Source organism: Convolutriloba macropyga, chromosome 8 (assembly GCF_964194025.1).
Source record: "Convolutriloba macropyga chromosome 8, txConMacr16.3, whole genome shotgun sequence".
NCBI classification, from domain to species: domain Eukaryota; kingdom Metazoa; phylum Xenacoelomorpha; order Acoela; family Convolutidae; genus Convolutriloba; species Convolutriloba macropyga.
Window position 1 is genome coordinate 22,881,044 of NC_134475.1, and position 144,179 is coordinate 23,025,222.

Here is a 144,179-nt window from a genome sequence, read left to right on the forward strand (position 1 = left end):
CATTAGAATCAATAGCTGTACGAAGATCTTTTACATAAATATTGAACAAGAGAGGTCCCAATATGGCTCCCTGGGGCACACCTCTGAAAACTTTTATCCAGTTGGAGAGAATTGAAACTGTTTTTACACGTTGAAGTCTGTTAGAAAGAAAAGACTTCAACGTGGAACCGTTCTCTCCCAGCTCAGTCACTCTAGAGATCCTTCTCTCCCGGCTTAGTCACTAGTTCAAGTATGCATCTGTTCCTGTAGCATCAATTGAGTTAGTGATGACGTCAGTCAACATGGACTGTACTAGTGACGTCAATGGACCCTTCATTTTATACGTACTGGTCAGTTGCAAGCAGTGAGTGTACTCTCTCCCAGCTGCCAATCCTTCCATCAAGTGTGGCGTACCACCGATAGGGTTGAATTAACAATTGCGAACTACCTCAATTGGCTCTGTCCAGATATCCAGAATCTAGCTGTAACTGGGGAGACATTAAAAAAAGAGAAAAATTTCCTTGAAATCTCATATCGTAAACAGTAGAAATGGGTACTAATTCAAGAATCCATATAATTCATTATTTCAACATATGGGTGGACCAAAAGTTTTTCGACATATAAGCGGCACCAAAATATCGGTGAAAACACTCTAACGGAAAGTTTTGTTAAGGAATAATACCAATAGGAATTTGTAAAGGAATAAAAGAAACAAAAATGCTTTGACTTTGACTTCCAGTTTAGCTTTGACTTCAGGAATGCCATCAATTTTAAACAGAGCCCCCACCAATCAGATTGGTTATTCAAAGATTTTACAGCAAAATTGGCATCACGTGACCTGCATCCGACATTTTGAAATGTGCATTAGTCTGATTCCTCAGACAGAAAGCGAAAGGAAGTTCCCGGAGAAACAGCACAAATTTTGCCTACCACATCATATCGCTAAAGTCTGTCCAAAACCCAGACGTGCTCAATTTAACTTTCAAAAATCAAATGCCTTAAAATCAGTAGTTGCAGTAGATCAAGCCCGGGTCGAGGTGGCACCGCTAAAAATCGCTAAAAGATGTAAGATTTGCGGTGAATTTGAGTAAAAAGTGTAAGATTAGCGCTCAATGCGATCAATGCGGTGAAAAAAAAACTTTTAAGCGGTGAAAAAATTTTTTAACCGCTTATGCGGTGAAAAAAAATTTTTCACCGCTAAAAATCGCAATTCTTACAAAAATTCACCGCTAATCTTACAAATTTTCATCATTGGAAAAGTTGCATTAGAAACATGCAAGAGTAGTGCTGAATGATCAGCAACGTCGTAATATTATAAAAGATAAAATACTATAAGTTATGTCGAACACGCTGTCCATAGAGGATCACCTAATGGATAGACAATCAGCTTACGGACAAAAGATAAGCATATTAAACAAAGATGTTTTGATTTTAGCCGTCTCTGAGGATAATTGTTTTCGTACTTTTTAACTTAGAAGTATTATAAAATATTGATCTCAATCTATGTGTCTGGATTGTCATTGTCAAAAAACCAGCTTGGGTGCTGGTTCAGGTAATGTAAAAAAAATGATGTTGCTTTGAAAACCCCGAGTCGTGGTAGCGCTTAAAAAATTTTTTTTACCGCATTCTGACTGTAGCGCTGAAAAATTTTTTTTCACCGCATTCTGCTCGTAGCGATGAAATATTTTTTTTCACCGCTTAAGCGGTGAAAAAAAATTTCACCGCTACTAGCATAATGCGGTGAAAAAAAATTTTTCAGCGCTACCACGAAGCGGTGAAAAAATTTTTTTCACCGCTAAAATCGCTAATCTTACAAAAATTCACCGCTAAATTAACCGCTAATCTTACAAAAATTCACCGCTATGAACGCATTGAACGCTAAAAGATGCGGGCGCTTTGCTGTGAAAAAAGTTTTTTTCCACCGAGAAAATACAACGGAAAACTCTGTGAACTTTGTTCAATCTTAGGCCTTCAAACCTAAATTCTATTATGCTGACTCTAGCGCATTCGGATGACAGTATGTTGGCAGTAATTGAGGAAGGCAACAAGAAAATTGAACTTCTCAGTATCCCTTTGGTGAAAGGCAATACTTCGATAAGTGATCGACTCGGGAAGTGCATGTCCCGGGTCGAGAAAATTTCCAAAGATTATGCAAGAAATGCGCTGAAATGCGCTCAATTTTTAAAAAAAATTCAGCGCAAAAACCTTGCATAATAATGCGCTGATGTGGGTTGAAAAGTGCTGAAACTTTGTAAGAAATGCGCTGAAATCCGCTGAAATTTCAAAAAATTCAGCTCTTTTCTTTCGCTCCGAGGCTAGAACCCCGATCATTGTGTCTCATCTATCAATTAATCCACTGCGCTATTGAGAACTGAAATGCTTCCCATTCAATTTGAATTTATAATAAAAATACGTTTGATATGAAAAGCGCTGAAATTATGTAAAATTATGGATGGACTAGTTTGAAGGTCCGTATTTGGGGTTGACTCGCTTTTGTTAACCAACAAGACTTATTATGAGACATAACTACCTACTTTGCAATTTTTTCGTTTAGTATACTACCCCGGGTCGAGATGTCAGCGCCGTTTCAGCGGATCTTTTTGTAAGAAAAGCGCTGAATGCGCTGAAATTATGTAAGACATGCGCTGAATGCGCTGAAATTATGTAAGACATGCGCTGAAATGCGCTGAAATTTCGAGATGGCGTTTAGTTATGTCTCATAATAAGTCTTGTTGGTTAACAAAAGCGAGTCAACCCCAAATACGGACCTTCAAACTAGTCCATCCATAATCTTACATAATTTCAGCGCTTTTCATATCAAACGTTTTATTATTATAAATTCAAATTAAATGGGAAGCACTTTTGGACAGACTTTAGCGATATGATGTGGTAGGCAAAATTTGTGCTGTTTTCCCGGGAACTTCCTTTCGCTTTCTGTCTGAGGAACCAGAGTAATGCACAATTCAAAAAGTTGGATGCAGGTCCCGTGATGCCAGTTTTGCTGCAAAATCATTGCATAACCAATCTGATGGGTGGGGTCTCTGTTTAAAATTGATGGCATTCTGGAAGTCAAAGCTAAACTGGAAGTCAAAGTCAAAGCATTTTTGTTTCTTTTATTCCTTTACAAATTCCTATTATTATTCCTTTACAAAACTTTCCGTTAGAGTGTTTTCACCAAAATTTTGGTGCCACCTATATGTCGAAAAATTTTTGGTGGCCACCCATATGTTGAAATATTGAATTATATGGATTCTTGAATTAGTACCCATTTCTCCTGTTTACGATATGAGATTGCAAGGAATTTTTTCTCCTCTTTTACTGTCTCGCCAGTTAGAGCTAGATCATAGATATCTGGACAGAGCCAATTGAGGTAGTGCGCAAATGTTAATTCAACCCTATCGGTGGCACTTCACACTTGATGCAATGATTGGAACTTGCGAGAGAGTACACTCACTGCTTGCAACTGACCAGTACGTATAAAATGAAGAGTCCAGTGACGTTACTAGTCCAGTTCATGTTAACTGACGTCATCACTAACTCAACTGATGCTACAGGCACTGATGCATGCTTGAACTAGTGACTAAGCTGTGAGAGAAGGGTTACACGTTCAAGTCTGTTCTTTCTAACAGACTTCAACGTGTAAAAATAGATTCAATTTACTCCAACTGGATAAAATTCGTCAGAGGTGCGCCCCAAGGAGCCATATTGGGACCTCTCTTGTATAATATTTATGTAAACGATCTTAGCACAGCTTTTGATTCTAATTTAACAATGATACAGTATGCCTAGTCTTTGCTTCTAACAAGATTGAAAAGATAGCAAAAAAATCCCTGGAATCAAACATACATAATTTAGCAAAATACTTCAGAGAACATAAATTATATTTGAATTCTTCAAAACAAAGTTAGTTTGTTTCAGCAAACAAAGTGATCAAAGAAACAAAATCCAGGACAGAATATTAGTAGATAACAAAGTAATCAAAAAGTCTAAAGAATGTAAATATTTAGGACTAACAATTGATAGCAGTCTCAATTTCATGAATCATGTTAAACAAACGTTAAAGAAGATGGCTCAGGGGATTTAAACTATAGACTCAAATGGAACTCAACTCCCTTCGGCAAGCTTAGAAAGTTCACTTCATTCAATTGTTTTTTCACATCTCAATTATTCGGCTTTATTTTTTCAGCACATTAGAAAACCTAAGATGACTTCTCTAGAAAAGCAGCTGAACTGGGGTCTTAAGAAATGGTTCTTCCACTCAAATTGCAAATCTTCCCAGCGCTCAAGAATAAAAAAGCATGTGGTCGGGATTGAACAAGAAAATTGATCATTTTTCTATTTTTTATCTCAGAAAATATATCAGGCGAGAAAAAAAATCATTCAACGCGACACTGACTTCACCAAGTGCAAAATACTCCATTAACGAAAGTACTCAAAAAAAATTTTCTATGACCACAGATCAACTGCTTTCTAGACAAGTCTTTTTTCCATGCTACGTTAAAAAAATGGAATTCGCTACCAAATCAACTCAGAGATTTCAAAATTAGCAAATGTGTGTTCAAAAAATTGTTAATAAAGCACTACAAAGATCAAATTCTGACAGCGTGAACAATTCTGAATGTCTTTCGAGGCGTGAGTTTCGACTAGTTTAATCTTTAAAACCTCACTCGGGAACTTTGCAACAAATTTTTTCCAACGTAATTTTGTTTTGAGTTTTACACTTTAGCATTGATAGCGTCCCGCTTCAACAATTCCAGTGCTAAACAATAAAGTGTCCTCTTCTTCTTCTTCTTCTTCTTCTTCTTCTTCTTCTTCTTCTTCTTAAGGAGGGAGAGCTGGAACGCCTGATTACAATGACAACAAACACCAGGAGAGAAGTGTTGCATTTTTGTACTTAAAACAGACAAATGGATCCAATAGTTACGCTCGAAAGGCACACATCGACAAAAATTGAGCAACAAAAAAAACCGATTGCGCCATGTCTTGCGGGATATTGACGCTGTATTTCGCTGAGTGATGTCGCTTCTGAGTTTTACCAGCGGACTTTGCGAGACGAGGCAAGTAATTCCTAAGTGATGATTTGCTTGCGTAAAAATATCTGGGCTTTGCTAGACAGAGCGAGATCACTTCAAAATAATACAAGCAAACCGTTTTTTGATGGAAGGAGAGATAGGTTTCAAATAAACAGCTGAGTTTGATCAACGAATTGCAAATTTTCAATTTAGTCGAGATTAAATAGTCTGCTCAACAGGTAAACAGACTTTTGTTCAATATCGCTGGAGAAACAAAAGGAATGAAGAATAAACAAAATGAGATAAGTTTGACATCTAGAAAACTTCACTGCAATGACTTCATGTATGACTTACACCTTTGTTTTTTAATTAATGTGAAAATTTAATGCTTTTTTAACAGGTTAATAGTTAATTTTAGTGCTTTAAAAACATATTTTGAAATGGTTAATAATTATTCCTCGGTTAAAAATTATCAACCATATATTTACAGGTCATATATTTACAGGCTTGTGATACATATAGTTTTAAAAACGTGTTTTCAGATCCGTTTTAGTAGTCATCAGTTTGAATCCCTTCTTCACCATCCAAAATAGATAGCGAGTTATTGGGCATTGAATGTCGAAAATTTCTCTCCCGTGGAACCATGGGGGAGACTTAACCAATTATTGGTGCGATATTTCTTTGTAAACAATTTAATTACATATAATGATAGCGTATTTAAAATGAGGCATCTCATAAGATTAAAAAGATTTAAACATCTAGTTGTAGTTCAGTTTCTATTGAAAAATTTGGGTATCATGTTTTTTGAAGACTTTCTTATTTAAATTCATATTTTGGTTGTTTTCATTCTGCCACATCATGCAAAAACTATTTTTCAACAAAAAGATTTTGAGTTTTGTAGCGCTCGATGTCATACTTTTTGCGAGTTCTAAAGAATAAGTATGTTCAGCTGTTTTCCAAAGATTAGAGAGTTGTATTTTTTCAGGTTTTGTGCAAAGGGCATATAATTGCATCGACTGATATTCAGTGTAGGTCATTTAAAAAAGATGAAAAGAAAAAAAGTTGTAGGCAAATTTAAAATAGAGTAACAGTTAAAGCAGGCACTAATGGTAGCTAATCAAATTCAATTAAGACGAGGCAAATTGAAAAAAAACGTACTAACCACAAAAAATAAACAAATAACGTCTACGACGTCAGTGTTCTTAAAAACTACTTTATCATTGGATTTATTGTAATCAAAAAACGAGAAATAAAGAGTTTTCGTTGTTTAATTATTTATTAAAACGAAAAAATTACACAAAAAGTGCCTTCCCAAATACTGCTTGGACAAGTTTTCTAAATAAAATAGCATTGATTTTAATACTTATAGGCCAAGAAACTTGTCAATTGCTTTCAATGCCTCGAAAGCCTCCAATAAATAATTTTTGACGGCATCAAAAGTTTTATGATCTCTTAACTACAATTAATACTATTTTTGGGAACATAAAAGCTTTGGAAAGAAAAACTGGAGTCCCATTTGTTGTCAACAAGGGACATAAAAATCTATTTTCAATTTCGTTTGTTTTCCAAACAATTTTGCATTATGGTTTTTGAATAGCTCCGATACTTTCCGATACCTGAGATCTGAGTACTTTCATTTGTTTCATTTTGCTACGTTATGCAGAAGTAGATTTTCAGCAAGAGTTATTTGGATTTTTCCAGTGTATGATATCATGCTAATTTGCAAATAAAAAAACTGTCTAAAAGATTGGCTAACAAAAGAAACTATGCGACAATGCGGGGTGTAGTTCAAAAATTTTGATAGGACAGAAATAATTGTGTTGTAAAATCGTTTTTGGTCAGCAATACAAAATGAAACTAAGCTTAAAAAAACTCATTTCCAAGCCAAGCGACGCTTATTGTTTCCGAAATAGAAGACGCGCTGAACTTCTGTGTCTGAACAAGTTGCATTATAGCTTAACGTAAAAAACATTCTAAGTATTTCTCTTAACTTTGATAAAGAAGAGATTTGGTTCCTTTAGTAATGGTAGTAGAAGTAGCAGAATCGGATTTGAAGATCGTTGTTCTGGGTTCAGCAAGCATTCAGTTGTCTAATTTTGCAAGTTTCTGATTGCTGATGAGGTTTCAAAATTTGCATATAATCCAAATGTTAATCTTTTCCTCAGTGTAGTGATTACAAAAACTGATGCCGAAATTTTCTAGACACTGTATTTTTGCATAAAAATTCTTAAGTTTTGAAGGCACTTCGAGCACTAGGTTGTACAGAATTTTTGTTCGATGGAAAAAATTTTCGTCATTGTTACTGAGTAAATTAAACAGCAATGCGCTTTTTAAATAAGAGAGGGACAAGAAATGAACAATCTATCCACCGATAAATTTTTATTACGTCGTTTTTTTGAACAGGCAAGCTTTATATCCGTTCTATTTTGAATAGAAAGGTAGGAAAAAGTTCAAATAAAATAAATTTTTTTGAACCAAATAATATCTTAAATAAATTCCGCTGGTTTTATCTTTAATATTTTTAGGATTCAATAAATTCTCGGTGACTGATTTTAGACTATGACACGTTAAAAAATGCTGATGAAATTGCCGTTTTTTGATGCAGTTATTCTCTCTTGATGTTACGCTACTTACAGTTGCCTAATTGACCTTCTTATCAAATTCAAAACATTCCGTTGGAGTGTTTTACCTATATTTTGGTGCCACCTACATGTTGAAATATTGTTGGTCCACATATATATCGAAATATTGAATTATACGAATTCTTGAATTACCACACGTTTGTCTTGTTTATGGGTTTAATGTTCTGATTATACGATATGAGATTTCAACAAAAGCTGAGCACCAAAGCTGATCGACCACAATAAGGCAATCAAAACAGATGAGAACAAAATGAAACGCTGAAAAGGCTGTGGAAAATACAACTAGCAGAAATGTGGGAACGTACCTTTTGTGTCAAAACAGAAGAGATAAACAAGAATGTCTTCCACAGCACCCCAGGTTTAGGTGCGCGACCCTAGACCACTCTGATCAGACCATTTCTCAGACTTTGCCCTCTTATCAGATTATCATGCAACCTAAAGCCCTCTGATCAAACCGTAGTGCGACTCAAGAAATATTGCGACTATAGTGCGACACAAAAGACCTCTGATCAGACTATCGTGCGACCCAAATATTTCGTGCGACTCTGGTGCGACCCAAAATTTTGTGCAACTTTTTTTTGCTCCCTCTGATCAGACCATTCCTAAATACATGTTATAATCCATTGTTATTTGTTTAAATTATTCTATTCAAATCTATGTACTACTCAATTTGAAGTTTAATGATTTAGAATAACCTGTTAAGTTTAGGACAAAACTAATTGATAAAAATAAAAAAAGTCATTTTGAAGTGCCTGCAACTTTTCTTTTGAGTCATCAAAAACAGTGATAAGAAACTGCAGTCAAATAAATATTGTCAGTTAATGCTCTGTGGTCAGATTTTGGGGCAACTTATATCCAGAATTTGGTGTCTGATCAGACCGTAGTGCGACCATTGTCCAGACTTTTGTGCGACCAATGATCAGACTATAGTGCGACTCAAGCGTTTTCCAGACCATGTATTTTGGGTCGTACCACGCCACCAGTGTGCGACCCAAATGGTCAGATCAGAGCAGTCTAGGTTCGCGCACCTAAACCTGGTTTGTGCCCATGTCAATTCAACCCTATTGGAGTGACGTCACACTTGATACAAGGATTGGAATCTGGGAGAGACTACGCTCACTACATGCAACAGTCTACACCATATTAACTGACGTCATCGCAAACTCAACTGGTGCCACAGACACTGATGCATACTTCAACTAGTGACTAAGGGGGGGCATCAAGAGCTGAGGATATAAGAAGGATATAAAATTAACACCAAGAAGGAAAGGTTGCACTTCTACAACTAAACCTGACAACTGGAGCCAATAGCTACGTCCAAAAGCCACACATCGACAAAGTATCGCATCAAAAAAACTCCAAGACACATCCTCAGCTGAAGTTGAATTTTTGAATTTGATGTTATATAATTATTTAAAAAAACTGGTGTTCTAAACGGCAAATCTTGTCCCCAAACCCATTTCCTATCCTATATAGCAAGTAAGTTCGAGTTGTAATGTCAACCAATAACGAACCCTTTACAAATTTAATTTCTCTGAAAAAAACATCGATTTTGACAATTATCGCGTCAAAATCTAGAAGTATTCTAAATGCAGTGTTTTCTGCTGTTCTTAACATAAAAGCGCAGCAAATTTTTTTTTTGAAAATTGACCAATTTTGAAAACAAAATTTTGACTAACAATTTATAGAAAAAACTCATGCGGATTTAACAATTGCTTATAGTTGCCGATTTGAAACAAATCAGTTTGGTCAATTTTACCAAATTTTGCAACAAAAAAAATCGAAGATAACTCACAGTTAATCCAAAATTGTGCTCATTTTTGGATTAACTGCCTAATTTTTGGTTTACCTGCAACTTTTTGTATTTAATTTGCATTAAATTGGCATAATTTGAAGACACAAAAAGCTGACGGTTGAAAGTCTGAAGTAACCGTCGGATTTGAGCGAGTTTCAGTCAACGATGTCCTGAAAAAATATTAATGGTGTTCGTTCTCGCTGCAAGTTCACAGCATCACGCCATAAAAACTGCACCTCAAGTAAAACAAAAATGTTACAAATAAAACGTTTACGCATTTTCGGGTTAAAGTTTCAGCCAAAACGCTGTGAAAGTCCGAAAAACAGCGCCTTTTCGCTTTCAAGTCATCGCAGTGACATCAATAAGCTTGAACACCTTCGCAGCTTATTGCTGTGCTTTTTAAGCATCAGGAGCGCTCAGAAGCTATAGTTTATTGCATTAGAGAGGGAAATCCTGACCTTTACGATCCGCTCAAGCGTTTTTCTCTAGTTACCATCAATAAAGTCAAGGAAATTGTGTCCAAAAGTAAATAGAAAGAGCCTAGGTTATGTAAAGAGTACAGAGCATTACATCGAAAACCTTTGCTGGAGCTGAAAGCACTCACTGCCTTGTCAGCGCATAAGAAAACCTCTGGTCCTTGATTTAACGCTCTTGACCAGAAAACGCTCTAGGGGTTGTCGGAAAAGTCTTCGTAACCTGCTTTTGAGGAAGCGGAACTTACTGAAACCTTTGGAGTACTGAATGTCTCCTAGCTTTGCGTTATTGTTGGAGTCCAACTTTTCATTGGCGGTGTGACTTAGTTTGCTCACGAGTAACGGGATAATTTGTGGTTAGTTCTTCTCAGCAGTGCTTCAATGAATGTATCAGGGGCATCATTGAGTGTATCATGTGTACCATTGAATGTATCATGCGCATCTGTAGGGGACTCATTCGAGAGTCTTCTAGAATCCTTAAGTAAATCATACTCAAGTAAATCGTACGGAGGCAACATCTGGTGCGTAATGTCCCGCATGTACATTCTCAGGGTGGCAAAAGTTTCCTCATCTCCTTCTCGTGTAGGTTTTAATTATGTTCTTTCAATATGTCATCGATCGCGAAGTCCACTCGAGTAGAAAATTGTAAATGCTATTATGTTGTTGATTTTTTAGTCATGTTACCTTCTAGGGTGTGACATAGGTTTTTTCTTGATTTAAGGCTGTTTTGTTCAATGACTGTTACTTTTACTGATTAGTTTACTTGATTTTTTTGGTGTATCTTGTTAACTTCTGGTAATATGTTTTTTAACTGGGTTTGGTTGTTTGGTGCTAGGGTGTGAACTAAATTCTTTCTGGATTTACGGCTAGTAAGTTTCTTGACTTTTTCGACAATTCTACTTTACATCTTCGTTGGCGTAAATGAGTTTACAAATGATAGATTCATTTCCTTAATGAATTTTGCTATTATTTTTGCGGTCGTTTTTTTGGTTCTTCCTATGGTATGACTTATGTTTATTGTGGAGTTACGGCTAGTTTGTCAGATTGACTTTGTGGTTGTATTCTGCTAGAATTGTCCCTCCGGCTAGCTTCTTTCTTCTTTGTCACCAGCCTGTTTTATCCCGACTTCCCGTCTCGTCGTGCGTTGTTCGCCCGATAATTTCGTCTTGTTTGCATTGTTTTCCCGTTTTGTCGTGTGGTAATCGCCCAGCGCCAAGTCCCACTCGTATACTGTTCCGTCGTGCTCTGTGAGCCCGTAATTGGTGCAGCAAGGCATTAAGTGGATGTTCAATTTGGCTAGTGCGCCACACCAATGTGGCTTCTGGGAGAGGTTTGTCCGTAGTTTGGAGAGTGCACTTCATCTCATCCTCGGTACAGGTCGCCTCAGAGATGAGGTTTTATTATGATTTTCTGTGTGGTTGAATTAGCACTAAACGCATGTCCGTTTGCGCTTGTAAGCGCCGATCTGTCCGCATTATGTGTAGTAACAGCCAAACCAAGCAACCAGAATACCGTCAATCGTTTGCGTTTACGACTTTGATTATCGTAAGCGGTAAACTCGTGTGCAGTCCTACCCCAAGGTTTTATTAGGTTTTCTCTAAACCATGTAAGCCTTATATCCGTTCTATTTTGCATAGAATGGTCCGAAAAAGTTCAAATAGCAAAATTTTTGTCGAACCTACTGATCGAACCCTTTGAAAAACTTCTCGGTGATCGATCTTAGACTAATAGCTGTCAAAAATGCTACTGGATTTACCGTTTTTGATGCAGTTGTTCCCTCTTGATGTTATGCAACTTGCAGTTGCCTACTCGACATCCTCATCGATTTCAAGACGTTTCGATAGTGTTTCCACCTGTAGTCAGTTCTTAACTGGTTGATTTTCGCTTAAGGGTATTTCTCCTCATCTGTGTTAGCGGGTCGTTCCTTCGTGAATATATGCAAGGTGTGACAGTTCGACGTCATATTTACCTTCATTCAAAGCAATAAGGTACAGTTCGCCATGCATTTCAATATATAGAGAGAGGGATCACTTTTGAAGTACCAAATGGCTGTTGCTGTTCCTTTTTAATTTAAAATCCATGTTGTAGCAACTTTTTCAGCTTTTCAATTTCTTTCATTTGCGATTTGTTGTAGCCATGCCGGAGAGCCATACGTAATTATCGGTACAGCGTAACCTAAATAAGCGTTTAGTTTTGATTTTTGCCGAGAATTTTGTAAAATATTAATTTTGAGTTGGCAATTAGTCCTTTTCGTTTCCTGAATGTGCAATTTTCGTTCCAACTTAGATGTGCTAAAACTTGGAGCTCAAGGTCGCGTTGATTTTTCACTTGATCTAGCAGATGGTGATCAATAGACTCCGTTATACTTCCTTTGGCGTTTAAGAGGTGACTTTTGCTATAAATAAATCTCATTTGACTTTCTTTACACCAATTTGACAATTGATGTCGTGGTTAATTTGTATTCGAATTTTGTATCTCAAAGGACACTGGGTACACTGTCAAGGGTGCTAGCAGCAACAACTTTTGTAACTGGGACCACCACGGCTGTCCCAGAAAATCATAATAGTCGTTAAGTGTTTAAACAATTCATACTTAAGCTGTTCAAGCTAAAATTTATTATTTTAGTAACGTTTGGAAATTGTGTTTTAAATGTATTTTTTTCTTAAAAATTGGGATCTTTTCCACTTGTACCCCCCCCCCCAGTACCTTATGCACCCCCAATTACAGTGCAGGTGTCATTACATATAGCATGTGCTTCTGAGGGTTGCAAATAATATGCACCCACTAAGCTGGGGGGGGGGGCACAAACGGAAAAGATTTAAAGTTGTATTAGGTGCTCTTTTGTTAATTAAAGGCTTCGACTAATGGGGAGGAGCGCATACAGTCTGGGAAGAGTCCCGAAGAACGCTTATAGCCTTAAATGGCAAGAAAGCCGGGGGTCTATAATGGGAAAGACGCGAACGGATAACCATATTCACAACGTTTGGACGGATAATTAATTAAAAGTTTTTAATCAATGGATGTTTTCAGACAGAGATGGGTGTCCCTGTTCCTGACATCCAGGTAATCATTTACACCAATTATTGAGCTAATGTTTGAAATCGTGCCATGTAGACATGGAATAATTATTTTTTTTAGCCTGAAGAGCGCGAAAGATACAAAACTTTTTTTGCTCGATTGGAGCCCAAGAATGGATACCTACCTGGAGCCGAACTCCGAGCAGTAAGCTTCTTCAGACTGGGTCCTCAAAATCAGATTAATGAAATTAATCCAAAAACTATTTTAGACGTTGAAGAAGTCGAATCTGAAAGATTATGACCTTGGCAGATTGTGGGAACTCAGTGACATCGATAAAGATGGCTCTTTGGATGTCGAAGAATTTATTGTTGTGAGTATCAGTTAAAGATTGATGACATAAATCCTTCTGTTCTCAATTGTTTCAATTCTCTTTCATTAATGTGTAGATAATGCACCTTATCAAGTACGTGAAGGAAGGTGGTGAAGTTCCCAGTCAACTCCCAGCCAACATCATACCACAGAAGTTTTCCAAGGCCCTATCCCGAAGTGCATCATCTGCTTCTTTCAATACAGATCGTAGGACTTCTTTGTCCGAGTCATGGGTTGTAGATAGCCGATCTTTTGAAACATCGAAAGCAAACTTCTTTAAAAACAATCCAAATAACGAGACCAGAGTGGCAGGGAATATTCTTGCGAAATACTTTGTGTCGCTGTGTCCCAATACCAATGCTTTGAAGGTATTAATTGCTCTCTAAAAAGCTGTAGCATTTATTTTTTGTTATTGAATTACTAATTTCTTGAAACGCAATGTTAGTATCAATTTAAGATGTCTATTAAGACTTTGACTTCACAATCCATCAATAGCTATTCTCCCCAATGTCCTAATGAGCCACAAGAATGAAGAGAAACCATGTATTGATCAGTCGAGATTTGTCATTCCCATGTTTATTCAATTCAGCGATCTACTTCTGTTGTCTACACTTTCAACACTTCCTGAGTTAAACCTAGCCTACATAAAGTTACCTAAGGTTTTGATAACAATGAATAATAATCAGACTTATCTGAGTTCTGGATTGTTCTGATTCCGAAAAACCCGAACAGAAAAGTTGTGATCAGAATTTTTCCTAACGTGTCGAGTCCTAACGCGAAAACGTACGCCCGTACTCGGATGATATACTGTCCAAGCCACAGGATTACGTACAGGATGTGCGGCAGTAGATTTAGCCACCTGTCCAGATAAATCCGGAAAGCAAAACAAGGCAGTTATGTTGAATTTAAATTGATCTACCGAAGTGGAGAAAGGTTTTTAGACTGGATTTTTTGGTTAATAATTGCTCTCAAACGCAGTTTGTAGCAATTATATTAGTCCTGTCGGCCTTTTTTACGCGATTTTTTGCTTGGCCGAATTTTCGTCCGACGCTTTTGACTTTTCGTCCTCAAAAACGGGATAAACAGGTAGCGACCAGCGGGCATTAAGTGCTCTTAGAGTTTTTCAGCTTTGTTTCAGCTCAAACTGATTTGGAGACTTATACTTATTAATTGCTCTCAAACAAAGTTTGTAGCAATTATATTACTCCTGTCGGTCTTTTTTATGCAATTTTTCGCATGACCGATTTTTCGTCTGATGCTTTTGACTTTTCTTCCTCAAAAACGGGATAAACAGGTAGCGCCCAGCGGGAATTGAGCGCTCTTAGATCCTTTCAACTCAAACAGTTTGGGAGACTTATACTTATGGTGTGAAGGGAGGTTCTTATAGGTTGAAGGCACCCCCGCACTATTGCCCCCACCTCCCCCACCGCACTGTCCCCACCCCACTGTTGCCCACCCCCGCTCTCCCTCCCCATCAGCCCCCGGTGCACCCCCCCCCCCCCCCCCCCCGTGGCTACTGACTAACTGAAAACACGCAATTTTTTACTAATTCTCACAATTTTTTTCAAGGTTTTTGAAAATGTTCATTTTTTGAGTTCTTTCAGCCCTAGGTGTCAAGAAACCTCCAGGGTTTTATAAAAAAATTACTTTATTGTTTCTATTGGTAGTGGAATGGTTTCAACATTTTAACATCACAAATTTAGCATTTTTTTTTGACAAAATGCAAATTTTTTTGATATTTATCATTCCTCTTTCACGTCTTTTCAGTCGTAGGGGCCAGAAAACGTCCTGATGGGTTTGATAATAAGTTACTGGAAAAATTTAATTCGCCATGGAATAGCTTTCAATTTTTTAATATGACAAATTTTAGCAATATTTTTGATAAAACTAGCATTTCAATTTTTTGTAAATTTTTTTTTCGGTTTTTGTTTTTCCCGCTTCAAGAGCCGAGGAACCTCCTCTAGGGTTTGACAATAGGTTGTTGTTTTTATATGTAATGGAATATTTTTAAGATTTTAATATCAGCATTTTTAAAAATAGTTGCAATTTTTTCGAGTTTTTTTAATCTTTTTGAATTTTATCATTTTTCTGACACCAGAGTCCTAGAGACCTTCTCCAAGGTTTGTTGATAAGCTGTCGCATAGTTTCCCGAGGTAAGGAAATGATTATCAATAATTTACTGACTCCAGTTTTAGCAATTCTTTTATGAAATTTAATTTTCAAATTTTCGGAAAATTATATGATTTTTTAGCAAGATTTTGCCAAAATTTGCGATTGTTTCCAAAATTTTTGATTTTTTTGTCCTGAATTTAACGATCATTACTGGACAACGAAAGTTTTTATGTCTTGCAGAAACAATACTTGACATAACTCCAGAGGCAAAAAATAGCTTTAAACATTTCACTGCGAAATCTGGATATTTTTCACTGCGAAATTTTTAAATTATCATGCGGTTTTTTATGCGGTTTATTTACTAAAAAGGCTAGAAAACTAAAAGTTGCCGAGTCAAATCAAGCTAAAGCTGGACTCGCTAAATTGTGGCTAGCTACTGACGAAGCCAGCCGGTCGTTTGAGAGCAATTCGCCCGACGTTAGTCGGTTATGTTTTCTGGGACGTACTCTTAAAATTATCGAGATTTTTGGCTGAATAAAGTTCGAATTAAACAGTCCAAATTTAGGAAATCGAGATTTTATATTTATTTCTAGTCAAACTGTATAATTTTTGATTCTGTTGCATAAAAAGAGTCACTTAGTTGTAGGTGTGTTTAAAATTTCAAAATGTTTCAAATTTGTTGACAAATTAAGTAAATACGTGTTAACAGCATTAATGATTTATTATATATTTCTATCTCTATTGATATTTCGAAACATTATGTTTGTGTATTGTTAATTTACGTTTGTATATATTGTTTACGATTGTATATTTTATTAATGTTTTTTTAAATTTTAAATCAATCATTTAATATTGAATTAGTCGTGAACTGATAAAACAGACTACTACTGTTCTCATCCTGTTTTTTTAAAGAATAAATCAGATATGGATCTGAATCTCGATTTTTCGCACGTAATGTTGCTTCGATACTGTTGTCCAAATTGGTCTGCGGGAAACTTTTTGGCATGTGTCTTCTCTCGGGATTCCGAGCAAAAGTGATCTCAGCACACTTGAAAATGTGCAAAAAAGGCGTTCGGTGGACTTTGAGCGGGGAGTGATTGAGTTAAAAACAGTCTCCACAAACTGCAAATCCTTCCGCTGTCACTCTACCAGGAACTACATGTCATCCTCCTTTTTGCACAAATTTTCACGGGAAAAGTTGACATGCACTGGCAAAAATTTGTAGGTGTTAACCAGAAGTGCAGTGATAAGAAATTTCACATCAACGAATTTTCGCCTGAAGAAATGCAAATCTGATTTTTGGTTTTGGGAATGTTATTTGGTCAGCAACTGCAGCAACTTCTTCAGACGTGATATAATACTAGATCAACAACATAAGCAGAAATTACTCGGGCTATAAAGAACTTCGAGTTGAAATATAGACAAAACGACCTGTGCTCTTTGAGACTACTATGTGGATGCACAAATTGTAGACTTCAAGAAACTTAACGTTGAAAACGAACTCTGTTAACTTTCTGAACAACTCATTTTGTGGGAAATGAATTCGGCCGGATTTTAGTCGTAAAGCCTTTGTTATTACTATTAATAGCCGCGCTCATCTTCTCAACCAGCTATTATAGCGCTCCTAATTTTTTTACTTCGTTGAACTTTTTTTCCGCTTTACCTCATTTTGCCGCTTTTTTGGCATTTTGCGTGAAATCTTTTTGATTTCTCTAGGCTAGTTTCACTCTTCTCTCATTCTGCTCAAAGTGCTTTTAAACAGCAGCTGCTCAGCAAAGCAATTCAAAATGAAGAGTCAGTATAAAGAAATCAAAGTGAGAAATAGAAGCGGGATAAACCCATAAAGCCCATTTTTAGATGCCCGGTACTTGAACTTTGTTCTAAGTTTTAGTTATTATCTATAATGCTTATTGGTATTGATATTAGACCCTGTAGCCTCTCACTGAGAGACAGGGGTATGTTCAACTACGAAATGACATCAAAATAAATCGCACTTAAAAAAATAATTTTGTACGGAAATCAATATTTTTCTTCATTTTTTTTTCAATCCCAATTGAATTATGGGAATCAACGGCGGCTTTTTTCCGGCAACCTGCCGGGTATGTGTAATATTATTATTTTTATTTTATTCAAAATTTCAATTCTCCATTATTTCTTCTGTTTTGTTCTTTTTTGTTTTCTACTGAGTCTCATGCCTTGCAGAGCCTCATTGATTTTTTTTATTAGGGCTGATTTAACTCATAATTTTTGAGTTAACACCTGGTATTTGTTACTTTAAAACTATTTGCTTTCGTAAAATTTTGGATGTTTGCTTTCGTGAGTTTTGGCGGTTTTTGGTCATGTCGTTTCATCACAGTATGGGTAATAAAAAGTATTGCCGTAAATGAGCCTCAATTATTGTTTGAGTTCATAATTAGTAGGTTTATTACTGTGATATTAACTGTTTTCAATGAAATGTAAGTGAATTTTCAGATCTTCAGTTCTAACCGTTTTTGTTGATATTTTTGTTTTCTTTCCCTTTAATCTCACTAATCAATGTGTTCATTTTTTAACAATGAAGCCTACTTGAATCTAAATTGTGTTTTTAATTCATGCTTAATTGACGCTTTCGACATCTTGCTGTGTTGAGGTTATTTGATTTCGTCAAATTTTGGAAAGATTTCTCAATATATCTCTTTTCCTACTGTCTTATTGCTTAGGTTTTCTGTTGAAAAGTTTAATTGACTGTCTATGGAGGCATGAATCAAACTTCTGAATTAGTAAAGTTGATAGCTAATGGTTTTAAGGCATTTTTTCGAAAAATTTTGCTCCTCAAGTTTTTTTCTCGAGTTTTAGTTTAAACTTGATGACAAATTCTAGTTGCTTCCTACTAAACGGTATGTGCATATCTTTAGTTTTTAATTTATATTTTTGGTTTTTGAGACTGGTTTCGATTTATATGAAAAGTGAGCTGTTGTTAATTTGCCAGAACTGTTGTTTCCTGTTAACCTGTCTCTTAGTCGAAATCATAGCAAGTCTGATCAACCACCCGAAGACGCTGCTTTTAATTTAGATGGTTTCGATTTGGTGGCCTAATTTATTTACAATGAGCTATATGTTTTTGAACAGCTTTGTTGATTTTTGGCCTAAATTTGCTGTTATTCACGTGCATTGGTGTTAGTTTTGTCACGTTCTCGCTTCGTGGAAATTTGATTTGATGTCTGCTGTTTTCTAACATCAATTTCTAGGAAGTGGTTGACGATTTCAACATCTTATTTTAATTTTTCAGGTCATAGTTTATGAAAAAGAGTTCGATTTTGGTTAAACGTTCTTTTTTCTTCTGTCCTATTTCTTACTTTTCCTGTTTTCCAAAGACTCGTATTTTAGACTTTTCTATTAAATTGTAGTTTGTTTTATTTACAAATCTTGGCAACCAAATATTTGGAAAGTTTTGAGTTCTTCAGTTTTATTCAAATTGGGTGTCAAAGTTTGAATAAAAAATGATTGCGGCGGAAAATGTGTGATTGAAACGGGACTAGTACAAGCTGAATTTGTTCCCTAAGTGTAATATACTACCGAAATTGACCATTTTGTGCTTCATAAAACGTTACATATTTGAAAAAGCACTAGGTGTATTGAGCATTCAAAATGGGTACAGATGTTTGTGCAAAACTGTTTATCAGATCACGAAGCGTAAAGAATAGAGGAAGGAAGCATAGCCTGTCAACTAATCATTGACTTTTTTTATTTTAGAAAGAAAAGCCGGCAAAAAATCGACATTATAATCATCTCAAAACCTGACGGAAGCCGACATTTCAGAAAAGCCCTTTTCATTGCAACAAAACATGCGAAACAAAAGAAATTAATTTTTAGTTGATTTTAATAGTGCAAGGGCATAATCGTCCTGAGGACATTCCCCCTTCCAACATAAGTTCTTCACATCTTTTGGCGCCCAGTTGTTATCGGAGACAAAAAGAACATCTCAAAAGATTCAGGTACATTACAGCAAATAACTACTCACTTCTGAAATCGAATTTTGAGGGAGTATCTGCCAGACCAACAAATTCGTTCCAAATGGAACAACAAAAGATCAAGTAATCTGAAGGTTGATGATGGATCCTTGAGGACTTCACCCCCGAGGCCTTTGGCCTGTTGCCAGAGTAATCCAAATTTTTCCAGGAGATGATGGGATCGTTCGATCAGTCCAACTGAAAACTCCGAGCGGTTAACGCATTAGGCCCGTCGTTAAGCTGAGCAAGTTATTTGGAAAGGTTTTGTTCTGAAAGGCGGAACGATTCTATTCAGATGCATGGTATTAGAAATACTTCATAATTACTTTTGTTAGATCTTTGGAGAACAGCAAAGCCATGAACCAGACAAATAGGAATTAAGAGAGTACAGTATTGTATTCATTGAGAAATTTTTAAATGTTTGTTTATCGCATTGCTGTTGATTTCACAATCAAGTTAGTATCACATTTATATGAAGATTTTGCTCTTTAATCGCATTGTGATTTAGGCGGTATGGGACTTATCAGACACGGGAAATCAGGGTTCTCTCAACATCGAAGAGTTTGCCCTGGCCGAGTTCTTGATAGAGAACTACATAAAGAAGGGAGTTCCACTTCCGGACAAATTACATCCTAACATGATTCCACCATCTTGCAATGCAGCAGCTCAGAACCAAATGAAACCACCCGTAAGCTCTAGAATTACATGTAAATTTATTGGCTAATCAGAAATGATTGACAGCAATGAATATTATTTTGGCTTTTGCTATGGCTTCCTATCTGTATAGCTTACATGAACTCCGAAAACAGCTGCAATTGTTGCTGTGTGTTGCAAAATTTTTCGTCGAATCCGTGCCCTTTAACATTTGATAGCTGGATAAGTCCAGTGCATGCCGCTTAGAGTATTTTGCTCCTTACCTTAGAAAATAAGATAAAGTGGGAATATTGGTATTTTACTATAAAAGGAATTCGAACTTCAAAATATTTTAGTGAGCATTCTTCACACGGAAATTATAAATGAAACAAAAAACAGCGGAGTAGGACAATCTGCTTAGGTTAATATTTTAAAGCATCCTTGAAAATTGACATAAACAATAATCTATAAGATTGCCGAAGCCTCAAAAGATAGTGGTACCACATTGTCAGAACATTTGTGAAATTTAAGTACATATCAGTACCACTCATCCGCAAACTAGGCCTAATTGTCTAGCAAATAGAGAAAAGCGGCCTAAATTTTGACGCCGATCAATAATTATTATGCAAAGGCATACCACACAGACAAAAAATTTTATACACCTATTTTCCGCACACACAAAAGAAAACAATTTGACGTAATTAAGAAACTTAAATGTCGAAATTGTTATCAAATGAAAAGGGGTCAATAAGTATTCAGAAAAACAAGGAGTCTCGTTAATGTGCGTTCGCACATGATGTTCCGACCCGAGCTCATCTACATTTTTGACTTAATTGTCAACCAAATGAAGAGAACAAAAACAGATGTTTGAGTTTAAAAAATCGTTACAAAACCTAACCACTAATTGAATTGCATAACTCATGCCTAATTACAGCGCTCACGAGATCTGAAATAAAAAGACTACGAGAAAAAAAGAAACATCAAAATAAGCAAAAACAAAAATTTCACGGCAAAAACTCTAATACTTTAATATCTAGTAACAACGTCAAAATGCAATCAGATAAAACGTTAACTACATCAATTTACTTTTTCCTAACTATACAGCAGATGGAAATTTTCCTTAAAGAGACTAGGTAACAAGTCGACAAAGAGAAGAAAAAATGAGGCGAAATTCAAAAACCAATCAACATTTTTGAAACCAAATAATTTCAAAGTCTTCAAAATCATAAGCTTATAACGAATTAATTCTTCATAAATTTACTAAATGTCATTATGGGACCAATGGGACCTGTCTTTGGTTAGACTAAGCCATAGGAACGAACTAATAATGCAGAAAAACTCAAAAAATTACAAACAAATTTCGAAAACATTGTTGAAGCCATAAAAATCATTAGCTATTATTCGAATATTATGCATTTTTTTCAGTTTCCATTTGTACTAATTCAGCTAAATTTATGCTGAACGAATCAATAAGTTCATTTGGGCCCTATTTGAAATTCCTATGGATATGTTGAAAATGTATAATATCATAAACTTTAAGACTATTCGCTATGAACTGACTGCTTCGGGTAACATCATTCATTCACTGCAAGCTGATGAGACTGGTCAGCATTTTACGGCTACCTAATGAATGAAACAAACAGGCGAAAATAGCAAATTTTAAAAAAAAATGAGCGAGAAGCGCCGAAGCCGTTAGAAAATGAACTTTTTAGTAAAATTTTTTCTATTCTCAGTTATTTTCCTAACAGCAATGAAATCTATTTTTTAACAATATCACTTAAAAAATAAACAAATATGGACAAATACATTGAAACCACGAAATTTTTGAGAAAACCCGTAGAATCAACGCCATTAAATTCAATAGCTTTCAGCAGAACGCAATAAATACGCTAATATGCCTCGATGGGACAAAAAGGATTTTGGTCATTAATAAATCATCAATAAGACATTACAAGGCAAATGGTGTTGAAACCATTTAAACCATAAGCTTCTCTGAAAATTTTATCTATGATACATTGGAAGTCGTATACAGCCAATGAGAACTATCAATATTAGGATAATGTGATAAGTTTAATGTCAAAAGGAACCAATATTACGGAAAAAAAATCAAAAGTTAGATCAAAAATCAAAAAAAGATCAAAAATCAAAAGTTAGAAAAAAAATTAAAAAAAATCAAAAAAATCAAAAGTAAGAAGATCAAACCGCTAACTAGATAAATTTTAGTTGACGTAGAAAGGAAGCGGTCCTGCCATTACTTAGACTGACTTATAGTTCACGAAAATAAGTTTAAGATTGATTAATGTTCAAAAATTTTCCGAACAAATTTTTTTAATGTTTCAACAGCCATTAAATTCAATGGCTTTCAAGGGAAGTCAATTAATACGCCCAGTTATGCCTCGATGGAAGGAAAGTTATGTTTACCGCGCATAGACAATAAGACAACAAATACAGGCGAAAACCAAAAATTCATAAAAGTGCGTGTCGAAGCCATTTAAACAATAAGTTTTTCTCTTAACACTTTATCTATGATCTATTGAACGTGTTTTTTAAGCCAATGGAAGCTATCAATATTAGGATGACGTGATAAGATTTAAAAAGGAAACAAATTTACGAAAAAAAATATCCAAAAAGTTTAAAATTTTGAAACGTTGTGGCATCGGAGTCATATAAACTATAGTTGGAAGATAAAACAGCTAACCAGATTAATTTTGATTGCAGTAGGAAGGAAGAGGTCCTGTCATTACTGAGACTGACTTACAAAAATAAGTTTTTGATTGGTTAATGTTAAAAAATTTCAAAAATATAATTTAAATGTTAAAAGCCAATAGCTGTCCCCTCAAAGCCTTAGACAGGTTCACTAAATGCTCATTACGAAACTTATTTCACTTTTAGTCAACCGTTGTATGCCACAGGACTCCAAAAATTTATTAAAACCTCTAAAAGAAAATCAAAATTTCATTTAAAATTACGAAAACTGAGAGTCAAATCCAAAAAAAAACATGAGCGACTCCTTGAAACCGAATTTTTTGTTCATTGGGCTCCATTTGCCTGCTAATGATGTTTGTTATTAAAGGAACCTCTATTTTAAAAGTGACTAGTCTCTAGGTGACTTAAATGAAAAACAAAAGATATGAAAAGTTTTAAAGAAAAGAGCTCGCAAATAGAATTCGAGTTTTTTGATAGTAAACTCCCCTATGAGACCAGCCTTTTTATCGCCTTTCGTCTATTAGGAACACAAAATTGATCTTCGTGTGTGGCGTGAAACGCAATTTTGAATTACTATTTTAATGGAAAAAATCTCAATTTGAAGAAAAATTACACTAAAAGTGAAAATCATGCCAAATATCCTGTGTTCACAAAAAAATTCAATCATCGATAACTCCCCCAAAAAAAACGAAATTCAAAAAAATCTTTTTTATTTCGAATTCTACGCTGGCGAATTTTTCAATGACACCACTCACTTCTCTCTACGATGAATATATCGGTCGGCCAAAATAGTCTGAACAAAAAAAAACATTTGAGTATAAAGTTCCTCCCCCCACAAGTGGGGTCGGAACAACTAAACCGAAATGATGATTGATTTAATTCCTGGAGCAAACTCGAAAATGCTGAGCACATATTTACAATTCTAGCACAGTAAAAATTTATATCTCAGAGAAACGGTAAGTTTTAACAATGTTGAGTTTGTCAATAGTTAATTATCCTGCCAACTAGTTGTTAATTTACTGTTTTGGAGAAAAAGTGTTTGCGACCTCAAACTCAGATTTTAAAATGTCTTATGCCAAAAAAAAACAAATCAGATTTTGCGGTTTTTGTGCAGTTTGCCATTTTTGATCTGCGAACTATCGAAAATATTAAATAAATATTCAAATAGCTTCAGTGACGAATATCTTGCAAGCTTTCAAACGTAATAAAAAATCTTGCATGATATCCGGCGACAGTCATCATAATTAAATATTTTATGGTTTTTTAATGAATATGTTTGAACTTCATCAAAACCAACGAAAGATTCAACTTTAGATCTAATGTTTAAGGATATTAAGAGTATTATGGGATTTTGTCCACAAAAAGGCATGTTTATTGAAAATGTTTTGGATGTTCCTTTTGAGCACAAATTCAACAAGGAGGCTCGGTAATGTGCGTTCGCACATTAAGTTCTGACACCGGTCATCTACATTTTTCACTTAATTGTCTACCAAATGAGGAAGAGATAAAAACAATTAACATATCAACATACCGTTCAACAAACTACTAAATAAATAAAGCAATCTACCTGATAGGGCCTATAAGAACTGTGAATACCATAATATGACTACCAGAAAAGATGGCGAAAAAAATCAATTAGTTAACAAATATTAATTACGACCAAAACTTGTCCATTTTTTGAAAACCATTAAAAATCATACCAAAATGGCATCTTATAAAACTTATACTAAGAAGATTAACCTGTACTTTATTAGAACAAAATATGGGACTTTTCCTAAATGCGACTTGGTAACCAGTCGACCAGAAATGAGCAAAAGGGCAAAGTTTCAAACATTGCTTTTTTGAAAAGAATTATTTTCGAAATGATTCGAAACATGATGCATCAAATGAAAACAAAGAGATTCTCTTATGCTTCCATAGACAGCGGTTGAGACTTTTCATCATCCAGGGTATGTCATACGACTACAAAAAGAACTACAAATACAGGCAAAAAGGCAAAATTTTGCACAAAAAAATTTGCAAAAAATTTGCACGAAAACGATGTCTCAGCCAATCAAACATTAAGCTGTTCATTAAAAACATTAAAAATCTTTGATTGCGTTCTCTTCAAGTGACAACATTGGGAAATCAAATGATGCCCATTATTGATACTGTGAAAAGAAAACAAAAACCTAAAAAGGAGCGAATATGAAATAAACTCCCGAATATTTTATGAAAACTGGTTGTACCCAGAACAAAGACCATTTGAGGAAAATAAAGAACAAACTGTATTTCAATAGATAAATGGCGTGACTTGTCTCTAGAGATGATAAGCTACAATTTAACAGAAATAAGATTGGCAAATCTTAAAAACTCTTCTCCTCTTTTAAAAAGAACATTTTCAAAAATTCATAGCCAACAAAAACTTTCGACTAAAAGAGTAGACAGTTTTTATTACAAATACTTGGAAAACTAATTGAGCCAGTTATTAATGAGACTAAGTCATAAGGGTATAAGATAACATTAAATACAAGCTGAACTAAAAAAAATTTCACAAACATTTACGAAACCACATTGTTGACGCCATTAAATTTATAAAAATTTTAATAGTGAGAATATAAAACCTTCATTTGCGTTTCCTCTGATCATCATAAGGTTTTTGTAAAATCACTATTACAAAATGACAGCAAAAAACCACAAAAAAGAAAAGTATCCAAATGTCACGAAATTCCTCTGAAACAAATAGTCTAAGCCCTGAAGATATCAGTTAAAACCTTTTGACAACAAAAAGTTTGTTTGGTTCCAGAAAACATTAAAGAGATCTCTCAATAATAAGGCCAAGTTACGGAAATGATGCAATTTGTAAAATACGAAAAAAAAATCAAACCGGAACAAAAAGGGATAAGTTGAAGAATGCTTTATCTTTTTTGGAAAAATATTTTTAAGTCGGTCAAACGCTTTGCTTTATACCAATATCAGTTATGAATTTCAATTACGTATCTCTAGTTGAGGCTAAGTTACAAAATTTTTACAACATTGTAAAATACGAAGAAAAGAAACGCGAACAGAAAGTTAAAACAGCCATTAATTATTTACCGACATCAGTTATTTAAGTTCAATTGGTTGTCTATAGTTGGCCACTGAGACCTTTAATTACACAATATTTGGCATATGACAACAAAAATTAACAACAAATAAAGGGCAAAAATAAAAAACTCCAATTTGTGCAAGAGAACGGTGTCGCAGCCCTTCAAACCATATGTCAAAAAAACGAAATTTATGTTCAGTTTCAAATGTTGTAAAGCTTTTTTCAGTTAGATTGCTAAATAATGTGACATTTTACAAAAGAAACAAAAACAACAGCAAAAATGGGCAATTATGCACAAAAAACTAGTACCAAAATCAAGAAAACCTACTTTTAAAACAAGCCTCAGAAAATTAGCTTTTATTCTATGAGGAAGAACTCTGGCCTGTATTTACTGAGAATAAGCAAAAAGTTGACTAAAATAATATAAAAAATTGACAAGTTCAAAAAATCAATTTTCATAAAACAAATACATTAAATAACATAGACATTAGGTAACAACCGAATGCATGATAGAGGTTCACTTTTAGCTCACGAGGAATCGATTTAGATCTTTGAACTGGTTAGACTAAAAATCAGACTGCAAAAAGATTAACAATTGAAGGCAAAACACAAGAATTGGGTTGAAGTTTACTAAAACTCCTCCTCAAAGCCATAAAAACCCTTTGATTCTCTGAATACAAACTATATCTACATTTGTCCTCGTGTTTACGTGAATGGGAGCTGTCATTAATGGAGCCGTTAATGAAAAATTTTGTCAGTAATTATCATTAAAAAACAAAAGCAAAATATTTTGAGAAAGCAGCACCAAAAAAAATTAAGTTTCTGATTCTAAGAATCCAAGATAATATCAAATCTATCCCTGATTTTGCCGTGCGGTCAACAAATCTTCCTAATGTTCCATGTGTTTGCGAATTAGACCAATTGTTGAGTGTAATTCTTCAAATATAAAAAAAATTTTTTGTATAATTATCGAGCTAAATCTGCAAAAGTCGGCAAAAATTTTAATTCCAGAAGACTTTCATAGGGCGCCAATTTCCAACTACCACTCTTTTGGAGATTAGGGAGTCTGTGTTGAGGTTTCAAGGTCACTATGTCTGGCAAGCTTAAACAAAACGGAGCAAAAAAGCATATTTTGCGCCGTTTTTGATGAAAAAAGTTCGAATTTTGAAAATTTTAGCCAAAAAAACTTTATTAGACAATTAAGCAATGCTCAACTAACTGTAACGGTAACAATAACACTCTAACGTTAAAAATTTTAACTTATTTTAATTTTTATAGGCGAAATTGTGCCAACTTTTTGCAAAAATTACTGAAAATGTGAATGAAAACAGTCGAATGTTCACGAAAATTTAAACATCGATAACTCCCTGTAAAAAACGAAAATCAATAAAAAATTTAATTCCATATTGTGGGATGTACGTGCTTTTTAATGATACCACTCATAATTCCCTACGATGAATATATCGATCGGCCAAAATTGTCTGAACAAAAAAAAAATAAAACAGTTGAGTATATAGTTCCTCCCTCCCCACTAAAGTGGGGGTCGGAACGAAAATGAATAAAAACATGTTTGAAACTACTCTCTGCGGAGAGGTGCTGGCTCAACGGATTCTCCGTGAGTTTAATTTGAGCCACTTTTATGTGTTAATATTTCTTGAGATTTTTTGTATTTTTAGCGGAATAGGATTTTTAATCGTTGATAAATTTTAGACGTTGAAATATCTCGCCTTAGAAATTATCTTTGATTGATGAACGTTCTTTTTTTAATTGCTGTCGAACGAACTTTGAAGCAATTATTGTAAATGTGTTGTTCTTTTTATGCAAAATTTTTGCTTGAACGTTTTGACTTTTACGCCCGTGACTTTATCGTTTTCCGTGATCTAAATTTCACTATCTTTCGCAAGTGTAAGCAACTGCACTCAAGTGGCGGCAAAATGAAGTGCAATCAAGAGCGCCAAAATTGTGTAATTTATACTTTAAATTTTATTAGTGGTTTTAGTTGTATATAATAACCTCTAATGACGTCATTTGACGCACACATGAGTGAATTTATTCACTCCCCTGATTGAAGCAGGCTGCTATAGATTCGAGCTCCACTAGTTCGAGAGCAGTTCTTCCGACGTTAGTAGGTTATGTTTTAACCGATTTGAGCGTCAAAAACAATCGATTTGAGACTCAGAAGCCTATATGGATAAACAAAGAATGGGCGGCTGAAACGTTTTTCCGCCCTAAAATAATTTGTATGGTATTGAGCGATATTTTGCCCTAAAACACTTGAAACTGATATTTTAATGAGCTACACTGATCTATGTTACCCGTTAGATGGATCGATTTGAAGGTTTTCTAATATATTTTCATGAAAAGTATCAGAAGCAACAGAATTCTTAATTGTTTTCTTTTCTCTTCGGGAGTATCCGCATTAAAATTGGAAACAATTTATTGTAAGCCTCTTGACGGGTAAAACTGACCAATGACATATTTGTTTGAAAAAGTTCTATGGTATTATTACAAGCTCAAGCTATTTTGAATGTTTTTCACGAAATGCTTCACAACTCATTGTCTCCAGAATTTTTTGTCAAATCAGTTTCTACGCATCTGAAATTTAAGTTTTTTTTCAACAGTATCATTGTGTGGTACTAATAATAGTCCACTATTCATTATTTCTTCACTGTATTAGTTGCAAGCTGTGGATTTATTAAATGTAGGGTTCAGTTTATCATTCTACCGCCTATCGTTATGGCGTAAACGCAAGATTTGTGCATGTAAGTTGTCTGTCTCTCAACATCATCTGTCGAATCTGTCCCTTGAGCTGCCAGTTTATCAAGTTCTGGTTTTATTGATTTCTCATATCTGTTGTCATTTTTTACATGTTGCCAGTTTTAGCATTAGCAGGTTGGGCAGCATTAATTATGCAGCTGAAAACGTTTGTTTCAATCCCGACCCGTGGCCTAAAAACTATTTATTAAATGTCCGCTTAAGTTATTGAAAGCATTGAAGAGGTATTGAAAATCTGAGGTAGTGAAGGTGTTGAACATTGTAGGAGACCATTACAAAAACAATTTACAATTTAGCACCTTATTAGTTTCATTATTGTAGGCTTTGCCCCCTCGAGGTGTGCCAAGCAGTAATCAGAATGGCACTCCAACCCTTCCTCCCCGATCGGGACAGTCAGTTGAACCCTCTGGGCCGTCTCCAGAGCTGGTGCAGTACCTCAACAACCCAGTCTTAGCTCCCCTCGCACAAGATTTAATCAACCTTGAAAAGTAAGAAATTATTGCTGTAGATTTGTAAGATGTATTCGGGGTTTGGAAAAGTTCAAAATATGAAACTTCTGAACTTCGATCACTGGTCTTCACAGTCTGGTCTTTAGTCTGACGGCATGCATGCTCTGGCGTTTTGGCAATTTTCCGTACCTGGCTGCTCATGAAGATAGTATATATCTGACACCAAAAAATAGGGAATAAAAATTAATGGTATCGCATCAGACAGTTGTCGGTTTGTTCATGATAATAAGCAAGTTTAGGGAGAGATCAGAGCAGACCAAATCCTTAGAGGAAAAGCGCCTCAAGTACTCGCAGTTAACAGTGGACAATGAGAGGACGAATATGGAAATCAGGCAACTGACGGTGAGTGTTAGGGCAACAGAGGAGGAAGCAGCACAGGCAGGGGCCAAACTGGACCAGCTGGAGATTGAGATCAGGCGGTTCGAGGACAAAATATCACAGGTCAGCTGCATTGCTACAATTCTTCTGCGTAATACTTGAAGTTTGAACCCGTTCGCTTCTAAGCGCCTTCATATCTTCTCTGAATCCTCTCCTAAGCCAAACTCATGCGCACCGTTTACCGTAAATATCATATGGGTCATTAACGGGAGGTTGGGACCAGAATAGGAGGAGACAGTGGATGGTGACTTCAGGTGCGCGACAATGATTTTTGTAGTGAACAAGAGCAGGCAAACCATTCCGATTTTTGATGGTAAAGAAGTGCCTTTTCTTTTTACGTTGATAGCCAAAGTTTTGTAATTGAGTTGAACCCAACTATCTAACCATGCGCAACAGTTGTTACAGCAATACTTCTGCTGTTTCTTCTATTTTATTCGAAGTAAGATGGCGTTACAGGTGCAAGCAGAATGCATGAAGCAAGCGAAGGAGATCGAAGACTTGGGAAACAACATTAGGCAGAACGGAGAAGATGTTCAAGTAAGTTCAAATTACCAGCACAGCGTTGCTATTTTTTATTTCACTGTTTGCTGGCAGATGATTTTTAATTGCTCTCAAACAAAATTTGTAGCAATTATATTAGTCATGTGGTATTTTATTCGATTTTTCGCTTGACAATTTCACCTCTGTTTTTCTCGTTTTTTTGTTAATGGCTTCAAAAATTCAATGCATAATTGTATTTATTGCCATCAAAGGGCCCCTAATGGTTTATATGATTTGTTTATTTTAATAAAAGATTAGTGATTTTTTGAGATAAGAGCGACTTTCTCAACTGTTTTGCCCCCTCAGCAGCCCAATTTGTATGTGTAACGCCATTTGTTCTTCTTTGGAATGAGTTTTAGATCAATCGTGTGATATAGCAAACATGACACATCTCACTTAAGAACATGACGTCTGCACTCAGTATCTAAATTGAAAATGCAAACTCCAATTGAAATTGGATAGAGATCACCCGAATTAGGTTATTTTACAGCTCTATCAATTGGGCGACGTTAGTGCTTCAAATTTGATTAGAAAATGTGGTTAATATTGACGTCAAAATTTTTCTAAGTTGCACGCACCTTTTGAGTCTTCGGTAGGTTTATTGACAAACAGGTCAGAAATTGGCTGAAATTTAATTCAAGTATCACTTCAAGTTTTATTCAATTTCAAGTCGATTCCGGACTCTTCGGGCTATGTTTTTCTTACTACAAAAAGGGATTTTCTTTTGCTGTACCTGCCTTTGCCACTCTTTCATCGTTTTAAGTGAAGCGTTTTTCACTTTTATAGGGTATTTCCACTTTTCGCTCATTCTGCTCAAGCTACATGGGAAAGCACTTGCTCAGCAAGAAAAATAAAGGGAGTTGAAGAAAAAAAATGAAGGGAGTTGAGTCGAAAAACCAAAACACTATAGAAATGGGATGAGCGCTTGAAGCCCAGTTTTAGATTCCCGTTGCTTAAACTTTCTTTCTTTTACCCATAGTAACCAGGGTATTTAGCCCCTTCTAATGCTTAATGCTACTGGTGGTAGTAGCCGCTTTATCCTCTCAAAATGCAGGATCAAGCCTCACTACCAGTGCCAATTAAAATAGCACGTTCTTATGTTTGTAACAAAAAGTTAATTTTCATTTTTTGTTTCTTCCAATCCTCTATTTAAGGTCATGGATAGCAATTGCTAGTTTTTTTCTAAATCTAACAGTTTCCTTGATTTTTTGGTATTTTAATTTTTAATTGATCTCAAGCAAATTTGATAGCCATTTTTTTTAGCCGTGCTGGTCTTTTTAAACAATTTTTCGTACTACTGATCTTTCATCTGATCGTTCTTTCATCTGACCAACAGATTTTTTTTGTAATTTTAGTCATGCGAAGGGGATAAACTAGTAAATCTTGTGGGTGTTATTCAGCCGCTAAGCATATACCTGATTGTGATGTTAAAGGCAGTTCTTAGAGCTTTAGATCCCTTTATTTGAGAAACAGTATAGATACAATTGTGAATACAAATTATTTTAAGCACTATTTAATCTGATTAAAATTAAGGTCAACTGATTGGTTTGTTTAGGTTTGGAAACGACTGCGGGTATTTGAAGTTCTCTTTTGCTCTGTCAGACTACCTTTTCTAATCTCGTTCAGGAATTACATTTGGACATTTGGAAATTTTCTCTTTTATTAATTGCCCTCAACTAAAATTGCAACAATGATAGTCCTGTAGTCTTTATGCTATTTTGAGCTTGACCGATTTTTCGTCTGACCCTTTTAATTTTCAGTCCGCGAAAACGGGGTAAACAGGTAAAGCACGGATGACATTAAGTGGTTGAGCAGCTCTCTTAGAGCCTTAACAGTCCCTAAGTATCCGATTCGCCGAAACTGTTTTGAGTAATTCGCCCGATGTTAGTCGGATATGTTTGTTCATCGTCCAGGTCGTCTGGAAGCTATTGAAATAGCAATCGGGCTTTATCGGGAAAGAGCCAATAAATGGGAAAAATACCATGTTTTATAGTAGAGTTTTGTGGTATCTTCAATTGAGATCTTGTTTCAGCGTAAACAAGAGGATTTGAAACGAGCAGAAGGAGACTTGAATCAGCTCCTCAATGAGGAAAAAGTGTTGGAGCAGAAACTAAAAGACTCCAAAGAACAGTTGAACAGCGATTTGAATTCACAGCAACTTAAATTAATGGAAGAGCTTAATCAGGTTGGTTTATTTTAATATAAACCCTGGAAGCAAATAATAAGTCGGAAGAAAGAGCGCCCTGTGATTATCTATCTATGCTCATTTACGGCTAAGTGCTTTTTTTCAAAAGTTAATTGTAATTAAAAGACTTCACAAAGGAGGCAAACAGTATGCTAAATGTGATGCAAAACTGTTGGGATAATTTGTTACTCTCAAACAAAGCTCCCAACATTATTTATGCGTGCCTGGTCGTTTCTCTGTGATCTTTTTGTGCAATCGGTTTTTGTGACACAGTGATTCCATCCATGCCTCAGTGATTCCATCAATCGCTAGTTTAATTGCTCTCGAACCATGTTTTGCTTGACCGTTTTGACTTTTCGAGTGACTTCTACGCCCTTGACTTTAGCGTTTTGCGTGATCCAAATTTCGCTCTCATTCACAAGTGTCAGCAGCTGAACTCAAGTGGCGGCATATTACTACTAAAATTAAAATGAAAGCTGCGCTGATATTGGTTTTAATTTTTCCACTTTTTTAGTGGTTATATACTAACCTATAATGACGTCATTTGAAGCGCCCTGTTGAATTTAGTTACTCCTCCCTCCTCCAACGAACTGAAGGTGACGGCAAAAAGAGGTTGTCCGTGAAATACTAGTATCGCATCTAGAAACTCCCGATACCTGATGAGCCTAAAGACCCGGTGATTTTTTTGCCAAGTTTGGGCGCTTACAATTGGGTTGCGGTCCGACTTTTTAGGCTTTCTAATGAATTGCTTGATGTTCAAAGATCATATAGTTTTTGCAGTTTTTGAGTTCAATGCTTTATTATTAGGAAATAACTCTGGCAATATCCGCGTCTGCTAATCAGCTGGATGTTGTTGAGCTCCTCGAAAGTGGCTTTCTATGCAGGAATTTCCACAGTTTAACAATACTTAGCTAGGTTCTTTCTGACTGTTTTTCTTATCTCAATCTAATTTTTCCAATTCAAGAGAAGATGCTCATCAAAGGAATTTAAAGTGGACGTAAGTATTAAAATGAAACGGGAAAGAACCGTAAAGCGCGGTTTTCAATTTCAATTTTAGAACATTGCTTGTTACCAAGATTCTCCAGATTTTAGTAAAATTGGTTAATAACTAATTCTGATATCCTCATTAGGAAGCAGAGTAAGCGTAAATACAAAATTCAATCTGAATTGTTTTTAATAGCCGCTCTCATCTTTTCAGCGGGCTACTTTTGCACTCCTATTTTGTTTTGTCTAATAAAATTTTGTTTCGCTTTACCTTATTTTGCCGCTTTTTCGACGTTTTGCGTGAAATCTTTTTGTCTTCACTAGGCTCATTTCATTCTTGGATCATTCTGCTCAAAATTTCTTAAACGTCAGTTGCTCTGCAAAGTAATCTAATTGAACAGATTCACTGTCAAAATCGAAACGTGATAAACCCATAAGCTCAATTTTAGATGCCCGCTGCTTTAATTTCGTTCTCTAATGCCATTGGTCTTGTTATTAGCCCCTTTATCCTTTCATTTAGTAACAGGAGTATGTCTAACAACAGAATGAAATGAACAAAGTGGAAAAAAGATCGCACTATTAAAATTTTTAAATCAGTCAGTTTTTTTTTCTTTCAGTCCCAATCGGGGTTATGGGAATCAATGCTGTTGGATGATTAATCTTTTGCATCTGCAACCAATTCGCATCTGCAACCAATTTGAACCTGCAACCATTGTTTTTGCGTCCATTTGATAATGGTTGAAAGGTTAAGAACTAAAATTGAAACAGCAAAGAACTATAAAGTGCTAATTTTAATTCTACCTTTAGAACATTGCTTGTGGTTACCAAGATTCTCTAGATTTTAGTGATAATTTGTTAGTCACTAAATCTTGGTTACTAAAAAAATTTTCAAATCAATCAGTTTTTCTGCATTTATTCTTTCCGTCCCAATCGGGGTTATGAGAATCAATGCTGCTGGATGATTAATCTTTTGCGTCTGCAACCAATTTGCATCTGCAACCATTGTTCTTGCGTCCATTTGATAATGTGTGAAACGTTAAGAACTGTGTCATATTGACCTTGACTTACATCTGAAATGAGTTCTCAATTAATATGTAGGAATAAAACTCCAATTAATTGTAAACTCAGTGAACCAGCAGTAGAGGTGTACACCAACTTGATTTTTGAAAGTCAGGTTATTATTTCTAGATTTTGTCTTTAAAAAATGGACCGAATCGACTGCGTTTTCAAAAGTGCGTTTTTTGTATTCAATTTCCCTGTTGTGTTCAATTTGTGCTCATGCCAGAGGGTAGTGTATGAGAAATTATGAATTTAATTTAGGCGTGGAAGTCATAATTTTACCTCCACACCCCCCCCCCCCCCCACACGAACTGAAGGAGCCTGAAAAATTAGGTTGTCCATGAAATACTAGTATCACGTCTAGAAACTCGCGAGACCTGATGAGCCTTAAGACTCGATGGTTTGTGCCAATTATGGGCGCTTCCTATTTTTCTCCGACTTTTTAGGCTTTCTAATGAGTTGCATGATGTTCAAAGGTCATATAGTTTTTGTTCAAATAATTGTCGACGAAGTTTTTATTCCATGTGTAAAGGTGTGTTATTGACACAGTGGGTGAGTTCTATGCATTATTATTAGGAAAAAAGCAATATCCGCGTCTGCTAATCTGCTGGCTGCTGTTGAGCTCCTCGAAAGTGCCTTTCTATGTAGGAACCTTCACACTTTAACTACAAATTGAAGAGAAGAAAAGAAGCTCATCAAAGTAATTTAAAGTTGACGTAAGTATGAAAATGAAATGGCAAGTAACCGTAAAGAGCTGATTTTACTGCTAACTTTAGAACATTGTTTGGGGTTACCAAGATTCTCTAGATTTGAGTGATAACTGTTAGACACTAATTCTTGGTCAATAAAAAAAATTACATCAATCAGTTTTTTTGCATTTTTTCTTTCAGTCCCAATCGGGGTTATGGGAATCAATGTTGCTTGATGATTAATCTTTTGCGTCTGCAACCCATTTGCATCAGCAACCATTGTTCTTGCGTCAACAGCAAAGAACCACAAAGTGCTGTTTTGCTTCTAACTTTAGAACATTGCTTGTGGTTACCAAGATTCTCTAGATTTTAATGATAATTTGTTAGTCACTAATTCTTGGTCACTAAAAAATACATCAATCAGTTTTTTTGCATTTTTTTCTTTCAGTCCCAATCGGGGTTATGGGAATCAATGTTGATGGATGATTAATCTTTTGCGTCTGCAACCAATTTGCATCAGCAACCATTGTTCTTGCGTCAACAGCAAAGAACCACAAAGTGCTGTTTTGCTTCTAACTTTAGAACATTGCTTGTGGTTACCAAGATTCTCTAGATTTTAATGATAATTTGTTAGTCACTAATTCTTGGTCACTAAAAAATACATCAATCAGTTTTTTTGCATTTTTTTCTTTCAGTCCCAATCGGGGTTATGGGAATCAATGTTGCTGGATGATTAATCTTTTGCGTCTGCAACCAATTTGCATCTGCAACCATTGTTCCTGCGTACATTTGATAATGTTTGAAACGTTAAGAACTGAGTCATATTTACCTTGACTTACATCCAGCTTCAACTGAGTTGGTGCGTATGGTGTCGTTTTTTGACTCTCAGTAGCTTAAATTTTCAGGTCAATGATGTGCGATCAAGTTCCTGATCGTACATAACTTACCTCCGCAATGAGTTCTAAATTAACATCCAGGAATCTAACTCCAATTAAATGTAATCTCTGTAATCCAGCAGTGTAGGCGTACACCAAATTGAGTTTTTGATTAGTCAGTTTACCATTTCGAGCCTTTGTCTGAAAACCGTAAAGAGCTGATTTTACTGCTAACTTTAGAACATTGTTTGGGGTTACCAAGATTCTCTAGATTTGAGTGATAACTGTTAGACACTAATTCTTGGTCAATAAAAAAAATTACATCAATCAGTTTTTTTGCATTTTTTCTTTCAGTCCCAATCGGGGTTATGGGAATCAATGTTGCTTGATGATTAATCTTTTGCGTCTGCAACCCATTTGCATCAGCAACCATTGTTCTTGCGTCAACAGCAAAGAACCACAAAGTGCTGTTTTGCTTCTAACTTTAGAACATTGCTTGTGGTTACCAAGATTCTCTAGATTTTAATGATAATTTGTTAGTCACTAATTCTTGGTCACTAAAAAATACATCAATCAGTTTTTTTGCATTTTTTTCTTTCAGTCCCAATCGGGGTTATGGGAATCAATGTTGATGGATGATTAATCTTTTGCGTCTGCAACCAATTTGCATCAGCAACCATTGTTCTTGCGTCAACAGCAAAGAACCACAAAGTGCTGTTTTGCTTCTAACTTTAGAACATTGCTTGTGGTTACCAAGATTCTCTAGATTTTAATGATAATTTGTTAGTCACTAATTCTTGGTCACTAAAAAATACATCAATCAGTTTTTTTGCATTTTTTTCTTTCAGTCCCAATCGGGGTTATGGGAATCAGTGTTGCTGGATGATTAATCTTTTGCGTCTGCAACCAATTTGCATCTGCAACCATTGTTCCTGCGTACATTTGATAATGTTTGAAACGTTAAGAACTGAGTCATATTTACCTTGACTTACATCCAGCTTCAACTGAGTTGGTGCGTATGGTGTCGTTTTTTGACTCTCAGTAGCTTAAATTTTCAGGTCAATGATGTGCGATCAAGTTCCTGATCGTACATAACTTACCTCCGCAATGAGTTCTAAATTAACATCCAGGAATCTAACTCCAATTAAATGTAATCTCTGTAATCCAGCAGTGTAGGCGTACACCAAATTGAGTTTTTGATTAGTCAGTTTACCATTTCGAGCCTTTGTCTGAAAACAGTGGATCAAACTGATTGCGTGTTTGTTATTAATAGCTGCCTCAGCTTCTCAGCCGGCTATTATAGCGCTCCTATTTTTTGCAACTCAAAGAATTTGAATTGTTGTGGGGCGCTGTCTTTTTTTAATGATCGGGTCACACATTTTCATGATTTTTGAAGTTAAATTGGAGTAGTGATTTTGGTCACGCCGAAACAGGAAGTAGAGCGAAGCATTGTGACTTTGTGGTGTAAAATTTGTTCGCTCTAATTTTAAAGTAGAGTGCGAAAAAGGTGTTTGAACAAAAATTCGCTTTCTCGCCAGTGATTTTTGTTCACATGCGGCAATTTCACTTCGACTTTTTTTCTGTTTTTCGATCTTTTGGATCGGATTTTATTCTGAATGGTCCCAATCTATTCATAGTTCAGCCTAGGCTTAGTTTTTTTTAACCCAATTTCCATTTCTGTTTTAATTTTATCTGATTTTTTTGGAAATGGTTTACCCAATTCACTCATAGCCGTTCTAGGTCTAGTTTCTTTTGTTTAGTCAATGAAAATTTTTTGAATTGTACGTCAAATCTTGTCCTGCTATGTTTTCTTTCTTCGTCGAATAAATATTTTTCGCTTTACCTTAGTTCACAGCTTGTTCAACGTTTTGCGTGAAATCTTTTTAACTTCTCTTCTCTGATTCTGCTAAAAATGCTTTTAGACATCAGTTGCGCAGCAAAATGAAGAGTCAGTATCAAAAAACGAAATCAGAAATAGAAACGGGATAAACCCATAAGCCCAGTATTAGATGCCCGTTACTCGAACTTTGTTCTTATAAGTCTTAATTGCCATCTCTAATGCTTATTGGTATTGATACTAGCTCCTGTATCGTCTCACTAAGAAACAGGAGTATGTTCAACTACAAAAGGACATCAAAATAGTTCGCACTTCGAAATTGTTTTTTACAAAATTTTTTTTTGTTCATTGTTTTTTCTTTCAATCCCAAACGGGGTTATGGTAATAAACGGTGGCTATTTTCCGGCAATCGGCCGGGTGTTTTCAATATTTTTTATTGTGTTCAATTGCTCTCAAACGAAGTTTGTAGCAATTATATTAGTCCTGTTGGTCTTGATGCAATTCTTCGCTTGACCTATTTTTTGTCCTGACCCATTTGACTTTTTGTTTCTCAAAATTGGGAAAAACAAGTAGCGTCCAACGGGCATTAAGTTCTCTTAGAGCCTTTCAGCTCACTGGTCTTCAAGCAAGCGATTCACAGAAACTGTTTTGGCGACTTTTATTTATGGTGTAAGGGCGGTTCTCAGATGTTGAACCCCCTCCCCACTATTGTTCCCCCACACTATTGTCCCCCCCCCCCCGGTGCACCCACTCACGCCCCTTCAATTAAGTTGAAGCAAGCCTCACTAAACCGTGGCTAGCTACTGACGAAACCAACCGTTTGTTGGAGAGCAATTCGCGAGACGTTAGTCGGTTATGTTCATTTTATGCTCATGCCAGAGTGTAGTGTATGAGAAATTAAGAAACAAATTTAGGCATGGGAGTCATAATTTTACCCTTGCTTTGCATACTCCTAGCCAAATGGCTTACTTATTTACAAATATCTAAAAACCCAAATGGCTCGGACCATTTTTATGGAATCAAACTAGAAATTAATTTGATTTAATCGGTGTCCTAACAATCGCAAATTTTTGTTTTCTATTTCTTTTGCAAAATTCAAAATAAAAGGTTGAAACTTTTGCAGAAGCAACAATCTTAAGGTTTGGGTATTATTTTTTGGTTGAAACATAGACTAGCGGATTTTGGCAGAAAATGAGTAATGCAAGTCACCTAAGTTTCTGAATTTGTATCCTCCAAAGGTTGATGTGTAGGCTATACATAATTCCAACTGGTTAATAAAGATTGCCAAAATGATTTTATACTAAACAGTTTTTGAATTTTTCCAAATTAACTCACAATTTTTAGATGTTTTTAAAATAAAATTCTCCAGATATTAAATTACAATTAGGAGGTATACATAAAAAATATTTGTTGTATACTCAAAAATTGATCTAGACACAAACGGACATTTTTCCGTGATAAAAAATGTGTGCAGCTTAAGTTGTGAAATTTCTGTAAAAGTTTGCTTTTACTTTGTCTCATCAAACCATTAAATATTTTTAGCTCGCATGAAGCCTGTCTGGAAAACATGCTCACTATTTAAAAATTGGTTATCACCGTTTCCAAAAAAGTTGCACGAAAATGCAATTATTAAATTTTTCCGGGTGGAAAAGTTGTAAACCATTTCCTGTTGTGGATAACAGAGATGATAATGACGTGTCAGTCATCAAAGTATTCCCTTTCTACTGCATATTTTGGGCTTATTTTAAAAAGAAATCCGATACATTTTTTGAGGATAAACCCGTCATCGGCACATTTACCAGCTCAATTTATTTGTGTTCTAATCTCAATGACGGTGAAGGTCGTCATTCAAAACAATTGGTTTTAGTACAAAGCATTTTAATTTGCAAACTAGAACTGATTTTAATGATCTGTTTGGAGGAAAGCAGCAAGAGTTAAATTCGTTGCCTCTTTCAATCCCAATAGCGGTAAGGGGTGTCAAGCGCGGTTATTTTCCGACTATTTTTTGGATTACGTTCAGCGTAATTTTTTGGTTGAAAAACTTAAAATCATTACGTATCCCTTAGTTTTCTAATTTTCTATCAGTGTATTTCAACTCGCTGCAAAATATTTGGTTGATATAGGCACTACCAATTACCAAGATCTATATCCCTGTTATTAATTGTAAACTTATCCCCAAAAATATCGATTGATTGCTCTCAAAGTGTTTATCAACTATATTAGTCGAACTTGATTTGACTTTTGTCCACGTAGATGGTATAAACAGGTTAACCCCCGAGGGCTTTGCTGATCAGCTCTCTTAGAGCCTTACTAGTCTTTAAGTATGGGATTTGGCAAAACTTGAAGACACAAATTCATGATTTGAAGGGTGGTTCTTAGAGCTTGACCCCCCCACTCGGCTCTCCACCCCGCTCCATCCGCCACCCACCCCCTCAATGACAACCTTTAGCGGGCCCCTTTAAGCTTCATTGAGGTACTGACCAAGCCAACTGCTCGCCAGACATTTGAGAGAAATTCGCTCGACTTTATTCTGTTATGTTGATTTGTGGTTTTTATTATACTCGATGTGTTATTATCCTCAGAGACATCATTTTTTCTTTTTAATACTTCTTAAAGAAATTTTAAATCTTTGTTTCAGTACAAAGCTCAGTTGGCGTCTCTTGGCATTCCATACGAAAACACAGTTACTCTTACGGTAAGTGACGTTCTTTGACGATGTCTATAGAAATGACCGTATGAATAAGAAGAATACTTGAAAGCCAAAGTTGACCTCAAGAATAGCCTCTAACACCGGAGGTAGAATTGCGTGGCCAGCGTTCAGGTAGTTGATATCAGAATTGTTTCCTTTGTTTCAGAATGGAACAGCTCCCGAGTTTGAAGACCCATTTGCAAATCAGGACCCTTTCTCATTAGCAGGTTTGTTTGCTCTATATAAATGCATTTTGGCACCCAACAACGACGACAATGACCTTTTAATCTTTGTGCGATAAATCGCGTAGTGCGTTTAAATGGTGGGAAATTGTTGTTGTTTTTGAGCCATCCCCCCTTTTTTAGATGGCTCCCAAGACAGCAACAGCTACTCAATGCTGTAGCAGAAACAGATCGATCGGCTTTGCTAAGAGGCAGGCCCACTCACTAATGCGAATGCATAAACATGCGTATAGTTGGGTGCCTTTGTGATGGAATTAATGAGTGAATAAAGCTCTGCTGCCTTAAGTACTCTTTGAGTGTTGCCTCCTCTTTCAACTCTGTATTCCGTTGTCTCTTCCATTTTGCTATTTTGATGTGTGCCTTTTCCACTATCGATCAGTTGATTTCCCCGTGAACTGTGTGTAATATCAAAGATCGATATGAGAATTGAAGTTAATGCGGATTTGTTCCTCCAGTGTCTCAATGCAGTAGAGAGATCCGTTCATCGATATGACGATTTGCTGTACGATTAAAAAGAAAGTTTTCAACGTTAATCATGTTTTAGTTTAACCATTTTATATTGCTTCCAAAAATACAAGAGTGTTGAGTTAAAGACAACTTTTAGAAGTAATTTAGGCGAAGGTTTCATTTTGAAAAATTTTGAAACTCAATCTCTAAATGATCCAAATTTTTTAAAAAATAACATTTGATTCAATTTATCTACCAGTCTTTAGGGCAAAAAAGACAGTATCGGTGCTTTAATGGATTTTTTTTTCTGATGAATCTATTGATGCCACAACTCCGGAAATATGACGCAGGTTTTGCACGGTATGTCGATACCTGTTTGTCTGTTTTTGAACATTGGATTTTTACAGTAGCTTAATTTGTTTTGTATAGTAATTAAGAACTGCTGGTAATATTCAGGGTAAACAGGTCATTTTGAGAATTTTTGATCCCATATAAGTCTCTTCCAGCTGTCTAGACGAACCGACCACCTATCCTCCCTCGCCCTCACTGCCTACCTGTCTAAACAACAGACCAATCACCTATCTATCAAACCCGCCTCCAGCGCCCTCACCACTTACCTAACCCCCAACTGTTTTATTATTTCCGTTATCTTATCACTTCGTATCACTAATGACAGGTCTTATTGGATGCTAACGAGGCATCAATGAGCTTAGTTAATGATGCGAGTACATGGCTAGTGGTTTTCATGACATTAACACTACGTGTTCTGAAAATTTTTAATCAATGCTTTCTATGTCTTTGACACTAATTGTATTGCAGAAATATAGAGGTTTTGAGTTCTGCTAGTTTTGTTTTTCGTTTTGTTGTCATACGTCTAAGTCTCATTAATTACAGGTCTCATCTGGTGCTTAAATTAATCGCACTGATTGTTTCAGTTCATAGTTGTTGCTTCTTTGACTTATACGCGGCTTGTTTGCAAAAAAATTAAGTAAAGTTTTTAGTTTTTGCTAGTATTTCTTGTACTTATTGATGTCTTAACATTTTTTCTTATCGTTGACAGGCCTCATCGGTTGGTTTAAACTTTTATTTGGTTTTATTTGATCGCAATGCCTGATTCTGTCAGTAGCTATTGCCTTCCTTGACCTTTCCGCTTCTTATTTTTGGATGTTTCTAATAGCCGCTGTCATCCTCTCAACGGCTATTATTTAGGCGCTCTCCTTTTTGAAATTCGCTTTACCTTTTGATTACGTTTTTCGCTTTACCTGAGCCACGATTTTCACGTTTGGCTTCTGACTTCACTCACTGTTTCAAATGAACGAATTTTACATTTTTCCACGCATTCAATTACGCAATGTGATGAATACTGTCAAAATCAGAAGAATTAGGTTATTAAAGGCGTATCAAAGGTTTGATCTTAAGACATGGGATCATCACCCCCCCCCCCCCCGTGTTGGTAGGCTCACCCTATTAGTACTAACGCATATGCCCTAATTCTCGAGTATTAGAGTCTTGAGTTTTTGATTTCGAATATTAATTTTGAGAAAGCTCAATTAGGGTTTTTTCTTCATAGGGCGTATGTCTCATAAAAATGAGAGTCCGAATATAACCAAAAAGTCTAGTGATCTGTTAAAAGACTTGTGGTCAACCTGTCTATCTTACTTCTTTAGTTGTTTCAATTCATGGAAGGCCACAAGCGTCTATCGCGGCTATTGTTGCTAATATAAAATCGGTTGCAGCATAGCAACAAGAAGGGCCTGATAGCCGAGCGCGCAGTGCTTATGGTTAGGCATCGGGAGGTCAATGGTTCGAATCCCGGCGTGTCAAATGTTTTCTCCAAATGCTTTTTCGAGTGCAATTCTTCCGACATTAGTCGGTTTATGTTTTTTAATAGCCGCCTTCATCCTAGCGGGGGGCTATTATTGCGGCCCTATTTTCTTCATCAATTGAAAGTTTGTGCTTTGTCCTTAATCTATTGAATAAGGGTGTTTGTCGCAGTCTCAATCAACTAAGCTATTATTAGTGCATTTGGAGGCCCCTTTTGATCATCTAATGAAAAATATTAAACATAGGTGCATTTTTAGCTATTTTTGCAATTTTGCTCTGTTTGATGCTTTTTTATACCTTTGGTAATCTCATTCAATTTTCCAGCATCTAGGAAGTTTAGGGGATCTTAGTTATTTTAGGGATTTAGTTGTTCTTTCCATTTGATAGATTTTAATTTTGAGTTGTTTGCTAAGAAAAATGTGGGGTAAATTTTATCAAATTTTTTGTCTAATTTCTCTTTTTCTAACAGCCGCAAAGTGATAGCTGGGAATATTATTGGCGTTCTCTTGACTTTGTACGACTCGAAGAGAAGTATTGGTTTTCTTATGGTTTTTACCGGAAAAACTACTTGTTCAAGAGCCGTTTTGAACTAATGGTGAAAGTGAGTAAAATTGACGCATGAACTAACTTTGTCTGGGCAAGAGACGTTTTTTGTTCTTGCGCTGCGTTCATTAAATGACTTTTTGACTTTTTGAAAAGAGTTTTTGAGAGATTGGCGCATATAGATGACATTTTTTAGCCGTGTTTTTGTCCATTTGGTCGAATTTTTTATTGTAACTCAGCCTCTCAACAGCTATTATTTAGGCGCTCTCCTTTTTTTAATTCGCTTTACTTTTTGATCACGCTTTTCGCTTTACATAAGCCTCGATTTTCACGTTTGACTTCTGACTTACTTCACTGTGTTTCAAATGAATGAATTTTAAATTCTTTCACGCATTCAATTACGCAATGTGGTGAATACTGCCAAAGAATTAGGTTACCAAAGGCCAGTCACATGTTTGATGACATGGCACGGCATTTTTTTGGATAAAATCTGCAATTTTTCCTAACATTTTTTAATCCATTTTTTAATCAATTTTTGATGTCTCTATTCTCAATTGCCACAAAACCTATTCCATGTTCTGATAAAAGTTTCTGCATGTTTGTTGGTGTCAATGAATTTGTTTTCAACAATTTAACATATCGAATTTTAGAAATTTATTGACAAAATTTGCAATTTCAAGTTTTTTAAGAACATTTGTCTTTGTTTCGTGCCTCAGTAGCCAGGTAATCTACTCCAGAGTTTGATAGTATGTTAATATATAAATTCTGGGGGGCAATGGAGTGGTTTTCAACCTTTTAACAGAACGAATTTCTTTTCTTTCAATATTATCGCGTATTGATTTTTGAGGCAATTAATTTTTTAAGGCTCGGAATTGGGTTACTGGATAGCCTCTAGAGACACGGAAATGATTCTGAAGATATTATTATCACGATTTTCAGCAAAATTTCATTCAAATTTGCGATTGATTTCATTTTTTAAAGATTTTTCTGTCATTTACTCAGTTAATCGATCTGAGTTAGCAGCTATAATCCTGGACCGATTTCGGAGAAAAATTTGTTATTGAAATATTTTTAAAGTAGGTATATTTGAAGGGATCAAATGCTGGCTTCGGGATAAAAGCTTCAAGAGTTTTAGCAATGGGTATGTTTTTGTTTAGTTTCTGTGATTGCTTATTTCTTAAGAAAAATTTCTTCTTTGAAAAATTCGCTTTCTCGCTAGTGGTTTTTTGTTCACATGCGGCAATTTCACTTTGATCTTTACTGTTTTTTTTGTTTTTTGAATCGGATCTTCTAAATGCTTTTCCCAATCCATTCATAATTCATTCTACGCCTAGATTTTTTGTTTGAACCAAATTTCTCTTTCTCGCTAGTTGTTTTTTGTTCACATGCGGCAATTTCACTTTGATCTTTATTTTTTTTATTTTTTGAATCGGATTTTCTAAATGCTTTTCCCAATACATTCATAATTCACTCTACGCCTAGATTTTTTGTTTGAACCAAATTTTTTGGTTTTTTGTTTACATGTGGCATTTTTGCTTTGATTTTTAGTTTTGTATCTATTTTTTGGAAATGAGTTTCTTATTTCACTCATCGTCCATTCTAAATGTAGTTTTTGTTTAGTCAATGAAAATGCTTTCAATTGTACGTCAGGACTTGTCCTGCTGTTCTCTTATTTTTTCTTTTTCTGTTAAATCCCGATGTGCACAACGGCGGGTATTTTCTGCTATGTTTAATAGCCGCCCTCATCTTCTCAGCCGGCTATTATAGCGCTCCTATTTTTTTTTTTTACTTCGTCGAATAAAAAAATGTTTCGCTTTACCTCATTTTGCCGCCTTTTCAACATTTTGCGTGAAATCTTTTTGACTTCTGTAGGCTAGTTTCTCTCTTCTCTCATTCTGCTAAAAGTGAATTTGAACATCAGTTGCTCAGCAAAGCAATTCAAAATGAACAGAGTCAGTATAAAAAATTGAAGTCAGAAATAGAAACGGGATAAACCCATAAAGCCCAATTTTAGATGCCCGCTATTTGAACGTCGTTCCTATAAGTATTAGTTACTTCTCTCTAATGCTTATTGTTATTGATAGTAGCCCCTGTAGCCTCTCTCTAAGAAACAGAAGTATGTTGAACTACGAAATGCCATCAAAATAAATCGGACTTAAAAAAATGTTTTTGTACAAAAATCTTTTTTTTTTCAATATCTTCTGTTATTTCAATCCCAATCATGCTTATTGGAATCAACGGCGGCTATTTTCCGGCAATCTGCCGGGTATGTTTGTTGTTTTAGCAGTTGGTCTGAATGATGACAAGTTTGTTCCACTGCAGTCCTTTTTATGATTTTGACACTTTCTTTTCGAAAAAATGAATTGATTTTCATGCATGTCTTGCATGTGGTTTTTCATGTTGTGGTATTATCCCTTAGTCTCAAAATTGAAGGTTCTTATCGGCCTTCTAGTGCGGGATAAAAGGAAGTTTAAAGTCAATTGTTTACTTAATTGCCGCACAGCGATAGCTGGGGCTATTATTGGCCTTATCTTGGTTTTTTTTTTCGTAGTCGCGATTTTTGTTAAGACCATATGACGTCACAACCACTTCAAATCTGCTTTTTGTTCATTGGTTCATGCAATTTCAACTGAAGTGCGTGCGTGAGGTCATTGTTCGCTCTTACTGGAGCGAGTTTTGTTCATTCACATTATTAAATTTTTGGTCACACGTGACTTACCTCACTCAAAAATGACTTCCTCACTTTGAAATTGGAAATTGACTTTTATTTACTTTAATTCAAAGAGATAAGGTCAAATGGGTGTGTGTCGCTCTAAATTAAGGTTATTGGATAGCGGCTAATAGAGGCAGCAAAAACTTTAACAGATTTTTAATCAAAACATGACATATTAGCCTTCAATGAAAAGACGAATCTTTTGGTCTGTCTTTTTTTTACTGTTTTTTGAGACTGCAGATCTACGAAGCTATTGCGGCTATTTTCTGGCAATCTGCCTGCTATGTTTTATAGTGTTGTTAAATTTAATTATTCTTAAAACACTAAATCTTGAAAAAAAGAAATTTTCTATGATTTTTTTGTTCTTTATTGCCTATAAACAACAAACTCAGACAAGCATAGCAAAACAAACTACGGTTGTCTTAATTTGTTGTTGCTGAGAATTTTCTGTTGTCGGGTCATTAATTACTTGAGTTCTTTGTATTGTAATTCAGTATTTGTCCTGCTATGTTTTTTTACTTCGTCGAATAAAAGTTGGTTTCTCTTTACCTCATTTTGCTGCTTTTTCAAGCTATTGCTTGAAATCTTACTAACTTCTGTCAGCTGGTTTCATTCTTCGCGCATTTTGCGCAAATTGCTTTTAAACAGCAAATGCTCAGCGAAGCAATATAACTTGAACAATGCCATAAAAAAAACGAAATCAAAAATAAAAACGGTGTGAACCCATAAAGCCTAATTCAGGATGTCCGCTACTTAAACTTCGTTCTTATAAGTCTTAGTTACCTTCTCTAATTCTTATTGTTGTTGATAATATCCCCTGAATCCTCTCATTAAGTAACAGGAGTTTGTCTAACAATAACATGAAATCAAAGTAGTTCGCATTTTAAAGTTTTCTTTACATCAATCAGTTTTCTCAATTTTTTGTGTTCTTTCAATCCTAATCGGCTATAGAAATCAATTGCGGCTATTTTCAATGAAAAGACGGATCTTTTGGTCTGTCTTTTTCACTGTTTGGTGAGACTGCAGATCTACGAAGCTAATTCGGTTGTTTTCTGGCAATCTGCCAGCTATGTTTTATAGTGTTGTTAAATTTAATTATTCTTAAAACACTAAATCTTGAAAAAAAAATTTTCTACAATTTTTTCTTTATTGCCTGTAAACAACAAACTAAGACAAGCATAGCAAAACAAACTATGCTTGTCTTAATTTGTTGTTGCCGAGAAATTTCTGTTGTCGGGTCATTAATTACTTGAGTTCTTTGGATTGTAATTCGGTATTTGTCCTGCTATGTTTTTTTTCGTCGAGTAAAAGTTTGTTCGACATTTGCTATTTAAAAGCATTCTGCGCAAATTGCTTTTAAATAGCAAATGCTCAGCGAAGCAATATAAACTGAACAAGGCCATAGAAAACGAAATCAAAAATAGAAACTGTGTGAACCCATAAAGCCCAATTCTAGATGTCCGCTACTTAAACTTTGTTGTTATAAGTCTTAGTTACCATCTCTAATGCTTATTGTTATTGATAATATCCCCTGCATCCTCTCATTAATTAACAGGAGTATGTCTAACAACAACATGAAATCAAAATAGTTCGCATTTTAAAGTTTTCTTTACATCAATCAGTTTTCTCAATTTTTTTGTGTTCTTTCAATCCTAATCGGGGTTATGGAAATCAATGGCGGCTATTTTCTTGCAAGATGCCGGGAGTTTTTTAGTCTCAGCTATTCAAATTTAGCAACCAATGAAGGTTCTTGACCCAAAAAATGCAAAAAATATGAACTGTTTTCTGAATAAAAATTCTGGTCATTTTATTTTGATAAATTTAAATATCAGTTTTTTACCTCATATGTTTTTGCAGCGTGATAGTTTGAGTGTCTTTGGCTGCTTTCATCCTTTCGTTCCTTTTATACGGGGCTTAAATGGTATCTAGAAGCTATCATGGCTTCTTGTATATTTTAGAGGATACGCCATAGGTGAAAGGCTATTCTTTAGTATTTGCATTTCATCAGTTCAAGTTCCATTTGTGTTATCCATTGTGCTGTATTTTGCTATCATACGGAAGTATTTCAAGCCACTGCTTCAGGATTTTTGCCACAATATATTGAATGCTTGCCTTATTACATAAGAAATTTATTTATGACATCGTGTTGTTGATTTTTTTCAAGGGAGGCAAGGAGTTTCTATCTGAAACGTTGCATTGTCTTAAGAACTGCTCGTCTGACGAGTCAGTGTCATAACTTTGCTATATAATTTCATCCAAGTTTCGCTGGCCGTGTAATTATAACCTGGCGTAGAAAATCTTGTAACACTCATCTAATTTATCTGTGAATACTTGTTTACCTAAAAAAGAAAACATCGAGACTCAGGAATTAATAAAGACAGTGTTAATTAAAATGAAATATCCAGTTTTCCAAACCCATGTTATATAGTTTAAGCCTAACTTGTGTGAGACATAGAACTCTTTTGGCATAGAATTGGTTTTCAGATGGTGGTGTTCTGAAAGACCCCTTCTCATCACATGAGGATCCCTTCAAGTCTACTCTGGACTTTGCATCCGGATTCCCCACTGGCCAAACACAACCAAAATCAGGTTGGTAGGGACACAATGAAAGAAAATGGCAAAGTTTATATTGATGTTTGAGAATTAATAGGCTATATTTTATTATTTTTATGCGTTTTGTATGCGTTCAAAATTTTTATAAATGAAAAGTCTACTTCTGGGATTAATTCATTTGTGCTTTATCTATTTTCAGCTCCAAGCAGACCTCCCCCTCCGTCAAGGCCACCGCCCCCAGGGTCGAGTTCGAAGCCCAACTCGATTCCAAATGCAGCCTCCTCAGTTGATGCATCCTCAGATCCATTTGGAGCGCCTTCATTCAACACTGCAAATGCTGCTCCTAATGACCCATTCGGGTCTAACTTTGCCGATGCGTTCCCAACAACGACAACAACAACAAACCATACTGTAACTGGGTTTGCGCCTGCCACTGTCAAAGATCCCTTTGGAGCATCGCCCTCTTTCAACGCATTCGGTGAAGTCTCCTCCAATGCCACTGACCCGTTCAACGCTGATCCGTTCGGCGGAGCACATCAGGTGATGCCAGCCGAGGATACAACTTATGTGGACTTGAATAGTGTGGATACGAAAAGTGATCCATTCGAGGCAAATGCTTTTACGGGTAGCAGCTCTGATCCTTTCAAAAGTGCTGCGATCACAACTGATCCCTTTGGAGGTGGAAGCAATGCAAATGAATCTAAAAAGGATTCTTTTGGATTCCCAACATCTGACAATTTTGGCTCAGCCGGTCCGGGAGCGTCTAATTTTTCAGAGGTGCCGGACTCAGCTGAAAAATCGAGCGATCAAGATGTTTACGATGACTTAACTTATTATTCTACGGTTAATGAGACTTCAGCTTCGACAGAAGGTCCAAAGAGTTTGGACTGGTTTTTAGTTGGGTCAGCTAAGGAGAAGTCAGCGACTGGTGGTACCTCAACCACAAATACTTTTGGAAAAAGTGCACAGAACTTAACAATGGTCAGTGCTGAATACATGGATATACTTAATATGCCAAAAACGTGAAGTTGATTATTGATTATTTGTCTGAATACTGCACTGTTTAAAAAGCTTTGTGGGCAGAGGGTAGATGATTTTCAATGGATTTATTTTTCAAATTTATACATTTTGTTCTATAACACGTGTTTCATTTAAAAAGCGTTTTTGATGATTGCTGTTAAGTGTTTTCTTATACTGTGTGTTTGCAGGGGTCTAAATCTGTGGAAATGTTGACTAACTCAGAAATGTGGAATGTAGATTCTCAACCAATTATAACAGATTCTACTCCGAATGCTGATATCTTTCCGTCTGAAACTAACGTTTCTCTTTCAAATAAAACTAACTCCTCCTCAGATTCTAACATAGTTGGTAACGTAAACGAAAGTGATCCAGGCCATGAACTCCCGCCTCGCGAGGGTTCGGAGTCCCAACAAGACGTTAGCGAAGTGGGTGATGACGATGTCACAACTGGTATAGAAGAGTCATCAGGAACTACTGGCGGTTGTTTTGATTCCTCTATGCAATCAGCTCCCCCTGAGATTCAAATCACGTCAGTTCCAACTGTGGACCAAACGGCCTCTGATTACGAACCAGAGGAAACGGATCCTGTGGCGACTCCTATAGCCGATACATCATCGCCACCCGAACCAGTGACGCCAACCGAAGAACAACCGCAGCCGAGTCCAGTTGAAATTGTGCAATCGTATTACGAATCGACTATTGGCGCCGTAGAGAAAGATGAAGCGTCAGAACCTGATCCAAATCAAGATATCCAAGTTGAAGATGTTCAATCAGCTGCACTTTCAGAGTCAGGGGTAGTCGAAACTGAAGTTATTAAAAGTTCTGAAGAACCATCGGATATTTACCAATCAATGGGCGCCGAAAGTTTTGTAATGGTGGACGAAAATGATGTAGCAGCTACTTCAAACAGTTCTGCCGATGCGAAAGAGAATAGCAAGTGCGAACAATCTAATTCCGGTTCTATCAGGCCCAGTATTGAGTTGGATGAATCCAGCACTGAACACGAATACCACGTCTCTCCAACTACTGAACCACAGGTTTGAACAATTTTGTTGATCTTTTCATGTCGCTATTTCACTGCTCTTTTGCTGCTTTTATGTGCGTGGCGTCATTTCTTAAACTCATTGGCGGTGAGTTTCAAACCTGAACTGTGCGTTGATTTTTTTTATCATAACTGACTTACCTCGCTCTCTAAATTCTAATTTTATTAAGATCAATATAGTACCCCTATATAATGGTAATGTTAACAATAAAGCATGGCGACCAAAGTAGTAATATGTCAGCAAGACAGGGGAGGGGGGGGGTAAAAAGACGTACCTATGTATAAAGATTACGTATAGCCCATTTTCCCTCAAATCCCAAAGCCGTACCTCACAGCATGATACCCAAGCTGTTCAAGCGAGGGGGATTAGCAAGATAATCCCTTGATAATAAATTAATAAGGTCATTTACCCTTTCCCATATTGCACTTTACTAATGTCAATTTCTAAAGATGTACCTCACAGCATGACACACAAGCTGTTCACACGAAAGGGGATTAGCTAGGTAATGTTTTAATATTAAATTAGGTAGGATGACTCATCTACAGTTACATACGTTATACGTGATTTTCAAAAATGCACCTCACAGCATGATACCCAAGCTGTTCATACGAAGGGAATTAGCAAGACAGTGCCTTAACATCGAATCAGTACGGTCATTGACCCCCTACCATATTAAACTTTTATAATGTAAATTTTCAAAAGTGTACCTCACAGCATGATACCCAAGCTCTTCACACGAGGGGGATTAGAAAGATAGTGCATTGAGCCCCCACCATTTTACACTTTGATAATGTAAATTACCAAAGACGTACCTCACAGCATGATACCCAAGTTGTTCACACGAGGGGATTAGCAAGATAGTGCTTTAACAACAAATCGGTAAGGTCATTGACCCCCTACCATTTTACACTTTGATAATGTAAATTTCCAAAAACGTACCTCACAGCATGATACCCACGCTGTTCACACGAAGGGGGATTAGCTAGGTAATGTTTTAATATTAAATTAGTTAGGATGACTCATCTACAGTTACGTACGTTTTACGTGATTTTCAAAAATGCTCCTCACAGCATGATACCCAAGCTGTTCACACGAAGGGGATTAGCAAGACAGTGCCTTAACATCGAATCAGTAAGGTCATTGACCCCCTACCATATTAAACTTTTATAATGTAAATTTTCAAAAGTGTACCTCACAGCATGATACCCAAGCTCTTCACACGAGGGGGATTAGAAAGATAGTGCATTGAGCCCCCACCATTTTACACTTTGATAATGTAAATTACCAAAGACGCACCTAAGAGCATGATACCCAAGCTGTTCACACGAGGAGATTAGCAAGATAGTGCTTTAACAACAAATCGGTAAGGTCATTGACCCCCTACCATTTTACACTTTGATAATGTAAATTTCCAAAAACGTACCTCACAGCATGATACCCACGCTGTTCACACGAAGGGGATTAGCAGGATAATGTTTTAATATTAAATTAGGTAGGATGACTCATTTACAGTTACGTACGTTATACGTGATTCTCAAAAATGTACCGCACAGCATGATACCCACGCTGTTCACACGAGGGGGATTAGCAAGTTAATCCCTTAATATTAAATTAGGTCATTTACTCATTCCCATATTGCACTTTAATAATGTAAATTTCCAAAGACGTACCTCACAGCATGACACACAAGCTGTTCACACGAAAGGGGTTTAGCTAGGTAATGTTTTAATATTAAATTAGTTAGGATGACTCATCTACAGTTACGTACGTTTTACGTGATTTTCAAAAATGCACCTCACAGCATGATACCCAAGCTGTTCACACGAAGGGGATTAGCAAGACAGTGCCTTAACATCGAATCAGTAAGGTCATTGACCCCCTACCATATTAAACTTTTATAATGTAAATTTTCAAAAGTGTACCTCACAGCATGATACCCAAGCTCTTCACACGAGGGGGATTAGAAAGATAGTGCATTGAGCCCCCACCATTTTACACTTTGATAATGTAAATTACCAAAGACGTACCTCACAGCATGATACCCAAGTTGTTCACACGAGGGGATTAGCAAGATAGTGCTTTAACAACAAATCGGTAAGGTCATTGACCCCCTACCATATTAAACTTTTATAATGTAAATTTTCAAAAGTGTACCTCACAGCATGATACCCAAGCTCTTCACACGAGGGGGATTAGAAAGATAGTGCAGTGAGCCCCCACCATTTTACACTTTGATAATGTAAATTACCAAAGACGCACCTAAGAGCATGATACCCAAGCTGTTCACACGAGGAGATTAGCAAGATAGTGCTTTAACAACAAATCGGTAAGGTCATTGACCCCCTACCATTTTACACTTTGATAATGTAAATTTCCAAAAACGTACCTCACAGCATGATACCCACGCTGTTCACACGAAGGGGATTAGCAGGATAATGTTTTAATATTAAATTAGGTAGGATGACTCATTTACAGTTACGTACGTTATACGTGATTCTCAAAAATGTACCGCACAGCATGATACCCACGCTGTTCACACGAGGGGGATTAGCAAGTTAATCCCTTAATATTAAATTAGGTCATTTACTCATTCCCATATTGCACTTTAATAATGTAAATTTCCAAAGACGTACCTCACAGCATGACACACAAGCTGTTCACACGAAAGGGGTTTAGCTAGGTAATGTTTTAATATTAAATTAGTTAGGATGACTCATCTACAGTTACGTACGTTTTACGTGATTTTCAAAAATGCACCTCACAGCATGATACCCAAGCTGTTCACACGAAGGGGATTAGCAAGACAGTGCCTTAACATCGAATCAGTAAGGTCATTGACCCCCTACCATATTAAACTTTTATAATGTAAATTTTCAAAAGTGTACCTCACAGCATGATACCCAAGCTCTTCACACGAGGGGGATTAGAAAGATAGTGCATTGAGCCCCCACCATTTTACACTTTGATAATGTAAATTACCAAAGACGTACCTCACAGCATGATACCCAAGTTGTTCACACGAGGGGATTAGCAAGATAGTGCTTTAACAACAAATCGGTAAGGTCATTGACCCCCTACCATATTAAACTTTTATAATGTAAATTTTCAAAAGTGTACCTCACAGCATGACACCCAAGCTCTTCACACGAGGGGGATTAGAAAGATAGTGCATTGAGCCCCCACCATTTTACACTTTGATAATGTAAATTACCAAAGACGCACCTAAGAGCATGATACCCAAGCTGTTCACACGAGGAGATTAGCAAGATAGTGCTTTAACAACAAATCGGTAAGGTCATTGACCCCCTACCATTTTACACTTTGATAATGTAAATTTCCAAAAACGTACCTCACAGCATGATACCCACGCTGTTCACACGAAGGGGATTAGCAGGATAATGTTTTAATATTAAATTAGGTAGGATGACTCATTTACAGTTACGTACGTTATACGTGATTCTCAAAAATGTACCGCACAGCATGATACCCACGCTGTTCACACGAGGGGGATTAGCAAGTTAATCCCTTAATATTAAATTAGGTCATTTACTCATTCCCATATTGCACTTTAATAATGTAAATTTCCAAAGACGTACCTCACAGCATGACACACAAGCTGTTCACACGAAAGGGGTTTAGCTAGGTAATGTTTTAATATTAAATTAGTTAGGATGACTCATCTACAGTTACGTACGTTTTACGTGATTTTCAAAAATGCACCTCACAGCATGATACCCAAGCTGTTCACACGAAGGGGATTAGCAAGACAGTGCCTTAACATCGAATCAGTAAGGTCATTGACCCCCTACCATATTAAACTTTTATAATGTAAATTTTCAAAAGTGTACCTCACAGCATGATACCCAAGCTCTTCACACGAGGGGGATTAGAAAGATAGTGCATTGAGCCCCCACCATTTTACACTTTGATAATGTAAATTACCAAAGACGTACCTCACAGCATGATACCCAAGTTGTTCACACGAGGGGATTAGCAAGATAGTGCTTTAACAACAAATCGGTAAGGTCATTGACGCCCTACCATTTTACACTTTGATAATGTAAATTTTCAAAAACGTACCTCACAGCATGATACCCACGCTGTTCACACGAAGGGGATTAGCAGGATAATGTTTTAATATTAAATTAGGTAGGATGACTCATTTACAGTTACGTACGTTATACGTGATTCTCAAAAATGTACCGCACAGCATGATATCCACGCTGTTCACACGAGGGGGATTAGCAAACTAATTCCTTAATATTAAATTAGGTCATTTACTCATTCCCATATTGCACTTTAATAATGTAAATTTCCAAAGACGTACCTCACAGCATGACACCCAAGCTGTTCTCTCAAAGGGGATTAGTTAGGTAATGTTTTATTTCTAAATTAGATAGGATGACTCATTTACAGTTACGTATGGTTTACGTGATTTTCAAAAATGTACCTCACAGCATGATACCCAAGCTGTTCACACGAGGGGGATTAAAAAGATAGTGCATTGAGCCCCCACCATTTTACACTTTGATAATGTAAATTACCAAAGACGTACCGCACAGCATGATACCCAAGCTGTTCAAACGAGGGGATTAGCAAGATAGTGCTTTAACAACAAATCACTAAGGTCATTGACCCCCTACCATTTTACACTTTGATAATGTAAATTTCCAAAAACGTACCTCACAGCATGATACCCACGCTGTTCACACGAAGGGGATTAGAAGGAATGTTTTAATTTTAAATTAGGTAGGATGACTCATTTACAGTTACGTACGTTATACGTGATTCTCAAAAATGTACCGCACAGCATGATACCCACGCTGTTCACACGAGGGGGATTAGCAAGTTAATCCCTTAATATTAAATTAGGTCATTTACTCATTCCCATTTTGCACTTTAATAATGTAAATTTCCAAAGACGTACCTCACAGCATGACACACAAGCTGTTCACACGAAAGGGGATTAGCTAGGTAATGTTTTTATGTTAAATTAGGTAGGATGACTCATCTACAGTTACGTACGTTATACGTGATTTTCAAAAATGCACCTCACAGCATGATACCCAAGCTTTTCACACGAAGGGGGTTAGCAAGATAGTGCTTTAACAACAAATCGGTAAGGTCATTGACCCCCTACCATTTTACACTTTGATAATGTTAATTACCAAAGACGTACCTCACAGCATGATACCCAAGCTGTTCACACGAGGGGATTAGAAAGATAGTGCATTGAGCCCCCACCATTTTACACTTTGATAATGTAAATTACCAAAGACGTACCTCACAGCATGATACCCAAGCTGTTCACACGAGGGGGATTAGAAAGATAGTGCATTGAGCCCCCACTATTTTACACTTTGATAATGTAAATTACCAAAGACGTACCTCACAGCATGATACCCAAGCTGTTCACACGAAGGGGATTAGAACGATAATGTTTTAATATTAAATTAGGTAGGATGACTCCTTTACAGTTACGTACGTTATACGTGATTCTCAAAAACGTACCGCACAGCTTGATACCCACGCTGTTCACACGAGGGGGATTAGTAAGTTAATTCATTAATATTAAATTAGGTCATTTACTCATTCCCATATTGCACTTTAATAATGTAAATTTCCAAAGACGTACCTCACAGCATGACACCCAAGCTGTTCTCTCAAAGGGGATTAGTTAGGTAATGTTTTAATACTAAATTAGATAGGATGACTCATTTACATTTACGTATGGTTTACGTGATTTTCAAAAATGTACCTCACAGTATGATACCCAAGCTGTTCACACTAACGGGATTAGTAAGATAGTGTCTTAACAAATTAATAAGGTCATTTACCCACCCATTCCCATATTAACAAAAAAGTACTTTTTTTTAATTTTTGATTTTTACAGATTTTTTACAATTTTTAAATCAATTTTTTGTTTAAAACAGTGTTTTACTGTGTCGTTTTAAACTGAAGTTCCAATTTTCCGATTTCAGAAAAAGTTGTATTATTGTTTTGAAAATGTCCATTTCTTATTTTTTTTTAGCCAATCAAATAATCTGTCAGATCTGATGTTGGAATGTTGATGCTGAAAAACATTATCGATTCATTTTGTCTTTTGTCTTGGTTGAACATAAGTAGCCTAAAAAGAAATGCAAAATACTCCAATTCTTCCTTTACTTCCTTCAACATCTTTTCTCTCTACACTGCATTCAGATTTAGATTACGTTCCTATCACGGAAGCATCAATATTTAAAACGGTAGTAACCGATAACAATTTGGAATTATCTTATGAGGTGGATTGCACTAGAGTAACAATTAAAACACAGACTACTAGCTTAACACTTTCGAAGGATTTGTGGAGAACTTTAGAGGCAGCTAGACATCATAACCTCCACCTAGCCGAAGAAAAAGTCAACAATTCATTGCTTTCTCTCCAAACATATTTTCAAACCATTGAAAGAATTCGAAAAGAACAAGGGTTTCACCCGTTGAAAGACAGCAAAGGTATTATGTTCCCGTACTCGCGTGACATAAATCACTACGGTGTTTGGTGGGTAGAAGACATGTTCTCCAAGCATGCTGACTCATTTTCTAAAAAACCAGAAGCCTTCAATCTGCCCGATTTCAAAGACCTTTTTCTTCCTCCGATCCAGGAAAATGACAATGATGAGAGTCATCATCTCATCAAAATATTCCTTTCTCGAACTACAGGTGTTCTCCAATAGAATAGAGAGATAACTCGCTTGTGTTCGATGCTAAATTCTCCCTCACGTGACTAAATATAGAAAACTTATCTTTGGCATCACCTGATGTTACTAAAAATAGAAGTGACATAACTATTACGTCATGATGCACACTCTGTTTTCATTGGTTACAAATTATTTTATAAGATCTCATTGGATACGCAGTTTATTTTTCGCTACTGCTCTCGTTCTTTCTTAATTTTCATTGACTCAAGATATCAAGCACTTTCTTGAAGACAATTTATTTGTTTCTTTCCACTCTCAATATTCAGTTACTCTTGTATACCCAACTTGTCTACTTTAAAAACTCATTTTTACTTCACATTCTCACGCCACAGATGGATCAAAGCTCAGTCTCACCTAACTCCAAAAAACAATTCTCCTTTCCCATCCGCAAACGAAATTACAAAGGAAAACCAGTTGTTCCCTCACCACAGATGGATTACCACAATGAGAGCATGTTTTCTCTATTTAAAGACATCAACGATAAAAAAAGACAACACCGACTCAAATTCAAATGAGGAGCACGATGGAAGAAACAACTGTTGGTCCTTTCAAGAATACGGTAACCGGAAGTTTCAAATCAGCATCCCAGAGGAAACCATCAACACAAACTCTAACTGGACTCACTTGAAATATTTCGCGAAAATGTGGAAAGTGAATATGTTCTGCATCAATTTCTGATGCTATCGGCCAGAGAATTGAAGCTTGTTATTGAAAAGATACCTGAGATGATAAAAGAAGCACTACTCTTCGAACCTACCGCAGGTACTGCGAAGCTGGTGATTGACGAAACTGTTTTCCAACCAACTGATGTTGAGGAAAAAGCAAAATTTGATGTGTTCTGGGAGGTGAGTGAGACTGCTCGACGGAAAGTGTGTGTGACCAGAATATTTTTCCAAGATGACCCGAATCGATGTTATTTCACAATCAAGCTGTTCACACGAGGGACTGAAAAGGACAGTTTTAGATGGAAATGCTTTCTTTCGGTCAGAATTAGTGAGACGGAGAAACTACACAGAATGAGTGATGAAATTATTTCAGTGTTGGACAAAGTCAAAAACCAAAAAAGATCGCAAAGTGCATAAAAGTAATTGTAAATTTTTTATATTGTATGTTGTGATGTTTGTATTTAATCACTTTTTAAAAATTTAATGTTCCAGTACAGTTGCTTGATATGAACATTGAGGAAATTGCAGCGTTATAGAAAGAAATCAGTAAACTTTTTGTTGGAAATACAAAACGCAAAAATTATTTCTTGGCTGTCTGTCGAAGCTTGGACAAAAGTGTAGATCTGGATAAAATCAACAGAAAAGCTCCGTTTGGGGGACTAATAGGAGTTGGTGACTCAAAGTTAGAAAAACTTCTCAATTGGTCTAAAATTTTTCGATTACATGCTACATTTCATGATGCCGCAGGATACCTGAAAACAAATCTAAATATCGGCCCTGGATATTGTTACATGGTTCCATTTTTTAATTCTATATTGAATTTTTGTTTCTTGGGACATATGACAGGTCTTGCATATTGTTGTTTTTTGAAAATGTCTCCACGATTCCAATTTATCAAAGTGTGAATCATTATTACCTAAAGACGAACAAAAATCAGTTGCTCTCTAATGACAGATCATCTCAATCACGCATCTGACTTTATTTTTGATAATAACAATCAAGAAAGACCTCCTTGGAAAATCTGTGGTCGCACTTGCTCTCGAACAGCTTTTCTGTCAATATTTCAGTGCTTAATTGTATTAGTACTGCTTCTTTTTTCAATTATTAATCTTATTTTTGCTAGAACTTGTGACGAACGAACAGTTTGGATTGCTATTCTTTCAAGTGCCGTTGGTTATATACTTCCTAATCCCAGAACAAAATGAACAAAATCATTTCAACAAACGAACGAATTTTGATGTATCTTGTTGGTCCTTCCGGATCTGGAAAAACTGTTTTTGTCAATGATATGCTACGAATGAAAACTTTTCAGCCATCATTCGATCGAATTTTATACTTTTATAAGTACTATCAGTCAATTTACGACACAGTGATTCAATCAATTGCAGACATAGAATTCGTTCAGGGATTTGACTTTGATACAATCGATAACTTACCCGCTGACGGTACTAAATATTTACTTATATTCGATGATTCATTGGACATTCTTTCCAAGTCAGAAAAATTTAACGGAATTGCGACAGCCGGTAGACATCGAAACCTAAATTGTGTATATATCAAGCATAATCTCTTCCACAAAAACAAAACTGGACGTGATGCCGAGCTGCAGACTACTCACATTGTTTTGTTCAAATCACCGAGAGATGTGCAGCAGATTGATATCTTGGGAAGAAAGCTAGGTCTCGGAAGACAACTAAAACAGTGGTATGATGATGCAACACAAGAACCATTTGGTCATCTTATGATTGATTTGAGACCATCTACACCTGATTTGTTGAGATACTGTTCAAATGTAACATCATTTCCCTCAGAATTCTTTGTACCGAACAGTCGTGCTCGTATTACTGATATTAATGATGAACGCACAGAACTATTATACTCTGCAGCTCTTTCGGAATCTCAGCAAGAAATTTCAACCAGCTTTCCTTCTAAATTGTCCTAAAGAGTTCATCAGATTTCTCTGTGTGTATTGTAAACTTGATTGAAGGAAACCTCACAGGAGTAAGAAAAAGTCAGTTTGTTCGCTTCCAAAAACAACTTAGAAAGCTCACGTCAAAATCAACAACCCTCAATTCCAGAAGACTTATATTGGGCTCGAAAGCTGGAATAACAATATTAAGTGACATATATCAACCTTGTATGAACAAATTTTCAACTTTCTTCAATGAGTGAGGTCAAAAAGTTTGTTCTTGTTCCAAAAGAACTGTGGGAGACCAGAAGAAGGAAATTACCGGAACCCTCCTGCGAGATCTATAAAAAAGAAGAAACTGTTTTTCTAGTTATCAAAAAAGCGAAAGAAGAAATAAGTTCCGAAAAAACCGATCGTCCACCTAAAGAAGTTAAGACAGATCTGGAATTTCACTATAAGAACAGTCCCGAGACATTGAAAACTTTGAAAGAAATTTACGAAAACAAACGGTTGAAAATTTCACTTTCCAATACAATTATTGGTGACAACGTTGACACAGAAGTTGATATAAAAACATTCCTTCATTCAATCAAATTGAAAAACGCTCCAGTTGATCCAAACTATTTCCTAATTCTTAAAGTTCTAAATCTGAGACCACATCTGGTTAAAAACAACATTTTGAGGACACAGTATGGCTCAGACTGGTTCAATTACAGTTTCAGATAGAATCAAATTGCAGAAGTTGTATAAAGGGAAGGGACCAACAGCCTTCGGTTCTATCAACAACCTAACAAAATCAAGTGGAATAAGTCGCGAGAAAGTTACGGAATTTTTAGAATCAAAAGACTGTTATACGAAGTACAAAGGGATCAGAAGAAAATTTCCCCGGCTAAATGCGCATGCTCGCTATATTGATGAGATTTGGTGTTTGGATCTTGCACAAATGGATAAACTATCGCAATGGAACCGAGGTATCAACTTTTTACTCGTTACTGTCGATCTTTTTCTCGATTCTTGCGAGTTGAAGCATTGCGAAGCAAAGGAGCAGAGGGTGTGAAAGCAGCTTTTATCAAAATGTGTTCGAAAAAGAACGAACTCAATTTCCCGAAAAAAATTATGGCTAGATCAAGGAAAAGAGTTTTTTGGAGATATGGCCAATTTCTGCGAGGATGTGGGAGTCAAATATTATCACACTTATAGTGAAACAAAAGTAGCTTTCGGCGAGAGAGCTATACGAACCCTAAAAAACTTAGTTTACCGCTACCTGGAGGAAAACGAAACATTATCTTACATCAAAGACCTGCAAATGTTTGTTGACATCATCAACTCTAGAATAAATCGAAGTATTGGTTTGGCACCCAAAGATGTTGTAAATGACGACTTTTTGACTGTCATATACAAGCGGATAAAACTACGAAAGAACAAGAAGCCTAACTTTCAAGTAGGTGATAAAGTTAGGTTGGAATTTGTAGAGCACAATTTTCAAAAAGGATATAAGCCTCACTATACACATGAAATTTTCCTAATTCGAAAAATACACTTTGGCACCCTTCCCGACTTACTTTGTTGTTGATCAGAAAGGTGAAAACATTGATGGAATCATTTACGAGCAAGAATTGTCAAAAGTTAAATAATCATTTTTCAATTAGTCGCGCTAGAAAATGGACGGTTACAATCTCCCTTATTTTAAAGGAGTTCCTCGTCAAAGAGGGCGTGGCTTTGGAGCCTTGGCTAGAACAGTCGCAAGAACAACTCTTCCCATTCTCAAAAAATATGTTTTACCTGCAGCGAAAAAAATTGGACGAGATGTAATCGAGTCAGCCATTCCCGAAATTGGTGGTGTTTTATCAGGACAGACTTCGATTTAAAAAGCAGTTAAGAAGACTGCAAAATCAACAATACAAAAACAAGTTGGTGGTGGTATGAAAAAGAGGAAAAACACAAGACAAAGTATCGTTCGGCAAAAAATTCGGAAAGACTTTCTGAAGAACCTTGACTAATCTTTTTCCCAAACAAACCTCACACAGTACAGTCAAACATGAATTCGTTTTATCTGGAATTGGTATCCAACGCTTCCTCTCAAGTTTACCCTCAAAATACAATGGCTTCGTTCACTGATTTTCTTCCCGGCAAAATTGAACTGGATGGATCTTGGGAAGTAGCTTTAGTCGAAGTATCATATCCCGGTATATATTATAACATTGAAGGAGGATTGATGACATTCCACTATGAGAAATTTAAGCATGTATACGCTATTCCACCAGCAGTTTTTAACTCTATGGACGAATTTGCGAAGAGTCTTACCGATATACCCAAAAAAGCACGACATCCCAAAAACTTAGATCCTCAATTTTCTATCAACATCGACAAAAAAAGTCGAAGACTAACTTTTTGCAATAGAGGATCTCAAAATGTATCCTTCAGCAAAAGTTTGGCTGCTAACTTGGGCGTTGAAGCTGACAAACCTGTTTTGCCTGATTCGAAAGGATCATACAACACCAAGTCCTGGGCAACGGCAAATCTCCCTTTTGATATTACTGGAACACATGCAGTTTTACTCTACTTGGATATAGTTGAACCCAATTCAGTCGGTGATGTAAAATGTCCTCTTTTACGCTCCTTCCCATTCAAACATCGAGATAACGATGAGATTTTTAAAGAGATCTCAGGTTGAGTTATCGCAGTTTCGAAGATTTGAGATTCCATAAAGTAATTAAATCCAACTTCCACAGTATCCATGTAGAATTAAGAAACGCTGCTGGGGCACCTTGTTCCCTTCTTCCCTATTGGTCAAGTTCAACTTACTTTATTATTCCAGAAAAAAGCTTGATCATTTCCTCAATTATCATTATAAAAAACGGTCGGCTAAAATGAATTCCCTGTCTCACTCTATGCTCGACTTTTTCGTGAAAGTTCCAATTTTAGACCCAATTCTTTGGTCCAATGAACAACAAATTTTTCCAACAAATTCCTTAAACAAGTCAACAATCGAATTTCAATTTGAGACTGATCGTAATATTTTTTACTGACTTGCGAGCTACTCGATTATTCATCAGAGGAAGGGTTATTAAAGGAGATCGAACACGTTTAGATAACGCCGAAGAAACATTATTGGTAAACAATGCTCTTCATTCTGTTTTCTCTAATTGCGAAGTCTATCTAAACAATGAACAAGTTCACGGTGCCAATTCTCTTTATGCTCATCAAGCTTTTGTCTCTGCTGAGTTTTTAGGGACAAAATGAACGAAGGAAAGCTTATCCCAATGTCAAGGATATCGATACGAGATTGAGCCAAACGATTTTACAAAAAGACCATTTACAGATGTTGTTTTTCAAAAGGATAAAGATGAATTTACATTTTATGGTCCGTTGGCAATAGGTCTAATTGCTTGTGAAACTTTACTGCTCCCGAGTGTCAACCTCAGACTGAAATTGATTCGATCATATCCAATGTTCTATATGATCGATACTGCTGGGCTGAACTCTGAGGCTTTAATTTTGGAAGCTTGCCTTTTTACTAGACAGGTAGCAATCTCGGATAACTGGATGAGAAGTTTTAAAAGCAGACTGCTTCGAGAACCTGCCATATTTTACTATAATGAAGAACTTCCAAAAACGTTTATTATTCCCGCTGGACAGAACCAGTTTATACAAGAAAATATATTTTCAAACAAACCAATACGAATGATTGATTTGACTATGAATCTGAATAATGAGTTCAGTGGAAAATACAACACGAATCCGTTCCATTTTTGTAAATTTGGTCTTCGACAAGTTAAAATTGTGCGTGGGAATCAAACTATAGTTAACTTGAAAACAGAAAATCACGTGAGAGCTTATGCTGAAACGATGAAAGCACTCAAGTTTGATGATGACGGTCCTAACATTCAATACAAAGATTTTGAAAACCATTTTCATTTATTTTTCGATCTTACTTCAACACAGGAGGCCAATGTCGAATGCATTTTCCTGATGTAGTTGGAGCAGGAATTCGTTTAGAGCTTTACTTTGCTAACAATTTGACCAATACTGTAGAAATATTTGTAAGTGGTGAACGTATAAGTTCAATTGCAATTGATAAGGAAGGATCAGTAACCAAAAATGGATAATCAACAACTCTTTACATGTTGTCATTAGGTTCCCACACAAGTTCAAATACCTCGGTTCATTTCCTGCAGATCTTCGACCAAAAAATTTACCTACAAACACGTTTTTTATAGTCAACACAGATCCATCTACTTCATAGGCCAGGGCACGGAACATACACAAGTTGTCCTGGTAGGGCTTTTTCTCACCATCAGATACAAAACATTTAACTATTGGATTCTTGACTAAGGCTGATGAAATAAGTTGTTCAATGCTTCCTAGCGGAACACCACTGAGGAGAAATACAAGAAAGTGACATTTGTAACGCAATAAAACTTCCATTTTGTGTCTGGACGTTGATTAATTAGATTTGGTAAAATTTCATCTTGTCTAAGCATTGATTTGATAAAATTGAGATCTGAGTCATCAGAAAGAACCACAGAATACAGGGTTGTTATCTGCTGCGTAGTAGTAGCGAAATTCTTGGGGATTTTGCACACTCTGCAGAACGAAGCCAAATGAAATATTGATTTTAGCTGAACTGGGTAACTCGTTGTAAACACAGTCCAATTTTTCGATCACTGTTTCATGGTTGATCTCCATTATTTTGAAGTTGTGAACTTTCTTTCTGGACAATTCAAGAACCGAGTCTCGCAGAAAGTGTTGAACCGTTTCAAGTTCATTATGAAGAGCGGGAGACTCTCCATAGAGAGATAAGTCAACTTCCTCGTAGGTGCTAGGAATTGAACGTTGGTGACTGTTTCTTTGTTGAAGAAGTTGATAATATGTGGAGAACGTTAAATTGCAGCTGCCGCATTAAAACTTCTTCTTTTGAGTGAGAAATGGAGCATGTTTAGAAGCAATGTGACGCTGCAGTTTCTCGTCGTCTGGAAATGACTGGGAGCACTGTAAACATCTTTTTGCGTGAAGCTTCTGATGTCTGCTCATATTGGATTTCAAAATCAGCTTATCACAAGTACTGCAAAGTTCTTTTTGGTCCGACTTTCGTGGCATCTCTGAAAAGAAAATAAACTGAGAGAGATTAGGAGTGAGAAAGGAGAAAGGATTAGGACTGAAAGATTAGGAGTGAGAAAGGAGGAGTGAAAAAAAATGTTTTAAACAGTAATCCGTAAAATGTTGCAAATGGTTTTCAAAACTTTTTTTAAACAATTTGTAAATTTTTTACTTAATTATTTGTATGTGTATTTGTATCGAATTCAGTTATTTCAAAAGAAGGTCTTTTGTTGAAAAGAGATTTTGGTAGGAAAACTGTCAATTAAAAACATAAGTAAAGAGGCGGTTTAAATATAAGACTAAGGAAAACGAGTTATAAATTTAAAGGTGTAGTGTGAATACCATCTTCACAGACTTTACGCTTGGGATAAAAATATGACAGTCACACCTTCTTTAGTTCATAGGTACAAATTTTCTTGTTGTCAACAACTCTGAAGCCACGATTTGTTGAATAAACTCGCTCCTCATTGAACAGAACTTTTCTGTACTTGTTTAGGGGCTCCTCAATGTTGTTCTTGTTGAGTCCTTTACTTGATAGCCTAACTGTGTCTGTTTCCTCATCGTAACAGCAGTACGTCTTTGAACAAAGAGCAATCATTTCAGAGCATCTAAATTCTTCCTTTAAAAGTCCAGGAGTTCTCTTGTCAAAGGCAGCATGTTTTCTGCAACATTCTCGTGGGAAGAAATTGGTACTGGAGTTCGCTGCGAAGTTATCAGTGCAGTCGCTCTGTCTCATCCAGTACACCACACTGATCGCATTTCTGGTCGAATGATATTGTCAATTTTTCTTCGTACTTGTTTTCATCACAGAAAGGGGAGAAGTTGTATTTAAGTTGTAACATGGTGAGTTTGGCGTACTGGAGGATGAAGAAGCCTACAATTATTGGTTCCTTATGCTCGATGCGTGTCTTGCTCATTTCTACCTCATATATCTGCTCTGGTAGATCATTCATAGTCTTGAAAAATCTATTGTTAATAAATTTGTCCACCTGTGATCCTTTCACGTACTTGGTGTTCGTATGTCGACTACGGTCCATGATCTGATATCCATACGAACTGTTTCCAATCAGCTTCATTGTCTCCGCAACGACTGTTGACTCCTTATTCTGGTCTCCTTCTCGCCGAGCATCAACAACATTTTGAACAAAAGTCTAAGCAGCGCCGGGAGTGTATTAGAGAAACCAAAAGACGTCTTTTAGGATCACACCTTTTTCTAGATAAAATAACAAAAGTGGTGTGATAACGGGTCCTCGTTCAAGCTTGAAACTGTAAATGAGCATTTTTCTGGGTCTGGGTAGTAATTTGTTGCGTTCTGCAAACTCTTTCATATGGTCCCCAATATCATTTCGTCCAACTTCACAATTCTTGAAAATTGGAGGAAAGTCTTCAAAGTAAGGATACATTTCCTCTGGATCTTCAAGACTACAATCGACGACACCAAACAGTTCTCCACGTTTAATTTTGTCAATGAGCGAGTGTTTGTTCATCGATGGTTGGAGTGGATAATTGACTTGAGAAAGTCTTTAACCCCATTTGTGTTTTCGCTCTTCCACTTCTTCCATTGACACTCCCAGATCGCTTCAACATTCAACCCCAATTCCTTCAGGTACTCTCTTCTATCATTGTCACGTTCTCTCCGCATCAATCTGCTTTCAATGTCATCGAAGAGAAGCGGTTTTTCCTCTTGACACTGACAAAAATGAAAGAAGCAACCCATCGCTTCAAAAACCGTGTTGCAATGACTACAAAACCCATCAACTAAATAAGGACCGAGCTTCTTTTGTTTCTTTTGTGTGAACTGGGTTTGTATTTTACAATTAGGGTGAAGCTGTTGGAAGTAGTCCATGACCTGCTGTTCAAAGTAGCTTCTCCAGTTCCTGTTTGGGTGGAATTTTGCAGTCTCTTCACTGTACTCCCACTTAGTATATGGTCCTGTTAGCATCTCTTTTGTCATGGAAAAAGGGTAAAGTTGACTGGCATCTATTCCGACGATGGACTTGCAAACGTTTTCTGACTCTCGAATTTTTGTTTCACCAACTTTTGCATACCTTGTAAAAAAATTGAGGGTCCCCCAGTTAACCATTTCCGAATGTAATCATCATAGTCTTTATCTTTCTCACAAAACGGAAAGAAAGCTGCAACTGTTGACGAATGAAGGAACCTATTGGCTAAATTAGAAAGAGTGTAGCCCAACTTCAACATGTCTACTTGTTTTGAGTGGTAAAAACTGATCATTTTCTTCATAGCCTCAAGTGTAGGTTCGACGTCTTTGTTATTGTACATGAGGAAGTCGCAAAACGTCTGCATGCGTTCTCTTTCCCATATGTTTTGGAGCTCCAAGTAATTTTCTTCGGCATTTTGTGGAACTTTCTTGAATCTCAACTTCTTCAAAATTTCATCCTTTTCCATTCCACCGTTTTTTAGTTGCACAAACTTATCGTAATCGACCGAAAGAACGTTGTGGTTCTTCAACGTGCTCCAAAAGCTGTTGATTGGTGGCAGTTGGGATACATTCAACTTCTCAATACTGTGGAACCATTCATAAGGGAAGAAACCTTTTTCTTCACTCGCTCCATAGGCTTTTAGTAAGTTATCCAGAGTTGTCGCTCCTCCCAAGAAGTTTAAAATGTCCAGAAACTGTAGACCGAGAAAATTCATGCCAATATATTTATTCCCCAATCGAATCACTTGGGAACAACGTTTTTTTTCTATTAAGAGGTGATTCAGAAGATACTCTTTGGTTAAGTTCAAATCGTACCTCGAACTGTTGAACCCAAACACAGGAATGGTGCTGTAATAGTTCTCAAAATCTTGTCTCAATTTTGATAACACTTGAGCTCACATCTCAGTCTCTGAATTTCAAGGTCTTCGGCTTCCTCGCCGTCAGGTTCCGCCTCGTTGTCAATTTAGTCTTCCGCTGCAGTGGGTTTCTGCTTGTCTTTCACTGGAACCAATTGTCGAACAGTCCAATATTTTTCTTCCAATTCCAACACGAAATTATGGAGTTTTTCCTTCATTAGAAGTGTGCTTTTTTCTGCTATATTAGTCAAGCTGGATACAAAATCACGGATTAGTTGATTTGGATCTTCGTTGCAAATCAAAATTGTCTCGGAGAGCAGATTCGAGGATATTGACACACTAATGGGGACATGTTTTCCTATCCACGAAGTCAATTCTGTGTTTCTGAGTGTATTGTCGGGGACTGTTATTGACTCGAAATCGAATACGATAAGATTAGAAAACAATCTCAGCTCCTGCGGAACATTAATATTTACATCTTCCAAGCGCTCGAAAATAGTTTCTGATAGCTGATAGGCACCTGAGGGATAGTGGTGTTTTGTTCTCTCTGAGCAATTCCTCATGTGGACTTCCAAATTATTTGATCTATCAAAAAAGTGATCGCATACGTAGCACCGGAATTTTTTGAGGAACTTGTTGATGTCTGCTGTCCAACAGATATGGTTTTCATATCTCAGTAATGAAGTTGTCTTTGAACGTTTCACCGAGGAGCGACGAGTAAGTTCAGCATTTCCGATTGTTCGTCAAAAAATATGGAGTAAACTTGAATATTTCTGTCAACTAGAGCCTCAAGAACAGGAATATCGTCCTCATGTATTCCTGGAAAGGTTTCGCCATCTCTCCTTGTGGCTGAGAGAAACATCTGCATCAATTCCAATGTATTTTGTTGTAGCTCATTGCTACCATGTAATTCATAGGCCAGGGCACGGAACATACACAAGTTGTCCTGGTAGGGCTTTTTCTCACCATCAGATACAAAACATTTAACTATTGGATTCTTGACTAAGGCTGATGAAATAAGTTGTTCAATGCTTCCTAGCGGAACACCACTGAGGAGAAATACAAGAAAGTGACATTTGTAACGCAATAAAACTTCCATTTTGTGTCTGGACGTTGATTAATTAGATTTGGTAAAATTTCATCTTGTCTAAGCATTGATTTGATAAAATTGAGATCTGAGTCATCAGAAAGAACCACAGAATACAGGGTTGTTATCTGCTGCGTAGTAGTAGCGAAATTCTTGGGGATTTTGCACACTCTGCAGAACGAAGCCAAATGAAATATTGATTTTAGCTGAACTGGGTAACTCGTTGTAAACACAGTCCAATTTTTCGATCACTGTTTCATGGTTGATCTCCATTATTTTGAAGTTGTGAACTTTCTTTCTGGACAATTCAAGAACCGAGTCTCGCAGAAAGTGTTGAACCGTTTCAAGTTCATTATGAAGAGCGGGAGACTCTCCATAGATAGATAAGTCAACTTCGTCGTAGGTGCTAGGAATTGAACGTTGGTGACTGTTTCTTTTGTGTTGAAGAAGTTGATAATATGTGGAGAACGTTAAATTGCAGCTGCGGCATGAAAACTTCTTCTTTTGAGTGAGAGATGGAGCATGTTTAGAAGCAATGTGACGCTGCAGTTTCTCGTCGTCTGGAAATGACTGGGAGCACTGTAAACATCTTTTTGCGTGAAGCTTCTGATGTCTGCTCATATTGGATTTCAAAATCAGCTTATCACAAGTACTGCAAAGTTCTTTTTGGTCCGACATTCGAGGCATCTCTGAAAAGAAAATAAACTGAGAGAGATTAGGAGTGAGAAAGGAGAAAGGATTAGGACTGAAAGATTAGGAGTGAGAAAGGAGGAGTGAAAAAAATGTTAAAATGGAAGTTGCGATGGAATAAAATATTTTTCAGAAGTTGTAATGATTATTGTTCTCAACTGCACTCAATTCTGTAAATCAGAAAAATGAAAATAAAACGGAAATGAAATGTCCTTTAATATATATGACGTCATTATGACAACATAATGACGTAATTGTGACGGCAGAATTATGACGTGCTATGTCAATGTTATGATTAGTTGTGACCATAATATGGTGACTTATTGTCTAATCACGTGAGAATTTTAATTTTTCATGGTACCTTTTTAACCAATAATTGGGTATTTATTCTTACCTCCCAAAAACAAGTTTTAATAAAAGCAAACTTACCAGTTTGTTTTTGGATTTCGAAGCGAAGTGAAGTGTTGCAATATCTACTATTGGGGTAAGTTGTGGCTGGCTAAAATGGTCGAGTTAAAATACAGTAACAAAAGAAGATTTCTATTAGTTAAATTTGTTTGCTTACCCTCTTCAACACTGCAAGTGTTCAACTTGAAACTGGTAACAAGGAGAAAGAAACAAAGACTATCTGAAAAAAGGAATTAAACGAGAATTTTGATCAACTGATTTTTAGAAGTTAATTGAAATAATGAATAGGAGTAGTGGCTTGGGAATAGGAGTAGTGACTTAATAAAAGCAAACTTACCAGTTTGTTTTTGGATTTGGAGGTGAAGTGATGTGTTGCAATATCTACTATTTGGGGATAATTTGACTGACTAAAATTATCCAGTTTAAATACAGGAACAAAGGAAAATTTCTATTAGTTGAAATTGTTTGCTTACCCGCTTCAACACTGCGGGTATTCAACTTGAAACTGGCAACAAGGAGAAAGAAACAAAGACTATCTGAAGGAATGATAAATTAAACTAGAATTTTTGACCAACTGATTTTTAAAAGTTGTTTGAAATAATGAATAGGAGTAGTGGTTAATATATGAGAAAGCCAAACTAATTTGTTATTGAGGGATTATCTTGCTAATCCCTTTCGTGTGAACAGTGTGGGTATCATGCTGTGCGGTACATTTTTGAGAATCACGTATAACGTACGTAACTGTAAATGAGTCATCCTAACTAATTTATTATTAAAACATTATCCTGCTAATCCCCTTCCTGTGAACAGCGTGGGTATCATGCTGTGAGGTACGTTTTTGGAAATTTACGTTATCAAAGTGTAAAATGGTAGGGGGTCAATGACCTTACCGATTTGTTGTTAAAGCACTATCTTGCTAATCCCCTCGTGTGAACAGCTTGGGTATCATGCTGTGAGGTACACTTTTGAAAATTTACATTATAAAAGTTTAATATGGTAGGGGGTCAATGACCTTACTGATTCGATGTTAAGGCACTGTCTTGCTAATCCCCTTCGTGTGAACAGCTTGGGTATCATGCTGTGAGGTGCATTTTTGAAAATTTACATTATAAAAGTTTAATATGGTAGGGGGTCAATGACCTTACTGATTCGATGTTAAGGCACTGTCTTGCTAATCCCCTTCGTGTGAACAGCTTGGGTATCATGCTGTGAGGTGCATTTTTGAAAATTTACATTATAAAAGTTTAATATGGAAGGGGGTCAATGACCTTACTGATTCGATGTTAAGGCACTGTCTTGCTAATCCCCTTCGTGTGAACAGCTTGGGTATCATGCTGTGAGGTACACTTTTGAAAATTTACATTATAAAAGTTTAATATGGTAGGGGGTCAATGACCTTACTGATTCGATGTTAAGGCACTGTCTTGCTAATCCACTTCGTGTGAACAGCTTGGGTATCATGCTGTGAGGTGCATTTTTGATAATCACGTATAACGTACGTAACTGTAGATGAGTCATCCTACCTAATTTAATGTTAACACATTACCTAGCTAATCCCCTTTCGTGTGAACAGCTTGTGTGTCATGCTGTGAGGTACATCTTTAGAAATTGACATTAGTAAAGTGCAATTTGGGAAAGGGTAAATGACCTTATTAATTTATTATCAAGGGATTATCTTGCTAATCCCCCTCGCTTGAACAGCTTGGGTATCATGCTGTGAGGTACGTCTTTGGGATTTGAGGGAAAATGGGCTATACGTAATCTTTATACATAGGTACGTCTTTTTACCCCCCCCCTGTCTTGCTGACATATTACTATGCTTGCTGACATATGTTGAACAAAATGCTCTTCTCCATTTGTACATTTCCTAAGTTTACTTAGTTTTCAATGATGCGTAGCTATTTTGGTGTTCTCTTAATACGCGAGTATTACTTCAATTGATTCCGGTCATTAAACTCGATTGGACACTGAAATAGAATGTAATTTAATACCAATCTTTCGAAGAGTTATTTTGATAGCTGCGAAGCTACAAGCTGAGCGTTAATATATTAAGGCACTCGTGGTTTATTTACAATTCAAAAAAAGTGGGAGCTGTCTTTTATAATTTAAAAAGGTTTTTTGTAATCTTTGCTTTATAATCGGTCGAGTGTCTCTGAAACAGCTTGTATAAGTCAACGCCGCATGCAGAATTGTGTTTACGTCAGTGTTCTTAACAAAATTGGAAAGCAGAGAAAAGATTAGTGGCTGTTGATGCCTTATTCTTGAGGTTTAAAATAATTTTCACAAATTAGCCTAAGTTTTTGTTTACGTGTTGCATTTTAAAGCATTTTATTAGCTGCAAATTGCGCTTAAATAAATTTTAGAACTTTTACAAAAGCTCAAAAAAGCGATTTTTTAATAGCCGCCGTTATCTCAGCTGGCTATAATTGCGCTTCATTTTTTCACTTCGTCAATCAATAATTTGTTTGGCTTTACTTACGCTCGCCGGTTTTTCGTTATTTTGCCTGAAATCTTCTAGACCTGTTTAATAGCCGCGAAGTGATAGTGGCTATTATTGGGGACATCGTGGTTTTTTACAATTCAAAGAATTTGAATTGTATTGGTGCGCTGTGTTTTTTTTTTTAAGATGTGTTCACACGTTTTCCAATGACTTTGATCTTTCGAAACGGGATAAACAGGTAAAGCCCAGCGGGCATTAAGTTACATTAGAGGCCCAAAGTGGGCTTTAGTAGTCCTTCAAGTGCTTATAGTGGTGCAGCTGCTGGGATGGCCTTAATTAAAGGTTAAAAGGTCATTTTTAGGAGTTTTTCGGCTCAAAATGGTGCAATTTTTTTCGTGTTTTTTGTGATTTTTTTGAGATTTTTGTTTGATTAGTCTAAGGTTGAAGTTTTTAAAAGCTGATGAAGGCCTTTTGCGAGACAAAATTGCTTGTTATGACCATTTTATGAGCTATATGTCGTGGTACTACAAACACAAACACACAAAATGATACTAATTTTTGCAATTTTTTTCAGGTTTTTTGAAATTTTTGTCATTTTTTGAGTTTTTTAGCCCTAGGTGTCACGAAACCTCTAGGGTTTGATAAAGGGTTGGATGATAGGTTACTGCACAGTTTCTAGTGGTAATGGAACGGTTTTCAACTTTTTGACATCATGAATTTTAGCATTTTTTGACAAAAGTTGCAAATTTTTCATGTTTTTTGACATATTTATTGTCATCCTTCAAGTTGTTTGAGTCCCAGGGGCAAGAAACCCATATTAGGGGTTGGATAATAAGTTACTGAAAAATTTTTAGTTGCCATGGAATAGGTTTCATCTTTTGAATATCACAAATTTTAGCAATTTTTTTGAACAAATTTGCATTTTTTTCAGGTTTTTGAAAATTTTCATCATTTTCTCAGTGTTTCCAGTTTCAGGAGTAGGCAATCTCCGTTGAGGTTTGTTAATAGGGAACTGCATAGTTTCTAGTAACAATGGAACGCTTTTTAAATTTTTAATGTTTCGAATTTTAGCATTTTTATAAGATCTGCAATTTTTTTAATGTTTCCTAAAGTTTTTGTCAGATTTTGATATTCGTCCATTCTCAAGTGTAAGAAAACCTATTCCACGTTTTGATGAAAAGTTAGTGCACAGGTTTTAGTTTCAATGGACTTGTTTTCAACAATTTAACCTTTCGACTTTTAGAAATTGTTTGATAGAATTTGCAATTTTTTTCAAGTTTTTTTTTAAACTATTTGTATTTTATTTATTTTTTCTTGCCTCAGTTGCCAGGTAAACGCATCCAGGGTTCGACAATATTTTATTAAATAGTTGCTAGGGGGCAATTGAATGGCTTTCAACATTTTAGTAGAAGGAATTTCTATTTTGAAATTTGAAATTTTTTCTAAAATTTATTGCCTATCGATCTATGAGCCAATGATTTTTTAATGCTTGGAATTGGGTTACTGGATAGCCTCTAGAGACACAGAAATGATTCTGAAGATATTTATATCAAAATTTTCAGCAACCTTTTCTTATAACTTGCAACTGATTTCTTTTTTTTCTTAAATTTTTTGGTCATTTTCAAGTTAATCGATCTCCAAGGGCCAATAAATATTTTTCAGGTATTGCAGATATAATACTGGACCGATTTCAGAAACAAAAATTGGTTTTGAACATTTTTTTTGTAATAGGTGTTTTTAAAGGGAAAAAGTTTTGCCTTAGGTTTAAAAGCTTCAAGAGTTTTAGCAATGAGTTTGTTTTTGTTTAGTTTTGACTCTTTTAGTTTCTCAATTCTTTGGTGATTTTTGTGTTCTGGCTGGCATTGTTCAAGTGATCTGAGTTTTTCATTCAATTCTTTGAATTGTATTTCAGGACTTGTCCTGCTATGTTTTTTTACTTCGTCGAATAAAAAAATGTTTCGCTTTACCTCATTTTGCCGCCTTTTCAACATTTTGCGTGAAATCTTTTTGACTTCTCCAGGCTAGTTTCTCTCTTCTCTCATTCTGCTAAAAGTGATTTTGAACATCAGTTGCTCAGCAAAGCAATTCAAAATGAACAGTCAGTATAAAAATTGAAGTCAAATGGAAACGGGATAAACCCATAAAGCCCAATTTTAGATGCCCGCTATTTGAACGTCGGTCCTATAAGTATTAGTTACCTCTCTCTAATGCTGATTGTTATTGATAGTAGCCCCTGTAGCCTCTCTCTAAGAAACAGAAGTATGTTCAACTACGAAATGCCATCAAAATAAATCGGACTTAAAAAAATGTTTTTGTACGAAAATCTTTTTTTTTCAATATCTTCTGTTATTTCAATCCCAGTCATGCTTATTGGAATCAACGGCGGCTATTTTCCGGCAATCTGCCGGGTATGTTTAAATATTAGTGGAGCGAGTTTTTGCTCATTCGCGTGATTGAATTTTTGGTCACACGCGACTTGACTCTCTCAAAGATGACTTCCTCACTCTAAAATTGACTTTTTTTACTTTAATTGCGAGATAGTGTCAAGTGAGTGTGTGTCACTCTAATTGAAGGTTATTTAAGATTAGCTAGTAGAGCAGCAATAAGTTATGCAGATGCTTCATCCAAATATAACATCCCAGCTTTTAATGAAAAGGATAGATTTTTTGTCCTTTTTACTCTCTTTTTGAGACTGCAGATCTACGAAGCTATCGCGGGTATTTTCTGGTCAATTATCTATTTTTTTGAGAAGCTTCACAAAATAATGCTCTCTGAGTTCTGGAATAAACAAAATATTTTTAAGAACTCCAATTCTTAAAAAAGCACAGCATTGTAACCAATTCTCGCTTTTCTAAACCATATTTACTTCTTTTCAATATCATGAAGTATCATTTGAATGCTTTCTCCATCTAAATTTCCATTTTTTGAAAATATAACGGAAGTTATTTCCGAAAAAAACTTATGATACAAAAGTGTGTCACCCATTTTTGTCCAATTAGGCTGAAATAGCGTTCTGTTCAATGTGTGGTTGAGAATGCTGTGGTTGAAATCGCGTTCTGTATTATGCTGTGGTTGAGAATCAAATTGCGCCTCATCAAACCCGTGAAAACGACGGTTGAATTAGTTAGCACTGTGTCCATGGATATTTTACATGTTGGTCATTATTTTGTAGGCCAAGTTGGCAAAAATAGTGGAGCATATTTAGGCTTGATTTTGATTTTTTCTGTATTCATAGAGTACTCGATTGAACAGTTGTTCTCACAGTGGCAAAATTGTTCAAAGAACCACAAAATTTGTCCGTTTTGAATGAGGTACCTGTCTTCTGAACTATACCGTTTTTGTAATATTTTATATACAAACAGTTTTTGTTGATTTTCTTGAGATTTTATAAAATTTTTCTCGAATATTGCTTTCTCCAGCTGTTTTAAAGTTTTCTTGCTAATGTCTTTCAACTTTGTTGATGGCCTTTAAAAAAGCTATCAATTTCACTATAAACTTATTATAAGTGCTCAGTGGTTGCTAGTCTAGACTTGCAGCTGAACTTCGTTTTTTTAATTTTAAGTAAATCCTTCTGCAGAATCGAACAGGCATATTTGCTGAACTTCGACACTTAATTTGTTTCGCCTTGAATTTCAACTAATGCGGCGTCTGTTGTGTTAATAGCCGTCCTCATCTTCTCAGCCGGCTATCATAGCGCTCCTATTTTTACTTTTCAAAGAATTTGAATTGTATTGGGGCGCTGTCTTTTTTTTAAGATCCGTTCACACATTTTCATGATTTTTTAAGTCAAATTGGAGTAGTGATTTTGGTCACGCCGAAATAGGAAATGGAGCGAAAAAGCGAGTGGTTTTGCGGCGTGAATTTTTTTCGCTCTAATTGAACAAAAATTTGGTTTATCGGTAGTGGTTTTTTGTTCACATGCGGCAATTTTACTCTGATTTTTACTGTTTTTTTCGAGTTTTTGGATCGGGTTTTTTTCTAAATGGTTTTCCCAATCCAGTCACAGCTCATTCTAGGCCTAGTTTTTTGTTTGAATTAAATTTTTATTTCTCGCTGGTGGTTTTTTTTGTTCACATGCGGAATTTTGACATTTATTTTCTGTTTTTTTTTCTTATTTTTTATCTGATTTTTTTTAAAAGGTTTTCCCAATTCACTCATAGTCCTTCTGGGTCGTTTTTCTGTTTTGTGAATGAAAATTCTTTGAATTGTACGTCAGGACTTGTCCTGCTATGTTTTTTTAATTCGTCGTCTCCATCGATGATTCTTACGACCTGACTTCTTGGAATTGACTTCAGTGACTTCTATTGCTTTGCAGTTAAAATTTGTGTACGTGACGTCATTTCTGCTTTTAGGTCAATTGCGTGACTTACCTCACTCAAAAAAATGACTTTGAAATCACTTATGGAACTTTAATTTTTTATGAAGATTTACTAGTTAATAGTGTGCATCTAAGTAGTGCCACTATTATATGCCCTAATTTGTGATTATTAGTCTTGAGTTTTTGATTTCGAATATCAATTTTGAAATAGCTCTTCAAGGGCGTTTTCCTTTTAGAACGTATGTGTCAAAATTTGACAGTCCGAAGCTAACCCGAAAAGTCTAGTGGTCTATTGAAGGACTGGTGGTCGATCTGTCTATCTTATTTCTTTAGGTGTTTCAATTCATGGAAGGCCACGAGCGTCTGTCGCGGCTATTTTACGGCAATCTGCCGGCTATGTTTTAATCTCCGTTCATTTCGATGAAAGCACTTTTCATCGTAATCCTTTATCCTTTAAGAAACAGGAGTATGACTAAATACGAAATCCAATAGAAATACTACGCACTGTGGACGTTCTTTTGTAAACCTGGGTCATGGGAATCAGTGGTGGCTATTTTCCAGCAAACTGCCGGGTATGTTTGTGTTCATACCGGGATTCAGCTGCGTTTATGTGAGTAACATCATCTGGCACGCTCGTCAGTTGTGAATTGTTTGCTGAATTTCACACTGGGATCTCTAGTGACCTTTAAGGTCATTTCAAGTTACTCTAATTTTTAAAGGGGTATCGTGAGTAAAATGGATTTTAAAAAAATTGAATTTTAGCGCTTAGTTTTTAGATAGAAAATTGAGTTTTTGAAAAAATTTTAGATCTTACCGACTAGTTTTGGCCTGTTTTCGCTTTAAATTTGTTTGCAGAACAGCTGGAAAGGTTAATTTTTTCAATTGAGCGAGAGTTCTATGTCATTTGCGTGAATAGATTTTGATCATGTGTTGTGACTTAGCTCATGCATCCAAAATTTTTGAACCTAAAATGTTAACTTCAGCCATATTTGGGAGTCTACTTGCTATTGTAGTCAATGGCTTTAATTTCGTAGTAGACATAGCTGCTTGGTATACATAAAGCAAAGGTTTAAAAAAATGTTTTCCTTATACAATTCTGGGAGTTCCAATTTTTGTTCAGTTTGCAGCTTCCAGAATAAAGCTCACTTTAGAGCCATGTATGTTATCATTAACTTTTTATTTAGAAAGTTTTGGATATGTAAGTGTTTCGTTTTTTTGTTATCATAAATTGCACTTGCTTCAGTTAGGTTTCTGTTTGTTCAGTGGTGTTCATCTAACGAGACGAGAATTCAATGATGGAGAAGAAAAATTGGGCTGTTTTTTGCCGCTTGTTTTGCTATTTTTCTGTCGTTATTTTCAAGGATCCGAAACTTTGCAGAATTGTATAAGCTTTAAGCTGCCAATGCGATATTACACGCTATTGGATAAGTGATTTGTTATTTCGTGTTCCGTTCTGTCAGGTTGAATCATATCACATAATTGTGTTGGGCCTTTAGATGTTTGCATGTGCAGTGGCTGGCAGAAAATCCCTACAGTTGATGAATGGAACAAAAGTTAGGAACCATTTTTGATGTCATTTTTGCTTGCACAAAATTATTGTTAACGTGTCTTTTTTATGCAACATTTTTGCTTGCCAATTTTGTTTAAGAATGTTTTTTTAATTTTAATTCTCGAGTGGCTTCTTGAACTTAAGTGCTCTTATTCAGAAATTAAATCCGTTGCTAAAACAAAAGAAAAGATAGAACAGGCCCTGATAGCCTAGAGGTTAATGCTTCAGTGTATTACGACGGAGGTCGGGGGCTCGAACAATTGCTAGGTCAGAATGGTTTGCACGAATAAAAAATTAACTCGGCTTCTGCACCTGAATTATAATGCCCCGCCTTCGTTCGACAGCAGTTAGTCGGTTCATGTTTCCAAATTTTAAAGGAGTTTAATGGGGCGCCCAATTTTTTCACTTAAATGAATTTCTATCAAGGGTGGCTCTATAGGTTGAATTAATCAATAGCTAATTTTTTAATTGATCTCGAACGATATTGTCAACGTGTTGGTCTTATGCAAAATATTTGCTTGATAGTTTTGTATTTTCGGATGACTTTTACGCAATTGACTGTTGCGTTTTGCGTGATCTATTCCCTCTATTCACAAATGTCAGCGGCTGAACTCAACTCGCGGCAGTTAACTATACTAAAAGTCAAATGAGAAGTGCGCCGAAATTGAGAAGTTTTTTTTCAGTTTTCACTTTAAATTTTATTAGTGGTTATAGTGGTATAAAATAACCTCAAATGATGAATTTGAAGCTTGCTTAGTAAATTTAGTTACCCCCCCCCCCAAAAAAAAGAAGCAGGCTCCAATGGATTCGAGCTCTCACTAGTCGTGCGAGATTAATTCTTCTGACTGATTTTTACATAAGTCACAATTTTCACGTTTGAATTCTGACCTCGCTCACTGTTTCAACTGAATGGGTTCTAAATTCTTTCAACCAATGAATTACGCAATATAGTGAATACGGTCAGTGTCAAAAGAGCAAAATCAAAAGAAACGGGATAAACCGATTAAGCCCGGTCATTAAGTCATAGTGCATTAGGTTATCAGAATTCATTAGAGCGATTGATAGCTTATTTAGTATTCAGCTTATTACCCTTCACTTTAGAAGCTGAAGTAGGTAGAGGTTTCGAATCTAACTGTAACTGCACACTGAATTAGAAAATTTTTTGAAACTTTGAGCAATATTTGAAAAATTTTGTCAATTCCAATCTTTTCTTTCATTTTCGGTTTCAATCTCGATATGCGTCTAGCGCGTCAAGGGTGGTTATTTTCCATTCTGCCGGCTATGTTTAATTGTTGGCCAAACTTTTAAATGCTATATTCTGTTTTTTATCTGCGATAGCTGTAGGGAGCTTATTTGGCCTTCTCGCTCTTTTTTATTTCTTCATCAAGATTTTTGTTACCACCATAATATAACAGCACTCTGACTTCTAATCTGACTGCTGTTAATTCTTTTATTCCTTGAACTTTCAATTTTTGGCTTCAATTTTTATGGCTTTCAATTTTTATGGCTTTCAATTTTTATGGCTTTCAATTTTTATGGCTTTCAATTTTTATGGCTTTCATTTTTTGTACTTCAAGTGAAGGAGATAGGGTCAACCCAGCGTATGTCACTCTAGATGGAGATTATTTGACGGCAGCTAATGAAAACAACACTTGAGTTATACAATTTTGTCTAAATAAAATTGACACCTCAGCAATTAATAAAAAAAAACAAATCTTTCTTCTTCGTCGGCTTCTTTTTCATGTTTTTTGATACCACAAGTCTTTATATCTATTGCCATCGCAGTTTTCTAGCGAGCTGTGTTTTTGTACCGTAAGCTCTCCAATTGTATTTTCTTCTAAAAGAGCAGGAGAATTTATCAAAACCAATAACGCCGAGTACATGTTACCTGCTTTTAATTCGAAAAAGTTGTAGATCATACTCTGCTTACTCTCAAGGTTTGTAGCAATTATATTACCCCTGCGGTCTTCTTTATGCCATTTTTTGCTTGACCGATTTTTCGTCTGAACCATTTGACTTTTAGTCCTCAAAAATGGGATAACAGGTAGTTCTCGGAGCGCATTAGTTCTCTTAAAGCCCTAAGCCTTACTATACTCTAAGAATGTGGTTAACCAAAACTGTTTTGAGCAGACAATTGTATGATGTGAAGGGCTGTTCTTAATCTTAAAGAGTAAACCTCCCTCAGTCACCCACCCCTACCACCACAAGTCGCCACCCTGCCCTCATCGCCTGATCCCCCCATACACACCGGTCACCCCCTAATGCTAGCATCCCTAAGACCCAGCGGGCTACTACCGAAGCCAACCGCTAGCCGGTCGTTTGAGAGCAATTCGCCCGACGGTTGCTCGTCGGTTATGTTTATAAAGTTTGCAACTGAATTTCCTGCGTTGGAGAAACCCACAGAAATTTGCTTGAATCTAAGTTCTCCAAGTTTTTAACTTCAAGTTGAAATTGTTGCTTAAAAGTCTATTTTCGGGTAAGTTAGATTTTTGACATTATTGAAGCTTATGCTAAAGTATTCTCTGTCACCCTGAAACTCCGTATACCATCCTATGGTATGTTATAATGGAACAAAAGTAAAGAAAGAATTTATTTATGATCTTCGTTTTCTTTAGCCATCTGCCGATGACCCATTTTCCTCACTGAATAACGCAAAAGCCGAATTAAATCCTAGTTCTCAAACCATGCTCAGCGAATTTGGAATCGAAAGCTCTGAACTTGACGGAAATTCCCCATTACCTCCGAATGCACTTGATACGCCTACTGCAGAAACAAAAGACTTCATATCCGAAATCTCGGCACCTGTTACAACTGATAACGAATTCACATCGACTTTGGAACCCTCCAATTACATTCCAGAATCAGTGTCCTCGGATCCTTTCGGGGCCTCGGCTTTCGGATTTAATGGAACTGCTGAAATATCAACTAACTCCTCAATTGCCAATGACCCCTTTGGAGCGGGTTCTTTCTCAGCAGAGACAAACAAGGAGCCGCTTCCGAGCGGAACGAGTGATGACGGTTTCGGTGATGCATTCGGAGGAGGTACCGAGAGTTTCGGCACAAATCACACTTTTCAGGTGACAAATTCGAGTGGTTTTGACGATCAATTCGGAACATGAATATTTTGAATTCGATTATTTATTTCCAATCTGCATGCGATTCGAAAATTTTTGATGGACATCACTTTTAAATCAGAATAGATAATGAACATGTAACTGTGCTGTACATCGAAGCTACTATTTATACTCTACTACAGTAAATTTGCAAATCAAAGTAGCTAGCTATTAACTTTGTGACTTTCTACTGAGTGATTCTAAAGCATGGACGTAACGACTATTATTTGGTGCCATAGATGTGTCAAAAAATGTTAACTTATTTAGGCAATATGATTAATTACGTATTGTATACGCTATAGGACTATATTGTACTTCTCACCTTCGACTTTTGATTTCGATACCATTAAAGAGCGCACCGTGATAGATATAATCATGTTTATTGACCTCACATTACTTTTCTCTCGTTGTAACAAATTTGTTAATCTGCTGTATACTGATATTGCTGCTGGTTGAAATAGACGTGGTAATAATAACCCTATATCGTTGACAAACCGACCTCGATCGCTATGACTCTTAAGTTATATCCCAAATTAAATGAAAGCTAGAATGACCACTGTAAACTGTATGGACAATTGATCAATTTGTATTTATTATTGATATTTTATTTATCCACCATTTTCACAAATTCAATTTAGTCTTTTGTATTTTGACTGATATCGTGAGCACTTTGAATGACGAGCAGAAAATAGTGCTGTGGTTAATTGCTCTCTCGAAGAAATCATATTTGTCACCTATTCTTACGCAATTTTCGCTTTCGATTTTTCTTCTTTTTCACGTTTGACTTCCGGATATTTCCGTGATTTAAAACCTTTTCCATTCATTTCGAGCGGCTGAGCTCAATTGCGCATGCGAGTTATTGGCACTGTATTAAATGAAGCACAATTTGAAGTTGTCGGCAGATCATGACTTTCAATCTGTGAGAGATGAGAACAAATCTATCAAAAACAACAAAAACTTCAAAAGAATTCTTGTCTTTTAAAATGCTTATAAACGCTAATTTGGCGTCTCTCTTGTCAATTTTTGTGATTAATTGCCCTCAAGCAAAATTTTTTAGTAATGCTAGACTTTTATGCTTTTTTTGGATTTTTTCCACGTTTTGTCTGATCATTTGGATCTTTTCCGTTTGTGCCTCCAGTACGTTATGCTCCCCCCAGTTACAGAGCACGTGTCATTACATGGTAAACCATTAAGTAAAAAACTTGGCACGTGCGTTTGGGTGGGGGTGCAAATAATATGCACCCACTAAGGGGGACACAAACGGAAAAGAGTTGATCGTTTTTTGTCCGACCATTTGACTTTTCGTCCTGAAAAATGGTATGAATAGATTAAGACCGGAGCGCATTAAGTACTCTTAGAGACTTACGGCTCACTAGTCTCCAGGTATGTGATTCACCGAAACTCTAGAAGACATAAATTCACGAAGTAAAGGTTGTTCTTAGATTTTCGGCCCCTCCGACTTTAATCCTCCCTTTAACCCCCATTAACATCTCTCTTGTGCCTACCTCGCCCCACCCCCTCATTTAAGCTCCAGCTAGCATCCTTAAGCCGCGCTGCTAGCTACTCACAAAGCCAGCTCCTCGCGAGTTGTTTGCGAGCAATTCGCCCGACGTTAGTCGGTTATGTTTCTTGATTGTTTAACTGGAAATTAAATTTCGAGCATTAAGAAAATTTTCATAGTGCTGTCTGTACACATTGGGTCACTCGCCTTGTCATTATTTGTTTTTTGGCAAATCATCCAATGAACTTGTAATTATTTAATAGAGGTAACTTTACTGCATATTTTACTGATGTTCAAATATAGTTTGCTTTCTACCAAAATTTGATGAAGAATTTCTTGTTTTGACTTTTTGCTTGACATTTTTGAATTTTTTTACCTTAATTGCACTCGCATTCAGAATTTTTAGCACCTGAAATCAATCGGTGACAGCTTACTAAACTATAATGAAAAATTGCGCGAATACTTGTTTCATTGTTTTAAATTGTTGTCTACAGACTGACAATTAAAGAAACTGTTTGGAACTGTTTGAGGTGACCTTTTGGAGTATAATTGTGAATCAGTTTTCAGTTGCGGCTATATGCTCAACTGGTTCTTCTTTTTACTCAGTCATTTTTGGCCGATCGATACTAAAAAAGAGCGCATCGAGAGTAGAATATTGAATTTGCAAGAACTATCGGAATTTCATTGAATTTTTTGTCAACATTGTACCGTATTTTCCCTTTTAGCGTATTTTTGACCAATATAAGGTATTTCCGCTCTATTATGTTCATAGTAGCGAGACTTTTGTGTTATTAATAACCGTGCAACCCATTAGTGAGACTCTTATTTGTCTAATTGTGGTTTTAGCTATCGAAAAGATTTGCATTATCTTGGGGAGCCTAAGATCGCCTTTTTTATAAACATTTTACGTCATTGAGATGACAAATTGAGTCAATGATTTTGATAACGCTCTGTTACGGTTTAAAAAGCCAGAAGTGAAAGTAGGCAATGGTTTTTTCGACAGCTTATTTGTTTTTATTATTTTGACCTTACAGCCTTGTAAAATTTTGTTGTTTTTTACGCTCTTATCACTTTGATTAATGAGGGGACAAATGGGGTTGTTTAGGAGAGGCATAAGTAAACTTTAGTAGAATTTTTGTTCAATGTTTATTGTGTGTTGGTTTGACTCTGTTTTCGTGAACCTTAAATAATATATTGTTTTGCTTCAGTTTGTTCTTTTTTTCTTATGAATCTCTATTGGCAGGTACCACAGGACTGTTTAATGAGGCATAAGTGAATTTACATAACTTTTTCAGTTGATAACTTAGCGTTTTTGTGGCATCGGCATATATATTTTGGTTTTATCAGTTTCTTTTGTGTTTTGTATAATCGCATTAATGGCAGAAACAGTGGGTATCTTAAGGAGCCACCAATAAACTTATATTTTGTTTGTGCTCAGTTGTCAATGCTTTTTTTAGCATTTTGCTACTTGATCTTATATTAGTCTCATTAATCGTAACTCCAATCTGCTTTCTGGTGGAACCGAGCGAATTTGTTTATTTTGACTTCAATGGTGTTTTTTCAAAAGAAAACTGAACTTTTGAGTATTAAGTTTTATGATTTGTTTGGGCAAATTGAACTTTGTTTCAAAGATGATGGGTTCTCCTTTGTGCATTTTTTTGTTTCTGCCTCATATGTTTAGCTCATTTTCAAGCGCTGGAGTTACCGTAAAAATGAAAAATGTTTCATTAGCTTCTCTTCTTTGGTTTGCAATTGGAGGTTAGCTCTATTTTTCTAATCAGTTGTCTCTCAATTTTAGTTACCACAATCAGATCAAAGAGTGATTTTTTGCGGAATTCTAACACTGCTGTTGTTATAGTGTGCGTGACGTCATTTCTTGCCGCATGCTGTATGGATTTGTAACCAATAGATTGATAAATGTTTTGATCGAACTTAATAAATCTTATTTGAGAATGCAAAATATCAATGAATTAATTAGGTGGTAATTAGGCTGGATAACCAGGAAACTTTCTTTGTTGAAAGCGAGTATGTTAGTGGATTTCTAGAATGTCATAAATTCCATCATTTTTCCAGAGGTCAGAATTTTTTCATCCACATATACGCTTGACTAGGTTAGCACGGGTAAACTTTTACAATTAATTAAGAGTTGACTACGAAGTGAAGTCGCTTGAAATGAAATAGAAGATCTTATGCTTGCTGAAACACGATTGAAATTTACAAATGAATTTTAATTGCCTAACTGTTGTCTTTGTCAGACCGTTTTCTTCGGTACAAAAGCTTGATACCTATTCAAGTTCGATTTTTTTTAACTGCCCTCGAACGAATTCTCAAGCAGTTATTGTAAGTTTGTGTGTCTTGCTCTTTTATTTAATCAAAATTCTGGCTTCAACCACTCCCCAGGACATTAAGTCCCTGAGTAGCGCCCTTAGAGCTTAAATAAGCAGTATGTGCACAATTCAGTAAAGATGCTTAGGAACGTTTGAGGAAGCTGATTATCATGGTTTCCTCGCTTTTATTGTCTTCGCCCTCAGCGGCTTAGTTCCCTATGCTTCAGCTAGCTAAAACCAAAGCCAACCCCTCAACTGTCATTTGAGAGAAATTCATTTGAAAGTATTTCTTAATATTTGTTTTATATATTTAAAATTTGATACTGGAAGGTTGAAATTTTTTCCCAAAACATTTGGCTACCTCTTATCGAAAAAAAACAGTTAATACATTTTATGTACCTAAAAGAACCACGTATGTTTACCAAATAAAATCACGAATTTTAAAAGAACGAAATTTCAATCAATTATTTTAGTCATTTTTTATGCAATTTTTTGCTTGACTTTCCGAGTGACTTCTAGATTAGTTTTGGTACTGTCATCCATGCTTTAACTGGATAAATAATCAACCTCTTGCTGGTGAATTAGCTAACCAGAATAGAAATAACGAAAGTTTGTAAGATCATTTCAAAAATGTTCCGTATTGTTCTAAATTGTCTTCAAATGTATTTGCATCCGGAATTTACTAACTTTTTCTGGAACCTGGAACACTCTAAAAGCAGAATTACTTTGCGACAAGATTAATGTTTAATAACCAAAAAGCGATCGCTGGGCCTATTATTGGCCTTCCCTTGGTTTTTTGTGATCAGATTTTTCATAAATGGTTTTCCCAATCGATTTCATAATCCATTCTTGGTCTATTTTTTGTTTAGTCAACGAAAATTTTTTGATTTGTTTCAGGACTTGTCCTGCTATGACTTTTCTTTACTTTAATTCAGAGGTAAGGTCAATTGAGTTCGGGTCACTCTATTTGAAGTTTTTTTTTGAGAGCAGATAATAGAAGCAGCAGTAAGCTAAACACATTCTTATTCAAAAAAATTTAATTCAAAAAAATTTTTGTATCTGTTTCTTTTACTATCTCTTTGAGACTGCAGATCTACAAAGATCGCGGTTTTTTCTTGCAAATTGCCAGCTATGTTTTTGGTCTTCATGAACTGTTTTCATGTCCTCGTGAACCAGCTATGTATTCACATTTTTCGTTTATTTTATGCAAAGAATATAATATTTGAACTACGATGTGTCATCAAACAGCCTGTTTTACGTCCTAATTTTGTACAAACGGGCTAAAGGTATTGTAATAATGTTCCGTTATAAAACAATTGGTCTTAGTGTTTGAAAGCAATTATTGTAGTTAAGTGTGTCTTTTATGCAAAATTTTTGCTTGAGAGGTTTGATTTCTCAGGGTTGTGACCTAATCTGAATTCTCATAGCGCTTGACTTGCTAATTTTTGCGTGATCCAGATCATCTCTCTCTCTCTCTCTCTCTCTCTGTCTGTCTCTCTCTCTCTCTCTCTCCTTCGTCATATTAAGCAGCGAAATTCGATTGGGTTTGTATACGACTAAAGTTTAGAGAGAGCGCCTAAATTGGTCCTTTTTTACTTCAAATCTTTAGTGGACTATGTAGACTCTAACGACATCATTTAAAGCCCCTTAGTGAATTTATTTCCCCCTTTTAACTGATTGAAGCAGGCTACCATAGAATCGAGCCCATGTCTGTCTCTCGTGAGCAGTTCTACAGATAAGAGTCGGTTATATTTAAAAAATGGTTTTTAAAAAAAATGGTTTTTAAAATGCTGCGATTCTTTGTATCAAGTGTTCAGGTGTGTATTAAGAAAAATTAATTTAGCAGATGATTTCAAGTTCGCGCCTGAATAATTAATTTGAAGTTCAGAGCTGCACCACTTTCGCTGTTGCAAATTTTCCTCAATTTTGAAATATTATCCGTTTCTTAAGAACATTTTTTTCTGAAGAAAAACAAAGAATAAACTATTAAGAAAAATTAACTTCAATGGATATACTTTTTTTGCTCTAAGATGCATGAACAGAAAATGGGAAATTGACTGAAAATAGAGTGTGCCTTACATACTTGCATATAACAATCCCCAATTTTTGGGGAAAAAATAGTGGAATAATTGGTTTACTTTCCTCAGGAAAACTGAATAACGTGGAACTTAAGTATAAAACTGTGGTTGTTGAATTTTGAGATAGAACATGGGAACTGGTGAAGAAGTTAATGTTATTCTGAAACCCAATCACACATTGCTGGATCCCGACTTCGATGGATACAAGCTCAATTTGGAACGACTTACACCCATCACCAAATCCTTGAACAAGCCTCCTGCTAAAGTGAACATCACCGGTACATCTTACAATGAAACAAAACAGTTGATGTTGTTCAATTGTCTCTTTGAAGATCGATTTACATTTGAAAAAGTTTACTACTTAGATACAAATCTTAATGCCCATGAGTTGTTTGTGGTGTTTGGAGAAATTCACAATAATATTGTAACTAAAATGTCAAATTCTCAGTTTTCGGCAAGTAATTACCCGAGCATATCATTTTCAAGTAAAGATTTAGCGGTTATCTTTGACGGTGGAAAACAGATTAAATTTTACCAAACTGGGAAGCGAAATATTCCGAAAGATGAAACTGTTTCGCAGTGGAAATTATTGGCGACCTTCAATTTCGACCACACTATCTCTTCAGTTTTATATTCAGTGGGTCATTTTGTTGAAAATAATGAACATTTGTTTGAGTTTACAATTGTAACGGCAAATAATTGCTCAAACGACGAGCTGCAAGAAGATTCGCAGAATGTGGAAAGAAAAACGCTGCTAACAGTCAGAAAATTTTTGATTAATGCATGTACAGAAAATGCTGCTGAAAAATGTAGAATTAACTTTGAAGGTTCGACGTTTCCTGAAACAGCATTTCTTAATGATGATTCAACTCTGTTGCAAGTTGCAGGGCTACGAGAGTTTAAAGTTGAGTCTAAAGAAACTGCAAAAGAAGGCCCATTCAAAATCACGTGTTCGCAAAATGAAAAGTTCCTTAAAGTTGACATCTCGGAGATTAAAACTGAAGAAAGTGATCTGCAAGTGAAAATCATGTCGAATACTTTGAAGTGTGTAGACAAGAAAAAAGAGATTGACTTGATTGAAGCTGAATTTTGTTCACAAGTGAATGCTGAGAGGTGCAATTGGAGCTTGAATGTTGAAGAGAGAATGTTGACTTTGATGTTAGAAAAAGAGGAAATCGGAGCTGTTTGGAGACAGTTGTTTATGACTGAAGAGTGGCAGAACTGTGTCTATATGATTTCAGATGATGTCGCTTCAAGTTTTGGTATGTTTGTTTTCACCAATTTCATGCTCAGTTTTTCATAGTTAGTTTCTAAAGGTGTTCACATGTTTTGTTCAGTTTTTCACAGCATTGTTGATTTCAGGTGCTTTTGGCATCATTACTATTGTTCTTGGATGTGATAGTTGGGAAAAATTTCGGTATCAATTATAGAGCTGATTCCTTTAGCTTTTCGAAACTAACACATGGAGTTTTTATTTGAAACTGATTTTAGTAAGGCTTGGCTTTTGGTTCAGAGGATTCATTAAATTCTTTTTGGAGTTATTTATTAGCCGTGTCCTCTTGAAAGGTTCTCGAATGTCCTTTTATACGCTGCTCTTTTTTGTCCCAGCCGAAGCTGAAGTAAAGGGGAATTTGTACGAAGGGGAATAATATTGTCCTATTTAAGCATTCGTCACCTTCGAAACAATTCGTCACCCCAAAACTATTCCAAAAAGCAAATAAATTGGAGTTTAATTTTTCTCGTTACTTTTCAGGTTTCATTGGTTTTTTAGTCATTTTATGTGCAATGTTGCCCTATATAAAATTAAGTTTAATGCATCGCTGTATGGGTACAAAAAAATTAATGCATCGCTGTATGGGTACAATTTGATCTTCTAGTATTGTTGAGTTATGCTATTTTTTTCACAAAATGAAATGTGAATATTTTGGTGAACAATGATATGGTGAACATTTTTAATAGTTTTGGCAAAATTCTATACGTTGCTACGCATTCATTTCATTATTTGTTTATTCTTTTAAGTGATCGCAAGATTTTTTATTACTCGCCTGTAAAATTTTTGCTCTTGATTACATAAGCAATGCTTTTCTTTCGTTTGTAAACGGTAATGATTTCAGAAGGCAGGCAACATTGCTGCTTGTTTCCTTTTTTGTGATGTTTGGCTGATGAGTTCTGTTTATTAAAATTATATTTTGAGACATAGAGTTCAATTTTAAAAATGGACTTTTGAATTTAAAGTATTGGCGCAAAAGAATGGAGTCCTGTTAAATTCGTCAGACGTTAGTCTCTAATGTTTAATCTAAGTAGATAATTTTTGGCTATTTTGCTAAAACAGATGAGAAGGGTGACGGCGACATGCAGAATAAGCCCTACAACATTGAAGAGTTGGAGGGATGTGATGACTTCTCAGCCACTGAGAGATCCAAATGGCAGTTGTTCGAACTCAACTGGGAATCCTACTCTCTTGAAACTGGAGAACAGGAGGAATTGATGACATGCAAGTCAGTTCCGAAGTTCACATCAAGGTAAAATTCCATAAAATTATAATTTCTCAAATGATTTTATACCACTTAGATTTAGGTACACCAGTATCGTTCATCCTTTTTATTGTATCTCTTGTTAAGTTGTCTGGAGCCTGTCAATTTGCGACGGGTGTGTATTTCAAAGTCAGATGCAATGACAAAATGTAGCTGCTCTTATGAAGCTGCTCTTGAAATCCAGTCAACGGATTAAACTGGAAACAGTGTTCGGACAAATTGGCGAACTTAAGCATATAATTGATTTCATTTTGATGTCGTTAGAAGTATTAATGTTGATATTCTGCTACGATAACATTGTAAAGTTATCACCCTCGTTGGCCAACGTTGTATGTATCGGGACTGTTTTCGTTGATCGACACAAATTTTTGCTGTTTAGCTTGCACTCACACGAGATATTGTTCTCCCGTGTTCTCAACTTTGGTGATATGCCCTCGCTCTGCCTGAGACATGACGTGGACGCCCTTTTATGGGAAACCACACTTCTCAACAATCAATCATCCAGCATTACGTGAGTTTACACTCGTAGGCTTTTCGAACTGGTAACTGACTATTAATTGCTCTTTAACCAAGTATTAATTGCTCGAAAATCAATTATTTGGGTCCTTTTCGTTGGTCTTTGCGATTTCATTTTTCTAACTATTAAAGACCGATTGTAATAAATTGCTGCGCGGTCCTATAAGCGCTTTAGTGGGCTATGTTTACGGCCGAATGAAGATGAGGAAGCAGAAATTCATGGAGTGGGGGATTCTTTTTTTTTGGGGGGGGGGGGGGGGGCTGGTTGACAAGCCACACCCCCCCCCCCCGAAGCTTTTATAAATTATAATCAGCTCGTCGCCTACTGAGCCTAGCCTCCTACAACTAAAGAGGCAGCCGCTGACAAAAGCCATCCCTCGTCTGTCGTTTGAGAGCAATTTACAACAGCAAAGATATTTCTCAATAGGTACAATTATCTCAAAAGATATTTCAACTCGATTTAAAAACGCCTTCCCTAGGGTTTGAACGAGAAGGCTAAAAAACGAGAAGGCTAATAATGGCCTCAGCTATCGCTTTGCGGCTATTAATGAAATCACTATTTTCCAACAAAAAATTTGAATTTTTTTGTTTATTTGAATATTCAATGAAAAGCAAAATGTCAGTTCATTCAATAGCATGAAATTACATCTTATGAAACTTTTTAGCAAGTTTTTTGAAGAAGAAGTATGTAAAAATTGAATTCAAAAAGCCAAAAAAAAATGTATTCGCATTCTTGCATGGATTTTGGATCTTGTGTGGATTTTGGCAAAAAGCAAAATTTCATTAAAATTCGACAAAATTGAAAAAATCTTAGTAAAAACGTCAGAAATTGGACGTGGCAAAAAATGGATTTTCTAACTAGCTTGGTACTGAAAGCATCACAATTAAACACGCATAACAACCGTTTTTTTGTTTTTAAAAATGAGCAATTAATCGGAATCAAACAATCGCTTGTGAACATTAAAAAAAATCTTGGATATTTGAAAAACGTAAAAAAGTTGACATTCTAGCAAAAAATGAACTCCGCCGAGCTTTGTGATGAAACCTTAAATGTTAAACAATCATAACAAATATTTCATTAATAAACGCACAGCGATAGTTGGGGCTGTTATTGGCCTTCTCTTGGTTTTTTATTTCATCAAAATTTTGTTACGACCATATGACGTAACAACCACTTCAAATCTGATTGCTGTTCATTATTTCATGCAATTTCAACTGTACGTGCGTGACGTCATTTCTCACTCTTAGTAGAGTGAGTTTTTGTTCATTTGCGTAAGTTTTTCTTCACACGTAATTTACCCCACTCTCAAAAATGACTTCCTTTGAAGTTGAGTTTTCTTTACTTTAATTCAAAGAGATAAGGTCACGTGAATGTGCCCTTATCTCTTTGAATTAAGCAGCTAATAGAGGCAGCAAACACTTATACAGATTCTTTAAACAAATTATAACTTCTCATCTTTTAATGAAAAGAGTATTTTTTGGTATGTCTTTTTTACTATTTTTTAGACTGCAGATCTACGAAGCTATTGCGGCTATATTCTGGCAATCTGACAGCTATACTTCAAAATTTGAAAAATTAAGCAATGAATCGTAATGAAACGATCGAGTGCGGAAAAAACTAAAGCAGTTTGTTTTAATTTTGTGTGGGAGGTTTAACAGTGACGCATGGATATTAATTCAAGTAAATCAATTGTAAATATCAATTGGAAAGTCGAGATAACTTGACAGCTCCATTCTGACTCTTATTTTTACGTACTTTATCGGTAATCGCAATATATAGCTACGTCTTCTGAAAAATTGATGAAAATAGGCTATACTTTATCTTTTTACACAAGTTCTTCCCTGAGAGATTAAAATAAGCTATATCTAATATTCATAAATAGGAACACTTTTACTCATAGGATTGAAAGCAGTAGGTTTTCCCGATTGTCATATTCCTAATTAAGTTCCAATTGATTTCAAAGCGCCCCTCCTGCCTATTTGCAAGCAATCTTTCTGAGTGCATTTAGTACATATTGCCAGTACTTTTTAGCGAAGTTTTTTTCGATAAATTGCGCTGAATTAACGTTGATACGTACCGGCAAGATTCCTAAAATTAACTGTTGATTTTGTAATATTAGCACCAGAAACTATAATCTATTTCTATATTCGCCGATTCCGATCGCATACTCATATTGAGATCAATTTTTCATATTTTTGAACCTAGATGACTATCTAACCGTTTTAGACAGTTCGGTGATCGCTAATAAAGAGGCATTAGTCAGTCATTTTTTTTCTCATTTGTGTGTCGGCACCTTATTTTATATTTTATACAAATTCTTGGGATGAAATTTACATGAGGTCAAAATTGAAGTAAATATAATTTTTGTTCTGATTTCCATAAAATCTTGAACAATACGGTAGTGTACCCACATTTGATCGAGATTAATATTAATTGTTCTTGCCTTAGGTGAACTCATTCGAAAGAAATGTGTACATTTTTAATTATCGTTGCAGCAATAAAGCTCTTTTCTCTATTAATTGTTACTTTTTATTATAGCAACCCATGGCAGCACACAATGACCTTCAACGCACTCGGATATGTTCAGGCCTCCAAAAGGGAACGCAAATTCATTTCATGCGCGCCTTCGGGGAAGTATGCGGCAATTGCTGAAAGTGCACGCCGTGTTTATCTCTACTTGCAACCGGAAGCTATTGAAACTACTCTGGTGAACAGGAAAACAGGCAGGAGGGTTCCAAAGATTGCAAAGCAGTTTGTTCTGACTTTAGACAATGTTGAAGACTCCATTGTTGGACTTGTATGCTATAATGAACATTTGTATATTTTGCAGTTGAATGAGGTGGTTGTTTACAGTGTAATTTAAGTTCTACTTTTGAATAATTTATCAATGATGCCTTCAGGTGGCAGCACTTTGGATGCTTTGAGAAATGAAACAAGGAGGCTCGGTATTGTGCGTCCGACCCCGCTCAACCATGTTTTTGACTTAATTGTCCACCAGAAGAGGAAGAGATAGAAAACTTCCAAAAATCTTTTATTGTTCGAAAATAATTGGTTTATCCATTTGAAAAATCGCTTTACGCTCTAACCAACATACAAATGAAACAATAACTCATTATAGAGCCGATGATAACTGCCATTAAGGAGAGTAAGAGACAAAACAAACAAAATGAAGTAAAAACATTAGGCATTACCTACTACCAAAACTCAATGTCTATCCGTTTTTTTGGAAAAAATATGAAAGTCAAGATAGCATCAAATTAAAATTAATCTAGATCAATTGACGTTTATGCTCAAAACAAATAAAATCGAAGTCATGAAGGCAATTAGCGATCAACTGAAATCATTCAATGGCTTCATTTATACCTTCTTGGAAAACCATTGAGACCTGTCACTATCCAGAATGTCACACGAATACAAAAAGAACAATTAGTCAAAAATGAAACAGTCACTTCAATTTTGCGAGGAAACGGTGTCGAAGGCTATAAGATGAAAATCTTTGTTCACTTAGAATGTTGAAAAAATCAATTGCGCCTTACTTCAACGCCGTTAATGTGGTATGCGACTTGCTGTCAACGTGCCATTTATATGACGATGGGACAAGACGGCAAAACCTAAAGAATTGGAAAGTGTCAAAAAATAAATCGAAAACAGAAAACAATTGCTTAAATAAACCAACAATTAAGGCCTCATTATAATTAACTTGAAAAAGAATTCGACCTCTAAATTTCTATCTTTTATGAGACTACGCTTTAAGATTGCAAAAATAAGATTGAAATTGGCAAATCTCACCATTGTTTTTTGTGTCAATTTTTGGCAATCTTAAGACAAACCGTTTCTGCTGAAAAATTGTTGATAGTTAAACTTGATGAGCAGCTTAGGAAGCTAATTGTACATGTCGTTAGTGCGACTAAGTCAAAAGATTACACAGTTACACAATACAGACAGAACTCATAAATTCGTGAGCATTTTTCTGCAAATGGTTTTTCAGCAAAAGAACCATTTGCTTTCGTAGAAATTTTTGTATGTTCATTGGCCTCTCTTTCCTCTAAATTTGAGGTATTGATAATTGAGATTTGATTTGAAATCATTCTGGTCTGTAAATAACATAAAAAACAAAAAAAGCAAAGGTATTTAAAATAAAACAAACAGCGCACCATTAAAATCCGAAATATGTTTGAACTATGAAATTCCATAACTACATCAAGACTGATCACACCCCTGCTGCTTCTCAACTAAAAAAAGTGTACCAAATGTAACCCAATAGTTAATTTGACCGAGAAGTTATATCAAAATTAATTGAAGAATTTTGGATACATCAAGTTATAATACCAAAAAAGCATTGCATCAATTAAAAGCATAAGATAATTTCGCTAATAGCTTTCTAGGTTCCCAATTGGAAGTTTTATCAACTAGACTCAGTCATAAGACTACAATAAGAACATCAAATGCTTGAAAATCTGAAATCATGAATTCCTTGTATCAACAAAACCATGAGATTTAATAATAAAACGCAATATTGTTTCGTTAGAACTGGTTTTAATGTAATGAGGCATCTTTTGTTAATTGTACTTTAATATTAAAAATAACTTTCTAGTGAGTAGGATGAAAGAAATGCGAAAAAACTCATTTAAAAAAAACAGACCCAGAAAAGAATCCGAATCCTTTTGCATCATTTTCCAAAACTCAAAAGATGAGACCAAAATTTGCCTTGATATTGCTGCTCGGCTGTTAGAAAATGCAATTATTCTAGAATATTTCGTTATAGTTTTTGGCAACCGAAAATCTTAGTATATCGAAAATAAGTTTTGCATTTGTAAATATCGGTTCAATTTACCGAAAGACCACAATAATGTTATTTGCAGAATTTTTGATTAGAAATGGGAAGCCTGTTTAGTCCATATCTGAGTTGAGCAAAATTGTGTCAGCAGTTTTTGTCTGCACCACCGGTTAAAGTGGAGAAAATGCGCCAAATAGGCATTTTTGATGCCATTTATTATGAAGAGGGGGAAAATGCTGGAAAAACTTCCATTATTAAACGTAAAAGCAATTAGACTATTAACAATTTTATGATATTTTATCAAAAATTTAAGCAAAATTTACGCTATCGTTAGGCTAACGTTAACAAATCTTTAAACCCTCGTAACTCCTCGAAAAAAGCGAAATTCAAGAAAAAAATTCTATTCTAAGTTTGACAACCTTTCTAATGATACCATACACAATCCTGAACAATAAATATATCAATTGGCGAAAATTGACTTAACAAAACACCAATAGAGCTTATAGTTCCTCCTCCACTAAAGTGGGCGGAACAAAAACACACTTGAGAAGTACAACGGGATTATAAGCGACTCTCTATTCAATAAGAGATAGTGAAGTCTTTCTTTGTGAAAGAAAGGTGATGCAAGCGAGACAGTGCAAATTTTGAAAAAAAATCAGCTCTGAAAACCAGTATTTGCCCGGATTCAAATTTGTGTAGCTCATTTCCCAAAGTCTGCACAAAACTTACTCTGGTGCGCTGGTACACCTTAACTGCATTTAATTCTGATATAAAATGTTACAATGACTTCCCTCTAATGCCAGTGTCCAGTTGATAAGCCACGAAAAAAGTTGCCCCAATACGTATAAAATTTTGGAGAGATTATCAACTCGACAGTGTCACTGCAGGAAACACATTTATGATTTGTCAAAAGTTGGTAAGGTAAGAGTTCTAGCATAGGCAAACAAGAGCTGAAATTTTTCAAGCAAGGACAAAGAGTTCGTGAAATTTGATATTAACTTACATTTGACTTTCAATAAAATTCGCATTGGCATGGAGCGCTGGGGGAAGGATAATTTGAAAGTATACCAATTAACAGTCTAATTCTGCCAGCCCTTCACGCACCAAGCTACTATCCACCGTACGCCACATACGCTCTTCAGCAATCCTCACCCCTCACACTTCCTGTAAGAGAATGTAGATAAGGTTCAATTACATTGTTCTAGACAGTTTAGTTTGGTAAGTTTTTATATCAGTTTTAAGTTGCGGGAACAACCAACTCGTTTTGGTTGCGATAAGGACAAAAGTCAATGTTTTTTCAAGTTTTACTTCTGACTTGATTGTTGCACGACATGCTCCAGGGGAAAGAGGAGGCCAACTAACACATCACAGACGTTTGACCAGATCGTCGAAGAGGGTGTAACCCAAGTTGCCTAGAAAACCGTTTCGAAAAAAGGTCAAGAAAAAATAGGCTAATCAGCCAAAACACGTGCGAGGGCGGAGACCGGACGAACGTACGTGCCGTAAGCCGTTTTCACCTTCACCACACGGTGTTGTCCATCTCGTCCAGGATAGACTTCAAGAACACGTCCAAGGGGCCAAATTCCACGTGGAGTCATATCTTTCAGAATCCAAACGATGTCGTTGACTCTGAGTGGTGTTTGGTCACTATCGCTCCATTTGGACCTCTTTAACAGTGTCGGAAGATACTCCTTAACGAGTCGTTTCCAGAAATGGTTGACCATTTGCTGCACATTCTTCCAAGACTTGAAACTGGCGGGTTCTTGGCTGTCGAACTTTCCTGGTGGGAGAGAGTTGAACGGTCTGTTGATCAGAAAATGGTTTGGCGTGAGAGGCATTTCATTTTCTGGAAGGTCAGCGACAATCGTTAGTGGTCTGGAGTTCAATATAGCTTCGGTCTCGACCAAAATTGTCCTGAACACATCAAGCGACAGCCTTCTGGAGCCTAGAATGATCAATAGAGTGCGTTTCGCGGTCTGGATCAAGCGCTCCCAAATACCGCCAAAATGAGGTCCATAGGGAGGATTGAAATTCCAGGTTGTGTTCGTTGCTGCCATTGCTTTGTAGATTTTGTCGTTGTCGAGACGTTTCACAGATCTTTTTAGTTCCTCAGATGCACCAATAAATGTCTTGCCATTGTCGCTGAGCATTGTTGTTGGCTGGCATCTGCGGCTTACAAAACGTCGATAGGCGTTTAAAAAAGTGTCAGTGTTGAGATCGGGACAAGCTTCTAGATGGACACACCTAGTAACCAGGCAAGTGAAGATGAGGCCGTAGTGTTTTTCAATCTGTCCTTTGGCATCCTCTATATAAAAGGGTCCAAAAAAGTCGACTCCGCTGTTCGCGAAAGGATACTGGGTAGAGTCTGTCGGGAAACGGCAGGCAGGGAGGGGAGCCATGACGGGTTGAATGTTTTGAGCGGCAAATCGTCTGCAGAGAAAACATCTGTACTTTATACTCAAAAGTGTTTTTCTGAGTCCAATGATGTGGTATCTTTGCTGCACAAAAGCTTTCACTGGCTCTGTTCCTTGGTGAACGCAAATGTTATGTGCATGCTCTATGTAGAGTCTCGCTATCTTGTCCTTTGCGTGCAGTATAATCGGAAATTTCTCAACTTCGACGTTATCTGGCGCAAATTGCAGTCTTCCGCATGACCGAAGGATTCCATTGTTGTCCAACATTGGGTTGAGCGAACGGATTTTGCACTTTGAATCTATCCTGGAACCACGTTTCAGGGCTTGGATTGTTGAGAAGAAGAAATTTTGCTGCGAAATTTTGATCAGCTGATTTCTTGCAAGAATGAGGTCTTCTGTTATATACTGGTGATCTTTAGGCCTTTGCTTTTTGATCCGAAAGAGCAAATTGAAGACTGTTGCTAAAGTCAGGAGCAACTTGTTCCAAGTTGAGAACCGTGTCGGGTCGATTATTTGCTCCGACAAATTGCGTGAAATTTCATGCGTTGCTAACACATGCTTTGAAGAGTTTTCAGCAGCGCTGAGCTGTCTTGTGGAAAGAAATGCTGGCGCTGTTAGCCACTTGGCTGTAATTTCGTCTGGGTTGAGACCACGGGTCCCGTGGTCAGCTGGATTTTCTTTGGTGGCAACGTGTTTCCATTGGTAAGCATCAGTTGATGCAAGGATTTCTTTGAGGCGATTCGCAACAAAAACAGGTTGCTTCTTGGTTGTCGATAACCAGTCAAGTACTACTTGACTATCTGTCCAGAGTGTAGAGCGAGTAATGTGAAATGATGACTCTTTCATGATGGTTGAAAGAAGGCGCACTCCGATGACTGCGGCTTCCAACTCTAATTTGGGTATGCTGATTTGTTTAATTGGGGCAACTTTGCATTTGCCTATTAGGTAACAAGTTTCAACATCAGTGGCTGAGTTAGGAACTGTTTTCAAGTATGCAACGGCTGCAACTGCTACAGCTGAGGCGTCGACAAATATATGGATTTCATTTTCACTTTCTGGTGAATGGCAACTCTTATTCAGAGTTCTGTTCAATGTCACTTCTGGGGAAGAAAAGTATAAATCCAAATTCTTTTGAAGTGGTTTAACTACTTGAGGGGCAATTTGATCGTCCCATTTTTTCCCAAGTTTCCACAGTTCTTGAAGAACTATTTTGAAACGGATCGTTGATGGCGACATTATTCCTATTGGGTCGAAGATCGAGGAGACAAGACTAAAGATCTTACGTTGAGTGTATGCTGAGGCATCTTTTGGGAAATCAGTGAGAGGTTTCATAAAAAAGCAGTCTTTCTCAAGATTCCATTTAACACCAAGAACTCTAACAATATCTGTCTTGTTCTCTTTGTCTTCTGGAGGGATTTGGTTTAGAATTAGAGAGCTGTTTGAAACAAATTTTGTGAGTCGAAACCCACCTGTTTGCAGACAATTTTTTGTCTGAAAAACTGCCTTACAAGCGTCTTGTTCTGTTGCATGTGATTGGATGTAGTCATCCATGTAAAAGTGCTTTCTGACGGCTTTGAGGGCTTCTGGGAATTGTTGTCTGTTTTCTTTGGCACAATGGTTAAGAACGTATATTGCGCACGAAGGTGAGCAATTTGCTCCAAAGATGAGTCTGGTAAATTGGTACTGTTGTATCTGATTGTCTGCTAACCAAAGAAATCGAAGAGCAGATTGATCAATCTGATGGATGGCGATTTGCATAAACATGCCTTCGATGTCCGCAAGAACTGCAACGGGATGTTCTCGAAATCTCATCAGGACACCTAAAAGGTTATTAAGGAGATCTGGTCCTGTAAGAAGGTTTGAATTAAGCGATTGGCCGCGGAATTTTGAAGCGGCATTTGCAACTCGGCGGACTTTTCCGGGCTTATTGATATTTTCCACAGGATGGTGTGGCAGGTACCAAATTCTGTCTGGTTGAGGATCTTGCATTTCCACCGGTTTGACATAGTTTTTCTCGAGGTCTGTCAAGAGAGTCTCATTGTATTTGTCCTGCAACAAAGGTTTACGTTGAAGGCGTCGAAGGGTGGTTTAATAGTTTTTTCCGCAATTCAAATGGATATATAGTCAGAAAACTAACTTATGTTTTTCGATTTTTCTGATTTAAGGAACATTTCTCTAAATTTTGTGCGTTTTTTTCGCATAATTTTCTTTCAAAGTTAGAAAATTGCCTTTACTCGCTTTGAAAATAATATTACTAGTCAAGGTTTATCAATCGAGGTGTTATAGTAACAAAAAGTTTTTTTTTTGGGACAAAAATCAATTTTTTGAAGGCTTTTTGTCGAAAAAAAAGTAGAGATTTTGGATGGCTCTAACCGGGGAACAGGACATCAGAGGTAACGTCTGAGACCTCGGGCGGACTTCTGCTGGTGACGTCTGAAACCAGTAAAAAAAACAGATCCTCTCGTCGGGGTGACGTCTGAAACCCAATTTCCAAAAAAAAATCGTCTGCTGGGTAACGTCTGTAACCCAATCTTGGCTTCGTCGCTGAAAAAATTGCTTGTCTTTTCTTTTCTGTGACTTTTCTGTGTCTTTTCGGTGTCTTTTCTGTGTCTTTTCGGTGTCTTTACTGTGTCTCTTCTGTGTCTTTACTGTGTCTCTTTTGTGTCCTAAGAGACTTTTGCCAGTAACAGGGGAGACTTTTGTCCTCAAAATTGTTTTGCGGAAAGAAGGTTTTGTTCTTTGAACGAGGGGTAAACCATAAAATGTAAGAGAATGTAGATAAGGTTCAATTACATTGTTCTAGACAGTTTAGTTTGGTAAGTTTTTATATCAGTTTTAAGTTGCGGGAACAACCAACTCGTTTTGGTTGCGATAAGGACAAAAGTCAATGTTTTTTCAAGTTTTACTTCTGACTTGATTGTTGCACGACACTTCCTAACCCTCACACTTCCAAAACCTCCAAACTAACCGTGTACACTACTACACCAAAATACTACCTCCTTCAGCTAAACCTGTTTCCCCCAGCGACCCGCCCCAGCCCTCAACGTATTATTTGATTAATATCCGCCCTCATCTTCTCAGCAGGCTCTTATTGCGTTCCTATTTTTATTGGAGAAGTCCTTTTTACGACTCGAAGAGGAGTATTGGTGGAGCGTTTTTTAAGCGATAATTTTTTGGATTGTATATAAAACATAATTCAAAAGTTAATGCCGCACCTGAAGTGCCGCACGCAAGTGTTTAGGTCTAGCGGCTGAACCGTTTTCTGTTCATGTCGTTTTTTGCGAGAGTGAGAAAAGTAAGTGGGAAAAAAATTAAGCGAGCGAAATCTTTTGATCACGTGCGGCTTTTCGAAGCAGTTTTTAGTTTTAACTCAGTTTAGTGTGTTTGGAGGCATTTTTGACCATCTGAAGCAATTATTACAATTTCAGATTCAATTTTCGCCTTTTTTTTACAAATTTGACCTGTTTTGATTGTTTTTAGCAGTTTCCGTATACTTAATCAGTTTTTTTCATTTGGGAAATAGCTTAGTTGAAATTAGTTGCATTAGAAGATTCAAACTGATTTTTTTAATTCTGAGTTGACTTTACCAGAGAAAATTGAGTAAATTTGAACAAACTTCACCAAATTTTGTGTTTCTTGTTTTGAGTCTATTTCTTATTTTATGCTTCTGGGTGTAGTTGTACTTGATCAATTCTTAATTAAGAGCTACTCTATAAAGTGTGCTGCTTTTGAGTGCTTCTTGAAGGCTAGAGATGGCACTTTTTCACTAAAAAAATTACAAATTTCTTTTCATGTTTTTTATCTTATCATGTTTAAATTGTTGTTTAATGAGTCTCCGACAAGCACTGGGTGGTTTACTGGTGTACTAGAAAATTTAATCTTTTTTTCAGAATAATATTTGGGAAGTTGCATCTTGTCGATATTTCTACAGTGAATATTTTTTCGATTTGGTCGTTGATCATTTCCTTTCCGTTTTCTCGGTGCTGTTTTATTAAACCCATTTTGTTAGATTCTGTCAAAAGTTAAGAAATAGCTGGGGACTACTTGTATTACAAAGTTTTAGTGGTTTTTTGCCATTTTTTTGGCAACTAGAGTAATTTTTAAGATGCTATATCAGTTTCTGTCAGTTGGGTTTCTAATGTCATTTTTCGAAGGTCAATTTTCTACTTCGAATCATTTCTGGAATTCTTCCGAATATTTTCTAATCAGTATTATTGAATTGAATTTTGAAGCAGGCAATGAAGCGCTTGAAAACATTTGGAGTGGTTTGGGTGCTGAGTATAACTAAAGAGGGTACCAAAAAGAGCTCTGTTTTTTTCATACGATTATTTTCGAGAGAGCGAGAAATTGAGGTGTCAGCGTCAAAATTTTTTGTTCACGTGCGGCATTTAAATGCAGTTTTTTGCGAAACTTTGTATAGAAGGTTTGATTCAGACATCCTGTTATTTAGACTATTTTTTAGTGCTCTGAAGTTTTTTTCAATTAAAAGAGCTTTATGCTAATTTTGAGGTTGGTTTTTCTTCAATTTTGCTCTTTTTAAATTCAAAATTTGGCTTTTTTTGCCTATTGTTTGTTTTACTGCTTTCAGTTATATTTGAAGAGACAAATTTCTTAGTCCTATATATACTTGCATATTTCTTGAGCATTTCAATATTCTTTTTTCTCAAAGGAAGTTTTTCGCTTTTATTATCCCTTTTAATATTACAAATTCAATAATTTTGTGTAGATTTTGGTTACGTGAATTTTATTTTGAACGCTTTTCTTATTCGTCTTCAAGTTTCTAAATCGTATAGGAATCCATATGAATCAAATAAGTTCTCGTTCTTATCATTGCCTTTTGATTAATTTGATGTTGTTCTGAGTTGTTTTTGTTAAATAGAACTGAGTAAATTTAAGCAAATTTTGGCCGATTATGGTCTTTTTCATTAATATTATTTCTTTTTCTGACTTTTTTCTTTTCGTTACTTTCCCTTGTTGAATTTTGAATACGGAGCTAATCTGAATGTGACTAAAATGTCAAAAGCTTAAAAAAGTGTCAACGGAGCTAAAAAAATGTGTCAATGGAAGCTAGACAGGCGAGTTTTCAACGAAACAAATAATGCAAATATCTCGATTTTCTCCCTTTTTCTGTCCTTTCAGTTTATTTATTGTTTCAAATAATAGTGCTAGGTATTAGAAGGTTGATTACTAGACCAGAAGCATTAATAACACTTTTGTCAAACCATAATGATTGGGAATCAGCTTTTTGGCAATTTGTGTACAGTTTCTAGCAGCTTTGTAGAGAATATTTTTTGTTTAAATTCTTCATTTTTCTGTTCCATTAAATGCATTAAATGTTTGCGATAGTTTCTTGGTCAATTACTAGTCGTTTAAAAATTAAGAACTGAACATAACCTGTAGTAACATTAAACATTATTAATTGCACTCCGACAAAGTTTGTATCAATCATATTAGTCCTTTGGCCCATTTATGCAAGTTTTTGCCTACCAATTTTTTGTCTGACCATTTCAACTTTTCGTCCTAAAAAACAGGATAAACATATAAAAACACGTCGTGCATTAAGTGGCTGAGCATTGCTTTCTAAGAGACTTACGCTGTACTGGTCTTAAGTTTAACCCCCTCCTTCACCCCTTGAATGAACTTGACTTTTGAGCTGTCGAAGCCAAAGATTTTGAAACAAACAAAAGAACGTGTAAAAATACTCAAGAACAAGAGACTGCTACGTAGACAAAACGAAATGATGGATAGCGACTGTCTGCATTCGAGCAGAGTTATAGATGTAGATATAATTGATGACAACCACCCCCCACCCCCGCACACACACACACACACATACACACACACACACACACACACACACACACACTACCCGTCAACCCTCATCCACCTAGAGGTTGCAACCCTTTTCTCGTCTCAACTGTGCCAGTCATCGCTTGACCCCCTCCCCCGCTCAATTTTTTGCGCAAATTTTCGCCTGAACATTTCGATTTTTCAAGTAACTGAATTAGGTCAGAGCTCCGGCTAGTTGTACGAGCTCAATTCTTCCGATATTAGTCGGCCATGTTTTATTTCAGTTATTAGCTCGATTTTTATATTGTTGGCCCTAGCGCTAAATTTGAAGGAATTTTGATTCATTGCTGGTATTCTAACCGATAGCCTCTATGTCGTTGTCTGACGATAATTTTCAAGTTTTGCATGGCGTGAACTTCAAAATTGAAGTCATTTTAGAGATTTTTGTGCGCGAAGTCATTCTTTACATTCAATAATAACTACTTTTAGGCTGAACTGTGATGCGTTTATCAAAAATGGGTTCATCACTCTCTAAATAGTTTGTAACACATCTGTTAAATTACTGTCATCGATAGAAGACCAAAGAAATCCTGTATGTTACGACTATGCATATTAGGGTTTCGTGAGTGGATAAAGATAAGCAACAGAATTTTCCAAAAGTTTTTAGCAAAGTTTTGGCAACGACAGCTAACCTTTTCATCTGTCTCTCCATTGGTTGGAATGCATAGATGAAACTAATATACTAGCAGATCAATAAGTCTAAAATTTCGGGTTCTGTCAGCAAAGAATTTTGTTACATTTTTTAAAATTGTCAGCAATCACGCAGTAAACTTTTGCAGACTTGAAAATATCAAACACGAAAGTCGAAAAAATATTTTTAAAATTACTTTGTTTTTGCTACATTGTTTTTACAAAAGCTGAAAACAAAAACAGAAGCATATTGAAAGCCTTTATTGGACAAGTTTATACTTTGAAAAACAAAAAAGTATTACAATTTAATTCTGTAGTTTGTTTTTCTTTTGCTGGGCAACGATTAGAAAAATTATGACTCACTTCCAACGGTAAAATAAGTTTCTGCTTTAAGGTAGAATTTCCGCTTAAAAGTTTGCCTTTAGATTAAGTGCTTTGATTCATGCCTCTGAGTAAATAAAAAAAGAAATCACAAAAATACTATATTAACTGTTTAAAAATAACAACACATGAAAAAGTCACACATGAACATGACAGAAGAACAAAACATGAAAAAGTCTATTTTTTGCATCACGTAGCGCTAATAGCCTCATATATAGTTTAGATGCAATTATAATCGTCGGGTTCATGGATGGCTTAGATTTTACCCAAACCAAGTGCTGTGATCGAACGTTGTTCGGTGGTGTCCTTCCCAAAAGGGAGTGAACAACTTTGGAGTCACAAAGTGTAATTTTTTTTAATTTTTCGACTGTCTTGATTTTTCCCAAAATCTTAATTTTTCCAAATTTTTATTTCATTTCTTGATCTCAGATGACTCATGCTGTTGTTCAATAAGGACTCCAAAACTTTCCCAAAACTTTGTTTATTTCAAAAACCTGTTTTCTTGTTCGCAGTTTAGTCTATTTTAGGTAAGTAATATTCGCTGGCCTCAAAAAAGCTAGTAATGCAATTTGGTAAGGCTCAGCGGTGATGTAGTGCCAGTTGAAGTTTTCTTCCTGAATTACTTAAACCTAAGTATTTTGAATCTTTGATCAAAGGAGAAATGAATATTTTTGGAAAGTGTCAACTCCTTAGATTGCTATCAAAATTCAAAACATCACCACAAGAAAAAGCTACGTTATCACTCTTTTTTGGTGATTGTTGTCCTTGGATGACCGTATCCTATCATGTTGTAATTCTACCAATTTTGATGCCAACTTTGTGGCCAATTTTTAAATCAATAATTGGTTATTTATTGTAGTTATAATTTGTCTCCATTGTAATGTAGTTATTCAAAAAGCATGCATAGCTTTTGATTATTGTTCTTAAGAAAATTTAAACTAGTTTTTACTACATGCAAACTTTAAATTTTTTATTTATTTATATACCTGAGGCTACAGCACTTTAACGAGTTTACAAGTATTATTCGTACCAAAAAAGAAATTGTTGTGTTATAACGTGACCAAGCAAAACTCAATATGATCAAATTTACTATTCCAATTACTGGCTCAAATTTGCATACTTTTCATTAATTTTCTTTCAAATAATTTTGTGGCGTGTATGAACGCATACGAACTCGCAGCTATTCACTAAAAATTATAATTTATGTAAATATGACCGAGTTTAATTAAAGTTAAATAGCAAGCAAATAGTTTCAGCCAGAACTCGTAAATCAGACATTGAAAAGCTCTCATTAAAAACTTACTCTTTTAGCAAAAGTGCGTCAGAGATCAAGCGAGAGAAGTTCGAATATGGGCGCATATAGCTTATCAGGTATATTACTTTTTTACACCTTTTAAGAACATATCATTGTTAAGTGCGTACATATACACCATATCGCGTGAGTGAACCAACTCCATTAAAAAAAACCACAACCATAAATAACGTATTCGCCTTTTGTGGTTTTGAGCTGTTTGTTTAAATAGAAACCCGTTAGCATAACAGTTTTCGCGTGACATTTCAAGTTATTTTTGGTGAAGTACCTTTTCATCAGCTCGATATTGAATCATTTGAGCCTTTTGCCGGTAATTGAATATAACATCTCCAGTAAAAGGTAAGTGACAAGTTAGCAGAGGTGTTTATATAGTTCAAATATCAACTTCGTTTTTTCTACTTCAAAACTTGGGAACTCGAAAGTAATTATCGTTACTTTTTAGGAAAAATGACAATATATGACTTGAGAGATGGTTTCAATAAGTGAATCGCATCAAAACAACAGCATAATCAGTCCAATAATTTAAAAATCTATTAGTAACTACATTTCCCGACCCCACGTCTCAGAATCTTGCAAAAAGTGAATTTAATTGTGGAACTGAGATCTTAAGGCCAAGGATTCCAGCTAAAAAAGGTAACTTTTCAGGACTTTGATTACCGATTCAACAAATAGTTTGACCGAATCAATAATCACAGTCTTAAAAAGCTACTTTTGACGGGAATTGCTTGCCGTCGAGATCTCAATTCTTAAAATTAAAATTAACTTCGAAAACATTTCCGCGTAAGAAAAAGTTTCATAGTAAAATTTTTTTTTACGAAAACCGTTGGTTTAATCATCTCAATTCATGATAAGTACTGTAAAATGAGCAGTGGAAAAAATTGTTTACTAATAATATATTTTTTATTATAGAGCAGAAGCAAATTGACGAAGATATGGCGAGGTGCGTCGACTGTTTCCACCGGACTGTCCGATTCCCGGAGAAACTCATGTCCAAACTATTCTACAATTATGGCAAAATTGTCGCCAAATATCCCTGGCCTGTCCTGATAGTCGGGTTCCTCATCCAGGCACTTTTGGCTCTCGGACTGATCCGGCTATCTACCGGATACAAGGAAGCAGACACCGTGGACGCTTTCATCGCCAGAGGCACCTGGCTTTGGAAAGAGCGGCAACAATTTGTGGACACATTTGATATTGGTTTTGACAATTACTGGCCAGCGCACTTGTATGACCTTCCAGAGTTCTACATTCTGTATATACAGGCTAAGAACGATACAAACATTCTAAATACACAAGGCATGGCTGAGATTTTGAATTACTGTCGCACGTTTGAGACTGTGTCGGCTGAAATTGACGGACAAACGATTGTGTACCAGGATGTCTGCGCAAAATATAGAGGTTAATATCTGAGTTTATTAGTGACCGAAATGAATAACTCCCAGGAAAATTGAATTGTTTTTTTAAACCATCATTGTCTATGGCACTTAGCTTGCCAAACTTTTCTTAAAATCTGAAACCGAACATTACAAAAATTTACGTTTAGAAACCAAGCATACCGAACATTTTGTTACAAAATTTCGCTGTTGCAAAAAAACTAAGCATTATGACCATTTGTTACAAAATTTTGGTCGTTTTTGTTTGGTTTTCTGGACTAAGGAAGTTTACCGGAGCAAGATTAAATGAAATATTGTTTGTGTTGCCCGATTTCTCTACGCCAAATGATATATGTTGATAATATTGTCTGAACCTACTGGAAAGTAATAAAACATATGGCTTATTTGAACCGGATCCTAATAACTTAGTGAATCAGCATCGAATCACTATTTAAGCTCTGTATTTCTACCCTATTCAGTACTATGTTTATATTTTTTAGACTTCTCACGTTGACATTCTGAACAAAAAAATCAGCTCTGAATTTTTAAAAAGCAGTGATTTTTACAAAATATGCCCTCATTAAATTAAAAACATCGGATCCTCATGATGTCAACCTTAACTCTGCTCAGAGAAACCCAAGACGGGGTCTGCGTTGCCCAGAAAAACCCAAGTCTTGGCCTCTCTCTGCCCAGAGATGTCTCAAGTCTTGGCTCCGCTTCCCAAGTCTTGGCATCTATCTGCCAAGACTTGGTCTCTAGAAAATCTCTGAATCAGGCCTGATGGTCTCTGGGGGCTCAGTACGGGACTGTATATGCGCAGATTATAGATGACTTACATGTGTATTCTCTTCTCAGTAAGTAACCTCAACACTTAACAAAGTGCAGTGCATCAAACCGTACAAGTTTTCTCTATGCTGGATTTTGCTATGTTCTAGTTTTGGTAACGGGGGGGGGGGGTGCATTAGCTTTTATATCAGCATTTAAATACTTAATTTTCAATATAAACTTTGCGAAATGCATCGCTAAATCTTCATAGCTAGCATTTAAAGTTAGTGTGTTTTTCCATCGATTTTGATCTTGGCTGAGTTTTAAAGGTCGCACAGTCCCGACATTCTGAGGGGAGATTTCACAGGTGTGCTCTCGAGTGAGTCTGATAATATTCGGTCTCGCACCTCGTCCGTCCTGGGCAATCTATATCTCCACGACAAAGTGCTTTAGATTTTATATGAACATATGCTCTTATTTGAGTTAATTTATAGGCGACTGTGTCAGGTCATTCGAGTGCGACAGTTTGCTTGCCCTGAGCCAAGCTGTGGTCAACCCAGCCTCCGGATTCCTGTATGCCTCCCTCTCGCCTCTACTTAGCATCTTCGGGCAAGAGTTCGGTCCCCTTAGTGTTACGTGGGTTTGGGGTAACACTTCGACTGAGACTGTGATTTCCAGTGCAACCCATCTGGCTTTGTACAGTTACGTAAAGAGAACAGACCAGGGTGAGAAATGGAGTGCCGAGGTATTCCAGCAATTGGATACACTGAGAAAAACTTTCACCAACGCCAACTACTATCTTTACAGCTATGCTCAGGGTAAGTTAAATGCACAATTACTGTTTTACTATGAAAAATAACAGTTCCAAACTTTTCGTTGAAAACTTCTTCAACTTGAGTCAAATGCTAAGCACATCCAAATTTTGCTATCAGCCTTGTCAGTAAAATTTTCTGCGAGCCTAAGATTTTGGAACAATTGAATCAAATTTTTGGCTGAGTCATATTTATTGAAAAACATAGGAGGTGACTAAAATAGCGGGATTAAATTTCAGATTTGTGTGAAATTAACTGACAAACAGTTACCATGAACAAATGTGCAACTAATTGTTCCCAAACTCTACAAAATGGGGGCGGGTCATTTTTTCATTAAACGGATCGATATCTTAGCATCTTTGCAGAGAGGAACAAAACTTATTCAAGCGACTCTTTCAAACTTTTCATTTCTCGAGGAATTTATAAAATCAAGCGATTATTGCTTTTTTCTAAGTGATTTTTACTTTTTCCGAAAGCTAATATTCGCATATTGGAATAGTATCTTTAAGTTATTCTGTTTGTAGTTAAAATATTTTGTTCTCATTTCTCTCCTTCAGCTTTTTCACTGATAAAAAAAATCAATTCGAAAGACAAAATCAATCGAACCGTGAATCTTTTTGGTTGCATTCAAATTAAATTAGAGTTGGTGCCAGAAATAAAACAGTGTCAAAAAAATATCTAGGAAAAAGATTTTTAATTTTTCTCAAAAGAAGATTGTAGAAATTATTTAAGTCCTGATGTCTCTTTAATGCGATTTTTTGTTTGGCCAATTTTTGTCTGACCCTCTTGACAGTTCATCCTCAAAAATGGGATAAGCATGTAACACCCTGAGGGCACTCAGTTCTCTATTTGCCTTTCGCATTAAGCGCATTTGCAAGTTTTAAAGTGTCATATCACTGTAGCGCTATATTTTTTAACGCCAGATTTTTCTTAAATCAGTGTCAGATTTTAAAACCTGCAAGAGCGTGCTGTGTTTCAAGTAAAGTGATGTGACCTGTGAAAGCCATCTCGAACATCTGGCTTACAGCTCGAAGCTGGTTCACATATCTTGAATTTGATTCACTAAATCTTTTCTTAGACATATAGCTGATTGGAATGATGGAGGTTGAGCGAGAACATCTTAATGTAAATTGTACATAGCTTGACAAGAAGCTCTACTTGTTCAACGTATGGCTAGAGAAAAGAAGTCTTGAGTAGCAAGAATGAACATGAGAGCGGCTTATAAGAGATGTCTAAGTTCTAGAGATTACGACAAGTTGGTGTAATGGATAGCACACTGGGTGTGCAAGTAAGAGATGCTGGTTCGAAGCCTGTTCCGGCACTTTTCACAGCAGTTGCGCCCGCTTAGACTCCCTGAAATGGAACATTATGTGCAAACTCACATTACCTATCTTTCTTGTTTATTTTTCAGGGCGTAAAGAAGACAGCGATTTGAGAGATGACACGATTCCGCTTTTGGGCGGGTGTGTGGCTGTGATCTTTGTGTACTGCTGTGTGGCCACATTCAACCTCAAAGTGAAAGGAAACAGGGTCATACTCACTCTGGCAGGTCTCATTTCTTCAGCCGTGTCTATTGCCGGTGCATTCGGGGTCATGTTGGCGGCTGAAGTGCCTCTTGTGTCCATATCGATCATCATTCCCTTCATTGTTGCAGGTACCACTGCTGAAGTTATAAAGGAAATTCGGATCTAATGTGTTTCGCCCAAAGTGTTTTTATGATACCACTTACAAATTTCGAGTTGTTTAACGGCCCGTTACGATAAAAAATAGCACGTGCACTGGGGGGGGGGGGCATGTGGGGTGGTAGAGGTGTGAAAGTTTTATGGTCACTAAGCTTGGTGTGGGGTGAGAGAATAGGTCTATAAACTATTGTAGCAGATCTGTGAGTTTTGAGTTTGATAATAATGAATTACGAGATCTGCTGTTCAATAAAAATATCCAATAATAAATATAGGAAATGAAATGAACTCGTCCAAAAGAAAACACGATTATACTGATGCATGTTGCTGCTCCGTATGTTTTAATAAGAGCTTAGTGTAAGCCATTTAAATAATTCTGATTTTTTTCCTAAAAGAAGTTATCGACAGGACTATTAAAGAATCGCTATTTTAAAAGAATGACTGTCCTCTTTTTGAAACACTCAGGTGCAAGTTTCAGAATGCCAGATCTGTGAAGTGGCAGTTTCTATAATACCGAATTTTCCTATATACAGAGCCAAATTTTAAAGTTGCGTTTAAGTTTGCGTTTCAATCAAGATCACGTGACTAAGTTGCTAAATTCAACGCAGAATTCTGGCTTATTTCTCGAAACCCTTCGTGGTTCTCGAACATGATAGTTGAAACTATCATGTGTCTCTTCCCCTCTTTTAGGAATCGGCATTGACGCAGCCCTGGTTCTCAGTACAGAATGGGCTAGCTTGTCACCTGCAAATGGTGGCATCAGCGACCCCGTTGAGAGGGTGGGCGTTGTGATGGAGAGGGCATTCGTGGGTGTCACCTTGTCCCATTTGACCTCTGTGATCGCCTTCCTGGTCGGATTGGTGTCTCCATTCCCAGCTGTGGACTATCTCTGTGGATACATGGGTTAGTACATGAACGGACCTAAAGCCAAGTCAGTTTCAGTACTGGACAATTCTAATTTCAGTACTGATTCAGAGTTGCGACCATGTCACTTTTTGCACTTACCACCCTAAAAACAATTCTTAGACATGACAAGCACGTCTAAATGCACGTCTCTGCCAAGTTTCTTGGGTGGAGTTTCCCATATAGGTACAATAACCTTACATTTTCGGATATTTTTTGTGAACAAACAGCCAGTTGCCAATAAGTGCTGGGCAAACAATTTTTTTTGTCGTCTTGTTAAGGCTAACGCTTGAACTAAATTATTTTTTATTTTAAATTTTGTAGTTAGTTGAAAAAATTGTTCTGGACCCACATCAAGGTGTGTGCCTTCCACAAACCCGAGAAAAATTCCTAAAACATATAGGGTGCCTGAGAACACTTACAAAATTTATTACGGCCCTGTATAAGGCCGTATCAATAATTTGACTGCATCGTAATCATAAGTTGTAGTTGCCGATTGCTCGATTCTGCCCTATTAAAAATGATTTTAATTGATAATAATAAAATGATAATAAAACGCGTGATAATAAAATGGTAATAAAATGGTAATAAAATGATAATAAATGATATTAAAAATAATATAATCTCATTGAAGCTATTTTTTCTCCGCTTTTTTAATCATTGGATAAGATATTCACAGCTCTGAAAAAATTGCAAAATTTGGTACAGTGCGGTATAATTTTGCAATATTTTCTAAGATACTGTTTTTCAGAAAATTTGCCTAAATGTGTAAAACTCAAAATATCTCAGAACTCACTGTATGAATTCTTGCTGTTATTTCCATCCGATACAATACCGTTCTAATTTTCTAAGTTTGGTCAACATGGGGGCTCTGCTATATTTTGAAGTGGCAGCTTTTCCACTGAGCCAGATGCAAGTGCTAACTGGCCCAAAAATTGTAGGAGACAAACAGCAATTTTTTCTTAGCTGCCAAAACATTGAGAATTTTGCCAATCGATTGAATTTAGATGAGGAACTACGTGCTAGCAGGGTAGTACTACATGCTTTCTAATAAAATGTTGAAGGGGAGTAAATCTGAATTGAAAGTACGAGTGAAGTTCGGTTTAGGGATTAAAAAAAAAGAAATAAAAAAGTTTAAATTGCTTAAGATAAAGTAATTAAAATAGAGCCCAAGAAGCGCAAATTGTGAAGCCTAACTATTCAGGTATCATGAAAATGTGTTCAGAGGTAACATTTTGACGGGGTATACATTCATGTAAGTCAATGAAAGTTCTGAAAAGGGAATTTACTTTTTAAAAGTGACTCCAAAGCTTAAATGCAGCACCACAAAAAAACAAACAACCCACTCACAAATAAATTGAATGGATAAATATAGGAAAAGATAAGGACTTTGTTAGCGTCAATTTATCCGTCTTTTTGATAAAAAAGTCTTCTTTTTTAGTACACATAGAGATGTGGAAATGAATCTCGGGAAACACAACCTCAGCCCTATATAGCCGTCTTTTACCTCTCAGAGTAAGAGTGATATCTGCATTTCATTAAAACAAGAGTGTCTAGGTATAGTTTTAAGGCATTTGTTGAATAATTTCCTCTAAAATTTAAAAATTGAACCCTTATTGTAGCTGATAACAACAAAAATGATAACACAGAAATCTTTATTGAAGCGTACTTTATCTGCAACAAATTTTCAAAAAAATTATTAATTGCGCTGTTAGAACCAGCAAAATGTGTTCAGTACAAATTATCAGATGTTAAAAGGCTGCCATATCAAATTTAAGGTCCTTAAGGTAGCGTAAGAACCATTCTGCAGCATTAATATTGTTTACCTGCTTCCGGAACAATAGGGCTAAATACAAGAATTAGTACCATTCTGACGTTGAATTTTCACGTTTTTTCTTGTAAATGTGCTTTTGGTACTTTTGGTAATATTTGCAATTATTATAAGCATGCATTGTTATTCTTATTTGGCAAAGAACTTTCATCCTAAATCAAATATGACTAGCGCATCAGAGCCTAAAATCAAAGCTCATTTAAAACTATTGTAAATTTTTTGAACAAGATAAGGGACTCTCACATTCAACATAAATTTCAGTCCACCCCATTTATGCATGTTTAAACATAATGTTAAAGTAAAGTAGGTCTACATGAACGAACATGAACATTTTGCATTTTATACAAGCTAGCACAGTTAGGCTTTGAAGGTATTAAGTATCTCAACAAAACTCTGTTGCGTATACTGTAGGCATCAATAAAATTTTCTGTATTATATCATTTTTGGTGTTATCGGCTACAAAAGGGGGTCAATTTTTTTTAAAATTGTGTTAGGAAACAATTCTAAAATGCCTTCAATTAACCCAGATACTCTTGTTACAATGAAAAGCAAATATTCGCCAAAATTTGGATTTTGCGGGTTGGCAAAAAAGGGCTACATAAGGCTGGGGGGAGCGCTAGCAGAAAAGATTCCAATTGCCTTAGATAATCGGAGAGGTAATAGAATTCATTGTTTCAATAGTTTGTCTGGTAGGTTGCAAAAACGTATATCTTCTTCAAGTGGTGAAAATTTAGTATTTGCAGTGGTAGAAACTAGCAAGGACGCCCTGGTTTAACAAACCAATTTCAAGGAATAGATTTTAATATAGAGCAGGCAAAACAAGTACATGAAGACAGTCAAACCTATAATGTTCATATTATGAGTTCAAGAGAAGCTGCCATGAAGCTTGAAATTGTATAGGATGTGCATTCTGTTTTTAAATTGGTCCCGACTTGACTATTAGGGTTCTACTTTTTTCATCTCGATCCATTTTAATCCCCCATATTTTAACCCCATATCATTGAACACTTCTCATTTCATCCCGCCAATTTTCAGTCGACATTAAAGGCATGTTTTAACTTAATTGAGTGGATGACTTAATCTCATGTCCAGTTGTAGTTCCAATGCAAATCTCACGGGCCAATGAGGCGGGGCCATGGACCGCGAAGCATGGGCAAAAACTTATTCGACTAACTTTAAAGTATTAATTTAATTATAGATTGAAATCGTAGTGATGTGATGGAGGGATCAGATAAAAGAGAGGTTAAATGAGAGAGGGTTTTAATAATAGGGGTGAAAAAGCGGGACACCAACTATCGGTGCTCAACTAATTGTTAAGATCGTAAGGAGTGATATTAAAGTATAGTACAAAGTACTTGAGAGAAAAAAATTTATGTTGCTAGAACAAAAGATCGAACGACACGAGACCAAAAGTTCGAGCCGCGTATTGAACAATCAAATCTGAGCACTCATTTACAATACAGCGCATAACATCTTCTGTTGTGATATTTTGTTCGGTTGTGATGGATTCGTACCAAGGGCCGCTAAGGCGTGGCCATGGCTTGCGAGGTATGGCCATATCTTGGTAATTATATTTCAACTCGCAAATGATGCTTAAATTCAAACAAAAAGAGTAGAGGAATCTATTCTGTTTCGGCCCCCAGCTTAGTGAGCATAAATTTTTATGACCCCCAGGATAACGTGCTATTACTTACATAGTAACGTTTTATATAACAACATAAATTTTTTAACTGGGGGGTCATAAAAAACACTGGGGGGCCGAAACAAAATAGATCCGATTAGAAATTAATTGTCGATCAGTTGTCCCAATTTTTCTTGTTTTTGATATAGTGCCCTTTCGATCTATCGTCCGGTCACCGAAATTTATATGAGCCTCACTTGAGAGCTCAGTACAATGATATTGTGCTTAACACGTGCAAATTTTTACATTGGAATTTCCAACTTCCTGTATAAATATGGGGTCTTTCTCATTTTAGCCCCCAAGAAATTATAACCCCCATTATGGTATAATTACTATGATTGGGGGCGATAGGTTATTTGACAACTAAGTTGGGGGCTATAAAAAAGCCTTTTGCTGGGGGCAAAAATTAACATTATGCATTTTATACAAGCTAGCCCAGTTAGGTTTTGAAAGTATTAAGTATTTCAACAAAAACTCTGTTGCCTATACTGTAGGCATCAATACAAATTTCTGTATTATATCAATTTTTGTGTTATCGGCTACAAAAATGTCATTTTTTAAAAAAATTGAGTTAGGAAACAATTTCAAAATGCCTTCAATTAACCCAGAAACTTTTGTTACAATGAAAAGCAAAAATTCGACAAAATATCGATTTTGGGGTTTGGCAAAAAAGTGCTACATAAGGCTGGGGGGAGCGCTAGCAGAAAATATTCCAATTGCTTTAGATAATCGGAGAGGTAATAGAATTTATTGTTTCAATAGTTTGTCTAGTAGGTTGCAAAAACGTATATCTTTTTCAAGAGGTGAAAATTAACTCTCTTCAGTGCTAGAAGCTAGCAAGGACGCACTGGTTTAAAAACCATTTTGAAGGAATCGATTTTAAAATAGAGCAGGCAATACAAGTACATGTAGACAATCATATACATATATTGTAGACAACATAATTGTACATGTAGACAACATATATTGTTCATAGTATGAATTCAAGAAATGCTGCCGTGAAGCTTGAAATTGTATAGGATGTGCATTCTGTTTTTAAATTGGTCCCAACTTGACTATTAGGGTTCTACTTTTTTCATCTCGATCCATTTTAACCCCCCATATTTTAACCCCATATCATTGAACACTTCTCATTTCATCCCGCCAATTTGCAGTCGACATTAAAGGCAAGTTTTAACTTAATTGAGTGGATGACTTAATCTCATGTCCAGTTGTAGTTCCAATGCAAGTCTCACGGGCCAATGAGGCGGGGCCATGGACCGCGAAGCATGGGCAAAAACTTATTCGACTAACTTTAAAGTATTAATTTAATTATAGATTGAAATCGTAGTGATGTGATGGAGGGATCAGATGAAAGAGAGGTTAAATGAGAGAGGGTTTTAATAATAGGGGTGAAAAAGCGGGACACCAACTATTGGTGCTCAACTAATTGTTAAGATCGTAAGGAGTGATATTAAAGTATAGTACAAAGTACTTGAGAGAAAAAAATTTATGTTGCTAGAACAAAAGATCGAACGACACGAGACCAAAAGTTCGAGCCGCGTATTGAACAATCAAATCTGAGCACTCATTTACAATACAGCGCATAACATCTTCTGTTGTGATATTTTGTTCGGTTGTGATGGATTCGTACCAAGGGCCGCTAAGGCGTGGCCATGGCTTGCGAGGTATGGCCATATCTTGGTAATTATATTTCAACTCGCAAATGATGCTTAAATTCAAACAATAAGAGTAGAGGAATCTATTCTGTTTCGGCCCCCAGCTTAGTGAGCATAAATTTTTATGACCCCCAGGATAACGTGCTATTACTTACATAGTAACGTTTTATATAACAACATAAATTTTTTAACTGGGGGGTCATAAAAAACACTGGGGGGCCGAAACAAAATAGATCCGATTAGAAATTAATTGTCGATCAGTTGTCCCAATTTTTCTTGTTTTTGATATAGTGCCCTTTCGATCTATCGTCCGGTCACCGAAATTTATATGAGCCTCACTTGAGAGCTCAGTACAATGAGATTGTGCTTAACACGTGCAAATTTTTACATTGGAATTTCCAACTTCCTGTATAAATATGGGGTCTTTCTCATTTTAGCCCCCAAGAAATTATAACCCCCATTATGGTATAATTACTATGATTGGGGGCGATAGGTTATTTGACAACTAAGTTGGGGGCTATAAAAAAGCCTTTTGCTGGGGGCAAAAATTAACATTATGCATTTTATACAAGCTAGCCCAGTTAGGTTTTGAAAGTATTAAGTATTTCAACAAAAACTCTGTTGCCTATACTGTAGGCATCAATACAAATTTCTGTATTATATCAATTTTTGTGTTATCGGCTACAAAAATGTCATTTTTTAAAAAAATTGAGTTAGGAAACAATTTCAAAATGCCTTCAATTAACCCAGAAACTTTTGTTACAATGAAAAGCAAAAATTCGACAAAATATCGATTTTGGGGTTTGGCAAAAAAGTGCTACATAAGGCTGGGGGGAGCGCTAGCAGAAAATATTCCAATTGCTTTAGATAATCGGAGAGGTAATAGAATTTATTGTTTCAATAGTTTGTCTAGTAGGTTGCAAAAACGTATATCTTTTTCAAGAGGTGAAAATTAACTCTCTTCAGTGCTAGAAGCTAGCAAGGACGCACTGGTTTAAAAACCATTTTGAACGAATCGATTTTAAATTAGAGCAGGCAATACAAGTACATGTAGACAATCATATACATATATTGTAGACAACATAATTGTACATGTAGACAACATATATTGTTCATAGTATGAATTCAAGAAATGCTGCCGTGAAGCTTGAAATTGTATAGGAAGTGCATTCTGTTTTGAAATTGGTCGTGACTTGACCATTAGGGTTCTACTTTTTTCACCTCGACCCATTTTGTCCCCGCATACTTAACCCCATATCTTTTAACACCTCTCATTTCATCCCGCCAATTTGCAGTCGAAATTAAAGGCTTGTTTTAACATAATTAAGTGGATGATTTAATCTCATGTTCAGTTGTAGTTCCATAGCAAGTCTCACGGGCCACCGAAATTTATATGAGCCTCACCTGAGAATTCAGTACAATGAGATTGTGCTTAAAACGTGCAAATTTATACATTGGAGTTCCCAACTTCTTGTATAAATCTGGGGTCTTTCCCATTATAGCCCCCCCCCATGAAATTATAACCCCCATTCAGGTATAATTACCATGATTGGGGGCGACAAGTTATTTGACAACTAAGCTGGGGGCTATAATGGAAAGGACCATATATTTGTGCGAACTAAATTTATTGTCTTGAAATCTTTGTAGTTAAAAATCAGGATCTTTTCCGTTTGTGCTCGCAAGTACTTTATACACACCTCAGTTACGGAGCATGTGTTATTACGTACTAAAACATTATGTAAAAATATGGGGATCTATTCTGGTTTACCCCCTCCCCCAGTGTTTTTAACACCCCCCCCGTTACAAACTATATGTTGTTATATAGCACGTTGCTATGTAAAAATAGCACGTGCGCCTGGGGGCGTAAGAAACGTAAGCCTACTAAGCTGGGGGGCCAAAACAGAATAGATACAAATATGGCATGTGCGTCTGGGGGTACAAATAATATGCACCCACTAAGCTGGGCGCTCGAACGGAAAAGATCTAAAATCAATATCCAAAATTTCCAGCTGAAAGGGTTGGACTAATGTTGTTTAGATATCGGTCAATTTTTTATTATTTCCACTTGAAACAACATCAATCTCATGCAGTTAAGATCTTGGATCTATTCTGTTCCCCCCTCAGTGTTTTTTATGACCCCCAGATACAAATTATATGTTTTTATATAGCACGTTGCTATGTAAGAATATAGCACGTGCGCCTGGGGGTCATAAAAAAATTATGCTCACTAAGCTGGGGGGGGGGGGGGGGCAAAACAGAATAGATTCAAAATCTTATTAAAAGATTTCTCTCTGGTCCCCCCCCCCCCGAACCCTTTTCTCTTACTCATTGCTGAGATCAATGACCTCTAGATTTGAACATAGCCGTGACAAGTACATGAGTAACTAAATCACGCCGTGAATGTTTCAACTGGATTATACATTTTTCTCTTTCAGCTGTGTGCATAACTTTCTCTTGGTTCGGTGAAGCCACCGTCTTCCTTTCTTGCCTCTGCATACACAGCAGGTGGGCGAAACAAGACGATGATCACAGCGACCACTCAAAACCCGAACAAAATGGCACAATCTCCGCGGACCCGCCCAGCAAAACCCAACTGACATACGACTCGAGCCCCGTCGAAGTCATGACGACAAATGATGACTTAAGCGTCATTGAATCTCTGCTCATGTGGTTCTTGCCACGATTCGTAATCAATAAATACATCAAGACCATTCTGATTTTTGGTCTGGGCGTGGGGGCTGGTCTGGCTATCATCTCCGTGTACAACATACCTCGGACTGAGCTTTACTCTATTTACTACGAAGATGATTCGTCAATTGGAGAGTTTTACGACGCGAGAAGAACCGAGTACCCGTTCACTGGCAGGATCCAAGTACTATTGGACAAAGAACTCGACTATTCTTCGGATGCGGTCAGACAAACTATTCGGAACTTCTATGCCGACTTTACCGCTACCGGGTTTTATGAAGAACCGTCGGTAAGTATATTTGCTTAAAGGTTTACAACAAAACAATATTTTGTTTAAAATCATAATTATAAAGTCAATAATTTTTTTTGGATAAAGTTGTTTATAGCTGATTGGTGATTGCATCGAAAAGCTAAAACGTGATATGTTGGATTGATAGTATGAAACAAACTCTTAAGTATGGAACGAAACAGATTGGTGAACAATTTTTAATTGATATGCGCTTCTTCGTATTCAAAGAGTTCAACACATCAGGAATTAATATTGGTTTTGAGGATCTTTTTCGTTTATGTCCCCATCACGTTTTGCAACCCCCCCCCCATCGTCTTCTCAGCCGGCTATTACTGCGCTCCTAATTACAATCTAAGAATTTAGATTGTTCAAATTTGCTGTCTTTTTGCTACTCGATTTTTAAAAACAATTTCGAGAACAATCTATGAAGATTAAAAGTTCTTCAACTACTTAAAAAATTTTTCGCAGTTTTGCAGTTTCCATTGTTATTTCTACTCTCTTATTGTTTCAAAATATTTTTCTGTAATAAGTTAGGACAATTTTGCTTAACTGAGTAGTTGGCTAGGGCATAACTGAAAGACTTCGTGCTCGTTCAGGAGTTTTCCTAGTATGTTTTTTGTAAGATGAGACTTTCAGAAAAGATAAACATGTAGACCTAGTGAGCAAGAAATGACCTTGGAGGCTCACAGGTGATTTTAGTAGTCTTTTAGGCTGACATTGGCCTACTTTGGGGTGAGAAGATTAATTTTCAGAATTATTAGAGCTTAAAATTACGCGATTTTTTTTCAATTTTAAGGTTATTGATAACGTTTCGTCAAACAAAAACTAGTTTTGTTTTAGCTATTTTTTGAAATTACTCTTTAGACGCATATGTGTTGGAAATGAAAAATAAACAACAAAGAGCTCTATTAAACGTTTCGGTACATTAAATTTTTTGTTGTCAATTTTTGCGTTTTTTGAGTACTAGGGGCCAATGAAAATTTTTATGGCTTTTTTGTGGGATAGTGGATAGATTTTGCCAGAACTCATTTAGCTAGGGAGATATCAGTTTCATGAAATTTGCAGTTTTCTATAATTTTTTGATGATTTTTCCAAACGTTTGGGCAATTTTTGTTGATTTTTACTCTGTTCGTCTATTAGAGGCTTGAGCATATATCTGTTAAGATGCACGCTTGTTTTTAAGTCAATTTAAGAAGAAGACCATTTTTCAAATTATTATGGATGAATATACTCATTCAAATACCAATAAATTTGCATATTTTTGAATTAATTTCCCAGTTTTTTGTAACATTTGTATTTTTTGAATTCAAGTGATCAGGTAAACCTATTCTGACCATGAAATGGTTATTTATTGTCAGTTTTGGAATTAGCAAATGGTTCAGGAGATCTGAGCATCAATTATTATTACCGAAACGGAATTTTTTGCTCTTTTTTGTAATTTGAAATCAACACGCTGAAACCAAACACAGCCACAAATTAAACACCAATAATTTGTGTTTTCTCAAGGTAATTTGTTAAAATAATTTCGTTATAATTGGTTCCTATTGGTCAGCTGGTCAAATAATGCACTATTCTTTTTCTTTCATTTTTGGGGGTTATATTTCATGACTTCTCCTGCTGTTTTCCTAAAGAATTATTTGAACTTTGTCAGTTTTTTTGTCAATGATAAGTCAAATATGAGTACTGATTTCAACCACGCTAAAGTGATAAACAGAGGGAAAAGAAAACAAATAAGTTAAAAAAAGTTTGATCGAGATATTAGTGTTTACTTGTAAATTTAGTTTTAGTTTTTCCTTTTTGCTGATGTGAAGGCTTCAAACTTTCATAGATGTTTTTTATTAGCACATAGTTTTTTAAGTTAATTGAAGTGCAGTTTTAGATTGATGACTTAGACGATGTTTGTCAGATTAAAATGTCATTAAATTATTTTAATTTGGCTATTCTTAATTTTTTGTTTACTGATATCCTACTCAAATTAATGACGGGGCCAGTTGGTTTTTCATGAAGTTGTAATAGAAGCTACTTATTTCTTTAATTGAAGCTATTTATTTCTTCAATCGATATTTAAAAGTTTTAACAAATTGTCATTTTTTTGCAAATTTCGTCGGTGGCATTTTAGTCCTGCAAATTTTTTGTAGCGCTTTCATTTTTTATTATTTAGTCTCACTAATAACAGATATTATTGTTTGCTACCGAGAAATAATTGAGTTTATTCAAAGTTTTGAGTTCATAATTAGGGTATGTCATGACTTGGCAAAAACAGTTTTAATTATTACCTAAATGTTTTCATCACTTTAAATCTTTGCCCCATTTTTGAAGCATTTGGTTATCTAACAACTTATTCTGATAAACGACGAGTGTAACCAGGTGCTAGTTAAGCATAAAGAATTTCAATCCAAGACTTGATTTTATAGCAATTCTTCTATGACTTCTACGCGAAGAGATCTGGAAAAATTTTAGTTGATTTTTGTTTGAGTCGTGTCCAGTTTTGATTTTTAATTGCTGGTTGTGCTACTTAGTATTACAAAAACAAAGCCCATTGGTCTTCTAGTAGAACTTCCTTGTCGCCAACTTTTAAATGTCGTTTTTGTTGATTTAGATACATTTTGTTTTTGAATGAATATTGTTGAATTTTCAAATCTCGCTTTCGTTTGTGGTTGTTTCTCTCCATTTTCGGCGTAATAGAACTGCTATTGGGTGTTTATGGTGTTATTTTTTATTTGAAAGCTTTTCTGTCTGGCAACGACTGAAAGTGTATGTTATTCTCTAATTAGAATGAAGTCATCAAAAGTACAGTAACATTCCAAAGTTTTAATGGTTGGTCATAAATAAAACCCAAGCCGATCTTCTTATGTAATTTCTCATACTACGAATTTTTAGTCCAATCATTTGCGTCTGACCATTTGACTTTTCAGCCTCAAAAACAGGACAAAGAGGTAAAGCCCTGAGGTGAAGTTTATCTATGAAAATGTTGAATTAAGAAAAGTTGCCAAAATTCTCAATTTATTACGGCTGAGTGTCCAAAACAAAAAAATATATATTTTAATTATTTCTTAAAACATTAAGTTTCTACCTTACTTGTATTAGGCTTTATTATAAACTGCTTCTAACATTCATGAACTGCTTAAGTTATAAAATAAAAATCGATCTGTCGAAAAGGCATCTGATCATACTGTAGTTCTTTTCCAATTTCCTCATCGGACTTTTCCCTGACCAAATGACTCCTAATCAGACTCAAATCAGACCATCATCCAGGCTAACGTTAGGTCAGTCCAGACCCTGTTATTTCTCACTAAGGATGGCCCAGAGTGCGCGCGAGTTCTGTCTGTTCAGACATAAGGTTCCTTTCTTGCCTTGACCTGGGAGTTAAAGTTAGCCTAATATTTTTAAAGTAATCATTAGTAGTTCTGCCAGTAGAATGCAAGTATTTCTTGAAGTAAAAATTTTCGGAATGCTGGAACAATTGCCGAACAATTGACGAAAGCAAGGCTTGAACAATTTTTCGTTGTTCAGCTCTCTTTCGTGACTCCTCAGCGAAGGATGAAGATGCCAGTAACTGTTGTATTGAAGTATATTGATAATAATTTCTAACATATTATCAAAATATATTAAAAAAATTACCAATTAACCTATTATCATAATATTTCTAACATATGTCTCTTGTTTAGACTTATTGGATACCCATTTTTGAGCAAGGCATGGCGGCACAAAACCAAACCATATTCTACAACAATGAGGCTATATTCAACCAACAAGTGTATGGATACTTTCAAGCCCTAGGCAGCACTACTGATGGTCAGCTGCGCTATATCCGATTCTTGCAGGATGATATTGTGTTCGCCAATCCACCCACAGATTTGAAGGTAAGTATTATTTTTATTATTATTATCTTATGAATGTTATTATCCTATTTTTATCCTATCCTTTTTCTCCTGTGTTTTTAGGAGATTGGCTTTTTCTCCTAATATTGTTGATAATAGTAATAATAATAATTTTTCTGAATGGTTAAAACCAGCAATTTGCTCAAGTGTTTTTTAAACCAGGAAATAGGTAAAGAACGTGTCCGGACAAAACAGTCCTAAATTGCTAAATAATCCAGACAAAACAGTCCCAGACAAAACAGTCCCAAATTGCTAAATATTCCCAGACAAAACAGTCCCAAATTGCTAAATATTCCCAGACAAAACAGTCCCAGACAAAACAGTCCCAAACAAAACAGTCCCAAATTGCTAAATATTCCCAGACAAAACAGTCCCAAATTGCTAAATATTCCCAGACAAAACAGTCCCAGACAAAACAGTCCCAAATTGCTAAATATTCCCAAACAAAACAGTCCCAGACAAAACAGTCCCAAATTGCTAAATATTCCCAGACAAAACAGTCCCAGACAAAACAGTCCCAAATTGCTAAATATTCCCAGACAAAACAGTCCCAGACAAAACAGTCCCAGACAAAACAGTCCCAAATTGCTAAATATTCCCAGACAAAACAGTCCCAGACAAAACAGTCCCAAATTGCTAAATATTCCCAAACAAAACAGTCCCAGACAAAACAGTCCCAAATTGCTAAATATTCCCAGACAAAACAGTCCCAGACAAAACAGTCCCAAATTGCTAAATATTCCCAGACAAAACAGTCCCAGACAAAACAGTCCCAGACAAAACAGTCCCAAATTACTAAATATTCCCAGACAAAACAGTCCCAGACAAAACAGTCCAATATTACTAAATATTTCCAGACAAAACAGTCCCAAACAAAACAGTCCCAAATTGCTAAATATTCCCAGACAAAACAGTCCCAGACAAAACAGTCCCAAATTGCTAAATATTCCCAGACAAAACAGTCCCAGACAAAACAGTCCCAAATTGCTAAATATTCCCAGACAAAACAGTCCCAGACAAAACAGTCCCAAACTGCTAAATATTCCCAGACAAGACAGTCCCAGACAAAACAGTCCTAGACAAAACAGTCCCAAATTGCTAAATATTCCCAGACAAAACAGTCCCAGACAAAACAGTCCCAAATTGCTAATTATTCCCAGACAAAACAGTCCCAAATTACTAAATATTCCCAGACAAAACAGTCCCAGACAAAACAGTCCAATATTACTAAATATTTCCAGACAAAACAGTCCCAGACAAAACAGTCCCAAATTGCTAAATATTCCCAGACAAAACAGTCCCAGACAAAACAGTCCCAAATTGCTAAATATTCCCAGACAAAACAGTCCCAAATTACTAAATATTCCCAGACAAAACAGTCCCAGACAAAACAGTCTAATATTACTAAATATTTCCAGACAAAACAGTCCCAGACAAAACGGTCCCAAACTGCTAAAAATTCCCAGACAAAACAGTCCCAGACAAAACAGTCCCAAATTGCTAAATGTTTTCAGACAAAACAGTCCCAGACAAAACAGTCCCAAATTGCTAAATATTCCCTGACAAAACAGTCCCAAATTGCTAAATATTCCCAGACAAATCAGTCACAGACAAAACAGTCCCAAATTGCTAAATATTCCCAGACAAAACAGTCCCAGGCAAAATAGCCAATAAAAGTAGAAAAATTAGTCCCAGTCAAAATAGTCCCGAATAAATTTCGAAACCATTGTAGATATAATCTACAAACAATAAACAAACCTAATCTATGAACTAAGCTTCTGAATACATTGTTTTTAATTGATATGAATTAGCGTTAAACCAAAAAAAATCGGTTCAAAGTACATCATTCAAAAATAAGTTGTAATCGGCTAAATATTTGTTTTAGGACATACAATTATATGAATAGATTATGGCGTTTCGTTGTTTTTTATTTCAATTTTTCCCTATTTTTTCACTGCTTTCCGCTTTGCGTCACATTCCATTTTGCGTTTGAAAACTAGTGAAATCCACAGTGGAAAATATGAAATATTAAAACTTTCTGTTGACTATTTATCCCAAATTTTATAACAAAGTTTTGAGTTTGCTTCAATCAGGTTTGTTTCAACGAATGCAGACAGAAAACGTAAACTGTTTTTAAGTTAGAGAATTGTTCTTAAGAACTGTAAAAACTATTCTTAAGTAGATTTTGGTATCAATCTTAGCACGGGGGATTTCTATGAAAATGATCAATTGATTTCAAGACTAAAAAACATTAAATTCAAAACTTAAAAACTGAGAGTTAAAGTTTACATTATGTAAACTAACGATCTCATTAATTAGTTTCAAAAACTTCTTATACGTATATATATATATATATATATATATATATATATATATATATATATATATATATATGCAGTTTTTTAAGAAAATTGACATCTTATATGTTTTGACGAGATGTATCAGGTTTGTTTCAATTGGGTTTGAAACAGTTGAGGTATCTTAATCTGTTCCAGATAGTGCGATCTCGTATCTACATTTCTCTAACAGCCTCCACTACGGGTGACGCTGGCTTCAACGAAGAGATCCTGGATGCGACCAAAGATGTTCTGGACAAGTATGAGGACTCCTTGAATGTCTACTGCTACAGCTTCGTCTTCTCTGAGTTCGAAAGGAACATCCTGTTGAGAGGAGAAGTGTGGATCTCAGTTTCAATCGTGGCTGGTATGTTCATCACTATTTAATTTGAGTTCCCAAATTGTCAAATTGCGGGGCGTTTAACTAAATCGAACAGACGGTTAAAAGATTTCGACTACTTGACAGGATCATATTTAAATAAGCATCTCTAACACAGAGTAACTCGTCAGCCAGTAACGGTTGATCTTTCATTTTTGAAATCGGTCGGAAAATGCGAAAATGCTTGTGTGATAATGCAAATACTCCTAGCATTGTCCTTTTTTAACTTTTTTACGGTTGCCTCATCAAGTACATACATTTGCGTAACGCAAACTTTGCCAATCCATAAGAGTAAAATAAAGTTTAAGGTGATCTAATTGCATATATTCTGTCCCGCCATCCGTGTCTTTCATGGCCCCACTTAATTAAAATTTATGTGGTTATATAGCAAGTTACTATGTATAAAAAGTACGTACGCCTGGGGGGGGGGGGGGCGTGCGTAAAAGTTATATGCGCACTAAGCTGTGGGCCGAAACAGAATAGATCCATCTAGATCCATCTAATATTTACCGTATAGGTCACGTTTTGTTTTTAGAGGTTAGAGGAAGCTATAAATTCATATCCATTATGTGTTATCTGTGTTCGCAATGTTGTTTGTTTATTTTGTAAATATAGTTATTGTTTGTTTGTTGTGTTGGTTGAATAGTGGTGGCGATGGTGGTGACTCTCTTCTTCATTCCCTCTCTCACAGTCTACTTCCTTGTCATCTTCTCCTTCTTCTCTGCCATGGTGTCTGCGATGGGACTCATGGGTGCATGGAATCTCACGTACTCACTCGCAACATACATCCAAATCATGCTTGGATTCGGTTAGCAGTCCATCATCACTTTGTTCGAATTTTGAATCGTTTTTGATGGTATATACTTTTGCTCACTTTCATTCAGGGCACTAGCTCTCAGACATAAAAGTGAATGTAAGATAACAGTCAGTCATATACGTAACTTTCGGAACTGACTTCATACACGTAAGGAGAAAAACGTTGAAAATGTTTTTTTTCATTATTCATCGAAATTTGTAACAAGCCTCAAAATACGTTGCCATTTTTATTTTAGTAAAATTTCATTTTCTGGAAACACCAGAGCTATAGAGATCATTAGATAGATTTTTCCTCGAGTCAATAACCACGAATTTTGAACTAAGGGTAGCGAAAAGGAATTGTTTCCTTGGAAAAACTTTTATCTTGCAATACAAAATTAAAATGTAATCAGAAATAACTGCAATGAAGGCTGTTGCTATACCCCATTAAATGCGTAGAAGTTATAAATGTTTGACATTTGAGTGATAGTGGTTATGATTACATGATTACATTGAGTAAGTCCAGGACTCCAACCCGGTTGCATCTTTTGATGATCCAATCAGGAGTAATTTTGAACAAGGGTCTTCACATTTGACAATTGTGTTAAATTACTTCATCATTGCAGGCGTGTTACCGCGCTGAACTCTTAAGTAAACTCACTCGAAGCTGGTTTTTCATATCGTATCTTAATACATTTTTAAATAATACTTACTTACATTAAATAATTTTAGTTGTTCTGTAAGTCGCACCGACCTATTTTGTAAGTGGGTTTAATTCGGTACCAATAGACGCTTGTAATGACTATGAATTACAAGAGTTGATTGTGATGTGTTTGTGCTTGTAGGTTTATGCATTGACTACATGGCCCACATGGCGAGAGGATATATGGTGGCAGAGGGAGATAGTCCCAGACACAAAGTCAAAGCCACTCTGGCAACCACTGGCGTCGCCATGACTAACGCCGTCGTCACATCAGTTCTCGGAATTGTCATGCTTAGTGCCGCACCCAGTTTTGCGGCCAGAACTTTCTTCAGGTCCGAATTTAAAATTAATTCTAATGGCCATATGTAATGGCTGGTGTTTAAATGTTGCTTTGAAGTGTTTTACGAGAAGAATGTTTGCAAATTTAGGTTAGCGAAGTCGATCGGGGCAGTGAATTGGGAAATCAAACTTGCTGGCTCCCAAAAAAATTACTCAAATAAGGGGGAAAAACAAAACGTGCCAAAACGAAAAGAAAAATGATCAATTTTGTGCGTGAAGATACAAAAGTTTTTGTGACTACCTGAAGTTCTTTCAAGCGCTGCTGACCATTTTCATTACAGAAATGGGCAAGAGTTTCTTCAACAGACTAAACGAAAAAGAAATCGGATTTATTCTGTTTCGGTCCGCAGTGTTTTTTTTTTCATAGCCCCGTCACAAATGATGCGTTGTTGTATATAGTACGTTAATATGTAACAAAGTGATGGGCTGTAACTGGGAAGCGCCTGGTTGAGGGAGGGGGTAAAATAAATCCGACAAATCCCCCGGTAAAAAAATCTTTTACATGACAAATTGAAGAACAAAATTGATCATTTATTCTTTTTTGGTTTAGGTCAATGTTCCTGATCTATCTGTGCAGCTACGTGTTCGGAGTGTGGCTTCTTGCGGCTGTGTTGTCCATTTTGACGCCTGTCTTTTTGTACAACGAGAGGGAGGATAAGAAAAGAAGTGGATCGGTGACGCCTGAAGAAATTTTGGAGCCCAATACGTACCAAAATGGAGCTGAAAAAAGGAGCGTATTCCAAGAGCAGATGTAAAACCAAAGAAGTCTATTTTGATTTTGAAAATGGCTTTTAATTATCAATTATCATGGGTGAGCGAGCATTGAACTGAAATACGTTTTATTGAACGACAAATATTAAATATTAGCTTACATTTAGTGTAAAAATTGTGAATTATTTTGCATACTATTGTCCAATAAATGAAAAAATGATTTTGTACAATGCTTCATTGACACCTCTATCAATTTCCGTCTGTTTTTTAAAAAGATGAGGTTTCTCTTCAAATAATGAGTTCATTATCTTTTTGTGACCGCTAAAATACTGTCTAGGAAAAGTTGCTTTGTAATCAAAACCAACTGAAATTGAAAACAAAGAAAAAATACAATGCATGACAGCTTCAATGTTGTCCTTCAGGATTTAAAAAAGATAGGGCGGACCCTACTAGAGCTGGTAAAACATTGCAAATAGATTGCTACTAAATTTCTGCGTGTGATGTAGCATTAATTATTTCTAAATACATATCATTAACCAATAACTGAACAAAGGTACAAGAGTATAACTTTTATTATAACACTGAAATGATATTCCATTTTAAAATCGACACACATTTCAGAATTCTAAGAAAGCTAAAAAACATTAATTCAGAGCAGTAACTAATTGTTCACGGACGAAGAGTTCCCTGTTTCAAGTTGTTCAGGTTCGTCCGAAGTATATACAAGATGGAAGTTTATCTGAACAAGGCGGCTCGTTAATGTGCGTTCGCACATGATGTTCCGACCCGAGCTCATCTACATTTTTGACTAAAATGTCAACCAAATCAAGAGATAACAAAAATAGATGTTTGAGTTTAAAACAATCGTTACACATTCTATCTACTAATTGAATTACTAATGCCATGCTTCATTACAGCACCAACGTGACCTGACATTGAAGAGACTAGAAAAAAAATAGCACCAACAAAATTTTGGCGGCAAAAAATGAATATCTAAATTTAAAAGCACCTGGTAACAACGTCAAAATGCAGTCAGATAAAACCTTAACTACACAAGTTTACCTTTTACTAACTATACAGCAGATGAAAAGTTTTCTTAACGAGACTAGGTAACAAGCCGACAAAAAAAACGAACAGTGAGGCGAAACTTAAAAATTAATCAACATTTTTTGCACCAAGAAAATTCAAAAATCTTAAAAAACATTGGTTTTTAATAAAAAAATCCTTGATAAATTACTAAAAAGTCATTACAAAACCAAAAGCACCCGTCTGTGGTCAGACTATGCCATAGAAACAAACTAAAAAGAAACTCAAAAAATTACAAACGATTTGCGAAAACACAAACCTTTGCTACCATTAAAATCAATACCTATCATCTGAATATGTATTTTTAATTCAGTTGTTATTTCTGCTATTTCAGTTGAAGGATTTATACTGAAAGATTAAATAAGTTTACTTGGGCCACATTTAAAAACCATTGGGATCTGTTATTACGCGATTGTTCTGAAGGAAGAGAAAAAGAAACGCAAAAAATGGCCATTCAATAAACGTTCAGAAAAACGAAACAACAGTGGCACATGATATCAATATATATGTTATTTCTTGAAATACACGAAATTCGATGGGACATCTGATCGATGAATAGAAGTTAAATTTGACGAAAGGAACCTATTCGCTATATACTGAATGTTTCGAGCAACATCATTCATTCAGTCCTCAATTACAAGCCTATGAGATCTGTGAGCAATTTACGGCTACCTAAAGAACAAAAACAGCGAATTCAGGAAAAAAAATTGAGCGACAAAAGGGTCGAAGGCATTAAAAAAATGAACTTTTCACTAAACACTCTTCAATTTTAAATTAATTTTTCAGGAGCAATGGGAAAACCTTTTTTATCAATATAATTTCAAAAAATCAACAAATATAAACAAATACATTAGACGCACGAAAATTGCGGGAAAACACGTATTATCAACGCCATTAAATTCATTAGCCTTCAACGGAAGCCAGTATATACAATAAATGATGCCTCGAGGGGACAATAAGTTTTTTTGCCAATCGTATTTCATCAATAAGACCTTACAACAAGTTAATGACTATGAAAACAACAACAGAGAGAGGCAAAAACCACAAATTCAGTAGAAAAGTGCCTGAAGAAAATGTCGAAGCAACTCAAATCATTAGCTCTTCCCTGAAAACTTTATTTATGATCCGTTGAACTTCTTCCCTAAACCAATAGGGACTCTCAGCAGTAAGATGATGTGATAAGATTTCAAAAGGATCGAAAAACAAAATAAAGTACCCAAAAAAAATATGAATTCTCGTGGCATTGATGTTTTAAAACTAATAGGTAGAAGATAAAACCGCTAACCAGATTAATTTTGGCTATAGTAGAACGGAAATGGATTCTGTTAGAACCAACAATGACCAAGAGTATTCACGAAAAAAAATTAGGAATGGTTGAATTTCAAAAAAGTTTCGAAAAATTATTTTTAAACCCTTAACAGCCAGTAAACTCAATCTTTCATCGGAGCTCAATGACGACGCTCAGATATAACCCATAGGGAGGAAAATGATGTCTGTCATGCATAGATAGTTAAAAAGACATCACAATAAGTCTTATGACAGAAAACAATAACAAAAACAGCAAAAACTAAAATTCAGTAGAAAAACGCGAGAAGAAAGTGTCGAAGACAATTAAACCATTAGCTATTCTCTGAAAACTTTCTCTGTGATCCACTGAACGTCCTCTCTAAGCCAATTGGATTACAATAATCTTTGGATAATGTGATAAAGAGTTCAAAAGTGACCAATAATTCAAAAAATCCAAAAAAAAAATTTAAAAAAATTGAAATCTTTGTCATTGAAGTCATATAACCAATAGCTAGAAGATAAAACAGCTAAACAGAATATTTTTAGTCGCAGTAAAAAGCAAGTGGGTCCAGTCAATACTGAAACTCACTAACAGTTCAAGAAAAATTTAGGAATTGTTATTGTTCAAATAAAATTTTCGAAAAATGATTTTTATTTTAACAGACATTAAATTCAATAGCTTTCAACGGAAGTCAATAAAAACGCTCAAAGATGCCCCGGTGGCAGTACATTTATGTTTGTCATGCATAGGTATTCATTATGAGATCACAGTAAGTATAATGACTATTAAAACAACAAAAAAAAACAGGAGAAAACCAAAAAATCAGTAGAAAAGTGCAAGAAGAACGTGTCGAAGCCATTTAAACCATAAATTTTTGTTTAAAATTTTTATTGGCCATCCACAGAACATCGTTTTTAAGCTAATGGGAACTGTCAATATTTGGATAATGTGATAAGATTTCAAAAGTAACCAATAATACGTAAAAATCCAAAAAAAATTTTAAAAAATTGAAATTTTTTGTCATTGAAGTCATATAACCAATAGATAGAAGATAAAACCGCTAACCAGTTTAATTTTGGTTGCAGTAGGAAGGAAGAGGGTGCTCTCACCCCTGGACTGACTTACAATTCACTATAATAAGATTATGATTCTTTAATATTCAAAAAAAAATTCGAAAAATTATTTTTTAAGTCTTAACAGCCATTAGCCGCCCCCTCAATGAAATAGACATGTTCACTTAATGCTCATTATGGAAAATATTGCACTGTTAGTCAATGAATCCCTACCATAGGACTCCAAAAAAAATAGTAAAACTTCAAAAAGAAATTCAAAATTTCATTCAAAATTACGAAAACTCAGAATCGAAGCCAAAAAAAACATGAGCAATTCCTTGAAAACGACGTTTTTTGTTCATTGCGCTTCATTCGACTATAAAGGAGTTTTGTCATTAATAGAACGTCGATATAAAATGTGACTTGTCTCTAGGTGACTTAAAAAAGCAAAAAAGAGAAAAGTTTTATTAAAAAAAGGGCTCTCAATTCGATTTTTTTTTGATAGTGAACTTCCCTATGAGACCAGAACTAGTCTTTCTATCGCCTTGCATTCAACTTTTACGAACTCAAAATTTATTCTTTTTATAGAAATTTGAATTAATGTTTTCGTAAAAAAGATCTTAGTTTGAAGAAAATTGTACTAAAAGTGAACAATCATGCTAAAGATCCCATTGTTCACACAAAACTTCAATCCTCGATAACTCCTCGAAAAAAACGAAATTCAAAAAAATCTTTTTACTTTTGAATTCTACGCTGGACCAGCTTTTTAATGATACCACTCACATTTCTCTACGACGAATATATCGATCGGCCAAAATTCACTGAACAAAAAAAAAACCCATTTGAGTATATAGTTCCTTCCCCCACAAGTGGGGTCGGAACAAAAACAGTTAATTGGAATGTTACAATAGAATTTCTGAATTTTTAAATGTCGTCAATCTGATTATCATTCATATTTCACCCTCAATTGCAAAAGATAAAAACTGTTGAACCCCGGATTGACCGCCATAAACCCATCTTTGATACCATATCAGAATCATGTATGGTGCGTATGGTATCTTAAATACCCAACCAAAGAGTATATGAAAAAAAAACAAAACTAGGTCTCAAATTATGTATTTTGGATCGCATATTCAGCACAATGTTGCATAATTTGATTTTTTTGACAATTAAAAAATCAGAGAGTAACTAAACGACGCTTCTTATGGAAACTTCTTTAATTGGACACTTCTTAAGAAGTCGCGTCGAGGTTGTAGTTGTTTTTGATTAAAGTTCGTTTTTATAAGAACTCTTTTGAAAAAACTTATTGATAACGATCTACCACTATTGTTCGCTGACTTCTTACCTTGGTTTTTTGCCGACGAACTTAACATTTGCTCTATTGAACACCTGTTTAAGAGACTTGTCCTTAATGTCTTTTGCAATTGGATTTTAGCAAAGGGAACGCTGAGAATATTTTTTTAAAAAACAGTCTCCTTTTTTAAATGTCATTCTAAGATTGAATGTCAATTATTCTCCTTTGTTATTGGCTCTATTCTTAAAGTATGTCATCGCATAAACCACAAGATCCATAACTCAAGAGGCAAATATTTTAAACTAGCTTGGTCAGTAACAGAAATCACAGTAACACAAATCACAGAAATCGTTAAATTGAATTCTAAATTAATTCAAGATCAGAAAATATACAAAAATTACCTTATGGTTATGATGCTTATCTAAGCAAAAATATACAGAGAAAACTGAGATCAGCTAAAATTATTCTCAAAGATAGACATGTGAAAAGATTTAGAGTTCTAAATCTCCGATATAATTTTCTTTTTTCGTTACTTTTGATCGAAGTCAAGTTCACCAGTTTGATGACAGTAGATATCAAAATCGGTTTTCCATAGGTCAGAAGATTTAGCTTCTGACATCTGATTGATAGGCCAAAAAAGATCATGATAGCGCCAAGACCAAATAAAAATTAGAATCGAGTTTAATTTTGTTGCCATAATTTATTGAGAAAGCAGAGAGGTTCTTAGGTAAGTTCCTCTTTTGCTGAAACTTTACAAAGATTAACTTCTGAGTTTTTTGATGTTCTTGCAAAGCCATCACATCTTCCCTCCTTGTGGGGATAGCTTCTCCAAATCTATCCGACTGTTTTCTGTGTCATGTTCATGTGCGTGAAAGTGTTGATGATGCGCGAAATGGTCGCCCGGCGCTTGATGTTGCTGCAGAAGTTTTCCTTGATTTGAAGATCCCCAAAACTCGGTTCCAAATTTCAGGCTCCGATTGAGATGTGCTCTCCTTCACTGGTATTGATGGTATTATCATATACATTATTATTATTTTTTTATTTTTATTATTAGCATTACTTTTATGATTATTATTATTATTATTATTATTATTATTATTATTAGTTTTATTATTATGATTATTATTATTATTATTATTATTATTATTATTATTATTATTATTATTATTATTATTATTATTATTTCTATTATTATTATTATTATTATTATTATTATTATTATTATTATTAATATTATGTTTATTACTATTATTATTATTATTATTATTATTATTATTATTATTGTTATTATTATTATTATTATTATTATTATTATTATTATTATTATTATTATTATTACTATTATTATTATTATTATTATTATTATTATTATTATTATTATTATTATTATTATTATTATTATTATTAATATTATTATTATTATTATTATTATTGTTATTATTAATAAAATTAATATATTTATTATTATCTTTATTATTTATACTAATGTTTTTATTATTGTTAGTATATTTTATTATTGTGTCGCAAGTGTTTAACTGCAATCAAGTCAGAAGATCAATCTGCATATTAACGCTTTAACTTCATACTCAATATATAAAAGTTAGTTAAATAGTCTGAACTTTCGTTCCTCTCTTTTTTCTCACTACCCTACCTGATTTATTAAGATCACTGTGTAAAGCTCTGCTAATTCGAAAAAACGATCATTTCTTACAAAAAAATAACGACGAAATAACGAACAAAACAACGATTACCACGTAAGGGCTTTGATCGTTTTTGTCTAAGGAAAACGATCAAAAAACGACGATTTCTTACAAGTGAAAAACGAAATTCCTGAACACGGGAAAGTACAAACGAAAGATAATTGCATTATTATAACGTCGTCTTCTGACAAAGAAAATTTAGTGAATGGAGATATTGCATAAGACGTCTTTTATTTCCTTTCAATTTTAACAAGTGACATTCGTTCAACAACATAGTGACTACATGGCTTATTGCAGATATCACACTCCACTTGGACAGGGGAATATTCGAGGATAACAATGCACAATCCTAGAAATCTCCTTTAGTTGTGCCTTTTTTTGGAAGCCGTATCAAAATCAACCACAGAGTGGTGACCAGGGCTAGCCACCCTGAAATTGGAACGCGATAACCTCGAGGTCGGCAAATTCCTTCAATTGAAACCCTCGAATGAATAACAACTCAATCTGACAATCATTCGAGGGAGCGACTGAAAACGAGGCGCGATATTGCAAGCAAAAATGTTGCGTAGATTTTGAAAACGAAAACAACCCGATAGAGCAAATAAGCCCAATGTCGACAAAATCCTAGGTAGCCCCCAAATTGAAAATCTTGATATGTCTATTACTCGATGCAAGACCTTCGCGAAGATTCAATCATAGCAATCCGTATAAACAAATTAAGTGCTATTCTACAAAAGAAATCGTTCACGAACTAAGCATCACCTTCCAAGCACCACCTTCAAAAGACCTACAAATTACCACCTTCGACAGACTCGAAATCTTTGAAGCTATGCAACGTCCAAACCTATCTTTGAAAACATTATACAGTTGCCTGAAAGAAATAAATTCCCACTGTTGAATCGAAAAACTGGGAAGATCTCGGGAGAGATATTTTCATATCAAAACCTCAAATTCGCCATTTATCATTTATCACCAGCCCTACTCTAACGTCAAAATATATTTAGATTCTTCAATGAAGAGCTTATTGCCGAAACGCCCTAAAGAGGACTAACCCTTTATTTTATCACATCCGTCAGATCAGGCTCACAAGTAATCTTTTTTTACAAAAATTGTTTTGCTTTCAAAGTTTTAAGCATAGTCTAAACAGACGATACACATTGAACAACCCGGCCGAGTGGGCCTGTTGACACTTGCCAAGTTGTTATGGTATCTCATGTATATTTTGAGATTGTCGCCGAAGAAGAGGAGAGTTAAAAACCTAACACCACAATTAGAGAAGTCTGTTTTAGGTGTTGTACTTGAAATTTCCTAGCCTAATGAAGAAGTCCAATTAGATTTCAGGCAAAAAATCTCTTCGAAAACAATATTACATCGTTGTCAATATAGATAGGCTATCTAGTATCGGACAACATTCAACAACCTTGATACAAACAAAGCTGCGAATGCCCAGAAAGTTACTGTAAGTTTCACGTCATGCCTTTAATATGATATGACTAAGCTCAAGCACTCATATCGCTTGAATTTGAAATATTCTGTTCAGAAAAAAAACAAAAAGTTGATCTTATTACCAGTTGCTGACCACAGGGGAACAAGAATGGTGCAAAAACTCATACAAACAATTAAACGTCAATTAGCAGTCCTATATAAGGACCCAAACTGCTCAAATTTTTCTCTTAACAAATGTTTAGACAATAATATTGAAAATAACCGTCTAATTCCAAACAAAAGTTATAAATAAAGCCGTTCAACTCCCACTTCGGCAGAAAAACTGAGACCCAACTTTCCAGCAAAATATCTAAGCCTTCCCACTCCAGTCTTATAAAAACATAAAAATCTCTCCCTGATTACACAAGTAGACGCGAAGGCAATACTCACTTTCCCGAGAAGCCGTCTGGCCGCAAGGCAGTCCCTCTAAAGACACCCTCGACGTCCACTATCGAAATGAGTCCAGCCCTGAAAAGGACAACCTTCCACAAGGCCCACCAAGGCCGTGATCAAATCCCAACAGCGATTACTAAGAGAACATCTACATTGCGTAAATTTCACCGCGTAAGGATATCCATTTCCGAAATTCATTTCACTTTAGGCGATAAAACCACAACAAGAACTGTTGGTAAAGACAACGGGGGCCAAAGAAATTTAGCACGTAAAACGAAGGAACAAACGCCTACACTTTCACTGTTATGGAACATAAAACCTGATGACAACATCATCAATTATTCATCCTACACCACAATAGAACCGCACGTAAGAAAAAATTACAGTAATTAAGAACAACGATTTTGCCATTGCCCAAGAACAGAATTTAGGTCTCATACACATAGTTGCCTGTGATATGGTCGGGGACTATAATAGAAATAAGGAAAAAGAAAATTCTCTTTAGAAGAGGCCACAGTCCAATTCGCTTCTCTAAATTGAGTATCTAGAACTTCCAGACCAAGTCCTCCTCTCCAACCAAAAATGCGTGAGCTAGCCCCACAATCGTGTCGTGAACATTGCAAAAGCGAATCAAAGCAGACGCCATCCTTTAGGACAGATTACGATGCAGAGGTATACCCAAATCGTCACGGGCAGATATGCCCGATGCGTGTATCTCGTGTTCGTTTTTAACTATGTTAATACATTGAAAGTGGAACAATATTGCGGAAAATAGCTACTTTAGCAGAAACCGGTTAAACTGAAGGGAATATCGTATCCCGTGTTCGCACAAGTGTCCTAATTTTAGCCGCGAATTACAAGTACAAACTTAACAACATATTTTTTTGCGAGTTGTATCACGCATCCTCTCCATTTATGTATCAATTTTTCGCACGCAGTGTAGCTCGATTTCGCATATAATCCGCAATTAGGCCTAACTTAATTACTACTTATTTAATTAAGCCTAACTTATTACTATTAGTAGTACTTTATTACTACTTTATTACTAATTATAGTACTTTATTACTACTTATTACTACTTATTAGTACTATTTATTACTACTTATTAAAATTGGCCAGTCCCACATTGATATACAAAGCCTTTGATGTGCGAGGGATTTTTCGGAAATAAATCAGTTTTTGTGGTTGCATGTATTTAAAGCACTTTAAAGCTTTGAAAGCTTCAATTAAATCTTTATTAAAGTGGATATTGCATGCTAAAAATGCGCGCGAATAATAGATACCTAAATTGAGCGAAAACGTGCTACAAGAATTGTTACCTACTTTTCGCACCGGATGTTCTTTTATTTCGCAAAATTGGATGAACCCCTTTTGCGAAAAGTAAGATACAAAGGATGTCTCCTAATTTCGTTCCTTGCTTGTATCTAATTTTCGAGCCAATTTTACTAAGGCGTTCATTTTGGGGTATACCTTTGCATCGTAATGCACAACATCTTAGCATCAAACCAAAGCCCTATACCTCCTAAAACTCTGCCAAAGTGACCAAATCAAAAACCACCTCAAAATCCAATTCATCCAACCCCTCTGGACTACTGTTCGGACTGAGAGCCAAACAAGCAACACTCAAAGAACCAACGGCGTTCCTCGCAGCCACCCGGGCCGAGGTTTCACCCCTATTTGACCCCTAATTAGCGGGGATTAGGGTGTAATCCGTTTTCCACTGTTATTTATCGGGGAAAAGAGTGTAAGAGAGTATTTTTTAAAAAATTACTCTTTAATTACGCTCTTTTGTCAACTCTTTTTACACTCTTTGTAAAGAGTGTAATTAAGGATGGAACTATAATAGATTACACTCTTTTTTCCACCCTTATATTAAGTACCAATCATGTTTACACTCTTACACCCTTATTTTTAAGAGAGTGTAAAATAAGGTGGACGGATAAAAGATTACACTCCTTTTTCCACCCTTATATTAAGTATCAATTATTTTTACACTCTTACACCCTTATTTTTAGGAGAGTGTAATTTAAGGTGGTCGGATAAAAGATTACACTCTTTTTGCCACCCTTATATTAAGTATCAATTATTTGTACACTCCTACACCCTCGTTTCTGTGATGGATTTTCTTCTATAAGGTCGAGCAAAAAATCGACCCCCCAACCTAGTTTTTTGAACTGTTGCTATAATCTATTTTCGAACTATGCTTGCGACTTTTCAAAAAAAAAATCAGTTCGTGCAAGTGAAACTGGAAAGTGCTCAAAGGCAAATAAATTTGTGCAAATATCGATAATTTTTATTCTTGAATCATATTTTTCAATATGATCGAGCTGAAAATCAACCCCCCAACCTAGGTTTTTGAACTCTTGCTACAGTCTACTTTCAATCTATACTTGCGTCTCATCAAAGAATAAGTTTGGTGCAAGTCAAAATGGAAAGTGTTCAAAGGAGACAAATTTTGCAAAATATCGAAAATTATTATTTTTAAATCAAATTTTTCGGTATGATCGAGGTACAAATCAACCAGCCCGAGTAAGAGCTACGCGTCCCCAGTCATCAAAAAAATCCTTCATCCAATTCCACTCTCTGACGGACACACACCAAATGAATCGTGAAACAAAATTTACCTGACTTCGAACACCCGCAAGTGTTCATACATATATCAATCGACAGACTAATCACTGTCGTTCTGTGGAAATGTTACGAATTTCAACCAATCAATTTCGAGTATTTCAATTTGAATTTAAGTGCGTATAAAATGTACGTAGAAACTTCCGAAAAAATTCATTCAATCTATTTTTTTTGTAAATATAACCACGATATGTACGGATTAAAGTGGTTTTGAACTTAATAATTTTATAATCTCTACACGATTGTTGGCTGCTTATGAATCGATTTTGACGTCAATAGCATCAGGCAAAAAACTGGTAAAAGAGCATCAAAACATCTTGCCGTCTACGTTTCACTTGTTGCTTTGTACGTTATAATGCTAATACGTTTACAGCTTGGACTTATACGTCTGCTGAAGTCATTCTTCCGAACTACAACTTTGGTTACAACTTTGGCTCTGGGTTTACAAACACCCATTTCCTTCGTTTTAGCCTAATTGTGATAAATTAAAAAAATAGGTCCATCCATTCAGGCCAACTTACTTTGTACCTCTGCTCGCACAAAATTGAGTAGAAATTTAATTCTCCTTGAAAAGTTGGCTGAGTTTTCTTCCGGTTCTAATCGGGGGAGCTAAATTGAAATTCCGAAAACGAAATTCAAATCAACTGTAAGCATTCGCCTTTGTTTAGCTTTGCTCTGTCCTGATTTGGTTTCATACAAGCATCGTGTGCCTGTTACGCCACATTGACCCGCGCCACAGGAAAAGCTGGCGGAAACTGCCATGGACTGCTACTCAACTTGAATAGTGAAGAGGCTTTTTATTTATGGGCTGTGTAAAATCGTAACCAATGGCCTCAAACCAGAACTATCAGAATTTTAGGTGTGAAATATTTCTTTAAGTCGAACCAACAATTAAGTAATGCAACTAGAGACAATATAACAGCTGCAAACACCGAACAACCCTTAAGAGAACATTCAGCTCTGTTTTGGGAACAAGCTACCAAGTAGATTAGGTTCAGTAATGACTTTAACAAGAAACGAAAAGTGAAGTAATTTTGTTAGATTGGTTACCTTGAACTCTCAGAAATTTCGGGTATTCTATTAAAGATTTGGGATCTGTCGTGCACTGATTGAGAGTTGGCAGAACTTTGGCGCTTGCTGCTATCATATGTACTGTTATCACAAAGTGTGGAATCATAATAAATGTCATCATTGAACTGTTACCATGAAAGTCTCTGTAAAGAGGTTAAACCATCTCTTTCAATCTCTTGCGTAATTTATATGTAGGTATCCTAGCTCTCATGAGGTCCAATAAGAGCATATAAAAAGCCACTGCTACGAAGCTGAAGTTCATAAACCGATTATAGCGTATTACTGACCTCAATGCATTTTACGGGGATTTATATGAAATTGCGTTCTATACTGAATACTAGCTTGCTGTAATCCGCGAGTAGCTTGTTGCAACAAAAAAAAACCGTTAGTATTCACTGACATACGTTATAACTGAAAGAAAATAGAGTTTCACAAAATTCGTAATTCTGGTCAAATATGAAAATTTTTACAAGTTGGGACTCCATATTTGTCCACCCCCCCCAATTTTGCGAACCCGATATGGCTGAACCCAGCCAGGATCACCGACACCCTAGGGGGCCCCCAAGCTCTTTGTGTACCAGAATTGGTAGCGACAGCTTTACTAGTTGGGGAGCCATTAACACTTATATGGGGAAAAAGTAATAATTTTGGGGTAAAATCCGAAAACGCTGATTTTTGAGTTTCATGAACGCCACCTATTACAGGGTGCAATAAGGCCTGGAGCCCATGCCTAATTAGGCTTGATGCGGACCGTGCCCCCCAAACCGCCTTATGTAAACAAACGACCCGGAAATGTAGGATCGGCCGAGAACTAAGCGTGAACCGATTTGTCGGCCGTTTTGAAATATTTCGCTTATCACGGACGTACGACGCAACCGGGCCGTAAGCCTACAGCGGGTAAGCGGACGTGCGGACGGTACCCTAGGAATTCCCCTATGTAACTAAATTGCACGTGAGAATAGAAAAATCCGTAGTTCGCATATATATAAATTTGGTAGCCATGTTGACTGATATCTATTAGGTAAGTTCGGTGTTCGACACGTTGAAGTTTTACGGCATTGTTATGACGGAATGTAAACAAAGTAGCCAATAGCATTATGGCAAGTGGAAACGTGGTGCAATAATGACGATTATTTAGTTTGAGTAAACAAACTGTTTGCTCGGCTCAGTATAAAAGCGGCTTACACTATGAGCGCAGCGCAGAAGTTGCAAATCGTGAACGAGTTAATTATCGATTGTTTGGCATAGTTTGCCGGTATTATTGAGCGTGAGGCTCTGTGAATCGTTATTAAGCGTCGTTGCGTTAACTTTGCCGGAGCGATTGAGCGCGATGCTCTGAATAGTCGCTGTTACAGAATTAGAGTTATTTGGTTAACTTTACCGGAGCGATTGAGCGCGATGCTCTGAATTGTCGCTGTTATAGAATTAGAGTTAATTGGCAGAGTTTGCCTGGTTGATTGACCGAGAAGCTCTGAGTAGTCTTTGCGATTTGGTTGGATTATCGAGCACAGATTGCTGTTGCAAGTGAGCGAGAGGCTCTGGAACTTGCGGTATTTGATTGAGCAAGCGGCTCGGATTAGTTACAGTTATTTGGCAGAGTTTGCCTATTGAGCGAGAAGCTCGGACTTATTGCTGTTGTTAGACTGTGGTTCATCAGTCTGTTATTAGCTGAAGGATAATTCCAGCTGTTTTGATTGCGTTTGAGTATAAGCGGCAATCGGTATTACTGTAGAGTTGGATTGAGAAATAACTTAGATAGTTATTGTTCCAAGCTTGTGGTTGCTTGTGTTAGAATTAGTTATAGTAGTAGTTATTTTGATTGTCGTAGCGCATGTTACCTGATGCCTATTGAGTTATTGTAATTAGTGTTACAGTTATTTAATTTAAGTGTTTTTACCATCGACACTTATGAACAGCCAAGAGCATAACAAGGGAAATCTATTGTTGTTAAGAAGAAGACGAACCACCAAACTTAAACCTTTCGAATTGTGAGATCTGGGCGCTATTGTTTTCCCGTGATAGGCTGCCTAATAAAATTCAGAATCTTACAGTGGCGCTCCTGGGTGGGCTCCTTCTTCAGCGAGACACAATAGGGCGAACATCTACGAGTGGTAACCATGTATCGGAACAACGACAGCTGCGTGGGGGATGGCGACGATTTGTGTGACTTTGGCTCGAACCCAGGGCAAGTGGCGAGCGAGTACGGCGAGGAGATCGAAATACACAATCGACAGAGGAATGAAGAGATGGAACTGTTGGAGATGGGTAGACAACTCTACAAAATGTTTCGATCATGTTCTAATGGACGTGCTGTGGATTTGGAGCAAGTATATCGCCGGATTGCGGATAATGGACTTAACTCAACAAACGTGTTAGAAATGATGCGAGGACAAGGGGAGGCAAACCCATACACTGGTTCCCACACGCAGCCGTGGAACATAGAGGGACGTGAAGCCTATAGAGCACCGACAGTGAGCTACGCCGAACAGGATGCTGAGACGAAGACCAAACTGGACGAGATAAGTCCCAGACTGCAAGCCATTCAACAAGGTATCCACGCATTTGAAAGACAGGGACCCTATGAGATGGTGGAAGACTTCGCACAACGTGTTCATCTGTGGAGTTTAGAATTGAGTTGCTTGGATGAAGGAGAACGAGATGACATAGCAATCGACGTGATGTGCACAAAGGCTCGCGAGGAATTGAGGGCAGGACTCGGAGCGAGCCACCACTATAGCTATTTCGAAGAAATTGTCTGGGAGCTCCAGAGATTGGAAATTGAAACGGAAATCCTGGTTCCAAGATCAGAGACCCGAAGTGATGGCAGCGAGGTGGCGGTGTACCAAACATCGAACGTGTGGTTAACCCATAGCAAAAATGAGACCCAGCAAGGGAGAGTATTTGAAACTGAAAAACTTGTAGAGGAAGCCGTCTCCTCCAAAGACAGCCGCAATTCCACAGCACAATCAATTCCGAGCACTGAGTGGGAAGTGGAAAAGGAGACTGGAGTACTAGACATCGACTGGTCCAAGAGTATGGAGCTAGAAGGAAGAGAGCATGAATTGGACTCGCTGATTGAAGACGAGTTAGAAAACTTAATTTTCCAAACACCAGAGGAAGTGGTAGCCGATTTTGCGGAGCGGGTAATTGCTTGGAGCACCAATCTTGCTCTCAACGAGGCGGACACGGAGTACGCCAGGATTCAAGCACTCTGGCTCAGAATGACAGATCAAATCTACCTTCAATTGCCTAGAGACAGGAACTGGAGCCACATGTCAGATCTAGTGGAAGACATGCAGGTGGTGGAGCGGCAGATCAATGAGAGACTGCAAGAGTCGGTTGAGTGCATCGAATTAGTGGAGACTGAGTTAGCAGCAGCTAGTGCAGTCCTGGTGACTGATGAGCCCAAAAACACTGATCAGTGGGACGATCAAAATCAAAGAGGGTCTACGGAAAACATTCTGGGTGACATTGAAGAATCAGAAACGAATTGTTTAGCTCTACTCACCGGTGAGAGGAGAAT

General features: G+C 36.1%; 3 protein-coding genes across 4 annotated transcripts; all 3 read left to right on the forward strand.

The window, feature by feature from the left end:
• The first annotated feature begins 12,829 nt into the window (after nucleotides 1–12,829).
• On the forward strand, nucleotides 12,830–82,162 carry LOC142344595 (uncharacterized). The gene is made up of 15 exons (XM_075396386.1): nucleotides 12,830–12,964; nucleotides 13,040–13,123; nucleotides 13,188–13,289; nucleotides 13,366–13,656; nucleotides 19,898–20,077; nucleotides 28,892–29,058; nucleotides 29,319–29,520; nucleotides 29,914–29,994; nucleotides 32,030–32,182; nucleotides 40,265–40,321; nucleotides 40,482–40,542; nucleotides 48,569–48,673; nucleotides 48,837–49,618; nucleotides 49,846–50,694; nucleotides 81,018–82,162. Exons 1-15 carry the CDS (start codon nucleotides 12,938–12,940, stop codon nucleotides 81,519–81,521), a joined length of 3,645 nt encoding a protein of 1,214 aa, XP_075252501.1. The 5' UTR covers nucleotides 12,830–12,937; the 3' UTR covers nucleotides 81,522–82,162.
• Nucleotides 82,163–87,488: 5,326 nt separating this feature from the next.
• Nucleotides 87,489–93,352, forward strand: LOC142344014 (nudC domain-containing protein 1-like). The gene is made up of 4 exons (XM_075395455.1): nucleotides 87,489–88,683; nucleotides 89,754–89,943; nucleotides 90,335–90,466; nucleotides 93,011–93,352. Exons 1-4 carry the CDS (start codon nucleotides 87,552–87,554, stop codon nucleotides 93,333–93,335), a joined length of 1,779 nt encoding a protein of 592 aa, XP_075251570.1. The 5' UTR covers nucleotides 87,489–87,551; the 3' UTR covers nucleotides 93,336–93,352.
• A 12,376-nt stretch (nucleotides 93,353–105,728) lies between these two features.
• LOC142344596 (patched domain-containing protein 3-like) lies at nucleotides 105,729–128,916 on the forward strand. 2 transcript variants are annotated; one of them, XM_075396387.1, is made up of 11 exons: nucleotides 105,729–105,895; nucleotides 106,746–107,234; nucleotides 108,469–108,792; nucleotides 110,198–110,440; nucleotides 111,156–111,368; nucleotides 118,974–119,515; nucleotides 123,184–123,378; nucleotides 125,892–126,099; nucleotides 126,758–126,919; nucleotides 127,752–127,941; nucleotides 128,499–128,916. In XM_075396387.1, the coding sequence occupies exons 1-11, from the start codon at nucleotides 105,874–105,876 to the stop codon at nucleotides 128,701–128,703; spliced, it is 2,793 nt and encodes a 930-aa protein (XP_075252502.1). In that variant the 5' UTR covers nucleotides 105,729–105,873; the 3' UTR covers nucleotides 128,704–128,916. The 2 variants fall into 2 exon arrangements, with proteins under 2 accessions (XP_075252502.1, XP_075252503.1); XM_075396388.1 differs by lacking the exon at nucleotides 105,729–105,895 and adding an exon at nucleotides 105,939–106,175.
• The last annotated feature ends 15,263 nt before the right edge of the window (nucleotides 128,917–144,179 follow it).

Excerpts from the sequence above, each read along its gene's own strand:
- LOC142344595 (XM_075396386.1), top strand. The coding sequence starts at position 12,938 with ATGGGTGTCCCTGTTCCTGACATCCAG. Across the intron at positions 13,290-13,365 it reads ATGTCGAAGAATTTATTGTT|ATAATGCACCTTATCAAGTA; the intron begins GTGAGTATCAGT and ends ATTAATGTGTAG. Across the intron at positions 40,322-40,481 it reads AAAACACAGTTACTCTTACG|AATGGAACAGCTCCCGAGTT; the intron begins GTAAGTGACGTT and ends CCTTTGTTTCAG.
- LOC142344014 (XM_075395455.1), top strand. The coding sequence starts at position 87,552 with ATGGGAACTGGTGAAGAAGTTAATGTTATTCTGAAACCCAATCACACA. Across the intron at positions 89,944-90,334 it reads GTTCCGAAGTTCACATCAAG|CTTGCACTCACACGAGATAT; the intron begins GTAAAATTCCAT and ends TTTGCTGTTTAG. Across the intron at positions 90,467-93,010 it reads AATCAATCATCCAGCATTAC|CAACCCATGGCAGCACACAA; the intron begins GTGAGTTTACAC and ends TTTTTATTATAG.
- LOC142344596 (XM_075396387.1), top strand. The coding sequence starts at position 105,874 with ATGGGCGCATATAGCTTATCAG. Across the intron at positions 108,793-110,197 it reads TCTTTACAGCTATGCTCAGG|GGCGTAAAGAAGACAGCGAT; the intron begins GTAAGTTAAATG and ends TTTATTTTTCAG. Across the intron at positions 111,369-118,973 it reads CTATCTCTGTGGATACATGG|CTGTGTGCATAACTTTCTCT; the intron begins GTTAGTACATGA and ends TTTCTCTTTCAG.